This window comes from Colius striatus, chromosome 8, assembly GCF_028858725.1.
Source record: "Colius striatus isolate bColStr4 chromosome 8, bColStr4.1.hap1, whole genome shotgun sequence".
NCBI classification, from domain to species: domain Eukaryota; kingdom Metazoa; phylum Chordata; class Aves; order Coliiformes; family Coliidae; genus Colius; species Colius striatus.
The window spans coordinates 35,102,005-35,246,183 of record NC_084766.1 but is presented as its reverse complement, the minus strand read 5'-3'; the positions used below and the strand labels follow the sequence as shown (position 1 = coordinate 35,246,183).

Here is a 144,179-nt window from a genome sequence, read left to right as displayed (position 1 = left end):
AGAAAGGTTTCCATTAATGTTTCTTCTCTTGATTCTGTCCTAGGGGATGTTTATTCTTTGTGTGGCTGCATCCACACCAACAGTGCTTGAATCCAGTGACACTGGCACACAAGGTGTATCTGCCTTTTCTGAGAACTCTAGATATCTGTCACAAACACACTGGTGACGTTTTCCTGGGGACTTGCAGTTTTCTCACCTTTAAACTCTCTCTCCTTCTGGTGTTTGGGATGTTACACACATTCCAGGCACATCCTTTCCCACTTAGTGGTGATGGTAAAGGAAATAAGGACAAATCAGCCAGAAAAGGTCCAGCTCCTCCAAGAGAACAGCAAACAGAACAACTCAACTTCAATTACCCTGTTGTATCTTGGGAACACTTTGAATACTTCTGGCTTGATATTTTCCCAAAAAGTCCAAATTGTCCAGACATGCTAATAACAAAACAAAGAACAATCATTTTCATTTCTAATTAGAGCAGATCAGGAGCAACTCTTGCACTTGTTTTGCTTGTCCAGCTCCCAAAAAATGTCCCTTGAGTCTGTGTTCTGGTTTTGTGAGACTGAAATCAAAGAATGCAAAGCAGCCAAATATTGGACAAACAGAGAAGGTGACTATTACAATCAGTCCATGGTAGCTCCCTAGCTTATTCTCTTTTTAAACTCAGGGGATAACATCATTTTCTACAGATGTTTGAAAGAGTAATTTCCAAAGCCAGTGAATATCAGCCATGAAAATTCTGTAGTTTTTAAGGATGCCTTAGATATCTTCTCTGATTAGCTGAAAATAGAATTGCTTGAATATTTTTTCAATTAATCTGTGCTTTTCATTAAAAATGGATGTTGCCATTAAGCCATTTTCATTTTTATCTCTCTTTTTTTCTTTTTTGAGCTTGACTTTGTGCCTGCAAAAGCAACTGTGTGCTTGTGGGTTGCATGGGCTATGGCCTGAGGCAGGGTTCTGACAGTTCATCATTCCAAAAAACACTTTTATTAGAATTTAAGGTGCAGACAGGCAGAAATAACTTTAATTTTTTTGTTCCTTAAAACAAAAACCCCAACAATTCAGATGACAGGTAACCCAGGTTAAAGAACAACAATCAAACTGAAGCCACTAACATGAGAGGTTTCTCACTTCATCTGGCAAAAAGTTGCAGTTGGTGAGGATTTGCTGTCATCAGTTTGTATCCAAAGCACACTCATTGCTGTTCTTGGGGTTTTTTTCCCCCAAAAGAATGAAAGCTTTGCAGATAGTAGATTGAAGTCAGGATCTTGCTAAGTCTATTTCAATAGTGGTTTTTGCCACCATGTACTGAAAAGATGATTTTCATTGCTAGGGAAAGCAGGAGATTGCTGTTCAAGCTCAACTCACTCTGAAAAGACAGATACAACTCCACACTCATTGATATTTTTCTTGGTTTCTGAAGCTGAGATTTACCTGTTTTCTCTTTATTTACCCATTGGAAAAATCAACTGACTTTTATAGTTAAAATATTTTTACCAGAAGGTGGGGAAGAGAAGAAAATGGAGGCAGAGGGGAAAAAAACCACTTTGCCTAATTCTTATTCATTGAGATGGAGGCTACTAATTGCCTCACATTTTCACACCTTCATGCCAGGTGTTCTGGCAAGATCACAGTCTTTCTCTCAAACCACATCAAAGTATCAGTCAATATAAATGTGAGCTCCCCTCCATAGAATCATTGAACAATTTTGGTTGGAAAAGACCTTTAATATCATAGAATCATAGAATGGTAGGGTTGGAAGGGACCTTTAGAGATCATCCAGTCCAACCCCCCTGCAGAAGCAGGGTCACCTAGATCAAGTTGCACAGGAACATGTCCAGGCTGGTCTTGAAGACCTCCAAGGAAGGAGACTTCACAAGATCATCAAGTCCAACCACTGTTCTCACACTGCCAAGCCCATCACTAACCTATGTCCCTCAGCACCTCAGCTACACAGCTTTTAGATGTGATATGTACATAGAGCTATTTCTACAGAGCTCCCATGGTTGGATGAGTGGTAGAACAACGTGCTCAGCTTTATTCTCACAGCTTCATTACACTTCAAGGGTTAAAAGTGAACATGCAAGAAATATGAGAACTGCTTTGAGTGCAAGTGGTGAAATCAGCAGGTTGCAGGTGAGTGCCCTGGTCCCACCATATGGGAGAGGCAAGGTTCACCAAGGCATGGCATGGCACAGCTGGCTGAGATCAACAGCCACAGCAGCACAAGGTTGAAGGTGGGAGCAAAGGATTATTTGCTGCACCTGTGCCACTTTGATAAAAGTTGTTATCTCCTTTCACATTGGCTGATGCTAGAGAGACTCTGGAGCCTGCTGGATCTTCAAGCTGGTAAGTAACATGATGCTTTTAACAATCATAAGTTATTCCCATGTGGCTGGGCTGATAGGATCTACCTTCAAGGCTGAAATTGCTGTGAAGCTGGAGCAGCAGCCCTGAGGGATGATGTGGAGAGCTGCTGAGTTTTCATGGTTCTCAGGGAGTCTGGAGTGCTAGGATTGCTCTGTGCCAGTGTGGAATGAGATATGGACAGAGAAACTGAGCTAGAAAGAAACAGTATTTCAATTTTTTATCTTTTTTTTGAGGAAGAAGCTCTCAGCTGGGGGCTTTTGCTGGGAGGAGTTGAAATTGGCTTCTTTTATTTGTTTGTGTATTTTGGATGTTTAAGACAACTGTACTAGAATTCTGCCTGTTAGAGCCAGGGCAGTGCAGCTGCCATGACACAGTACAGAAGTGCCAGTCACCTTGGGGCTCATGGCATTGTCCTTTGTGGCTCTTTAAACCACTATGGGCTTCCATCCATATGGAACCATCAGTGACAGCCTTTGGGCACCAGTATCACAAGCTATAAGAAGGGAGACTGTGACCTGCAGGTTGGGTAGCTCATTAACACAGATTACAAGGTGGGATGGACAGTGCTGTCTTCTTTATTTCTTCTGCTTTGTGTCCAATCCTGGCAAGTGGATGCAGAAACTTTCCTCTCCCCTATTTGTTCCCTGTAATTTCAATCATTTCCAGCATGTGGATTTTACTGTTTAATTTTACTGCTTCTTCAGCTATGTTGTTTTCCTGATATCCCCTGAATTCCCCTGAGCTTTACATACTAGCAGGGTGGCTGCATGCTTTGTTTATGCTGTTAAATCTAAATTCTATTCCTTAGCCCCATTTGTATGGGAGATCAGTAGCAAAACATGCTGAAGGGAAGTAGTAAGTCAATCAATGAATTAACCTCCTGGTTCCATGCCATAGCATGTGACAGGGCAAATGCATCACTGATCCTTCTTTGGTTTAGAAATGTAAATTTCAACAAGGGAGATTAGTGCAGCTTAGAGTGACCTGGAATGTTTGCCTTAAAAAATGATACCCCAGATGTTGGCTGGCAGACAAAGATTCAGCCTCTGAAGTCTCACCACTGTGCTTGCAACATGAAAAATGTGCTCTTAGCAAGGTGTGGAGACTCAGGGCTCAGGATTGATTTAAATTTATGAGCACATTTCAAAGGCAGTTTAGGGTTTATTTAGTTATTGCAGATGACTTGAATGTTTAGCTTGCTTCCCAGGGCTGAGCACAGAGGTATGAAATGGTACATGTAAAGCTGTTCTCATGATGTACAAGGGGCAAATCCTAAATGCTTCCATCTGGATGACAGAAAGAAGCCAGATCACACATCAGGTTTGAAGGAGCAGCTCTGGAGCATTGCTTTGAGGCTACCTGCAGTACTGGGGTGAGCTGTGGTGGCAGCTGGGGTCTAGGCAAATCTTCAGAAGGAGAAAAGATAGATCCTTGGTGGCACCCAGATGAGCTTCTTGCTCATTAATGAGTGCTAAAAGCATCCAATCCCTTTCCTTGCATGTTGTTAGAAGAGATCACTTGTGAGGATGAAAGATTTGCTGTAAATGTCCTCAGTTCTCCATGGGACAGGGAACTCTTTCTGAGGACACACTCTTCTATAATTGTCCATCATAGCTTGCCTCATGCCTCAGGCTCATAGAATCACAGACTCTTAAGGGTTGGAAAGGACCTCGGAAGGTGAACCTGCTTCTGCAGGGGGGTTGGACTAGATGATCTCTAAAGGTCTCTTCCAACCCCTACCATTCTATGAAAGCTCATCTAGTCCAATCCCCTTGCCAGAGCAGGACCACAGAGTAGGTCACACAGGAACTCATCCAGTTAAGTTTGAATGTCTCCAGAGAAGGAGACTCCACAGTCCATCTGGGCAGCCCCTGCCAGTGCTCCCTCACACTGAAGAAGTTTCTCTTTATGTTCCTTTGGAACTGTTTATTTGCATGTAAACTATCTCACAGGTCACTGTGACAAGAAATTAGGCTAAGGTAAAAATTTTGGCTTACAAAAAATCTTGTTGGCTTTTAGAATGAGATTGCTATTACATTGAAGCTGTGCCATAAAACTGGAGATCTGTTAAGAAGTGATAAGTTAAAGGAATTTGTTCCCAATGCAGCCTTACTGGAGGGAAAAAAAATCCAGTCTGGGCACAGTGAGAGCTCTGGCATCTACAGGGAAAATTGCCCGAAGGAATCCAAAGATAGAGCATAACAAGCACTGTACATCTGTCATTGACATTCCTCAATAACCAAATAAAGACATCCACCCCAAGCCACAGGAAAGTAACTATGTGTAGAATTGAATTCAAATGAGAACTTAAACCATGTAGAGTTGGAATTTTAAAGGGAAAAAAAAGAATACAACATTTTGGAGACTTTATCATCATTATTTCAAGACCTGATTTTGATCACAGTGTCTGGAGCTGAACAAAAAACATTTCCCTTGGTTTTAACTCCATGCAAAGATATTTCATCATCCTGAGGATACTAAGTCAGAGAGAAAGAGTCTCTAGCTCTGCATATCTCTTCCATTTTCTGATGAGAATATGGTGAGACTAGACCCTAAGAGACACAAATGCCTACAGTTGGTCTCTGAAAATTCACCTGCAAGTGATGTCAAAGGTCATTTCTTTGTCTGCCCACTGTCCTCTTTAAGAGCTTCCCATAGCACATCAAAAGGCTTTTGGCAGCTCTGCTGCAATGATGGTGATCTGTAGTGGCCATGGAGCCAGTACATCTTGGCCACTGTAGAGTTTATGAGTGGAAGTCCCTGGGAATCAACTGGTCCCAGGTATCTGCATAAATATGGAGACACCAGCAGCAAGAATTGGGTGTGGGAATTCCCTAGTATAGCACATCAAACCTGCTGAAATCCAAAGAGATGAGCAATTCCCCTATTGAACCCATCACTCTGATTTGATCCACTTCAACATCCAGACCTAAGACCAGAAATTCTTGTTTCAGGCTTAGGAGTATCTGTAGTAGTAACAAAAATAAGAAGACCTTGCTAATTTGAAACACATTCTGATTTCATCTTGAGAGGCAGACTCTGCTATTTGATGGTGGCAGCCGTGAGTGAAGCCAGTAGGTGGTTAAAAGCACCATGTATGGGATAAGCATTACCCAGACCTTCTGCCTCTATTGCTGATCATGTTGAAAACATGGTGATATAGCTGGGGGCCTTGTAGAAATCCAAGTTTCATATTCCTATAGGGTAAAATTAAATAAATAATGTTCTGTTTCAGCAGCTGTAGAAGATGCTTAGATTTACCCTCTAAATTCCCTCATCAATCAGCTGAGATTGTTTTTAAATGGGGATCATAGGGGAGCCATATGCTCAGAGATGTTCTTAACACATTGCTCAGTCAAACAGAGCTGAACTTGCTGCTTAGGAGGGTAATTTTTCCTGTAATGTTGTATTCTGATTGAATTTCCAAGCAGTTGGTGGTCTGTTACATTGTAAAAGGGCCATTTCAATGAAATCCAAAATAAAGTGGTAGAACAGCTTGTCCTGCTTTCTTCTAATTGTTTGAAACATCTCCATGTAAGGATGGCAACATCAAGGTTTTGCAGCAAGTAATGATAAAGGTAATGATCAGTCCAAAGCAGAAGATTGCTGTGAGATACTGTACTCGTTAGGTGAAGAGAGCTTTTCCTTTATTATAAGACACATAAATGTGGCTTGGTCTGCCTTTTGCTCTCAGAGGGAGAATGGGTCCTTCTTAGATGGGTTCTCAACTTTCTCAGCACTCAACAAAGTCTGTGAGCTCCCCCTATCTTTCACCAAATGTGTAAGGTCCTCTTTGGAGTTGCAGCTCTGCAACAACTTTGGGATCATACATGCAGGTTCTACCTCAGATCCCTTTGTGTGTGTAAACTGCAGAGGAGGAGCAGTTAGCTCTGGGAAGTTGCTGGCATTGAAATGCTCACAGTTGTTCTGTGAAATATTCACAAATGTCTGTCTTTTTTCTGGACTTTGATTGCATGTGAAGGAGGCCTTTGGAAACAGAAGGGGAAGAATCTTTCAAATCAATTGCAAAGTCTCCAGCTTCATTCCCTAAAGCCACCTCTTCATCCTGGGAAGGTTAAAGACCAGGGTAGATGTTTGGCTGTCACTTGCCTCAGTAGCTATGGCCGTGGCAAGGAAGCAGCTTTGCAATACATCAGGAAGATGCAAAGTGTGATGTCAACTGCAATGAAGCACCTCAGGATGGAAAATGTTCAGTTTTTCAGATATTTCTTCATGTGAAAGAACACATATAAGAAACAAAGCCACAAAGGCAAAGCTTGTGTCTCAACTTAAGGTCAAATTAGATGTGCAGTTGAGATGTGCAGTTATACCCTGTTGTCTAGGCAGAGTAGCCCAGGAGAGAGGACAACTGTTCTCTTCCTCTTGAAAGGGAATAGGTTTCTGAATGAGCCTCAGTCCAATGGCTTGGAGCTAAAAGGCAACATTGCCTAAAAGGAAGAGGACAATGAGCAGTCTTCAAGGCTAATGGAAATGCTGGCACTAGGCATTGCGTAAGTATAGCCTGCTGCTTCTTTCAGGAGTGTGTAAATCAAGACTGAATCCATTCTGAGTAAGAGATAAAACAGTATAAACTGCTGTACATAGAAGGAAAAAAGTCAGGAACACTACTTTGTTTGCTAAAGGCATGTGCTCTTTGCAGCCTCTGCAAACAGCTCTCAGCATGGGAGATATTTTATAGAACAACATCTGGCTACATAGTGCAAACAAAACAGCAATTTACACAGGGGCATGTGAAAAGGCTGACATATGGTATTTATTTATGAATTTCAAAAAGCTGCCTGCATTTGGTTTACAGACAAATATTCCCTGTGTCCCATGGAGAGACCTCACATACATGATCAGATTTCGCTGTATTTGAGTGATGCTGAGATAAGGTAAAGTCTAACTGGCAGGTTCAGATTAAGAAGAGATTGATCACCATTTCTACCCAGTACAGAGAAATATGACATGTTTTACAATAAACAGCACTGTAAAATTCAGAATTGAGGAAAATATTACCCCAGTTCATAGGAAAGGATTATGTACCAATTGCATGCTCTTTGTTGTAAGAAGCTTCTTGACATGACATTAAGCATCAAACATTAATACCAAGTTCTGGTCTAGAAGTGGTACAGAGTTTCCCATTATTAAGACTACTTTTTATTGTTTAGATGAAGCACACATCAGAGCACTTTCCTAATGCTTGTCCTGTTGAGGGAAGATGCAATGAGCCTAATAACATAAAAGTCATATCGATGCCAGTCATTTGGTTGAGGTCATGATGAACTCAGTTAACACAAGTGTATAAACTTTCTACATCCACATCTGCTTACTTCTGCTCTTATCTTACAAGATCCTGCATCTATGAAGTGGTCTCAGGAATAAATGATGCAGAATTAGGTAACAGTGTTGTTACTAAATTACAGATCTATGATGTCCACTTCATGGCCCTATGAGGACAAAAAAAGTACAGTTTTCCAGTAACTGAGGACCCCAAGTTAGCTGATTCCCACAACTTTACCCTGATTTCTCTCCAAATCTTAACTCCAAGCCTCAGATGGTATTTCCAAACACTTTATAAATGTACCAGGCTGGTAACTAAAACCGACCCACGTGTGAAAAGTCTGTGAACATCTCTATCAAAACAAATTTCTACAATACCAACATAGAAAAGGTAAAAATCAGAATCATATTAACCCTTCCATTCTCAGTTCATGACATTTTCCATTGAGAAATGAGAAGCTGTGAATTTGGGATGGATTTTTATGGTTATCCAATACAGAGTACATAGGGAGTTTTATTAGGTTATTTTCTACACCAAAATTGATAACTTTTAAAGGCATTCTCACTTCTCTATCACATCTGTCACCAGTTAAGTTGCTCCAATGAATTTAGCCTTGCCATTAAAAACTTGCAGCTCACCAGTGTTGTGCTTTTTATTTATCAGTCACTTGCAGCTACTAGAGCTGATGATTCCATCATTTACTGAGGCAAAAGAGCCCTCTGCTGTTGAAAACTTTCTTCTACCTAGGGAGCTTTCATCCCAGAGTCAAGTGTTCAGTTGCATAGTGCAGAAAAGCAGGACTTTTTGTTGTTGTTAGAAAAGGCAGTGTTCCTTATGCTGGCATCCTTCTTGTAGCTTTGTTCTCAAACTGCCAATATGGGTTGACATTGCAAACAGTGGCATTTCAGTTGTGGTGAAACTAAAAGGTACTTTCTTGTCTATTTCTTTTTCTCAAACCTCTGAAGTCTGAGATTTTGCCTTGAAAGGGTTATTTTTCAAAACAACACTGAAACAAATGGCCCAAGCTGAGGTGCTGTCTTTAATGCCAACCAGAGAATGTATATTTCCATCCTATGATTGGTATTGTTTTGGACTGCATATCACAGCATAACCATTTTATCCAGAGTAAAACACAGACATGAAGCTTAAAAATTGTAAGATGATAGTGCCTGCAAATGCCATCAAGACTAACAACAACCACAGGGCTGAAGGTTTCTAATTTATTTTCATAGCTCTTGTTAAAATTGTAGGAATGGACCTTTAACAAAAGCTCTGCTTCTTCAAACTCAAAGCAATTTGCTGATTGAAACTCCTGAAGGTTAGGTATGAGAGCTCTTTCTGTTCCTGCTGCTGCTACCCTCACCCTGATGCTGGATTTAGATCCCCTTGGGCTTTCCGTTGTGTTACCCAGCTGAATGCTCCATCCTGCTCTGGCAGCTTTAGGGGGCTGAATCATGCAGAGCAATCCATGGTAAAGATTGTAAGGAAGAAATAAGGACCTTGTGCCTTGACAGGCACACAGAATGTCACAGACTGTTACATCCCTCTGCTCCCTACAAGCATTAAGGAGCACATCAATGGAGGGAAAGGAGTGAAGATGGTGAGCTGGTTGCAAACACAGCATTAAGGGCAGTCTTCAGTCCTTCCAGCATCTTGGAGAGTCAATTCACTGAGTGGAAGCCAGGACTAGGTCACTCACTCCAGAAAACCCAGCTGTCCAGAATGAAATACCAAGTTTCTCTGCATCAAATTTACAGCAATTCATACCTATGTCTTCTTTAGTCTTGCATGATCAGTCCAAACCAGCATGCTGAGTGTACATAGCTGTGGCAGCACTGGTCACTCTCTGCATGAGCTGTGCTGGAGGCTGGGTAAATGAACAAGTATGGTCCCTGCAACTGCTCTCATCATTAATTATAATGTCATTTAAATGGTTCCATCACATCTGAGAGAATGTCAAGGAAATGTTCAAGAAGCTGAAAAATAAATAGGCTCCCTTGAGCCATACAAACTGACCTTGCTTCAGTTGCTGTCAGCAGTGGCACTGCAGAAACCTCAGTGGAATTGACTTTATAGTGCCCCCTGCATTAATTGATGCCCAACAGTAGATCTGAACAACGGCCCAGGCACAAGATCTTCCTCACCTTTTCCTTATGTTCAAAGGAGACTCTAAAGTTATCATCCATTGGCCCAAATCCTCACAGTGTGTGAACTGTGCACATGTGATTAATTCTATTACTGCTCTGGATGTTGTTACCAAATCACAGTTTGATTCTCTAATTAGCCTGTTTGGTTAATTAACTAGGCTTTTATACCCATACTGTGAGAATGTTTTCTCTAATAACTTTTGTTCCAGTTGGCCAGGCTCATTGGATTTTGACAGAGAATGTGAAGGCTGCAGAGATTTAAGGTTACTACTGACTTCCTTTCCCATTTTCTTATTTTTGTGGCATACAGATTACTGATGCTCTGTGTAAGGAACAGCATAGAGACTGATCTGACTTGTTAACAGACAACAGGGGAGATACATTGCAAGTAGCTCTATCACTATAAAATGTTATCAGTTTTTATTGCAATGGGTTATTATGTAATGTAGCTTGCCATAGTTTCAGTTCCAGTTTTGAGGCAGATATTTGGCCTGGTCTTCTTCTTGGTGTCTGTCTACATATAATGTTGCTCAACATCTCAATATTGCCCATGGTCCTGAGGGAAAATCAGTGAGACTAAGGCACCTGGGAAGCTCCAGTGTCCATGTAGTGAACCCCCAGAGAGCTTTACACAACAACATGCTCATAGAAGAGGGAAGGAAAAGTACATAACATCTCACTATTCCAACACCATGAGGGAAATGATGGAAACCTGGTGTTTAGCAACACAAACCCTGAACTGCCGCTGTTAGTTGTTCTTGAAACAGTCAGGAACAGTGAATGGGTCTGAAATAACTGACAGTGACTCCTCACAGCACATCTGTCCCCAGGCATGCACCAAGGTCCTTCTGGAAGCTTTGGAATGGTGATGGACAGACAGTCCTCTCAGGGCAATCAAAAGCAGATGGGATTTCACACTCCTGCATCTATTCTTGCATGAAGATGGCTTCTAGGCTGTTTACTGGGCTGATTCACTGCCTGTTGGGGGGATGTGGTAGCATTTTCCAGCCATTTTCCATTTACAGTTTAAATTAATCCATCAGTCCTGGGTTTGTCACAAGATACATGCTGGAGGGATCTGGGGGACTCAAACAGGTCTGGACAAATAACAATACAATCAGGAAGCAAGAAACCCCCAGAAACAGCATCTACCCATAGAGAGAGGGACACTCACATCCTCTTACTAATGACCTAGGGTTGCTATTTGTGTTGAGCTCATTTGCATGTTATCTTTAAAGGTTGGCTTGGCTATTGCTGCTGTTTACTTGGTATTATGATCTGCATTTATTTAGAGATGTAACAGTAGCAATTGGAGCTAATCCCTTCTGACCGCTATCTTGTGACAGAAGTGTTAATCATTAACTATCCACAGCTAGGCAGAAAGAGGAGTTAATTAATACTTTAGGCACCCACACATATCAGCCTTTGATTAAGAAAAAGCTGCATGATGACATCAGCCTTCGAGAATGTCAATAGACATTTATTTTTCAGAGTTTCTGCTGCTGTTGTCCAAGAGTGTTCAACTCCTCTGAGCTCCTGTAAAGGGAGTTAAAGATCCAATTATAACCATTTTTACCATCCAGATCATGAACCTATTCTTCAGAATTAGCCTGAATTAGTGCTAAGTGTGGAGAAAGGAGAAGTTACACATCATTATCAGCTGCATGGGTTTTTTTTCTGGACAAAAACAAATCCCCTGACCTCATTTTTAAACCCTCGTTAGCAGCAGTTGTAAAAGAGATCTGGCTGCTCTGCATCCCACTGGCAGAGCCTGTCCTGGCAGGCAGGGGCTGCACTGCACACACACCATCCATCAGGCTCCTCTCCCTGCAACATCTCTTCATCATGCTGGGTAAAGGCTCAGCAATCTATCTATCCATCTCACCCCTAAAATGACAGTGATTCATGTTCAGTACCTCCAAGGAATTAGCACTGACAAAGCCAACTACCTATGAGAAGTCCAGTTTATACAAATATGATCCTCTTGTGATAGTGACCTTAAGTTCAGGAATGGCAAATCGTTCAGAAAGCTAACTTTTCCTTTCTCTTCTCTTTCTTATATTCACCCCTTCTCTCTCCTGAGGTCTATCAAATTGCTCCTTTCCCAACAGCAGCCTTGATAAGGTGATTTGACAGCAAACACAGTCCACCTGTGTGCTCCCAGCTTCATCCATACTATTTATTACAGTTGTGTTTCCTAATAGTCTGCATTATGATGTTATGTGTTTGCCATATTGTATACATTACAATTATCCACTCACACAGGTCTAAAATACAGCCACCATCATATGACTGAACATTTAACATGACATTGCAGCAACTTGATAGCAACCTTATAAAACCATCAAGTAATCCTATACCTTTTTATCAAAACCACATGCACATAACACATTTGCTACATGCAGAAAGTTATACTTTGAGTATTAATTCAAATTTGCATGCCAGATTTCTTCATTAGGAAAATATAATCAAGTATCAATTTGCTTTAGAAAGTGCTTTTCATAATCAATTATTAATATAGCTGGCACCTTACCTGTTTCTTTCTTTGGTGGGAAAGCAAAAGCCTGATTGTACTTTAGCATCACTTTAGCCAGGAAGTTTGCATTGACACCTCAAAAGTCATATTAACAAGAGGGAGACTCTTAATGATCTCTTTGATAAACAGGTTGTTTGTATAACTGGTGGGCAGTTTACAAGTTAGAGGTGTTTCAGGAAATAATATGGAGAAGCCAGGTGACACAGTTTGAACAAACACCACGATTTTTCCTGCCTTCTCCTTGTTAAGGTAGTGGAGCACCATTCATAGTCAACTTACTAATTAGTGTTCCCAATATAACTTTACAAACCCCAAATTATCTGGTAATACTGAGCTTGTCTTCAATACACAAATGCACATGAATGTACAAGTGCATAATGTTAATGGTTCTTATCACCTGCATAAAAATGCACTTTTTTTTCCCAAGGAGAATAAAGCCAGAGAAAGTGAGTTACAGAAAGTTTAAGCAACACTGTTAGGTTCACACAAGTCAGTGCCTGAGTTCAAAATAACACTGAACTTAGCTATTCTTCACCTTTTTGTGCTTCTGTTACTAGTGCAGAGAAGCTGGACAAAGAGCAAATATGCAAGGAGAGCTTCTGTGCCTGGGGGAAAGGGAGAAACTTAAGGAAAACAAAAGTTTCCTCTCTCTGGAGTCTTAAATCTGATTTGGAAAGAGCTGAGTGTCTTATCTGTCTATAGATCAACATGCACTTGGTTCTCCAGAATAAACGGCTTTTGATGTTTTATTTATAGAAGTACAACTACAGTCCACTCCAAAGAGAGCAGAATCACAACTTTCCCATTTTAAACCCTTCTTTATACCGCAGACATTTATTTTCTGACAAGGAACAGAAAGAGACCGACAGACCAAGCAGCAATGTCTGTCTATAAAGGCAATGTTACCTCCACAGATTTTTGTTGGGCTGATAACAAAACCTAGTTTCACCTTGTTTTCATCTTATTTTCTTATTAAAGGCAGTTATTGGTAAAAATTGAGGTTCTGAGAAGAGCAGCTCTTAATAAATGGAGTAAGGAGCCCCGTGAAATGATGACACAGGCCTTAAAGACCAAGCTATAAAATAACTGGGTTGCCTGAAAGGGGATTGAGATAGAAATTCAATGGATTGTTAATTGAAAAGGCCTGAAGAAAGTCTTTTTGGGCTGATGGAGCCCAGAGCTGGCTGCATGCCTTGGCACCGTGGGGCTGCTCTCTGGGCAGAGCCTGCCTCCCCGGCTCTGCTGACACGCACAGGCTGGGCTCTGTAAACACCATCTCATTAGGGCTTTTTGAAAAGACAAATTGTTGTAAATTAGAGCTGGGAGTGATGTTTGCACCAAGTCTGCAGCCAGCAGGCCTGGCATTCCCAGCAGGTTGGAGGTGGGATGTGGTGATTTGCATCCGAACCCTTGCTTGAGGTTCACCTGTCCTGCTGCTGCTGTGGTGGATGAGCAAGGGCAATGCTATTTATGCAGGAAAGAGCATTCAAATACTAGAAAGCTTAAATCAGCAGCAACCAACATACACTTCCAATAATCTTAGAAACTGAGGGGATTTTTTTCCAGATATTCTGTGGAATTTGGCTGCCTGTCTGGAATTTGCTGTGTCTTCCTTTGCCTCTTTCTCCCCTACTGTTTTGTTTTAAGCTTCTGGTGTTTTCCAGGGCATTTTCAACTTTTCCTTCTAAGTATTTTTACTTTCATGACAGTCTTAGACAAGTAGGCAGGAGGAATTTACACATGATCTGGTGAAATAACAAGAAACAAATATTTTCCATTGCAATTACAAGGTTGGCCTCCTCATACAAATTATTTATGGAAAAATACACTTAATACCGTAAGCCAGATGTTTCAAGATAAAGGCAGATGAAGCTAAAGTTGTTGCCCTATAATCCATTAGTCTGGTATGCATGATGGATCACAGTTAGAGAATCATGTAGAAAGTAGCTGTAAGTGATCTTCCGGCTGACCTGAACTTTTGAAGCTAATTTTCCACTACCAATGTGAAGATGCATCTGCTACAGCAGCAGAAAAACATTGTAGGCACATCATATCCTTCTTCCTTGCTGTGCTGGCCTTCAGGTTGTTTAGACACAGCTCACTGTACAGCCCTGGAGGAAGCAGATATTTGTGGATGTGGAAAGGCTCACAACACACTATTTCACATGGGAAAATATGACACTAGAAACCACTTAGTTTGTCTGAGAGTATTCTTGAGTGTCTTGAATAACTAACACTACATGTCTGGGCAGGTGAGGGAGATGGCCACTGATGAGCTTCATGTCTACCTGAGTATTCTCCTCATGGCTCAGGGCACTTTGCCCATGTTCACAGATTACCAAGTGTCTCAGGACAGGGAAAAACTTCCCATCCTGCTCAAATAGTATTCACCAAGGTTTTGAAGCAAAGCACCTGATGCATCAGGAAGCAAAATAATTGCAGCTCTAGGACTGAAGAAGGAAGTGGCTGGTAGATTAGCTAAAAGTGAAAATTCAGGGAAGATGAAGAAGATGATCTACTGCCAAAGACTGTATTCATATCAGTTTATGAAACCAATCATGACTCACAGCTGTTAAAGAACCCAGAAGTTCTCAGCTGCAACTTGAACTCCACATATGGCAACTCCATTGGTAGGACAGGTATTGTGAGTGAAGTTTCCTTTCCCCTCTGCACACAAGATGAATGCACAGGCAGAAGAGGTAGTTTCTTCTGGATCTCCATTCTATATCCCTCACATGGCATCAAGTCATTTGAGAAGAGCCTATGGCTACTCATCACAGTGAGTTCAGTTTTCCTTTGTATCTCCTGCTCCCCTGACTTAAGAACCTTTGTCTTTCATGCATCTGAATTGCCATCCTGGCAAGAGGATTCATGTGCTTGGATTGGTCTGAAGCTACCTGTATGTTAAGAAATCAGCTAGCTAAACAGAACAGAAAGCCCTTAACTTCACAGTGCAGTTTTCCTTCTGCAGGGTTACTGATTTGGCTTCCTTTTCACCAGTCAGCCATTTTTCACACTATGTGAAGCAAATTTATTTGCCATCTTGATCCATCTGTTCAGTTCCAATGAAATCCATCAGGGATCCCAGCATCACTAGTGTTGAAGGCACTGCAGATGGACAGGCATCTGGGAAGAAGAGCAAACAGCTTGGTGACAGTGCAACACAATGGGACAGGCGTTTCCAAAGACTCTACTAAATCAGTCATCTTGCATGTGGCTTAAGGGAGTAAGGATGGGAAAATGATGCTTGTAGCGCTCCTGACAGTTTAAATTTGTTGGAGATAATCCAGATGTGTAGTAAGGGTGTGACATTTTTTATATAATCACAGCTTTCAAGTGAGAGTCTGCAAATGACTTCCATGACTTATAAAACATTATGACCTCATGCGACTGTAATCTCGTTGAAAATACATGTAAAGTACCTTTAAAACCTTAAGCTGTCAGCATTAAGTAATCAAAATGTGTGAGTGCTTGATGGGGTTCTCTGGAGAGACAGGAGCTAAGTTTTCATTTCTCCTCATTTACTAGTAAAGAGGCCCTTGGTAATGCTCCTTGCAAATGATCTGGAGCCTCTTGTGAGTTCTACTGTGATTTTATCCAAAGTGGATAAAACATGGATGATGAAGGCAGCTGAAATAGCTTGTTTATACTCAGAAAAAGCATAAAATTTAACACATTTTCAATTCACCTGCAAAACTAGATGGGAAAGATAATTGTGCTGCTGTGTTATACTTACATAAACATCAGGGCTACCTCCAGTCTCAGGTCTGCAGCTATCCTGTTCACCAAGCTGCCAGCCTTGCAGTAGGTCTGCTGATCTCATTCCAAAACCACTGCAGATCTTCTGAGATCTCCCATGAAATGGAAGCCCCAAGACCATGGCCACTGAGAAGCAGAAAGAACCAATGAAACATAAGACAATCACACCAGATGTGAGGGCAGCTCTTGGCAGCAACACTTGTATTAAAATCTGGGAAAGTGACACTGAAGAATCAGGGAGGCTGCTTGACTGTTTAGTTCCTCATCACCCAGCCTAAGCCAAACACGTAGGGACTATAGGCAGGAGAGGAAGAGAAGGTCACAAGTAATAACAGCACACAATAGCATCCTTAAAAATGCCAGGAGAGTTTTTAAATGGCTTTGTGTCAGTTCTGTTGTCAATCCAGTTGTAGCACTAAAACACATGAAGTGAGAAACTTGCTTGTCTGGATACTGTTGCAAAGCAGACAGAAGTTCTTCTTACCATTAGTCACAAGGGATTTCCTTTAAAAAACTATTGTTGTTGTCATTATTATTATTTCTGAGATAAACTGTTTAAGCCCTGACAGATGCTTCTGGAAATTGCTCCCTACTCAGCTGACAAGCTTATCTGGCCTCAAGGTGTTTTGCTTGGACTGCATTTGCCACAACCAGTAGGAAGCAAGCAAATCCAACCTGAACTGCACTATGGGCTGGTTTTGGCTAACTTTCAATATTTCCAAACCTTGAATGCAGTAACCCAAATGTTACTGATATTCTTTATGATAGAACTCTTTTGAAGCCAATCACATCTCCAGCAGCTTCAACCCCACTAATGAGTGGGATATGCAACCAAACTCTGCCATGGTGATGTTATAGTTTATACAATGGGAATGAAAAACTGAGATGCTGATCTCCCAAAGGCCTCTTTTGACCTAAGCTATTCTGTGACTTTTGGAAATTAGATACTTTAAACAGGTTTTAAAGTGCAAGGCAGCCAGCATCCTTCCTCTTTAGCAGAATTAACTGCCAAAGACCTCTGTGGAAAAATGCATTTCAAACAGTTGGGCATTTGTGTTATGAGAAAGGCAAAAAATTCTCTGGAAGCTTCTAATTTATTTTACACCATATATTAGTAGACATCTCCATAGTCTTAATGCTTCACTGCATCCTTAGAGCCTATCACTTCACCTTTCAAACAGCTTTGTCCAACATGCTGGCACAAGTCCTGTTTTTAATGGCTGTAAGTCAGGTTTAAACAAGTTTATTACATAGCTGTGAAATTTTATTGGCACATCCAGTAATGTAAGTATGGTATGAATCTTTGATGCCTTCTGTATGACAAATGAAAACTCGTTTCAGAGCTTTTCTTTACCATAAATTCTTGCATTTTCACTGGTTTCAGGAGTGCATTGTGGAAGTTATTTGCATCGTTTTGTCAAAAACATGTGATCATGAAGACAAACAAAGTCATCTCTTCCCACCTGCAAACAAACACATTGGTTATAAATAATGAAACTTCACATTGAATCTGCTGAGATTTGGACATAAGTTATGCAGAGAAATAGTTATCATCTCGAAGTATCATATTATGTATTTATTCACTTAAATTAATCATAGCCACGAACAGTATTTGTATCTCAAAGGAATCATTCCTTGCTGCTCTGTCCTTAAAATGCAATCCTTAAACACAGATATTGTAAGGACTACTCTCTGATCATAGAATTATACAATGGTAGGGGTTGGAAGGGACCTTTAGAGATCATCTGGTCCAATCCCCCTGCAGACGCAGGTCAACATAGATCAGGTCGTTGCATTCTCCAGTACCTTCAGCAATTCCAAGACTACTATATTTACATGTCATCTTCAATTCCCACTGGACTGTTGTCCATGACTTCTCAGGCTACGCTTAGGCTGCAGATATTGAAGAACTCTCAGGAAAAAAAATGACCCTTGAGTAGATTTCAGACAAACTCTGACTTGTGTTTCCCTGCTGCTGCCCAGGATGTGTTAAACTCCACTCACGCTCCACATGGCACATGTACAGCAATTTTGGTCCAGGAAATACCAGACTGAAATGTGAGAGTCATTACTTTTTGAAATTCAGATGTTGGCAAGTAGCTTATGTCTATGAGAATTTGCTGAAAGTGGCTGTTTTCATTCAAGTAAACGGAAAAGGACGTTCCAGTCACACATCACCCACAGCCTGGCTGTGTGCACAACAGCAGCATTTTGTCCCATTTTCTCCAACTGTTCCATAAAACTACTGTCATCCAGTCATCTCTCTTGTCTCAATACAGTTCAAATCAAATGCATGTAAAATTTGCCCATTTTTCAACAATGCAAACAACTGTAATCCATTGATTAGTGCAAACTAACAGTCTTTCAAATTCTGATCAACCACCCCAAACTAAATAGTATTAGTAAAAAACCAAAGTGTTAGTTCTCCTTTTTGTACTGCAAAGGCAGACTTTTCAGTCCCTTTCCTAGTGATAATCCTGATGGCTTTGATCCAGGAGTGGCTGCCAAATGCCAGGGCAATGTGTTGTCAACATAAAATCTACCGGCATTCTGGGGCATGAAGAAGTTTAGTTCCCATCATAAGAAAAAAGAGCTATTGCATTCTTTGAAAAAATACCAGAGATATTTTCTGGCTTTGTTTATGTCACTGGTTAATGTTGTCTGTCTTAGAATGCTGTTTCTTCCCATCTGTTCAACATGTAAGGAAAACTCTGGAAAAGGGTACAGAGAGATTTTTAATTTCTCCAGTAGAAATAGAATGATGCTGATGTAACTGATCTAAATATTCCTACACTCAAAACATTGAGGCTAGATTTAGATTAGATGTAAGGAAGAATCTCTTCCCTGTGAAGGTGGTGAAGCCCTTGCACAGGCTGCCCAGAGAGGCTGTGGCTGCCCCATCGCTGGAAGTGTCCAAGGACAGGTTGGATGTGGCTTGGAGCAACCTGGGCTAGTGGAAGGTGTCCCTGTCACCTAGTTGGAACTAAGTGATCTTTAAGGTCCCTTCCAACTCAAACCATTCTATGATTCTTGCCACGAATGGAGCCATCACCTTAGATGATGACTTTGGGATGCTCAAAACATGAAAAATCCCACAACTCCATTTCTTGCTAAGGAATGGGCTTGTATAGTGAGAATTATATCATAGCACAGGGAAGTGTAAGAGAACAAGGAACTTTTGTTTCCATGGCAATCTGAGCTCCTTCTTCAGACACAAGCACAAAAGCAACATGCTGAATGTTTATCTTATGGTCAGGTTGTTCTTAGGAGAAAAGTTAGAGAGAATGCACTGGGCTAATTTCCCCAGTCAAGGTGCATGCTGCTTTTCTAACCTGTTAAACCCAGCAATTTCTAAAGGAAATCATTGTCTTCTGTCTTCATGGATGTCATTTGTTTGTTTTAAGATCTGTTTTTTCTAAAGGAAACTGTAGCCTGCTTATGAGGGAGAGGAGGATGACTGGCTGTTCTTAACACTCATGTTCTTTATGTACACTCATATTTTGCTCAGACAAATGTAAAGATCCTGCCTATTTTTGGCATTCCTCACCTGGTAAAATAATGACAGTCCCTTTAAAGACAAATGCCTCTTAAAAATCAATGAAATGTCTCCATGTGAGCCCCTTGCTTTGTTCCTGGTCATATTTGCAGTAAGAGCCCCTCTTTCAAGGATCTGCCTTGCCTACAAGTGCAAATAGGCTTTTAAATGCATGCAGTGTGCAGAGGTAAGCAGGAGGACAGCTATCTACTATCTGGCTGCTACATATGTAAGCAACAGGTATCTAAGAGATGCATAAGTGTTAAATGCAGTTGACTTTGTGTTTTCCAATGACAGTTTAAGGTTTCCATTTCCTCTGAAGTCATTTGACCTTGTTGAGAGCAGAGGTAAATGCTTTCTGTGGAAAAGGATTGTTTGAAAAGTGTAATTCTCTTTTCTTGCTCCTTTCCATGTTCCATCGTTTACTACAGATCTGAAGCACAAAGGCAAAGAAACTGTAGTGGAAAGTTATTTTTAGTGTCTTTTTGTTGCCAAAGCATATAGAAACCTCATGTGCTACCTCAGAAAGTTACTGTGGAAAGGCAATGGAAGAGAGATGCCTAATTCTTCATCTTTCTTTCCAACCACAAAGATTTCCTCCAATTAAAAAATGATTCACGTGTTCCGAAGGAGAAGTTGCAGGAGTCATCAAGCAATTGGAAGTTGAATTAGGTATAAGTGTACAATCATTGGTTGCATTGTAGAAATGCAAATTAAGATCTGGAACCAGGACAAGGCTCCCATATACAATTCTACCCCTCTCCATTAAAAACACAGTCATGAAGTTATGGCTGTTGACATCAGTTGGAACTAGATGATCTTTAAGGTCTCCTACAATCCAAACCATTCTGTGATTCTATGAAACAAGGCTGCAGAGGTGGGAGGGCAAGAGTGCAACACATAAAGCTCAGTTCTCCTAAATACAAACCACTAGTTGCACAAAAGCCATAAGTTGTCACAATGGTGTATCTGAAATAAGAGCTGGGAAACACCATCCAGAGGCAGAACAAGGACAGGAAAGGGTGTCTCACGTGTACCATCCTGCTGATGGCACCTGAGCATCTCCAGCTTGGGGTGACACAGGGTCTGCCCAGGATGAAGAGAACTTTTTGCCTCTGACTAGAGGCTGAGCTGGGAAGGTGTCTTTTTTTGCAGGGGTGCTGTTGAAACTGGCTCAAAATACACAGCTTGGAAAGTGTTAGTTTAGATGGTAAAGCATCATCTTTCAAATCAACACTTCTTGGGAATAGAGGGGGAAAGCCCCTCTCTTGCAGATAGCAGCATGTTGTGTTTCATTTCATCAGGACAAAAGCTTAAAGCAAAGTATAGAATGACTTATACATTTTAGCTGGTGTCGGTCCAAGAGGGGAGGATAAGGCTGGTTATAGTTGTTCTATAAAGGTAGGGTTTTGCTTTATCTCTTTCCATATCGACTGCAAGTTCTTAAAAGCTCTTGTGATACTTTGCAGGCAAAAATAAGGAAGAGCCCTTCAGCCAAAAACATCTGAGTCTTCAGTGAATTCAATACTCCCATCCCACTCTAAGAAAAATCACCCCTTTTCCTGTAACTTGTACACTGCCAGGATGCTGACAGAGAGAAAAACTGCATCTTATGGTGAGGGAGCTCAAAATTCTTCCTAGAGACAAACTTTGGTGTAGTTTCAGATGGCTAGATACTTGCACATCCCAAAACCAGAGGTGGGTCTGAAAGGAGCAGCAGTGAATCCATACCCATACCCACAAACAGTATTCAATTTCAAGAGAAAGAATTATAGGGGAGCTTGCTATTGACACAGGCTGAGACCCAGGGAGAAACTTTCATAGATATCTATGTACATTTGGCCCTTAATTTTACCACCAACACCTCAAACAGTATGAACATACAGCAATGAGTTGTTGGATACATGAACAGTAAGGTATTCTGATGGGTGATCTGGGTAACTTTTAGGTGGATATTTGTATCAATTAAATGAGTGTTTTGACATGGGTTAAATAAGTACAGGTCTGATATTGGGAGGAGAAGATTTTTGCTGCTATATTATGTGCAGCTCTACTCATGCATCTACAGATATACAGCTACTATGCACACTCACCTATTAAAGAAGTCCAAATCCAGTATGACACTGTTATATGTCAAAAAAAAAGCCCATACAGTTGTCTCTTTACAGAAAAAGCATTGTTTAAGAGAGAAAGTGACCTTTGCATACATACATTACTGAAGTGTACACATGTAAAGTTGCCTAAAGCACATAATGTAAAATTCCCCCAAATGGCATTCCTCAGGCCTTTAAATAATGTGCACTTGACTCTGTATTTTATGAAAGCACTTCTTGTTATGGTGGGAAATGCAAATCCTCCTCTATTTCTATGCATCCTTCTTTGACCACTGCCATGAGTTAAGTAACAATTTGCAGGTAAAGCTACTTACTTACCAAACAAAATAAGTCTTTAACTGTGTCATGGAAAAGTCTATTTTCCACTTTATATATGTGAATATAGGCAAAAGAATGACTGTACTACAAAGGGTAACAAAATTATGCACATTGTCTACAGCTTGGGCTCTGCCCTCAGAAGTTAGGACCAAGGAAGGATAGGATTGGATAATTTGGAGAGGGAACACGATGTAAGCACATCTATGGAGTCACTGAGATGGGATATCCAGGATATTCAGCCTGCCATTGAATACAGAGAACAAGCAGTCTCACACAGCATATCCAGTGGGTTTTAGCTCCCACACTGCACCCAGCCACTGCAAACTCTGACAAAGGTGTCAGATAAACTCCAGATAAAACAGCCTGAAAGGTTTTATCAAATTGACTTAAAAAACCAAATCAATAAAGTGGTGAAACAGCAAAGTATATTTTATTCTGCTTTCGGAAAATGAAAGTTCCTATATTTAAAATAGAAAAAAGTCAGTTTTCAGGTATTTAAAATAGAAAAAGTCATAGTTTTCAGATTTAAGACAAAAAAGTGAGACTGAGGGATGCAAATAGAATTGTTAGTGAAAAGATATTTTCATTTTCCTGCTAGGAAAGACAATAAATACAACATAATCACTAAATTGCTTTTGAGACAGTTGCTAAGAAAGCAAGGATAAGCATTAAATATATGAGACTGGATCACCCACAGTCTGGGAACTGAATATATACCAAAAGATATAGCTACTGAGATACAAAGTTATGCTTGTTATGGAATTAACATTATGAGAAACACAGACAAAATGTGATTGCAAAGGCAGAAAAAAAGAGTGGGGTAACAGATGGAATAGTTTCCCCTCACTGACTGGACAATGGCAAGAAATACAATATGCATGATGAAAATATAAGCTGGTACTTTCAACATGGGAGTAAGGATTCATATTTTGTGCCAGCCAACTGTTGCACATCTCCTTCAACACTGGAGGTTATTTTACAGGTATGAAAAAGATGAAAGATAAGCTTTTATTCTCAGACAAATTGATTCTGATAATGACACCGGGTTGCATGTGTGCAGCTGCTAGTACATTATACCCCAATCTGTTTCAAAGATGTTTCAGAGAGAACAAAAGTCAGGATCATTCCAAAAACAGTGTGGAAAAAAGGGCCACTAGTGAAGCATGTCCTTCCTGGTTTTCAGCTGGGCTGAGTGTGGGGAGTTCCCATATGCTATATGAGAAGCCTCTTAAAAATTGGCCCATGACATGTGATGAGTTATGTTAGTTATATCTAATGTATAATCATATGTATGTTTAAACTAATACAAGTGATTATATACATGCCTATAAAAGGGATAGTTTGCATGTAACTAATATAAAGAAGGGAGGCTGAGGTCTGTGCTGGGGAGGGACCCTGCATTTGTAAAAGCTGAAAAGAAAAAAAGATCAAAGGGACATGTAACACATGAAAGGGACAATAGCACAACATATGTGGAATGAGGATTATTTGCCACAGACCCACATCCCACATATCCTCACGTATGGCCAGGGTCAAAGTGCAAAGCAGCCTCAGGCAGGGTTCATCCCTAGCTCGGTGTGCCCACTGCTGTGCCCTCTGCACAGCATCTCAGGGGACAGGGAAATACTTGTGCACAGGCTGGGAGGCAAAGGCTGGCTGCCAAGTTTACTTTTCTTTGAGTAAACGCTCTCTTGGATCTGCTGCATGCGGGAAGACGAAAGAAACTCTTCTGGGACTTAGCAGAAACCGCCCTGTAACTCTGCGTTTGGAAGAAAGCGGCGACAGGCTTTTAAAATGCCCCCAAAAATGAAAGGCAGGAGTGGAAAAGCAGCCAGTTAAACACACTGGAGATCCCACCTGCCAAACACCAGCAGAGTGGAGTGCTTGTCAGTCTGGCTGGCTGGGGAGCCTGAGGATCACATGCATCCCCGTCCTGCCCCCACCCGCTGCAGCCCTCCGTCCCGCTGCCTGCCTCGCAACTCCTGCAAAACTCGCCCAAAGCAGAGGCGCTGCTTGCAGTCAGCCTCCCTCAGCCCTCTGCTTTGCCTGGGTCCACTGGCTGCTAAGACTTTCTCTTTTCCCTGTTTCCAAATAAAGTTCTGGGACGTGCAGAGGAGATTTTTTTCATGCAGAAGCAGACGATAATGATTGCCCTGAGCAAGAAAGGCTCGTGTTCTTCTCAACTCTGCCTGGCTCTCTGTGCCTTGGGGCTGGCGTTGCTGGGGGACGTGTCCCAGGCTGTACCCATGGACGATCAGGATTATTACCTGCAGGAGATTAGCAACAGGGATCATTATTATTCCTTTCCCTATCCTGGTGAAGAGTTTTTTCCTTTCACGGAGCAACCTGGAGAGGAAGGACCTAAACGTGCCGCAGAGACGGAGGAGCACCCAGGGTTCAAACCCAGCAGGAAAGAGTTAAAGCCAAAGAAAAACGGCAAAAAAGGAAAATCCATTCTTGAAACTCCACCAGGTAACTTTCCACCTCCTCTTCCAGAGCTTGGAGTCTGCTGAATCTCATGCTGACTGTGACTTTTAGCGTTAATAAATATCCACTTAATGGTAGTCTTGGTAATAATAACAATAGAAGTGCTCGTGGTGGTGATGATGACAACATATTCATTTTCAATATCCCATGGAACAGATCTACAGAACTTTTATAGGCTTTTTAACCCTTTCCTTAACAAGTAAAGCTGTTCCAGAGTAGTAATGTATTAATCATCCTGCACTCTAGCTTGTATATGGACTTTTCCTTCCTAATTACACTTGACAGCTGGCTCGCCGTTAAAGCTGCTGCTCTGTTAAGCAAAAGAAGAGAGATTCCATAGTAAAAGCTGACTGTATGTAGTGATATCTTACATTATCCCTTGTCATTTTAATCTAAGAGAGGTTCCTGAATTAATTTTACTTGCAAACCTGTGAATTTCTTTGAGACTTCACTTTAAAGCTCTCCAGAGGAAGATCTGTAAACAAAGCTCTTCCCATAAAAACTAAGCTGTAACAAGCTCAGTTTGATTGTTGACCTGTAAAATACACAAACAGCAATTAAAATGCCTTACAATTAAAAAAAGGACACCCTTAATTCCATTTTCTATTTTCTGCATTTAATTGGATGAAAATTTGCAATTATTAAAGTCTACAGAAACTCAATCCCCTTTTACCATCCAATTACTCCTATTAAGAGCTCACTGCACCACCCTGAAAGTAAAGTGACTTCTTTCTGTACTTCCTGAACGTGTGGTAGGTACTTTACTGGTTTGGGATACTTAAGAGTGAGTTTGGCCCATGAACTTTAAAGTTGTAAAAACTGGGGCCAAATCCCACTCTCCTATAGCTGAAGACACCCTTTGCTTCAGAAGGAAACCTTTAATGTTCACAGCTGGAGCATATGGCACAAAGACTGCAGTTTAGAGCCATTAATACAGGCAGAGCAGCAAAAGAGAGGACTGAGGGTTGTGGAATGACATGAACTTTTCCCAGTTAGATCTAGCAAATAGTCAATAAGTATTTTCAAGGTAAAGTTATCACTGACAGACTTTAGTTAGCTGTTGATTAGCAAAGGTACAAGCTTTTATCATAAACAGTGATAAGAAAATACTGAAACCTGTTAGTGGGGCAGGCAGTTTGGGTTTCCCAGGCATCTCAAGGCAGAAATCAAAGATGATTTGGGAGAGCACAGGCATGAAATATTTTGTGCCTGTGGCTCCCTCAGGGCCCAGCATCTTCCCAAGCAGATGACACTGCCTGGACCATCCATAAGGGATCTTAAGTTAATTATCTAACTGTGGCCAACACATGGTATTTAAAGATGCTTAACTAGGTACCAGGCTATTTTTTTCTTCACTGTGATGCAGGCAATACAGATTTCCAGGCTGTAGTGGGACGTCCTGCAGTTCAGCTCTGCTGTCACCTTCCCCCTTGGTCTTTTCCCAGTTTCCCCAGCACCATGGCTTCACTCACACTCCACCAAACAGGACAGCAGTGAGGATGGCAACCAATCTGTGAGAGCAACCTTCATTTTTCTTCCCAGACAGGCACCTTCCTTGTCCCCCACCCACTCACTGAGTGCCTTACAGGTGCAGGGAAGAAAGCAGCCCTACCAATAATAGCCTCCATCACTGTGGAACCCTCATCCCTTCCAAATCTGGTTTTGTTTATGCACTGTAGACACAACAGGACAAAATTCAAGCTGTATTTCATGGATGACCTATTAGTGGAGCACACTGAGGTCTTATAGGTAGTCTGACCTCGGTCATTTGCTAAGAATATTTGCTTTTACAAATGGAATCACAGTCATATTTCTATATAGGAAAGTGTGGGATTGGCAATGGGCAAAAGAAGACCTTCTCAGACCTTCCCCAGGAAACACCCCGTTGTGTGGCCACCAACTGACACATGCAGCATTCATCTTTTTGCTGTTTTTTACTGATTTTGCTTTTTATTAATTCACCGGGTTTAACTCACCACTCTACCAGACTCTGAGTCCAGGGAGTTGTGTTTTCTCTGCAGTCAGTCAGGTGAGGTCCTTCCTCAGCCTCTCTCTCCAGCACAGCCAAAGACAAGGTCAAGGAGAGCAGGGCAGAAGCTCGTGATGCACCACAAAAAGCAGCTGGAAATAGCTTTGTCCCTCCTTTGACACAACTGAGCTTCCAAGCTTTCACCAGCCATGTGCAATATGAGGTTTTAAAGCCTATGAACTAAAAAAAAAAAATAGCCAGAGGTACAACAAACAACTGATCCCCTGCCCTGAACTTTTGCCCTGTTGCATGGAGACTTAATACCAACCCAGCAAACTGGCTATTACACTTAGTTTAGTATGGGAAAATGCAGTGTATTTCCTTGGGAGCAGCTGAACTATTTTAACTGAAATAGCCATAATAAGCCCTAAGGCAAAGAGAATGGTTACCATTTGTTAAAGATGTAAGTGAAAACAGGAGGTTTTTAGCAGTAAGTGGCAGGCAATTTTGACTGCAGACAGTGTTAAAATTTCTCCTTTCTCCTGTCCCAAAGGCAGGCAAGGGCCATGTCTTGCTGGTGCAGGGATTCCAGTGCACAGTGCTGTGTCACCACGTCATCAGGGCTCAGTTTGAAATGAAGATCTGAAAATCTGGCCCCTCATGTAGGTGCCTAAAATAATAACAATGGGTACTTCTAATTTCTCACAGCTACAGACAATAATAGCAGTTGGCAAACAGATATCTGTGAGCAACTCAGTCTGTGTAAATTCATGAGTTGTATATATATGTATACATTTATGTGTTTATACATAGACCCAGAACTGGAATCAATTTATTGGCCATGCAGTAAATACAAAACTGTGGGGTTTGTGAGGCTCACTGGCAGCTGGGGCATGTGGGATTAATTAGTTGCAACAAACAATAGTCTGGCAGGGAGCTGGGAAGAAGAAAGCAGAGGAACAGGACATGTGATCTGCCCTTTGGCTGAGCAGCTGGTACTGATCAGCCCTAGCTTTGAATCAAAGTTGGAATCAAACGTAGCAGTCTGAAGGACACGGCACATAACAGATGACACACACTCGATTTATTTAAGCTAATTACTGAAGGTGGTGAGAATAGAGATATTTTCAATCTGTGACATATTAGTGTAGAAAAAAACCCTCCCATTGATGCCAGCAGGGTTTGCAATGTGGCTTTTAAAGAAAGTATCATTAGAATCAATATTTGCAAATACTTGATTCAAATTACAGTTCACAGTACCAGCCTGATTCCTCACCCTTTACGTGACTCATCAATGGAGTGCTGCTAGGTCATCCCTGGAAGGTAAACTGTTGGATTGACAGGTTTCTGTATATATGTATTCCCCTGTTTTAACTCCATCCTTATTTGTTTAGGCTTCTTTCCAAAGCTCATTCAAAACAGTGGAAAGAGTCTCGTTAACGTCAATGTTTTTCTTCTCTGAGGCCTGTAATAGAGTTTAATATGTGTTGTCTCTAGCATCTGTGGGACAGATCCCTACAGATGCTTTGGGGATCTGCCTGTATACAGGGAAAATTCATCACTGAGAGGTTTACAGGGCTGAGGTCCTCACAAACACTGCTCAGTGTTGTGCATTGCTCTGGGTTGTGACTGAACAGTTCCCACTGTGAGTCCCTCTGCACCCTAATCTGCCACGATTCAATCCGTAATTCTTTTCATTTGATTTACAGAACTTGTTACTGAAGTTCTCATTCTGGCCATCTCTCATTGCTGGCTGCATTTAGAAAATAAAGGAGTGGGGTGTATTTATGTGGCAGTGCTCAGAATGGGTTTCAGAGCATGTTTATTCTATATTTCACAGGTCTTCCAGGGTTTGATCTCTGCACATTAATGGGAGTGTGTGTGTAGTAATCATGATTTCCTTTGTCTTATCTCATCTGTCACTTTCCCCAAGCTTGATGAAACCCTTCAGAACCATCATTGTTTGCTTGTTTGTTTTTTTGTGATGTTGCCATATGCTCAGTGACGTAATTCTTCAGGTTTCTGGTTTGTGGGGTATTTAAATTTATGTGGGGTACAGGAATCTCTTGGATGGGTCAGGAGCTCAACCACATCTGAGGAGTCAGCGAGGGAAAGTGAGCAGGATAAAATGGTCAGTGCAAACCATGAAAATTGCCTTGCAGAAAGGATTTGAATGCATAAAAATAGACTGATAGTACATTAACTGAGGTGTTTGTCAGGAAATGAACTAATGAAGGCTTGGATAGAGAGCCACGAGCAAACTAGGAGGAAAGGATGAATCATAGAGATGTTTTCCAGGAAAAACTGGTGCAAAAATGGTGATGAAGACCTGAAGAGGCTGTAAAGGTAAAACTATGATGAGTTTATGGTGTTAGTGGCATTTGAACAGTGAATTTGTTCAGTAGGAAGATACAAAAGACTGGTAAGGGACTGAACTGATAGCTGAAAGCATTTTAAAGGTGTCTTCTAGGTATACCACATTTCCAGCTAGAAAAGAAGGAAACATCTAAGGAAAAGTAGTTTGTGAAGCGACATTGCTTGCCAAAATTGTGGGTTTAGATGGGATTAGCTAGAGCAAAGATAGAAAGGGGGGAGGCTGAGTGCATACCTTGAGAGTTTGGAGGAAGTCTGGGGGCAAAGGGAGTCATCAAAGGCAAAGTTTTCCAGTGGTATTTTAAACCCAACGTGTTGAACTTTGCTGGAACATTGAAGGTGAGGTAAAAAACCCTGACTGAGAAGAAGCCATTGGAAACATTGGCAAGGTGCCTTTCAAGGGCAGAAAGCCATCCAGGGTGGGCCACTGGCGTGGTGCTGGCAGGGAGCAGAGCCTGCAGTGGCTGTTGACAGCGGGTCAGGGGGCTCAGAGGAGAGGGGTGAAGGGAAATGGGGCGGGAGCTGAAAATAGCAGAGAGTCAGGGAGAACAGGACACAGGCTTTTGTATCAGGGAACTGCATCAGAGGGTAAAATGAAGGTTGAGGGATGACTGCTTACATAGGCTGATGTACAAGTGAAGGCTGTTCAATGATAAATGGCTCAGACAGGAACTAAGAAGAAATAAGCACAGAATTACCACTAAGCTGGGTAATTACCAGCACTGCTGTTTTCTAGCCCATTGGAATCCTCTCCATTAAACCTTGTAGATGGCTTCCATTCCTGCAAAGCCCAGAGAAAAGGGAGCACTCCTGTGACCTAGGATGTAGATTGTAATTCTAAAGCTTTTGCTTAAGTTCCTTACACTAGCAACTTTTAAGAACAAACTCACTGACCCTCGATGCATATCCCATGAATTTTAATATGACCTGTATCACATCCTAATTGCCAGATGTAACAAGAAAAGATGAAAACATGTGGCTTTTAATGAGCTTTCTTTCATCTACCAGCTTCTCCTCAGCAGTCCCACAAATATGAGGAATAATGAAATGTAACATAGTCATTCCATTTAAGAGCCTGTCTTTTAAAGCACATCACAACAAGAGGACAAAGGATGACTAAGAATGAATAATGAGCAATGCCCTCAAAATTGGCCAAGTCTTTTTGATTAGCATCTTTCCCTACCCATTGCTTCAATGAATAATGTAACATGAGGGGAAAAAAAAAGAGCAGAATAAACACATTTGATTATGCTAGAGAAAACCATTTTCTATGATAATTCTCCCAGCAGCCTCCTCTGAATTCAAACTAATTTTTAAGGTGAGAAAAATACCTCTTTAAAAAAGTGATGGTTTCACTGAATAGATTTTAATAGTATGAACCTGAGTCTAGGCTTGTTCCTGAAATGCCAGCATATTACCAGTCACTCGTTATTTGAATTCATTCATGGTTTTTAATGTTATTATCTGTTCAGTGAGATGGCTAGACAGGTCAAGCTAATGGTTCACAATCCAATTTCACTTATTTCTTTTAGTTTGGGAATGAAGACTTCTGTCAGCCATGTGAACTTAGTATCTGTCAAAAAGATGAAGTAGTGGAAGTGGAAGGTGTGGTACAGAAGTAATTTCTTCAAGGTTTAGTGTCTGAGCCTTTTCTTCCTGGGATTTTGGAGTCTTACTCAGTTCATTGTCTATGTAAAAAGCAGATTACCAAAAGATTTGTTGTCTGGCTGTAGGGTTAAGGTTTGATTGTCATCTTCACACTTAGCCATTGCTTGTGCTTGTGTTAGTATGCAAAGCATGTATTAGATCTGACCTGCTCAGCATAGAATCACAGAATCTTAAGGGTTGGAAAGGACCTCAAAAGATCATCTAGTCCAACCCCCTTGCCAGAGCAGGACCACCTAGAGTAGGTCACACAGGAACTCTTCCAGCTGGGTTTGAATGAGGAGGAGACTCCACAACCCATCTGGGCAGCCTATTCAAGTGCTCCCTCATTCTTATAGGGAAGAAATCCTTCCTTGTATTTCTTTGGAACTTCTTATGTTTCAGCTTATACCCACTGCCTCTTGTCCTATCATTGGACATCACTGAGAACAGCCTGGCTCCAGGCCTCTGGTGAGGTTATGTCTTGTTTTATAGTTATAGGTTTTTAGTTAGTTAAGGAAAATGGGAACAAGGAAAGTTATGATGCAAGTTAAATTATTTGCCTTGAAATCTAGTGATTTCACATGCAAAACACTTCATTGCCTTTACTAAGATCAAACAAATACAAAGAGAAAACAGGTGATGGCAATAATCACTCATGTTAGAAACAGACAATCATCTTTAATCCTTCTATCCCTGGGAGGTACCTTAATGGACAGTTTGATCCTCTTTAATTCTATAGGCCATGAATCAAAGAGACTATTCAAGTTTCCTTCATTTTGGCATGGGATTTCATTCAGGGATGGTCAAGGCCATCATATGTGTGCAGTTCCATCTCCAGTGTAGAAGTTATTTCTCTGTAATCTGTCTGCACACACTATCCATGCCCAGTTCTGGCCAGTTCCAAGCTGGGTTTCTAGTGCTGCTGCTCTCTGATTATTTTCCTGGTGGGGACTTCTTTTCATGAGCCACAGATGATGTTCATCACTGAGCACATCCACCTCTTCCAGGGGCTAGCCTTGCTCCTCTGCAAGCCTTTCTCTGGCTATTTCTCTTCAAAAGGTGTTTGGTGGGGTTCTTGCATATCTGATCAAGTAATGAAAAACAACTACATCAAACCGTTAGTAAAATACACTGCAATGTTAATTCATTACTTCTGATGCAAATACATTCCTAATTTCCTTGTAGCACAGTAAAAGGAAGGTTTATGATTCCATTCCCCTGTGTTTGTATCATCCTGGTGTGGGGAAGAACAAGGTACTCAGGGTGTTTGCACGTACTGGAAGGGATGGAGCACCATCAGAGAGCAGCAAGGCGTTTTCTTCCCCATGCAGTCACCAGGCAGTGCTAAATCAACGTGACAGGTGTAAAAGGGAAACTATTTCTCTTTTCTGCCCATAGCTAAAAATGGCAACAACAGAAAAAAAAAAGGTGAGAAAAACAAGAGGGGGAATGAAGACATGCCAGATGGTGACTCTGAGAGTCAGAGTGCCTATGAAGATGTAAGACAAGTATGTGGGATTATTTAAAGCATCTTTAGAGTGCTTGGGTTTAGCTGTTAATTTCTCCAGCCTTGTTTGAATTACAAAGGGTAGTTTGGTGACTGCTGATAGATATTGAAGTTATCTTTTGGGCATAGAATGCTTCCTCTCTGGTGGGTGACATACTGACATTGGCAAGCAAGGATTTCTACCATGTTACTGTAGGTTAAATGGAGAGGAGAAAAGGTGAGGGTTCCATTCCTTATTTCCACAGTGATCTGCACCATTTTTCTAAACAAAAATGTCTTTGATATTGCAGAAAATCACAAAAAAAAGCTGTCAAGCTTCTGCCAGACACAGTGACTTCCAGTAGCTATTGCTCATGAGGGAAGCTGAGTATCTGATTTAGTGGTGAAAGCATCCAGATGCAGGATTAATCTTCTGTTTACTTGCAGTTATTTACACTATAGGAATCCTGTAAGCGTAGGGGTCTGTAAATATTAGTAAATAACACAGTTCTGCTCCTGTTTTCACACAAGCATTAGCAGGATGCTGTATTTGCAAAAGTGCTGCTGCATCTAACAGTCCAAACAAGGAACATAGTAAAAGTTGATGTATACATGTTAAACATAGTTCATGTAGAGGCAACTTCCCTGTCTCTCTACTTCTTTCTGCTACACAGTGTGTCAGCTCTGTAGTTTCTAACTACCAATGGGAAAACTTACTCTCAATGTGAATAATGGACCTGATTAATTGAGCTCTCGCCTTTTATCTCTTTTTTTTGATGAATTGCCTGACAGACTTGTATGACTATATGTCAGCCTTGGGTTGCTTGTGAATTAGTGAGGTATATACCTGATAATAGTGTTCTTCTATAATCACCATGAGTCCAAAGAACCATATTCAACTAACAACACAACTCAGATGTTCATGAAGTCAATATTAAAGGATTATGTGCATTTTTATAGTTATACGCTTCCAAAAATATAAGTTTGAAAGAAATATTGACATGAGCTTGACAACAGATTGCAATCTAAGAGAGTATCTAAGAGAGAAGCTCCTGTCCTTACAAATGTAGGCACAAATAGTGATCATTTCAGTGGTTCTGATGGAAGCTGGAGTCAATATTGCTCTATTTCGTTCATTGAGAGTTAATATAACTACCAAAACAATCATCAGGGCAGGATATCTCATCCCTCAGCCTTTAGGCTGGTGAATCAGGCTCATCTTTGTTCTCCAAGAGCCCATTCAGCTCCTTCTGAGCTTTTGCAACATGAGTTGACAGCACCTGTGTGCCTCAGTAGGTTGACGTGCAGCAGCTTTCCCTGTGAGATGTGTATGCACAAGAGCCACGAGAGGGCCTTAGCCATCTCAAGTCAGATAAAGGGAAACAGTTGAAGTCAGATAAACCATTTGAAGTCAGACAAAGTGAAATAGACTGTTTTGTTGCCTTGTCTGGTGGCCATGTTTCTCCCAGAGCTTGCTGTGTTAGACACGATTGCAGGGTTCTGATCCATTCAGGAGACATGGACAAATGTTCAGTTTTAAATCCTAGTACCTGGCAGACAAATCTTCACCATCCATGAGGAGACATAGCGATGCTAGGTACAGTGTTCACCTCTTCTATAATGGGACTCACTGGCTTAAGCACCAGAGCCCTGAATCAGGTTGTTCTTTCTTTTGGACTTCAATAGCTCATCTGGAAGACGGCTAGCAGAGCATCCTAAATCTGATTTGCTTGCTTAGATTCTGGGGTTTGAGCGCTTCCTGTATCACAAAAAGAAGATAAATGACAAGAAAACTACTAAATTTGTCTCTATGAGACTGATTCTCCTGGCTGGGACCTAAAAGGGAACCTGAGGGGGAACCTCAAGCGTCCCTGCTTGACTTCCAGAGTTTTCTTTGGCTTATGGAGGGGTTCAGGATGTCTGTGATCTCTGTTGTCCCTAGATTTCCCCTGTACCTCTTTCCTCACATGAACTTTCGAAAGAAAAACAGTCTCCTATTTCAAGGGGAGTTGTGTTTGACAAGAGAGCACAGGGCGAGGCCAAGTATCTCCTTCTTCCATCACATCCAAGATTTACTGTAAACTGCCTGAGTGTATTAATCATCACCAGGGTGTGCTGGGAGAGGGTGTTGTTTGCAGTGGGAGCAACTGAAAACCATCTTTCTCATTTGTTCCCAGAAATTAGAGTATTTTTATCTTCCCCTCTTCAGAGATACAGTGTTTTATGATGACAGGTTTATGACTTCTCTCTGCTTTCAGGGTCCTCCCGAAACATCTGTCATATGAAGGGAAAAATTCAAAGGATCTTTGAAGAGCTGATCTTAAATCTGGATGCAGGCATTCCCTACCACCAATCACAATCGCCCTTTATGCCAGATCAACACACTTTTTTTGTCTCTGTGATAATGTTCAATAGTATAATGAGTTTGCCCCATACACATCACGAGAGGATGTCTGACCACAGACATATTTAACCCTCATAGAGACTGACCACATTTCAACCCCCATAGAGATTTTTGCAGTGATTTAGAACAGAAACTTCCATTTAAGATAGATAGTCTTCACTTGGGGTTTTTTTGATGCCTGAATGCTAGTCAAATGGCAATCATACCTGTAGGACCCCTGCCCTCCTACAAGAGCAATAGCATGGGAAAATTTCTTAAATGTAATTGGAAATGTTAATGTGGAATTATGCAGCTAAAATACCACAGAGATCTTGGACAAAGTGGAGAGAAAATAGCACTGTTTCTCTGTAAAACTGTCCCATATTTCAATTCATTAATCCTGAATCAGAATTACTTCCTCACAATTAGTAAGTTGAAATACAGAGGGGTTTGTGCTTGGGGAAGCTTGCCCCAAAGCTTTCTCCATTCCACAGCTTCTCAAGTGCAGAATAGCTATGCCTAGTAAATACTTCCAGCTACTGTGGGTGGGAAGGGGGATGTGCTCTCCAAGGCAGCAATTGGGTTAATGGTAAATCCCAAATCATGGCCTGCATTTTTCATGTTAACACGTTTTGCAGTGGAGACAAGGATTTTCTTGGTGGAAACGTTTTTCTCCAAGGAAAGGATGTCAAACGTCACTGGGCAAGTAGTATCACTTAGGGTTTATCTGAAAGCTTTCCTGAGTAGTCCTTGCTGTGTCCACTGGTTGATAAATACATTGCTTTCAGTGTGGATCTTTGGGCTTTCAGCCCTCAGCATGCAGACAGGCTTGTGTGCTTGCAATTTTAAACTCACTAATGACTCCCATTTCAATGTGAGGCTTCTAACACACTTAGCTTTGAATCAGTGAGGCTTCCTAGGGGCTAAATGTTTAGCCTGCAATCATGAGCCTTTGCCAGACCAGGGCTGAATTGTTAAACAAAGCAGAAAAGTTGTTTAGTCAGAATGAATGTGGGGAATCTTTTGCTGGCTGCATAAGGCTGCAAGATCCTAGGAAGCTGGAATAGGGAGGAAAGACCTCTGAACACTCAGTCATTTGGGTTGGAGACGTGCCCACCCTTAGAGATATTTGTCTGAACCTTGCTTGAACCATTTTCAGCTCCTTCACTCTCTAGCACAGAGATGGAGCTTCAGAACAGTTTCCCTGCTGAACCTCCAGTTCTTCCCTCCCATCAGCCCAGAAATATCAAGAGCCATGTCTTTCTCCTGGTATTTTTCAGACTTTCATCTTTCTGCAGGCAGGAAGCTCAGAGGCTTGTGAAAATGCTGAGAGCTCAAAATTTCAAAGCTATTAAGCAAATTTTCCAGACCCCAGAATCCTGTGGTGCTTGCTTGTGCTTGAAGCATTTTAATGTGCTTTTTAGTTGCTTAAATTGGATCCTTCGTGACTAGTTTGGAGGCAGGTAGAGAAGTAAAATGGAGAGACTACAGTATAATCAAAGTGCCACCTTCTCAATGGCCATGTGAGAGCTAAAAAGTCACGTGGAAGCTGAAACCCTGTAGGAAGATGAGCAGAAGCTCATGGGAAGCATAGCTGGTGAAGTGTGAGAGTCTGGCTGCAGAGTGCATTTGTGTTTCCCGAGCTCCTCAAAACCCAGGAGTTTCCCAGAAGCTACCTTAGGGAACAATTAATTGTCATTGCAAGCTGGGCTCTGCCTTTCCATTTCTTCATCAATGTTGTGTTTTCCAGTGGGATTCTTGTGCTGCCCTGGGGTTTGTGTCTCCTCAGTGAGTCCAAATGCCAGTCATAGACTTGTTCCAAGGGGAAATATCCTCCCTGCGCTCCTCCTTGCACCCCAGCAATGCCACTCCTCTGCTCTTTATGCTTTCCCTTATCCATTTATTTATTGATTTATTTCAATGAAGGCAGCCATGTTTTCATTCAGGCCTGGATTTGATTTTCATAAATTTTAGAGATTTGATTGGTTCTTGAAGTTTTTCTCCCTGTTGGTTTGAATGCTTAAATACCCTGTTTTCAGGGTACTTCTCAAGGATGCAACAGCTTGGACATAGGGTGTTTCAAAGGACAGAAGAAAGCTCTGTTATATGAGTTTCTAAATCTTTTGCTATTGGAACTGCTGGGTGTATCCAAAGAAACTCTGGTGATTTTCTGTGAGCATCTGGCTACTTTTTTATGCCTTCAGTGAAATAGTTTTCCACTATTGGAGACTTTAAAAGCATTAGCGACTTTGTTTCAGTACTCAGAGTTGTGCTTTAACCAATCATGCAGTTAAAAACCCCAAGTTTGTCAAAATAATAGTTAAGTGAAAAGTAAATAAGCCAACTAAATTTGTTTTCTCTCTTTTACTGGTTCCTTTTTCAGAGTTGGGAAGGAGCACAGTGTTTGAGTTCAGGTTAACCACAAGACTTCTGAAATCATTGTCTGAGCAATAGCTCCAAGGCACTATGGTGACTTCTGTGCTTTAGGAGAAGTGTTTGCTTTTATTCATTCCTTTCATTATTTCATATGAAATAATAACAACAGATGTCAGGGGAAAAAAAACCAACCCAAGTATAAATGTCTAAACTCACTGCTAAAGCAGACACACCAGGTCTCCATAAAACTGAGACTTACACTTTATAAAAGGTTTTAATACTAAGTTGGATTTGATTTTAGGTATTTCCTGTCACAGGCTCTCTATATAGGTCAAATATTCAGCCCAGATGTGCAACCTGGAGGAGAGCTAGGCAGCAACTGAAACCAGCCCATGCAGGGTGACAACTCACAAATAAACTCTGAGACTTGAGCAGCCTCTCCCATCCTCTCAGTGATGCTTCCTCATATTGGGCAGCACAGTTACTGCTGCTAGAGAGGAGAGGATATTGATAGCCAGGAGTATAAGGACAGTTGGGTGCTGGGGTGTGATGACTGGCTTAGCAAACCCTGCTGAAGTGGTCAGCCCACCTTTGAGGGTCTTCTTGCTTGTGCATAGAGGTGCATTTGCAGCTTTGTGTTTGTCTACATGCAGAGGAGGCAAATTTTAATGTCACCTCTGATTTTCTTTGGGAAGATTTAAAATTGTCAAGGACTAGTTTTTCATAAGCCAGCAGGGGAGGACTGACTCTTGAAAGATGATCCCATACTATTCACCTAGGTCTTGCTGCTGATCCAGACCACTTCTATTCTACATTCTGTTAGGAAACGCATATTTTTTGGTTTCAATTGTGAAAATAATGAAAGATGGCATTTCAACCTACAGCTAAGATGACTAATGACTGTTTGCTGCCTAAAGGTACAGTTCATACAGTAGTATGAACTGTATATGAACAGTCTTCATCATGCTGCCTCAGAAGTTTGCTGGCTCCTATCAAGAGCCGAGTCAGAAACTGAACTGGTAGAAAACTGGTAGAACTCGAATAGCAAAGAGATTCTGTCTTCATCCTTAATTTATTTGTGTTAGGCTTTGGACTGTTTCATCAAAGGAAACTAATGCATCTGGTTCAGCATCACTTTCATCACCTTTTTCTGCCTTTTAGAAAAGTGAAAGAAATACAGTTTGGCCTATGCTAGAGCTTAACTTGTCCAAAAGTTGAGTAACATCAAGCACTCATGCAAGTGACAAGGGAGTGGCCTATTTCAGTCTTTCTCAAGTGTAAATACAGTACTTGGGAGGGGAGGTAACTAAAGTAGTGGTGATAAAATTGAATGGCTCATCACTACTAATGAGACCTCCTTTACAATCAAGTTTTTCCTGCTCTATGCCTGTGAGCTTCATGTGTTTGCTAGGGAGAGTGAGAAGGTGAAAACTGAGTGATATCACAGTGGTGACATCCAGTTAGTGAATTTAGGAGTTTTTAGAGAACTGCTGAGGCTTTTCCTGTGTGTTTCACCACTTGGTCTACTAGAGCCTCAGGAGTGAATTCTGATCCTCATGATGGAGCATATATATACAGCCCCTTTCCTATGTCCTCTCCCTTGGATACTTCCCTTGTGCTGCCTAACATCCCTGTTTTCCTCCAAAAGCCTGGCTCTACTGCAAAATCCTTAAAGCTGGTACAATTCTTGGCAGCTGTATATTTCCAGGGCCTGAAGTTATGGACATTTTCCAGGTTGCTTATGTTGAAGGAATTTCCTGACTATACTGTCCCTCTGTACAACTGCATAGTGAACGTGCTAGACCTAACTATAGATGTATTTACTTCTGTATAAAGTTGCTGGGTCCATTTTGATAGAGGGGGAGGAAAATAATTGTACCATAGGCCAATTTTATACTCATACAACTCTTTTTATACAGTTTAATATTTTTTGGTAAAGTACACTCAAATGTAATTGCTGAAGTGGTTGAACTTTGGCACTTATAAAGTGTCTCATTCGTTGAGCCAGGGTTGTATATTAAGATAGCAGCTATTTTCTGTCTTGATTTTCTACTTGTTAATGGTATTCTAAGGTTCAATGTTTATTTTTTAATGTCTACAATTCATGTTCTTCTTGTAGACTCGTTGGTCTTGCAGTATACTTCAGTGGTTTGATATTTTAAGCCATTTCTGGCATGAAATCATTGGACAAATATGTTGTTTTAACGGCAGTTTTAGTCCTGTACCCAGCCATTGTTCAAGGAGCCTGTCTGGTGGGTTTTTTTTCCTCTGTTGTTTGGCTAAGACTATTTGTTTGGCTCTGGGAAAAAAAGGATGATTCTCATTTTTGGTGGTTGTACTCAGTTTTGTGGCTTTAGCTGGAATTACCGAAAGGCTTCAGCCTGTGCTTCAGAAAAACATCAGAAGAGCACAGAACTAATAGCACAGAATTCAGGAATTCAGCCTTAGTCAAAGCTCATAATAAAGTTAGGAATTGATAGGATATATTTCAGGCTGTAGTCTCTTTTTTGGCTATTAAAGGTGATAGTATGTCTTTTTCAGAGTGACTCAATACACACATTCCGTTCCAGAGAAAGTGGAATTGTCAGGTTGGGATACAAACGAGTACCTTGTATCACAAGCATCTTGAAACCTTTCCTAGGGCTATGCCTACAGTGTCCTGAATGCAGCTTGTCCTCAACCAGTTTCTTCTGTTAATGGTCTGGAGGTCATGACCAGGTTTGCAATATGATTATCATCCTTGTTCTTTCCCATGTCAGATCATCAAGGTGATGTTCCCACTGGCAGTGAGGCAGAAACTCTGGGGTGTCTGCCTGTTCCTCTGCCTTTCTCTTCCTCTAAAAAGACATGGGAAAAGAGAGATGAAGCCAATTTAAGACATGCAAGAGCTATGGACAGTATTTCCATACCTACCTACCTCTCCATCTGGAGGAGGCTGCTGCCCGCAGGCATGTGTGGGTACGGTTGCAGAAAGACCACAAGCAGCAAGGAACAGAGCCAGGAGGGAAAATGGGAAATGCTTCTTATGCCCCAGCATGTGGACTTAGTGCATCTGGAGTCTAGATGAGCCTCTTGAGTCTGAAATCTGGCCAGAAGACTCCCAGAGAACAGGCTTTCTGAAAATTCCTGCTTCCAGCTGTGCTGGGAATAAAAGATCTTCCTGCTGAATGTGCTGGTTAGATGTGCATCGAGAACCAGCCACAGGCTGGCTTTCTGAGGGAGGGAAAATGGGAAAAGTAATGACAGGGGGGAAAAAAGAGTGCACTTTCTGCTTGTCAGAAATGTTTGGTTTCATGTCAGATTTGACTTAAAGGATCAAGATAATAATTTACTCTTTATTTGCTTTTAGTTGCTGGATTTTCCCCTCAAATTTGGAAGCAGAAGAGCCACTTTTACCACAGAGTCTGTACTCCCAACTTTTCAAGTAACTGTTGTGCCCAATCCTTCCATCTGGTGCTCAGTGTTTGGGTGGCATAAGGCAAGCATGGAAGTGTTCAGTGTCTTTCAATGGAAGTGTTCAGTGTTTGTGCACCACAGGAGGGCTGTGTGTGTGTGTCACTGGTAACAGATACAGCGAGGACACAACTCGCTATCTCAGAGCTTTCACACTTGTCTGCTGCTTCTGACTCTGGTGGACATCTTCCTCTGTAGGACTGGCCTTGTGCCATCAGGCAGAAGCTGTTTGCAACCTCTCTATAACTACCTTAGGGCTTGGGTCAGCCCTCTAACAGAGAAAGGTTTTGTGGCTTCTAACCAAAAGTGTTTGTGGCTTTTTTTTCCCCACTCTTCAACAGCAACCATAAGGATGAGTGTATGTTGCAGTGCTGTGGGAAATATTGTCTTTTCCTTCTGAGAGAAGTCCCATATGTCTTAAGCCCCTGTGTACTCTTTGTTGCTTGTCCTACATCTTTGATGCAATATTCAAGAACAGTTAACATTGGCTGAGGATAGAAGCTTTTGGCATCTATTTAATCCTTTATTTGATCTTTGATCTGGGACTATAAATCAGTATTTTAATGTCCATACAGGGGATTAGTTGTAAGTACACATTGGTTGCTTTACTCTTGTAGCGCTCTGGGGATAAGTTAATAAGAAAAAGCAAATAAAAGCAAACTGTGTGTGCTGGAAAAACCTTCAGCTGCCTGTACTGCTTCAATTAATCTAGGGTGCATGGGGGCTGGTGGCCTGAATTCAGGCCAGAAAAGAAACTAGTATGTATTGCTAGAAACACTTGGGAAGTGAACAAAGTCAGAAAACTGCTCAGGCTGAAGTTCGTGGACTTGTTTCCAGAGAAAAGCTGGGCCACACCAAGTATAGAGTGTGACTCAGTAACATCTGTGGCAATTTCACACTTCCACAATCACATCATCAAACCAGCAAAATTTAGCTAGACCACATCCCCCCCACAAATGTCCTAAGGCTGTAAATATAACAAATTGTTTAGAAAATGCAGAACCTCATTCTGTTTAATGCAGCCCCCACAAAGGCTGTCTATCACAAAGAAACAAGCAGAAGCTATTGTCAGCAAGTAGCAGGTCAGCAGAAAGGCACTTTTACTGTTATTTCACCTGTCAGATGCATGGCAGGATTAAAACACTTTGCATACCTGTGACCTAAATATTACTTGAGACACATGAGTTAGACTGTCAGAGGTCCTATTAAAAGTTTGTGCTGTTGGAAGTTGAATTATCAACCCTACTTTTCATAGGAAAAGCTCTGAAGTTGGCTGTTGGGGCAAAACTTATTATATTGACTTTATTAAGAATCTTTGTCCAAGAATATAAAGGACTAAGAACAGTATGAATGGTTAAAGTCTTCATCTCCCAAATACACACTTCATTGTGTGCTTAGTTTGCCTGCATTAGTAGCTTCACAGATTTGCATCATCTTTGTGGGATTTATATATATATATATATATATGTATATATATATGTTTATTTTCCTTAAATAAGACCTAAATTCTGCATCTACCCTGGGATGGTTCAGAAAAAGTAACAGGGAAACAAACCCTAAAACTAAATCTGTCTTATTACATGGGATTTTGTATCTACTGTATTGCTGAGATATGTTTTGAGTCCCCAGACAATAATGTCTCCAGAGAAGGAACAAGTCTATAGCCAAGTCTGATAAGCAAATGGGTTTACAGAAGGAAGAAACTGGTATTTGTTACAGTAATGCAAGTAGCATTCTAGAGCACATCATGCTGGCATCATACCTGTTTCCCTTCCAAAAGTGACAGATCATCTCTGTTGCTGTAGGTGCCAGCTGGCCACTGTCATCCCTGACTTGGGCAAATTAAGGCCACGCTGAAGCCAACATGTGCAATGTGGTTTTGACCTACTAAAGTGACTGGCATCATTTTCAAAGATACTTCAGGGTTCATTGTGGCTACTGAATGCAGCTATAACTTGTGATGTGCTGCATTACTCAGAAGCACACTGGCAGTGTATGGCAAATGCACAACTGAAATCAGTTGCACTGGAAGGATGATGAGGTCTTCATCACAGCAATATTCTTCTGTTGACATTGCTGCAAGCTCAAGCATCAACAATGAAAAATCCTAGCAATAAAACCATTGTTTGCACAGAGAAAAATCTGTATTAAACTCCCCATCAGCACTGCCTTAACCTCCTCTCTTCTTCTCTGAACTTGTGTATCTCTGTAGTGTAACCTCCTTTCTCACCAAAAGAGCATTTTGAAGCGCAAGGGGATTCTTATATACTTAAAAATGACAAAGCTCCTGGAGGTAAAATACATTTAGTATCATAAAAAGTAGACAAGCAGAGCACATTCTGCCAAGGAGACTGTCAGGCTGCACAAGGCTGATATTTCTCCATTTCTAGGCCTGAGTATTGTGCATGAGGAGTTAGACAAGCACAGACTTGCACGAATCAGAAAGGCTTATAGGAACAGCTCTTTAAAATGTAAGTGAAGGGGAAACATGATGCTTCTTTTTCTCTTTCCATTTGAAAATGGAATATTCCTAAATTGATGGAAAATACTATTTAAACACAAGTCATTTGTCTGCTATGCCCCTGAAAGTAGAGTGCACAATGATTTCCTAAATGCATCTTGATTAGATGCAAGAGCTATAAAGACGAGCTGTGCTTGTTTGACAATCTTTATTTAGACCAGAAGAAGACAAGATTAATTAATAATTTAGGCAATAAGGATGAACAGAAATGTTTTCCTTGCCCTGCTCAAACATACATCTTCTACTTATGGAATTAATGCATGTCTAAGAATACTTGCTAATAGAGTTTTACCATAAAGAACAGCTAATGTTGCAGCAGAGCAGCTGTAGTTATCCTGCAGGTGTAAAGAAAACCAAGCTGGCTCTGCAGAAGGTGGGGTTTTTTTGATCAGAGTTTCAGTGGAAGATTCTGCAGAAGTAGGGCACAGCCATCATGAAGCTGAAACCACTTTAAAAGCTGGGTTGATATCCTTGCACAGAGCCATGCTGAGATGGCAAGTTCAGTTGATGCTGGCTTGAGAAGAACCCTGAATAGATCCTTCAGGTAGTGTTCTCAGTCTAGGCAAGCCCTAAATTCTAACTGGTAAATTCAGATTCAAGAGATGAGGTTGTGATTGAAGCAATTCCCCTCTCCTGACTTTAGGGGACAAGTGATTGATAACAGTGTTGGAGTATCAGAAATGCCTTTTGCCCTCAGCCGGGATACAATCATCTGTCTGGCTGGTAGAGGCATAATTGAAAATAATGGACACAGAGATACAGACACTTAATATAGCTAACAGGAAAGCTATTTCAAAATGGAAACCTCACAAGAACACTGGTCCAGATACAAATGGTATTGTCTGATTCCAAGCCCTGCCTCTTTTTAGGTCTTGGAATTAATTAATTTGATCCAGACACCCTATTGATGGTTTCTTTCTGAAGTGAATACTTACTCATGGTTACAAATCATGCACAAAATCATGGTTGGATATGGGCCTGTAAGAGAGAAATGTCCATAATTCAGTCCCTTCCCTCAGCCTGGAAGCTTAATGCTTGCTTTTTGGTCACTCAACCCCATAAATACTCTAACTGCATTCTGTTAGTTAATTGTATGTACATAGTATGTGAAATGGAATGTCTTCCAAAGCCATAGTTGCTTTTCCTTTATTTCCTAATAATTGGGATTTTTTCAGCTAGTTAAAGAAATGACCAAATAACTAGATCATTGCTTGTTGAATCTGTAAAGTAGGAGCTGCTCTGATTATTCACACTACCCAATTCCTGTTGTTTCTGCAGGTGTTTTTCAAGCTAGGATGCAGAACAGAAAATCATTAAGACAGTCTTACTGATTGTGTGGCACCTTTTGTTGCTCTGTGGGAGATTTCCTGAAATTTTCTATTTCTTAAATGAAATATCTTTAAGTAATACATATTTCTTATATAAACTACTTTAAAGTAATACTTTTTTAAAGCACAGTCTTTAGGAATACCACAAGTTAGTTTGTTTTCCTGCATGTTCTTCAAAAATAGGTCATTCTTTATCTAGAACAGGTTGTCCTGGCTATCTGTAGGTAGTAGATTTAGATTAGATGTAAGGAAGAAGCTCTTCCCTGTGAGGGTGATGAGGCCCTGGCACAGGCTGCCCCGAGAGACTGTGGCTGCCCTCAGCCCTTTATTGATGCTGGAATTTATGTGCATGTGGAAAAAAAAATCATAGTCCTAAAGTTTTACTAGTTAAACATTATGCCTGTAAGAAGATGTAATTTCATTTAAAAGCAAAATCAAAGATCTTCTCTTGTGGAAAACAGTACCAATTCCATACATCAAAGGTACTGCAAACAATAGGCTTGATGACTCCAAGTATATCATCCCCATGCAAAGCTGCACAGATGGAAATCTCTACAGGCCAGGGATCTTTTATGGAGAATCCTGCTGCTCTGATCCTGGCTTGGGATGATTGCTGGAGAAAGAGGAGCCAACAGAAATGCTTTTGGTTCTTTTTTCAGTCAAATATTATAAGAAAATACTTGATTTTTCTTACTAAGCTAAATGAAAAGATACAGTAAGTTAGTGAAGTCACAGCTTAAAGGCTGGTTCACTTCCAGAGAAAGAAAGTTAGATATCCTCCTAGTAATTTATGCAAGTAACAGTAAAAACATTAAAATCCTGGATACTATTAAATTGATGGTAATGATTTCACTTGAAACACTGTAAGGCTTGAGCACATTGAGAAAGGACCATGTATTGTTAACAACATATGGCATATTTTTCACCACAGCTATACTGCATGTCACAGGTAGCTCCTGCCTGCTTTTAGAGCCTCACCTTGCTTTCACTGAGGATTCCTGTGAAATTGAGCATTTCATAATATTGGCCTGCTAATCTGATGCATTCACAGACAATACAAATAAGTTGTCCTTGAAAAATAAAGAACAGTCAGGCACGTTTAACTGAGATCGCCAGGAATGTTTTTGAGTCTATTATTAGGCTTCAGTTTCTCTAGAAACACAGATAATACACACAAATATATGCAAGCAATTTTTTTCAGCCTGTTAATACTCATCTTACAGTCTAAGAAACCCTCCCTGAAATCCACAGGCACCTCAAGAATATTGCAGTTTTATGACAAATTATTAACGTTTCAGCCTGAATAAAACCAAACCCACTTCTCATCCCCATGCTGCAGGTGGATGTCACTCCTGGGAACTTCAGCCAGGTCTGACAGGCCTAAAAATAGTGCATTTTCTACAGATTTCATGAAAATAGGTCTCTGTACAGAAGAAAGCAATGGTGAGGAAAGGAATTGTTTATTAACTAGCTCAGACCTGACTTGAGTACTTCTGGGAAGGGTGAGAGCAAAATACACCAAAGTGCAAAAGTGTTTGCAGGCTTACACTATGAGGTCAATTTCCAAACCTGTTTTGAGGATTGAGCTTGTTAAGGAAATGCAGGCAGTTCTCAGCTGTATCATCTACTCCCAGTAGAGATCTGTCAGAGCCTGAGACTTCTTCCAGTCGGAGTAAGATGAAAGATGAAACACTCTATAAGGAAATGCAATTAAAACAATCAGCCAACGAAACAAAAATCCTCTGAGCTGTTCCTTCCTCTGGTTTTCCTTATACATCCTGTCTCTTCTCTGTTTTGGGTAATTAGATTGAAAGCCCTGTGAAATGAGGAGCTGTCTGCATTTTGTCTCTTGTGTAAGACTAAGAGAGCTGTTGGTTCTTTAGATAATACATTAATATTTAGCATTTTTCTTCACCGCCTCTGATGGACACATTGGGCCCTGATGTGTGTGAGAACTCTCCTTAAGGATGAAAAAGAAATACTGGTATGAACTGACACCACATAACATTTTTCCTGAGAGATTTTAGGTTGCCATGAGCTAAAGGAGAAGCCCAGGATATCTCGTGTATTGCCAGATTGTGCATAGCAATGCAAAACTACACCTGAAAATTGGGCATGGCCAGGATGAGATTGCCAGGTCCATCCCCTCATGATAGTTTGGTGAATGATTGAAAATATGTTTCTAAGTGAAATAAAGGTATAGAGCATGTGAGTGACCCTTCAGCAGCGATGGTACAAGTGAGATCTCAATCCCAGCTGTCAGATGGGCAGTGAGGACGGATGGTTTGGAGACGAAAGAGGTGGCCTGGGGATTGGAAATGTGGCTTGGTCTCCATGACTTGTCTCAGCTTCCATCTCTGTCACAGCCCATTGTGTAAGTCAGAATAATCCTCCTATACTGGGCTGCAGAAAAAATCTGTCCTCTATGCAAACAGAGAAGGGATATGGCCATGGCAGTGCAAAACCTAACCTAACTTAACAAAGATCTGACTTAAATGATAAGCATGGCACTGATTTTCACCTCTGCCCCTTGCATACTTCCCAATTCCAGCTGTGTCTGACTTCAGGGTCTCTAAGTTGTGCTTTGTTGTACAATTTAGGGGCTCTCAAAGTATCTCTCTGCTGATATTGGGTCTTCCTGATATCACCATGGTGTTTTGAGGACAAATATATTAAGCATTGTGAGGAACTTAAATACTGTGGTGGCTGGCGTTATCTTAGAGCAGAATATTTTTCTGATGATCAGGAGGTAGACTCTTTCCAATGTCTTATCTTCCAAAACCAGAGCTTTGGGCTCTAGCTTGCTTCATTACTGGCTAGCTGCTAAAGTAATGGCATCTGCTTTTCTTTCTTCAAGGCTTTGTACAATTTGGAGCTTAGAGAGATGGCCCCTTGTTTCCAAATTGCCCCTTTTATGCTTAGTCATTACCTCTGCAGAGCTGGGTTGTCCAGCCTCCCAGACCTCTGTAACAGATGCTATTGTGCAACGTGAGGGACTGTGATTGAAGTTTCCAGAACAGATTTTAATTAGAAACATAGCTTCAGACAGTAGCTTGGAATGAGTACAGGGAAGAAAAAAAAACCCCCTCAAAACTAGAGACAAAAAAAGAAAATGCCAGAAAGAGAGGAAAAGAAAAGGCTGTTATACTGGCATTTTAGACTGAAAAGCCCTTGATAGGAAATACTGTACATATCCATGAAAAACTAAAGCACATAACAAGCAGTAATGACTGAGACCCTCCAAAAGCCAGATCCTCAGCTGATGTAAATCAGCATTGCTCCATTGATTTGATGAGAGCTGCCATTTCTCATTGACTTCAGCAGTGCTGTGCTCATTTATACCAGCTGAGGAGCACAGCCAGTTGGGCACAGCTCCATCCCAAAGCTCAAAATGCTTGTTTGTTTTGTGTTGGTTCTGGGTTGTTTTGGGTTTTTTTTTCTTTTTTAATTGCATTTTAATCACTCTTTTGTTTTGTAGATTGTCCTCCACTTGGGCTAGAGACATTAAAAATTACTGACTTCCAGCTCCATGCCTCTACAGCGAAGCGCTACGGCCTTGGGGCCCACAGAGGAAGGCTTAATATTCAGGTAACATTAATTTTTCTCCTAAGTGAGAGAATGGCTTAAGGTTGTGCTGTTGTATAAAGGAGAACCCATGGATGGTTATTGGTTCTGACTCCTTTGTCAGCTCATGTAATTCAAATGAAGGGGAAACACTGGAATTATAGATGTGAATGAGGTTGATGGATAACCTTTAGATTCTTGGACTTAGAAAAAACTCCAAGCTTAGTGTTGCTGAGGGTGCAAATCCAAACAGACCTCTATGAGTGAGTAAAGGTGGAAGGAAGCAGCCCAGAACTGCAGGAAATCACCCCAGCTCCCTTGACAATCAGCCTGGGAGGAAGCTCACACAGCAAATTGGGTTTTTTTGTTGTTTGCCTGTAGTTAATGACAATGGTTAATTGAAAGTGTGGTTTCAAGTGAAGCATTTGCCCTCAGGCAGTTTTTCAGAGGCAATGATTATGCTACCAAAAAGTGCTTCAACTCTGAAGTCAGTAGCATGCAATTTGGTTTAGCTGGTTTTATTTACTATTAAAGATTTGCTCAGATGCTTTGCAGGACCAAATTCTGTTTTCCCATTCCTTATGTTTCTGTTTTGCTCTTTATTAGTGCTGTTTTCTGAAATACACTCCTTTGTAGTATGAAGATGGTACTTACGCATAGTAAAGTAGAACACTTAAAACTGTCATAACAGGATACTAGCACCACATCAACAGTGAAGAGACTCTAAAGCTTATTTAATTTATTAGTTACTGTTTATTGCTAGAACCTTCATTAGATTTGGGTTTAGGGTTTTGCTAGTTAATGAACCAAGACTGGGAGTAGGAAGGATGAGCTCTCATCAACAAGGCAATTTCCCATGGTGCTGGAAGGAGGGACTGCTCTTGGTTAAAATCCCACTGTGCCACAGCCCCCTGCCTCCTTTGATTTAGCTTCTTCTAGTTATAACTAGAAATGCTGTCAGTTCTCTGGCTGTGGCTTCTTTTGCATTTCCTATGAGAAGAGGCTCTCTGTGCCTGCACCACAGAGGCTGTTGTCTTCTCCTTGGAGTGCTGTGAGGAGCCTTGGGCAAAAGACTCTTCTGTCTAGTGCAAAATAGGTGTTTTACTCTATTCAAAGATGGTGCTTTTTCTTCCTGTAAACCAAGGCTTTACAATGTCATGCTTCTGCTTGATACAGGTTTTGGTGGTGATGCTTTCCAGAGCTGTACAAGTTCTACGTGGAGTAGGTCTCATTATTATCCAAAAGCTGCTTTTCCTCTTCTCTGGCATAGGGACTTACCTCATACCAGGACTGTTTTGCTGCTTAATTTTACTTTGCACCAAGACTTCTGAATTTCCATAGTATTTAAAATATATTTTCTTATAAATAAGTATAGGTACTACTGGGGATTTGTGTGTCAGATGGGTAATGAGGTCCCTGGTGAATTCTGTTTGCTTCTCAGAAAGGTGAGTTGTGGCGTGCTTAGAAAAGGCAAAAGGCAGTGCTATTTGGGCAGCTGTTTGGGTGTTTTCATGCTGTTTAGTACTGAAAATGAAGAAAAACACTTGATCTAAGCCAGAGAGATTCTGAGAAGCTGATGTGCCACTGGTTTCACTAGAGCACTATGCTAGACGTATGATGATGAGAAATTTGATGGGCTGCTGCACTTGTGACATGGTCTGGGTATCACCACAGGGCCATCATGATGTTCATGTGACTGTTGTGCTCCTCACTGAAATAAGACAAAACACACTCTATGCTCAACCTCATCTAATGCAAAGTCAGCTGAGAAGCTTAGCATTCACCCCAGGTAACTGGCACTACCTCAGTTCACAGGGAATTTACAGAATAATGAAGCTTTTCAAAGGTTTCTGAGGGTTCTGGTTTTTCTGGTCAGATTATTTGAAGGGTACAAAATTAATCAGTCAGTGTATGCTTTATTTCAAAGAAGGACAGGCTTAGCAGGACTGGCTAAGACCTTCTAGGATCTGCTTCTCTTGTGATTTTGTTCTGTGTGGGACCTGATTTGCTCCCAGTCCTGTATGAAAGTGGTGATTAAGCTGAGGTCTCTTGAGGGCAGGAGCAATGCTCCTATAGCCCTGTGTATTGGAAATCTGCAGCTGCAATAGTGGCACAAGCAGTAGTAGTTTAATATCATCAGGAAAAAACATAGCATAAAATAATATTCATTGAGGCACTCTGCCCTCAGGGAAAAATGAGTATTTGTCATTAGTATTTGTCACTTTGTACAGTAATTAGCAGTGGTTAAAACCTGAAGTAATTAGTCAAATTACATTTCCTCCCCATCCTCATTTTCCTGGTGGGAGAAATCCAAACACCACCGAAAACACTGAAGCTTAACCAAGTAATGCAATCATGTGTATGTTAATAAGCAGGATGTATTGCTTTTAGTCTTTTCAGTTCTTTGTTTCACTAGTTCCTTTGGAAGAACTCCATTCCCAAAACAAAAGGGAAAGACAAGATTATTGAAGTTCTACTTTCAGCCCACGTGCTTTAATTCTTCTCTACTGGCAGTAGTTGCTATAAATACCTGTGATGAGTAATGCTTTTGCTTTCTCCTTATTTTATTTCCCCTTATAAACTCTTATGGTAAAGTCACATTTGTGGTAACCTGCCAAGAACAGTGAAGAATTTAAGCAGAAGTAGTCTGATATTAGGTGTATTTTTACTGCTGCTCCAGCTGACTTGTAGCAAAAGACTGAAATGTCTTTCTTCATTCGTATACATTTAGGTAGTAATATCTTTCTCTTCACTATAGAATAAGGCTTTTGGAACAGTGATAATGTGAGCAAGTGTTTAATCTGGTTTACACCTGTCTAATTCAGAAGAGAAAGGCAAAAACAGAAGTCATGTCGTTTGTAAAGGAGTTGTGACCTTTTGATATCCTTTCATCTTATATTCTGGGTACATAATAAGCAGTGGATTTGTTTTACTTGAAGTACAGTTTTCACCATTCACTTACAGATAACTTCTTCAGGAGTGACAGAAATAAATCCCATTTCTTACACCAAAAAGGTGTTGGGTATTTTTTTTTCAGAAAACACTGCATATTGACAAATTTTTTTGCATTTGGCTGCAAGTGTAATACAAACTGAGATAAACTTTAAGTGATTTATTGAAGATTCAGTGAAGGAAAAAAGAGCTTGCTTCAAATCTAGTCCTATCTTCCAGTTTTCATTAGCTCCTTAACTCTCCTGCTCATGAAGATAACATAAGTGCTGAAAATGTGTTGCTTAGTTATGTGTGTTTTAACTTGTATATTGAATTAACAGAGACAATTGCTCCATTTTCAAATTCAAATCAACACTTAACTGCGAAAGGCTATCTTCATATTCTGAGTATTTGATGATAGTTGTTTCTGTCTTTCAAGAATGAATTTCTTTCCAAAGAAATGTAAAGAGCAATTTTAACTGCTAAGTACTGAATGGAGTTTATAAGAGGTTTTTAAAGAAATACGACTTTGTAGTGACCACAGGGCAAATTCAAAACCTCAAGCTCCTTAAGAAAAAATACACACTTGAAGCTTGAAACAAAACATTTTACATAGATATTGAATCACCTTCCCTTTGGAAATACTTCTAAGAAGAACTTCTCGTTGATTAAACTCTGTTTTCTTTTTTCCTGTAATACTCTGTTAGTTACACACAGATACCTGCTTCTTTTTACCTATTAAAAGTATTATCTTAGCTTCAGAGAAGCTGATATCAGGAAGCAAGGGAGCAGGAAGATGTAGCTGTGCAGTTTCTTTTTCACTCTCTCCTTGCCCTTATTTAAGACCCCAATAGTGATTTAAATTGTACCTAACTTTGAGCACATCCCTTAGACTCCTCTTGTTTGATAAATAACTTAAACACATGCTCAGCTTGAGTCCAGATCAAACCATGGAGAATTACATCACTTAGGGTGAAGGGGAGGGTATTTTTGGCAAATAAGCACTTTTTTCCTCTTCCCTGCCTCCCTCTTCTCACTGTAATGTGGAGGAGGGCTTTACACCTTGATGAGCATCACACCAATGGCAAATATCCTCAGTCTTAATGAGGATGGAGGATGCCAGCTGAAGCAATGAGAGAAAGGTGTGCTTAATCTGCAGAAATAGATGGAATTTCATCAGTGTGAATGGGATTAACAAGATGCTGGTTCAAGGTGCTCTGTAGATCTTAATGCTTACTGGCAAGCATTGGTTTTAAACCCTAAGGCTACTTCAAGTTCCATCTTATTTTAAAATGCATTGAAACCTTTTTTTGTGAAAAAGGTTACAACTCAGGTCAGTGTTCACATTTATATCCTCACATTTTCCCATTGTTCAGTTCTTCTTGAAGAATTTCTCTCCCACTGTTAAGAGTTTTTCTCTGTATCTTGTACCTTGAGTTTTATGCAAACTTCACTTTAAAAGACTCAATAGACAGAAGTAGGTGGCTTCATGTAAATTTGGTAGCTGCAGGGGAAAAATAACTTTCAAGCTGCCTATCTCAGATGTGGCTAACTGAGAAAACAAGAAGTTTCCCAAGTTTGGAGCACTTCCTTTGGATACCAGCAGACTCTCACTGGGAAAAGGGATCACCAGCTGCATCCTTGCTGTGAGTTACATCCACAGAACACTCATTTTGGTAGAAAGGGTCTGAAAAAAATTGGAGGTAGCCAGACCTGTCAATCTCTGCCCTTGTAACCCAGCTCTGACTGTAATATCTGCTAACACTGCTCAGTAGGAAGCTGAGGGATAATTCAGGAAATTTAATTGACAGTTGTGTTCTTGGGTATTCATTTCTGTTTTACATATACATATGCACCAGCTGAAAATAGAGCACTGAACAGACAGCAGCTCTATAGCAGAGCTTAAAAGATAAGTCTCTAATATAAAGAGCTGTCTCTAATATAAACTTACAAAGTTTCCCACCCTCTTCATTTGTACTTTGAAAATATTTCAGGATACCCATTCTTGTAATTGCATGGATGGCAAGAAGTCCACATTAAACACAGATGAAAGCTCATAAAATATACATGTAGCCTTAGAGGACCATACAGAAAAGCTTGTGTACTCTATGGCAGTAACCAGCTTGGTGCCAAACATTTCCTGGGCTTTAGTAACAAGATAAATGGACCTCAGATGGTATGTTCCTTCAAATGCTGTTTCAGATGTGTTTGGAATGCAGCTTACTCAATACCTTTCATTGAAAAGGTGGAGAAGGCTGTTTGTGGTGGTTTTTCCAGCATAAATTGGGATCTAGATTAGTCCACAAGTTGGGGTACAGTTTGCATTCCTACATTTTTAGTCTTTGACACCCTAACGATGAAAAGTAATAACTCTGGGACTGAAAATTGGTGGGAAATAGTATGTCTGTGTTTCTATGCCCTACTGTCTCCTTGTCTGCTTCCAGGGGAAAGGAGATTGCTCCAGCACTGACAGGATTCTTTACAGTTGGAGCTGGCTTTTTAGGACTTGCATAACTCTGAAGACCATGCAGATCATTTGTTCTGGGTAAAGGCTTTGTCAGGCCACAGGCACAGACAAATGGAGTGAACTGAAGCTCTGTTGATGCTTTGCAACTCTAACTTCGATTGATATGTAATGGTTCTTAGCTTTTAAAGGGACTCTGCAGAATTTCCCTCCCTGCTTAGAGTAAGAAAATATTTTGGTCACTCCATATAGTTGTTGAGAAGGACAGTCTCAGGGGACTTAAACCAGTGCCAAAGGGGTAAGTGGAATGAATGATGATGACTTTCTTTCTGTGAAAGGCCTTCAATTTCTCAGTCCTGATTTATGAGGACAGTTTTTGCCTTCTTTTCAGGCAGGTGTTAACGAAAATGATTTTTATGATGGTGCTTGGTGTGCAGGAAGAAATGACCCATATCAGTGGATTGAAGTAGATGCTCGAAGGCTGACAAAATTCACTGGAGTCATCACACAAGGAAGAAACTCGCTCTGGTCGTAAGTACACGCTCACCTTTCTCCATGAGGTTCTGAGCTTTCAGCAGAGCAATTCAGGTTGTTCTGTGTTTTGGTTCAGCAAGGAAAAAAAGAATGGAAGTGCTGTGTGTGAGTAATTTGGTGGAGGAACAGCAAAAGGCAAAGTGATTATGGATGGTATAAAATACAAGTTTAAGAGTAGTAAATTTCTCTAGTCATCATCTACATCTGGCAAAGGAATCAACATGATTCAAATTATAGGCCTTTATACTCCAATTACATGCCTTCGTCAAATTTTCTTATGTTAAATTCCCATTCTTTTCCAACATACAGCTTGATTAGAAACCACTTTTTTAGACTTTAGTTTTGAATCACCAATATTTCCTTACATATAGACAATCATCAAATAATTGGCAAAAGTCCCAAACAACATGACTTTTAAATGAGCAGTTAAATCAAATCTTATATCTATACTGGTTTTGTTCCAAAGAGGAATTTATAATGTCAGAAAAACCAAACAGTGTCTGTTGACCAGTGCTGCAGTTTGGTAACAGTTGTGCTGTGCTGAGCTTATGGGTGCTAGGAAGACTCCATGCAGTTCCACACTGCTTGCTAAAAAGCTTCTAGGAAGGAGTGCTTGCCACAAATAAGGCAACTGCTTTCTTGCACTGGTCTAATCCAGCCACATGTCCCCCAGGAACTCAACTTTGCTCTGGTAGTGCTGCCCACTTCTAATGCTGAAAGCATTTGGGAGCTTTAAGTGCTTGTGTTACAGAACGAGTAAATGGCTCTGATTTGCACACACGTGTGTGCATTTACTCCCTTGTGACCACTTCTGATTGTAGGTGCCCAGATATATTCCTTATATGTATTTCTCTCCTCGTTCATCCTGGTTGTATTACACTATCTAAATAGGAATTGAAGATGATGACTTATTGTTTTATCCTGATACTTACAGTATTTTTCCAGTCTCATAGTTTCTTGTTGAGTCTCACTGCAAATATGTGAGCAAATAATCTCACTTGTGCTGCTAGACCTTTTGACCAAGTGTGCAGCAGATGCACAGCCTTAGATCCATTCTGGGAGCTCTCTCACTTAGAAAATGAATGTGCCATGTAATAAAAGGCAAACCTAAAAAATACCACTATGTCTAAGAAAAAAAAGAGGGTTTTTTTGTACTTCTATATTTTGTGTGTGGTTTTTTTAATTTCTTTAATGCTGTTGTGGGAGTAAAAACCTTTTTGTCAATAAGGTTTCTATATTTATTCCACATTGTTCTGTTAGGTAGATAATTACTGTAGCAGAGCCTTATTCTTTCCTATATTCATACTCTTGACATTGCTGTTCCTATCAACACCAGTGCTGCACTGCATCTTGTCATGTTGCTATTTTTAGTTCAGTTCTATTGCAAGTTTACAGCAGGACTTGGCTGTGAATGCCAACTATAAATAGAACGAGTCATCTTGTTTAGTTGGTTTTCAGATTAGTGAGTCTTGCTTTTGCCATCTTTCTCCATGAAGAGTTGGTGGGCAGAACCCTGAGGGTCTGGAAGAAGTGCAAGGTTGGTGCTTGGAGAGCAGGTTCAAGCTCCTCCTGTGTTGTTACTCAGATTTGTGGAGAAACAGGCACATTTCTGCCTGGGGAGCAAAAGGGTTTCAACTGGACCAGATCCACTGTGAGTCTAATGTCTCCTGGAAAACATGTCTGTAAGGCTGAGCTCTGCCCCATGAAGGAGTCAGGGCAGTGAGGAGAAATAGTCACAGGATGGTGTGACCTTACCTACCTCCAGCTTGTGTACAAGGGACTGCTCTGTAGATGGCTTTTCTTGTCAAGGTGTGATGATCTTCATCTCACTTGGTGTCTTTGATACAGCCTTAGCCATGGAACTGGCTTCCCTGGAGCCCACCTCGTTTTGTCTCTTCCATCATTAGACTGAAGAGATAAAATCAGTGTGATGATGTTTGTGTGCTCTGCTTCTGGATGTGTAATTCCTTAGATTTGAAAAAGAAGTTGATACTCCCTGAGGTACCCAAGTACATATTCATGCTTTCAAAGGAGTTTAGGCTGGTGTGTGTGTACAGTCCTCATCTGGGTCACGAATGGTGTCCTGGAGCTCCCAGAGCCTCGGTGCCTTGGGAACAGAATATCTAGGAGGATGGTAGATGCTGGTTTTGGTATTAATTTTGGTTTAGCACCTGAAAAGCGATCTCTTCAGTGTGACTACTACAGGATGACTGCTACACCAGTTCCTCCAGTAGTCAAGAAAGCAAGAGGAAAGGAAAAACCAGGAAATCCTGGTATGGAGAAGAGCTACACAAAGAGAAATTTAATCCAGGAAACAGTAAGGACCCTGAGCTTGGAGCAAGAGTTGCTTTAGGGTGAGATGCCAAGGCTCTGGCAGAGCTTTAGTATTTGTGGTAAACTCAGGAGAGCTGAATGCAGTCACAGGGGCTGCAAGCAGTGGATTAACTTAAGCCATCGCAGAGAAACAGACTGGGAAGACTTTGGTGTGAGCACATTCTTTTTGTGACTGTTTTGGCGTAATGGATGCTAGAAGCAAAGGAGACTCATTAACTTCCTTCTCTTACACTTTACTGACTGTGATGGCATCAGCAAGGACTGTTTGTGATATGAGAGTTTGTACAGAAAGATGCCATTCTGTTACCTGAGGCATCTTCCCAACTTTGTGAGGTTATGTGATAAGAATACAGTTCCTTCACAGCTAATAGAAACATATGCTTGAGAAAAAGATTATTTCAGGTAAGAGAGCCAAAAGCCACCCCTCTGATCTGTGTTGTATTAGAAGCAAAAGCCTGCCAAGCTTGGGAGCCAAAGCAAGGTTTTTATTTAGGCCTTGGAGATTTTCCCAGACTTACATTAAAAACAAGAAATGAAGACACTAGAATATATGTAAGGTCACCAATACTGTTATGTGACAGTGATCGAGAATCAGAAAAGCATCTCTTTTTTTTCTGAGGGAAACTTAGCTGAAAGTCCTCTCTGAGTTTCTGCCTATATGAGATTTGTACCTGTCCTGGTCCCTTTTACCTTCCTGCTGCTGACTTAATGGGACATTTAAAAAGACAAGAGAGAACAGGCAAAGACACTCTGTTGAATCCTACATCAAATAACTTGTCCCCCTGGTGCAGGGCTGCAAAATGAGACGTGTCAGTGTGGTCTTTCCTTTTGCTTGTACGTCTGGTACTGTAAGGGGAGAAATACAGTACTTAATTCCTTATTTGCTGCCAATACATCTTTCAGTTTTATGAACCACATATCTTTAAACAGCTATTCAAGGCAGCTGAGTGGGACACTGGAAGCATCACTGTGGAATGGTGCCATATATTTAAGGCATGATGTGCTAGTTTAAAATATGCACTCTCTTGACAGAGGGAAAGAAAATATTAATCACTCTTAGCAGTTGGCAAGAATCTGCAAAACATAGGAAACATGTTTCCCACAACCCAAACTATCTTTTGATAATTCAACACCATCTTTTGTCTCAAGAGAAAATCCAGATGTCTATGATTCTATGTCTATATAGAGTCAGCATGTACTGCCTGTAGTGTAAAGCTTCAGACTGCTTCAGTGCAGAAGGTGTTTTGATTTCTTTCAGTGAGTGGGATGTGTTTGTGACTTGATGCATTTTCTTAGAATTAATCCTTCATCCATGTTTAATTGTGCACTATCACTGTGTGTCATGCAATCATGTCAACAATAAGAAAAGGCATGAATGAAATAATCTGTGCACAATGCTCAAATTCCTCAGCAAAGTATCAAAACAGACTTGTTTCCATGGACATTTTCCTTAAGGCCTTGCAGCATCATGAAAATATTGAAGATTTTTTTACTTTTAGCAGTCTTTAAGCAGTCTTTAAGCAGTGGGGGAAAGGAAGGGGGGTAATTTTCAGTGAATTTAAGTGAATTAGGTAGGGATTAGTCCAGATGTCTTGCAGTTCTTCAAAGGTTAGTTAGCTGGAGGAGAAACAAATCAATGGTCTTGCTGGTTGGAAGGAATAATTACAATGCCTTACACATACTGCTTACTTCTAAACAAACACACTTTTAAACTCATCCCTCTTGTTCTTCTCTGTTGAGGCTATATTTTAACTAGAAGCTAGTGTAGACACTTTTACACACTCTCTACTGTATCACTTGTTTGATTTTTGTTGTGCTACTCTGTAGAGCTAGCAAATAATAAATATCCAACAGACTTGATTTTGTCGGATGATACTTTTGCTAAACACAAGGTTGCTTTAAGTTGAGTAGGGGAATAATTTTGCCCTTTTTTTTTACAGAACACCCTCATCTTCAGCTGCCTCTCTCATAACTCCCCAGCATCCTTTTTGACAAACTGTCCTTAAGCTGATTACCTTCAAGAGATATAGTTGAGGATAAATTTAGGTCGGTGCAGCTTACTTGCTAATTTTGGTGGTACAACCCTCTGCTCTTTCTTTAGTCACAAAATTAATGTGTTGCCCCAAATATTCTTTTACTGCTCTATGTATTGGCAGTTCCTCAGGAGCTGAGATTTGTTTTGATGGACAGTCTGTACTTGAAGATTGAAGGTGGTACCAGCTTCCTTGCTTGCAAAAGGGTAAAACTCTTTGCTTCCTCCTTAATTTATCATCCATTCATGGTATTACAACCATGGTCTAAGTAGTAAGATTGGCTTCATGAGGAGATAATCACATCAGCATCTTCAGTATTCTAAGAGTATAAAGAACACTGACAATCCTTTCAGTGTAACTGCATTGGCAGTTGAGACAGTGTAGTGGTTACTACAGGTATTTGAGCTGTTTCTACAGATAGCTAAGAAAACAGTTTTACACTGTACACATGAAGAAGGGGCAAAACACAACAGCAGCACAATGCTCCTTTTGAAAGCATGGTAGAACCAACTCTAAATCCTGCCCAGCTCACAAGGTCAACAGATGTACCTGCTATTGACTTTCAAAGCAGTGCTTCCTATCCCCATGCAAAGGCTGTGAAATCCCAGCCTGATGAAACTTCAGCAAATGCAATGAAAATGTCTCCATGTTTTATCCAAATTGTGTAATAAAACCAGCAGCTGCTGTGTATTGACTTGAATTGTTATGGTGTATTAAATCAGTGCAAACTGTTATTTGCCCTGACTGGGTGATGAGACTGCAGAGATTATTACAGCTTCCTCAAAGTCAGACTCTCGTAGAGTGAATTGTTCCAAATCCACTGAAATCACATCAAGTGTATTGATGGGAATTATAAAACAAGCTGCATTTAGTGTAGAAAAAGTTCCCTTGATATATTAATGTCAATAGTTGCATATTATGTTGAAGACTTGGTTTTCTTAAGTTATATTTTCTGGTAACTCTGGCTTGGTGAAGCCATCTCGTGGGCTTTCAGTTGCAGCACTGAGCTGGCCTTTGGCAGCTTCAGCCTCCTGTGCTCTCCATCTACTTGTCTACTTCAATCCCTATGCCATCACAATCTTCCACCTCAATTCTTGTGCCTACACAGGATCCAGTGTCCATCATTTATGGTGAACACTCACCATCTGTTCCTGTGTAGATCAGTTTCTGACAGCACACCCAGAAATTTATATATACACACTTTCACAAGTTTGTTTGACAAAATGATTCATTGTAAAGAGAGTGAGTGTGTGTTGAGGTTACCTAGAGGATGAAGCAGCAGCAGGACCACATCTTTGTGTGTACTAGGTAGATGTGAGCCCCTTCAGCATCACTTTATGCTCACAGCTATGCACACAAATAGCAGTAGTTGGTTGCTGTCAGAGCTTTTCCTTTTCTCTCTAATATTTGGAGGAAGGAGACAAAAAGACAATAGTGAAGCAGTGCCTATATAGTTCTGACTTTTCTCATCCTGTGTGACTGATGGACAAAGGTGTGATAGGCATAAACAAGAACTGAAAACTTAACTTCTATAGAAGACAAGAAAGGGAGAAAGTCTGGTGCAGGAAGAATTGCAAGCACGTGCAGATCTGTCTGTAAAGAGTGGCCTGAAATGGCAGGTGTTAAGACCATAAAATCTTTGGTGCAGAGGATGTTTCTAACCTCACCCAGGAGGCCTGACACCTTTAGGTGTTACTATCTGAATGTCTAACAGCAAAAAGAAACACCCACCACAGGCACCAGGTTTTCTAGAAAGGTCAGAAAGTCAGAGACTAAACCCTTGTGAGAAGCTGGCTATGAGTGGCAGCCGTTGGGTGTGAAATGCATCTGCAGCCCCAACTCCTCCTCACCAAGGGGGGAAAGCTTTGAAAAAAAATCTGAGCTCGATTCATTCTCAGCAAGTGCCATTCTGGCCCTGAGCTTTTCTTGACAGGGCTTCCAAAGAGCCAGGTTTTACAGCTCTGTATTCGTTTCAGTCTGCTAGAAGCAATCTTAAAAGTTAAACATTCCAAGATTTCACTTACTAATGAGAACCAAACCCTTGCTTGTTAGTCAGGCTCCATCTCTTAAATCATAATCATTTTAATTAGCTTATAAAAGTTGCTGGGCTACCTGTGGTTAGCCTGAGTATCTTTTTACGTGGCTTGTTTCTGAAACTTGGGGGCAGTGGGTGATTAAAAACTTTATTAGCATAAATATTATTGTAGAATATTAATATTTATGGTTTTACATTTAATTGCATGAGACTGCAAATTAATTTTTCAAGCAGAAAGCCATTTAATTGCCAGCATGCTGATTCTGTTGCATGAGTACAGTTTAATCTAAGGTTTGCCTTGCTTTTTAGAGTAGAGACTCTACTATTTCAAATACTTCAGCCTGTCAATTTATATATTAGTGGAGGATACGAATCTGTGTTGCTGTCTGCTTCTATTTCTATTAATTTCAGGGTTTTGTAATGCAGATAAATCAGATTATGATGACAGCAAAAGAATAACACAGTCAGCTGGTGCAAGGTTCATTGCAGATGATGTGAACTCTGACAGTTTGCTCGTCTCATCCCCAGCATCTCTACCACTGTGGGCTTGAGTCTGTGCTGACTGGCACCTGCCAATCTTCCTCATTCTCCTCAAATCATGTGGAGCTGAAAAACATCCTTAGAGGCTAGGATAAGAGTATCAGATTTGTTTCAGTTGTTGCTTGTTCAGCTTTCCATAACTGAGAAGCTTGGCCTTAAAATATTACATGCAGCAGATGCTATTCAAACAAAACAAAACCATACCCAAATAGATGTCTCGGCTGATGTACTTGTCTGCTGGAGACTGGGCAGCCAAATGCCTGGCATCTCTCCACTGCTTCTCATTTAGCACAAGCCATGTGTTGTGCTGAGTTGGGATTCATCTATGTGACTAATACACTAGGAGAAGAGTAACTTTTATTGGGGAAGGCAAGGCAGAAAGATGTTTTGTTGTTTGGATGCTGTCATGATGTCTTTCCTTATGCTCAGTAGCCTGATGATGTGGGTAGATAAGGAAAAGTTAATCCTCAGGACAGAAAGCTGCCAGGGCTGTAGATCTGCTTCTAATTCTCTGCTTTGATTCAGGTTTCCTCCCTGTCCCTGGGCAAATCACTTCAGCTTGTCTTTTAGGGATGGAAATGGACAAGCTGGATGTTTCCATGCATTGCGAGAAACTGAGTTTCAAATCAAAGCCATTCAAATAAGCCTTGTCTAAAGTTAATGCACTGCAGATAAAAAACAACTAGTTACTTAAAATTTGCAAGTGCAGCACACTAAATGAATTTGAATCCTATTTTGACTTTTGCATTTACTGTCTGTGAAGTGACTTGATTGATCTTGGCAGTAGATACTGAGATTTTTTTTGGATGAGTATCCCCTGAAGAGATAAGGCTGGCATAAAATTTATGAAGGGTTATTTATGGGCAGCACCTGAATCCAAATGACCCCTGTCAAATCTGTGTCTCGTGCTCTTGTGGAATGAATTGGCAATCATATAAGTAGCACTTTGTGCTAGAGCATGGTGAAGTAGAGGTAACCTCGAACAGTTCGGAAGGTACTGTCACACAACTTCTCTATTGCCTAACTTCCTGGCAAGAGAGAGCTCCATAGTTAACACCCTCTGTTGTGAATGATGGCATAGCAGCCTCCCAGAATTAGTTCTCCTTGACTCTATAAAACCAACAAACTTCTGAGGAATATAATAGTAGATCCAGGGAGATTTTACAGAGTGAATTCCAGGAGAGATTCTCAAACAACAGTGGGGACATCCTAAGTACTGTAAAGCTTTATAACTCTCTTTCAGCTTTCCTTAGATAGCTTTATTGTTCAATGCTGATGGGTCCTGAAAAGACTGGATGTGACATGCTGCAAAAATTAATGTCAGCAGATCCCAAACCCAATGAGATGAGTCTTGTCACCAGGTAACAACACAGATGACATTCTGCCATAATCCTCCTGGCACAAGACTTTGCTCTGAGCGTTGTGTTTCTGTGATGGATTTCCCTGAAATCCTTAGGTTTCTGTGTCAATGTGAATAAACTCAGCACCTTGTACATATTAAAGTGTTTAATTCCAGGAAGCACTGAGCTTACTGCAAGCAAACTGGCTGTTGGTTGGAGTGTGTGCAACATGCCCATCTGCTTTCTGGAAGCATCAGACTTCTTGTGCCACAGTTGTAGGAGATCTACAGCTTTTGAGATGATTTAGTATGTGAATGCTCTTCTGCTGGTCTGTATCTGTAGAAATACCTGGTATTTAAAGACACTCAGCTGTCTGGTCAGAAGCCCTGTGTGTTAGCTTCTGATAGAAATGTGATGTCAAAGCAGAAGATGCCATTTCTGAGGGAAAGAGGAATTTACAGTAGCCTTCTTAACGTTGACAGAAACTGTTTTTCTTATGATGTTGGGATAAAAGGGGAGTGAAATTTAAGCCCTTAGAGGTGATTTTGCATTCAGGGCCAGTGGGAGAAGGATCAGGTCTCCTGTGATGGTTTTGCTCTGCATCTCAAGAAATGAGAAGTGAATGCTTATTCCTTACAGGCAAGCACAGTTAATAGAGTGTGGTGTGTGGCTGAATATATTGCACTGATTTATCTCATCCTGTGACCTTGTGTAGTCCTTCTGCACTGCAAATATGCAAGACTGGCTGTAGTCCCATTTGTATTTTAATTGTCAGACTGCCTCTGAAAAGCATGTTACTTGTCACTCAAGATGGAATATGTGTACAAGTGATTGGTTGACATGTTCTGCTGGAAAAACCTTTGAACTTTTTTAACTGTAGGGAGTGAGGAAATCAAAATACAGTAAATGAAAGTCCTTGATTGGAAGTATTAGTGTAACAGTGACATTTTCTCATGCCCTTAAAATAAGCTGCTTCTTTTAAAGACTGGCTGTATATGCCATGATTTTCTTACTAAATTCTCAATTAAACAGAATGTCTACTGTTTACTTCTTTTTGTATGGTTGTGATAGTCTGCTTGAAGGGTTTTTTCTGGGTGTAGAGTAATGAATATGGAGACACTGTGTTTGCCCCTGGAGTCTTAATTGTGCAGCTGAAGCTAAAGAAATGTTCTATAACACTTCAGAAGCTATGATGTCTTTTTGCTTTGTAGCATTGCTTCTTTTGGTCATTTGATATTGAAAAATGGCTAAGAATATATACAAGCAAGGAAAGAAAGCACCGAAAAGCTCCCACAGCCCCACTGAATGTGCACTGAACATGTACACCACCACTCCCGCTCAGACAGATGAGTTTTACTCTGAAACTTTGTTTCTTTTTCAATGAGAAAAAGTGATGTTTCTTCTTCCTGGAGTTTTGATGTTGACCATTTCCAATATTCCTAATTTTCCACTTTACTAGATGTAAATCTGCCTTTCTTCAACTTCCCATCTCAGTGAAATCTGCTGCTGCAGCTGCCAGAATATTGCAGAAGTTGAGGGAAGAAAGTAAAGTTCTTTACAAGAGTCAGCAGAAACTTGAGTAGCACACTAAAGTCACTATCTATTTTGCTGTATGTCATTTTCCAGCTATGAAGACTTGAGATGCCAGTATGGCACTTTTAAGATCACCAGCATATCCCCTACCCCAGGAGATTTTCTGCTGACAGGCAGACGATGGGTATATTTTCAGGAGGCTGCTAACTTGTTCAAGTTGTTTAACAAATGTCAGAGTATTATGTGCCTTACAGGTGGCAAACGTATTCATCCTTTCACTACAACAATAAAAAGTTGAGTCTACTTGGCAATAGTCAAGATTTTTCCATTTAAAACACCATGCATGGCAAAATCTATTCATTGGAGAAGGCTGGTGAAAGATTTGCAGAGGACTGGTTTAGTGTGTAAAACAGCTGGGTTTGTTCAGCCATTTTTTCCAAGATAGCTTTTTTTACATGATGCCTCTTCTTTGACTTTTGGGGATATATTAGTAAACTACAAACAAAAGTGCTTTTCTAAATCCTACTGAACACCTAATCTTTGGTTTTAGGCATCAGTGTAAGTCTGGACATAAGTTTGATGGGGTTTTTTTGTACACTGCTACTCAGAAAATGAAATAACAGATGGAAATCTAAAGTTATAAGTTTCTGGCTGCCATGCCTTGACTTGGGCATTATTTGAAAATCACTATTTCATACAAGGCAAACCTGGGTAAACTTGGGCTGATCTTGTGGCTGATAAAACAGAATATAATAGACTAAAATAGAATCACTTAGGTTGGAAAAGACCTTTGTAATTATTGAGTGCAATCCTTAACTCAGCACTGCCAAGCCCTTTTACATGTATTTGAAATACCTGCAGGGATGGTGACTCTGTCACTTCCCTGGGCAGCCTGTTCCAATGCTTGATGACTGTTGCAGTGATGAACTTGCTGTTGCTCCACCCCTGCCCCTGTTTTGTTCCTCACTAGAAGCATGACTCTGTTTGAGTGAACATGTAAAAGCTTGTTTGTCTCTTTAAACATAAGCAGTGTGAACTCAATGTCTGTGTGTTCATTTACTATTGTTGCTTTTAAAAGAAAGAAAAGTAGGTTGCAACTGAGTGGCTGCAGTACAAGGGGAAGCTCTGCTGCTTCTCCCATAACTGCCCAAATTGCCCTTATTCCTCCCTCTTGTCCCAAGAGTTTGCCTTACTCTGGTTTCACTCCCAGCAATGTGACTATGTAGCTTAGCCAAGAAGCCGTGTTCAAGGATGACTGTTCTACACGACTGCTGGTTACATGTGATCAGTTTATACATATGAATATAGAATTTAGTCATCCTGGACGGATTTTACAGTACAAAGATACCTCCAAGCCACAACTCTTCTCCAAGTCACTGCCTGTTGAAACCAGGAAGGTGTCAGGGGAAAAAAAACAAGTTACTGCTGCCCTTTCAGACCTCCAAATACGAGAGGGCAGTCAGGGCATTAATTTCTCCATGGTTGTATACACATTACCACAGTGAATGCCTGGACAGTGGAAAAGCTACATAGCTCTAACTCTGCTCAGACTAAAGGAAGCACAATTTAAGTACAAATGAAGGTTTTGCTTTTCTTTTTGCCAGTAGAAAGACCATCCTACTGAAGATTGATCTAGATGTTGTAGTACTCCACTACTGCTGTGATCAATTGGACTCTGTTGTGCAGAGACAGAATTGTCTCTTTTTTTCCTATCTATTGCTAATAAATATAAGAATGACTGCAGGCTCCAGTTGTTCTTCTATTGGAAGAAATGGAAATTTTGCTGGTTGAAATTCATGGGCTTTTCATGTTAAAGGATTTATTACCCTTTTCCATCCTCTCTGATTATAGCAGCAGAAATAATAAATGTTCTGTAGCTGAAAAGGTAAGATTTTTGAACACTGGATGCATCTGTTCTAGATTAGCCATTTATCCCAAAATCTGTAAATAAAAGGAACAGAGATCAGTCATCCTCCACCTTCTGGAATCCCAGAATATCATCTTGTTGGGTTTTTTGCTTTGATTATGCTAGGCCTGTTTAATTATCTGTTCAATCTAGATTTGCATGCTACTTTTTCAGCCAAGTACTGAAGTGACTTTGCCAAGTGGGATTTCCATTGCTAGTAGTCTTAAAAGCTTTATTACATTACACACAATTTGCAGTCATTCTAAGTTATGACAAAGTAACTTAGATACTCTTTGTCTTTTTCAAGGAGTAACTGGGTGACCTCTTACAGAGTATTGGTGAGCAATGACAGTCATGCATGGACTGCTGTCAGAAATGAATCTGGAGATGTGGTGAGTATCACAAAAGAGATATTTTATGAAGGAGAGGGGAGATGGGAAAGTGGGGGCTGTCTACATGGAGTTTTGATTTGCCAAATTAGTCAGTGTAAGATGACAAGACAACAGCTCTCAGTAATCCCACTATTATTAAGAGTAAACCATGTAATAGAGAGACCCAGAATACCCTAGATGACAAATCTGCATGTCTCTGTCTATAGATGTGAACACCACCCTAGCAGTGGCCTTGGCTGTGATGAGACAAGGTTTTTGTTGCATGGCCTATGCAAGGGTTAGTGTCAGTCTACTCATCCCTGGGGACACTTCATGTCCAGCCTTTTGCTGGAGATAGGGCATGGAGCTCTGACTCCTTTGCCTGGCTCTGAAGGTCATGGGGGAATTGTGCTCCTTGAAGAGTAGTTCTGCCCTGAGCCACCACTAACCTGGGTCTGTACCAGCTCACTTTATTTGTTTCTATTACCAAAAGCACTAAAAGACTTTTTGAAGGACTGATCTTGCCATTTCCATGTTTGACCTACATAGATTTTTGAAGGAAACAGTGAGAAAGAGATCCCAGTGCTCAATATGTTGCCAGTGCCACTGGTTGCACGTTATATCCGTATAAACCCCCGGTCCTGGTTTGCAGAAGGTAGCATCTGTATGAGACTGGAAATCTTAGGGTGTCCTTTGCCAGGTAAGAGTCTTTCTCAGTTGATGTTGACACAGCTGCCTGTGCCAAGACTCAAAACCATTCTTTCCTTTGGGTATGTTTGCTTGTGTGATGTGTATGCTGTCTTTTGATGTGATACCGGTCTTTAGTGAGTAGAGTTGTACAAAAAGAAACAATTATCTGCCTGGATACGTGGACAGTGTCAGGATAACTCTTCAAATCAACCATATAGTATCCATGAGTGGCTTTATTGATAAAATTGCATGTAGGATCTAACAGGATTTCCTCTGTTATTTGGGCTGAAGTGCACTGTAGTTTATCTCACTGAGTACACACACTAGAGAGGCAATAGAATTACGTATCAGAACAGTCACTTGCAGAAGTCTTAAGCTTCCAAGGCAAGAAAGAACCATTATAATTGGGTGGTTTAACCTATTTTTTATTATTTTTCATTGTACTGAATTAATTTGAAGACAAATAATGTGACTGAACTATTGCTTATCTTGTAGGGGGAGGGAGTTGAGTTGGGGATGTAAAGAATTTTTAGCAGGTTTCAAGTGCATAAAAAGTGAAACCATATACAAGGCCCCTTAAAACAAACAAAAAGGAGTATTCAATACTGTGAATTACAACAAAACCAAGTTTCTGTTAAGCACACTGTAAATACTCTTATGGTGGATTTGTGTCTACACATGTATGTATACAAACCTGTTTGTTCAAACCTTTTTTAAGTTGCTCACTGCTCATTCCACATCTCTCATCTGCTTTTTTTCCCTTTGATCTTAAATTCTGGCACCTTGGGGATAGCTCTCTCTTTTTTTTGCAGGAGGCTATGAATAATATTTACAGAAATACTAGAGCCTGCAAGAGAACTGCCTTTCCAGAGCCTATCATTCCTGCTTTAGCTGTTCCTGTTGCTGTTCAGAGATTTGCTGCCTCCATTTCCACTGTTGACGTAGGGTCTTCACATGCCAAGCTGAGGTAGCCTGATTTTTGTGCTTTAGATTTTTAAATGCTCATAGAAAACAACAGCAATCTGAGTCACAGAAGGGATAATTCTCTGACAAAGATAAGTAGGGGGCAAGTATTGCCATAAAACTTAGAGACAAAGTATGTTACCGTGAGGCAGTAAGTTCGCAGCACTTAGACAACTGACTTTCTGTGGGTTACAAATACATCCTGGGCTTGAATAACAGTGACTAGAGGTATATTGTTTCTGTGAATAGTCACATTTTCAGTAGGATTCAGATTTATTTCAGCTGTGGGTTCAGAAAACTCCAGCTCTGCAGCTTGCTTCTTGCCCTCTGTAACTTTTACCTGGGAAGGGCAATTCCAGAGTCATTACTTCCCCTCAGCTCTTGAAGGGGTACAGTGGGCTGTTGGAAAGCAGGGATCTATCCCAAATTCCACTGTGGGTTTGCAGAGAATTTACTCTAGAAGATGGGTTTGAGACTGAAGAAAAAGCAGAGCTTTCCTCAGCACCATGGTTTTAATGGCACACAGGACACACATGGAGGTCTCCAGGGAATAACAGAGATGATGCCAAACCATTTTAGAGAGTAATTTGTAGGGAAATTCTCATGATCCTTTTGTGTTCCATAAAACTGTATTTATAGAAGAAAGAGTAAAAATGTTGATAATTAAAAAGGTCATTAAGAGCAGCAGTTATTTACTCTAGATTCTTATTGAGTATACAGCCATATAGGGCCAAGTTCTGCTTTGTGGTGTTTGTGCATGTCACCCTTCAGCGTCATGGGGCTGTGTCAGTGGGTGAAGGTGCTATTGAGGTAAGAACATATCTGTACTTCCACCACTTTTGCAATGAGTGCTGTTCCAGCTTGTTGCAGGTCTTGGATTAGGCATGGAAACAGCAACAGTGCTTCTTCCTTGTAGTCATTTATTGAGTTAATTGCTTGCAGTGGCTGATTCGGGATTTTATTGCTGAAAGAAAATACCAGAATCATTCATTGAGAAACACAATGGGAATGGGGTGTGTTTATTCAAGATGTAATTGGACTGAAGGAACTAATAGCTTTTGATAAGCTGCTGACCCATCTTTTTAGCTCAGAAAAAAATGACATTTCTTTCTTCTAGCTCATTTTGTTCATGACACGCAAGGCTCTCCAAACAAAGCTGTTCCTCGAGTTGCAGAGGACTTTCTGTGCATGTTTTATTCCTGTAGGACATGAGGGTTTGTTTTTTTTGCAGTTCACTGTAACTAGACTTCTTTCCCCTTTATTGGTGTCATCTTACTCATTTTAAGTCAGATAACCAACTGGGTTGCGGATTTGCCATGGGTCCAACCTCTTTGAAAGCGCTGCCAAACATAATATTGAATGTACAATTGGAAATCAAGGTTTCTTTCTGATAGAAGTTTCCTCCATAAAACTGAGCAAGGCTTCTAAATTCATCAAAATCAGGAGATGGAGCTCCTTCAGTTCACCCACCTCTATCCTTTCCAAAGCCCAAACACTCATGAAAAAAGTTATGAGATGCTCAGTTTCCATGAATATCTGGTGTGGTTTTGATTATGTTTGTGTGAGAATACAAGAAATCAAGCTGTCAGGAAGAGCAATTTGGTTGTGTTTTAGAACTCCAACTCACTGTATCCTCCTGAGGCAATGACAGTGCACGAGCAGATAGGGAGCAGGGAAATACCTTGAGAAAAGAAAGAGGAGCTAAAGGAAAAGAAGTAATTTTTTGTGACTCCGATTCTTTTTTTTTTTCACATCTTTTGAGCTTGTACTGTTTTATGTCCTTAATCCTTGAATAAATTAAGCCATTTGCATTCACTCTGTGCTCTGTATCAACTCTGCATTATGTAGGTTCACAAGGGGTGAGTAAGAAAGGAATAACAGATAAAGAGGAAATCTGAAGAACAGGATTCTAATATTCTAGGAAGCCTTGTTAGCTCTGGTAGAATGTGATGGAAATGGTTAGAGACAGCTAGGACCCATTCCTATGGGTGGAATTGTTGATAAAACTACTACCTGTGCTAGATGTACTAAAAGATAATTGAAACAGAAAGTTATGATTATGTAATTGGTGTTATGTGAGATAATTTTTATCAATTAAATGCTGTCATTTATAACATACACTTGTAGTGTATTGTAGGCTACTTTTGACAAACAACCTTTTCTAGATTATTACAGTAGCTCTACAAAAAAATACTACGTTATCCAACTGAATCAGAGCCATCTTTGAGGCAAAAGAAGTGATTTGCAATTTCACCAAGGGAAAAATATTTAGCTGTGGAAGAAAGATTCTAGAAAATCCTGCCTATAGAGAAGGATCAGCATTGCCATTTCTTGTTGGTGAAAAAGAAGACAAAAGCATCAGCATTTAATTCCCTCTCTGGGTTCCAAAACTGTTGATATTTACATAGATGTAGACTGACACTCACAGTCTTTTGCAATTGCCTCGGAGGGATGGATGTACTTTCCTTGCCTGTTCTTTCTCAAACCTAAGGAAAAAGAAACTGCATATTATCAAAAGTACCCAGAGATAGGAGAGAGAAAATTAGCTGAGCTCTTCATGCATTTATTTATCCTGTAGAGTATTGAAGGCAATAGGCAATTATTTTAATGGAATACATTTGGGATGAAATTAAATGTTTAATAATTATTGCATAGAAAACTATAGTTGGTATCATGATTTTGCTGTGAGTTTCAACCCAAGATAAAATTGAACTTTAACTACTCTGTACCAGAGTACTGTGTTCTGCAGTGGGTGCATCATTCAGTCCTAGTGTCATTGCTTGTCTCTTACTGGCAGGCTACCTAGTTAAGTCTAGAAGTGTGCTCATTTTGTGTATATATTAAAAAAAAGTTACCTTCTACAAGTATCTTTATAATGGGTTGTGTATGTGGCAGTACTAAACTCAGCAAACTACTAGAGAGAATAAATTTGTGCTTGGAATGACAGTCTGTCCCATTCTGCTTTTATCATTGTTAAGCCAGAACTTAATCTTGGGCAATTTAAAGATAGTTTAGAAGTTTGCCTGAGCAAACACTGAATAAAAACAAGACCAAATTCAATAATTCTCCCAGAAAAGACCAATGTTTCCCCATACTCATCAAGACAGATGTGTAACGCGATCCAGCAATGCAGTGGTTTTCATTAAAAGGTTTTCCTTCATGTTTTGTTTGTAAAATGAAGAGTATGCTATTCTGAAGAAATATTAACAATCCTCAGAAGTACCATTGTTATCAATCTGTAGGAAGTCCATTGCAAAGATCAAATGTTGGTAGAAAACCTTTAAGAAGCCACTGTTGCAGGTTAAGAGTTTGTTTTTTCTCTTACCCATTATTATCATTCACTATGTTTAACTGGAATTAGTTGTTTGGTATTTGACTGTATACATCAACATATATAGAAAAGATCTATAGTTGAATATTCTTTCATTGCTGACTTCATGTGTGATGTTCATGCTCCTGACTGCCATGAAACAGATTGTGTGGAAAAAAATCCTTACAATCATCTGGTATGTCTGACAGTGGAGCTTTTCAAGATTACACATGCTGTTTGTGATGTTCCATTTTTGGGAAGACAAGTCAAATTCACTTGTATTACACAGAAATGGAAAAAACCAGTCATTTGCAAAACAGCACATTGAGATTTTTTGAGGCAGTGGAAAGGTTTCAGAGCAGAATATTCTTTTTACTAACTCTTACATAAATCACTTGGGTTCACTTCATCATCTGGCCTGTTTGAAGCATGAGATGAGCACCACTTCTGAGCTTGAAAGCTCCATCACTGGGATACCAGTGATACTGTAAGACTTCTGTGAGAATGAAGCACATGAGCAAATAGTGTTTGGAAGAGGTGCAAGTTTTACTTATTAATTATTAATAATTGATGACATTGTTTTGTGAGTCTTGATTTCATCTTTAAGTCATTGCAAAGCTCACTTCATACCTTTCCCGTGCCAGCTAAAACAAGAATGAAAACTCTATGAGGAAAAGAAGACCAACACCATGCTGTCCTTGTTAGCTTAATAAGTGGAAACTCACTGCAAGCATCAGGACACCACTGCTTGAGTTGTCCCTTCTGTCACACAGTCCTTGCAGGCTGTGTCCTTTTCACTTGTCCATCTTCACAAAGAATAGAAGTATGAAGTTGACAAGCTACTTTTGCCTGGAAAGTTAGTTAACTCTACCAGTAATGTAAAGACAGATGAGTGGCAGAAAAACCTAAAAAAACTCTGTACAAATGGGAGTGCCACAGTTTTGCAGGATCTTTTCTCCTTGGAAGAAAGAGAGACTGTTGGAAGGAGTACCATGAATAAACAAGTGTGTTTCAGTTCTGATTCTTCCATGGTTTGAGGTTCTTAGTCTCTTATTCTCTGTTCTCTTAAAGAAAACAGATTTTTGTCAAAGTTGACCTAACCAGCCATGCCCAAGACTTTTGTATGTCTTTCTACATTTTAGCTTTTCATTTTCTAATCTGCATTCCTGCTGTAGCAGGAATCCAGTGATCTGAGCAGACTCACAGCAGAGCCTGATGAAATATGAGTGTTAATTCCTTAGGGAGCCATCAAATTGTGCCCTATTTTTAAGGAGGTACCACAGACACAATCATTCTCACTGTACTTTTTTTTTGGTCTTTCCTAAAGTTTCCACCAACTCTATGGCATTCACACTCATTCCCATGATATTAATGTTTGATGTATGGAAAAAATGCCAGACTTTGAAAGGAATGGGATTAAAGTATTAGGAAAAAATATCGTTTGCTGTATATTTTGGCTGGTGGTGATAGAGAAAGCCTTCAACATCCTGGCAGGTTTATGATGTTTATTTTTGTATTTTTGCTGCAGAGGGATACTTTTACAGTGGTGGAGATATTCTATATGGCATTAAACACATTGTGTCTTTTTAGGAGAAGTGAGGGTTTTCTGATTTCCATTTGTCAGTCATAGAAATGTAGGGGTTGGAAGGGATCTTTAGAGATTATCCAGTCCAACCCCCCTGCAGAAGCAGGGTCACCTAGATCAAGTCACATAGGAACATGCTCAGGTGGGTCTTGAAGACCTCCAAGGAAGGATCCTCCACAACCCCTCTGGGCAGCCTGTCCAGGGCTCCCTCACTCAAACACTGAAAGAGTTTATTTTTATATTTAGATGGAACTTTTTGTGTTCCAGCTTCCTCCCATCACCCCTTGTCCTGTTACTAGCTACTATAGAAAAGAGGGATGTCCCAGCCTCCTGACACCCACCCTTTAGATATTTGTAAATATTAATAAGCTCTCCCCTCAGTCTCCTCTTCTCCAGACTAAACAGCCCCAGTTCCCGCAGCCTTTCCTCATGTGAAAGATGTTCCAGTCCCCTGATCATCTTGGTGGCCTCTTTCCAGAAGTTCTCTGTCCCTCTTGAGCTGAGGAGCCCAGAAAACCAATATCTTAATGAATATTATCTATAAATTGCTATGAACTGGCTTTTAAGAGTTTGACAATCAACAGTCATCTACAGACTCAGCTCAGCATTGCTGCTGTCAGTGGACTTGCATCAATTTAACCTGCAACTGAGTTGGAAAAAAGACCTACAAGTGCAGGAAAATAATGCAAAACTTAATCCTCTTGTTCCTTCAAAACTTTTTCATTTCTTTTAGCAAGAAAAGAAATCTTGTTTCCTCACCTGTTTAGACTAATTCAAATCTATTTCTAGGTGGTCTTGTTATAGTATAAGTTCTCACTGGAAGGGACAGACTACATTGAGGAACCAGATTTTGTTGGTGAGAGACTTTGTTTGACATTTTTCAGTCTTTTTTTTTTGTAGAGCAGCATTCAACAGACCTTCCAGTATTTCTGTCCCAGATTAGGGAATGGAAGTGGAGGCAAGTATATAAATGAAGAGTAAATAAATGGTAGAGAACATGGGTAATGTTACAGTGAAGCTCAATGGAACTTATATCTTTCATTTCGTAAATAACTAAAATAGTTCCAACTTGCTTTCCTTCTACATAAGAAAAAATACCTCAAATACTTTCAAAATTTTATGGGGGCGAACAAATGTGAGGATTTAGAAGTTTTAATGTCAGAAACATGAAGCTTAAAGATGTGTGCTTTTTGAAGTTATGAGTTTTCCAAAGTTTCCTTAAGTGTTTGTTGTTGCAGGATAGTATCTGTATTCTTCCTACTAAAAAACCTGGGGTTTTCACCCCAAGAAATCACAACTAATAGATGCTGCTGTTTAAGAAAATTTTTTTTCTTTTCCATAAACAATGTCTTTTGGTTGTGTCAAAGTAAGACAGGGTGATGTTTAGGCTTTCCCATTTGCCTTTTTCCCCCCTAGTCGTTCTAAACTAAATGAAGATAGTTATATGAGAAGAGAAATAATTGTTGATAATAGCCTGACAACCACTGGTGTGACAAATAATTACTTAAAATTCCAAGCATCCCAGACAGAGAAAATTAAGGATTCTTTTCCAATGTTTTCCAAGCAGGCTTGTTTAGCTCTGAAAAGGAATCATAATAAATTAGGCTAGAAGCATGTATATCAGGAAATATAAAGTTGAGCAGTATCAGTCTTGGCCGGTTTTGTTTTCTCCTTTTTCCAGGTGAATGGCCTTGGAAGTCAAGGAAATAAAGTTTTTGTTCTATCCAGATATTTTCCTTTGACACTTCAAAACAGACAAACTATAAGTTATATCCATAAAGAACTGACTATGCCAGTTTTAAAGTAAAAAAGACCTATGACTTCCACAAGAAAAATATTCAGGAGTGTTTGATGTGCACAGAAGATCCTTTCAGTGTTTTACAAGCAGCGCATAGACTCTGAAAATACTCATCAAGAAAACTATAAGATAAATTTATTGTAATAGCAAATTAAATCAAGCAGACACAAAACATTTACTGGGGCTTTTTCCTCTGATGTAATTTTTTTCCACCCTTTTATCTTACATCTGACTCAACTATTTTCCAATGTTGTTTGCCCTCTATAGCCTAAGGATGCCCTTCTGCTTTTCTGCTCAAGTTCAGTTGTTTGTGCAGTCTGGCTGCCTTGCAAGCTGATGCCTTCTGCCTCCTTGCTTCTGTTTGGATCTATATGAGCTGATTCCTCCAGTAATCAGAGATATTTAAATCTTTTCTCTCTTTGAGCTTTGTTGGTTTAAATACACACAGGACAGTGGAAATCAGATTTCCAGGGTCCTTGCATGCATGGCTAAGCATCTTTATATTTGAAATTCATAAGCACATGAAAAAACTTTCATTTCTTTCCACAGACCCAAATAATTATTACCACAGAAGAAATGAAATGACAACCACAGATAATCTGGACTTTAAGCATCACAACTACAAGGAAATGAGGCAGGTAGGCCAAGAGGCTAGTGTGTGACCTCCTGGATGGTGGGGTGGATGAATGCAGACATTTGAGCTCTTATGGAATCAGAATTCTACCTGTTAAAAAACATGATTAAATGGGGTCTGCAATCTAGTTAATTGTCTTTTTCTGTTTTAATCTATCAAAAGCAGAAATCTATTAAAATCTCCAAGTCTTAATTTGTACATCTACCCTTAAAGAGCTGCCACTACATAACAGAGGGTATATTTACACATAACATGCTATCATTTTTCTTCCATGTATTTTTGAGTGGTGAAAGTTAAAGTGATTTCTCCTTCCCTGACTTAGCCATCAGAATTCTCTCTATTGCAGTGATTTGAGATAAGGAGAAGCAGCTATTTAGAGTCCAATTCTGTATTCACAGTTGTGAAAATCAGCAAAAACTCATCAAAAACAAACCCAAACTCACTAGAGAAAAAAAATCCTGTTAGTGTAATTTCACATCTACCAGCCTTGTTTTAAAATAGTTTTGCTTCATACCCCCACAGCCATAGGTGTGAGTTATCCTGAAGATGTATTTCTGCCTGCTTTTTCCTTCATCTATAAAGATAATATGTTTGGACTTGAAGTGTGTGAATCATTTGCTCTGTGCTGAATTTTCAATTTATTTATATTGCATGAATCATTGTTCATTTTTATTGAGCAATTGTGTACTGAGTCACACACTTATTTCGGTAGAGATTTCGTGGCCCATATTTCTTAGCACAAAGATTAGACACAGAGAAACTCAGTCGGTATAATCCCTGTCAAGACCGATAAAATAAAGTGTATTTTAGATGCTCATTGTGGAAAGGTTGGTCAGGTTAGAAATAGATTGGGGGAAATAGCCACATTCTTAAAAACAGAGTATTTTTCCACTTTTCGTATGAGTAGAAAATTTGCAGCTGTAGTTGGGATGGTCAGTTGTGAGTGGTCTTTGTGCTCTCTTGATTTGTGGTTATCTCTGTGTCTAAATAGTTATTTAAAGCTCATTGTATTCTAATTGGGTTTTGCTTCTGGTAGGCAGAAGTTTGTGAGTTGGATTGCAATAAGTCTTATATCCCCAAAACTGTTCTTAGAACTTTGTCATTTCTTTTCTGAGTGCAAAATGGAACAATAACAGTGTATTGTTGTCAGTTTTGTCAACTATTTCACTGCCAGTCATCTTAGAAAAATGCTGTTCTTTGAAGTTATTTATCATAAATGCTGAAGAAGGAAGAGGAGAGGGTGTTCCCTGGGCCATGTTTTGGAGCCATTACATTACCTTGAAATATGTCAAGTATTTGTGGGTGGGAGGAATTTTCCCAGTGTCATATGATTTTAATGGAACTCTGGTTAAGAAGATGAAATCCATAGTGCCAATGATTTCTCTTAAAAGAGCACTGAAGGTTCTTCTTTCAGTCAGACACTTGTTGTGTCTCCTATGCATAATTCAGGATTGTCTTGCAGTCCAAAATATTTACATGGCATATTCATGCTTTATAGGAAGCTGTTCAAATGGTTGATAGAGATTCCCAGACACAGTTTGAGAGGGATATTTGAGAACAACCCAGATCATATCTTAGGAAATAAGAGTGTTAATTTTGAAGTCCATTTCACAGCATGTCAGTCATATCTTTGGACAAGCCAGATTCTAAGCACCTCTGAAGTCTTGTGCTGGTCTTTGTGGTCAGGTGTGTTTACAGGTGTGATGTAATGATAACACAGAGCATTGAAGAGCTCTGTATGTGTTACCAGTTGAACAGGTTGATTTGAGAATGAAGCAACCAAATGCAGATGACTAGAGTAATAGTCAGCAAACATTATAGGCTCAGGAAATACAGAGATCTTAGTAGTGTTAACAGTTGGACTCAATGATCCTAAGGTCTTCTCCTAGCTAAATGGTTCTATGATCTCTACAGAGGATAAAGAGCTCTAACCTGAAAGGCTTTGACTGAGAGTCCTTTCATCACCTGTAAGTGTAGATGGCACTTAGACCTACATTTAATACACCTTTTCTGCAAAATGAAGGAACTGGACCTTCAGAGACCACTTTTGTGGGGCTTCTTCAAAGACTACATACAGTCTTTTTCTCAGGGCACTAATAGGTTGAATAATTGGTAGTGCCAAACAAATAGGAACTGTCAAATAAGAACCGTTAGTTAACGTGATTGTGAAAGTGTTTTACAGTCCTGATGGTTGTTAATAAAGTCCTGACTGACTGTTATCATCAATTATCTCTGACAGTTTGTACAAAGCTCAAAGAAAACACTGAGATATTTTGGGTCACCTACTGTGCTGTTTGAAGGAAATGGATATGAGAAAGGCAAACATGAAATATGTTCATTTTTAGTATCATATTTAAACATTTAACTTTATTGCTATATCCATACTGTTAGCAAAAAAACCACAATGAGGTCTACTCCAGAGACCCTAACTCAGGAAAACCTCTTTCACTCAGAATGGAATCACAACCTTGCAATTAAAGAGATGATGATGAGTTTACTGAGACCAACAGAAATATTTCCACTGATTGTAATGACCTTGGGTCTTGGCATTTTTCTCACTAGTAATGAACATTTAACATACTTTTAACTGCTTTCCTAAACTTCTTTCCACGTTAGGAAAGCTTCTGCTCTGCAGCTTGATTTCAGAGACAGCTCTGAGAGGACAAGTTCATCTTCCCTATTTCACATCTTGGGGAGCTGAATGGACACAGCAATGCATCAGCCATATACAATAATAATCCATTTCATGCTTTTATCAGTAGGACATTAACTAATAATCCCCATGCAGTAGACCTGAGTTAAGTTTTGGTCTGTGAGGTTCCAGCCAGAGGTCCATAGTTCCATAACCACTGATAGTATTTTTGGTTCATTATGATCAGGTAGACCATGAAGACAGCCTGAATCAAAAAAGTAGTCATTGACTCATTTAAATGGAACACTATAAAACAGAAACCAGTATCCTCTAGCTTCACCTGTGTGTTTCAGCTGGAACAGGTGATGACATACCCATTTACACCTGCCCAGAATGTTAAAGAGAGTTTTATAGAAATAGCTGGGTACCCACAATACCAGGACACTGATGATGCTGATGACAATGGTGAAATTAATATACTGAAAGAGCAGAATTGACTGCATTTTTCAGGCAAGTGTTGAGTTTAGATTTGCGAAAGGAATTGTTTCTCACATGTGTAAAACCATGTGAGATGAACAAATGCACAGAAATGGCATTTTTTCAGTCTCTTTGCAACATCATTATAAATAGAAGTGAAGCCTTTTAGGAGAGGAATTTTAATGATGTTCTACCCAATGTGAGTTGTGATTCCGTTCAGATTTGCTAAATGGTGGCATGGGAATTAGACACATCTAATTATTGCATTTTTAAAATTACAAGCCCAGTGATGATCCAATATTGTTTTTAAATGAACAGTATGTGAGCAAAGTTTAGTTATGCTACAACGTTGCTTCAATCCTTGTTTATGAAAAGATTGCCTAATTAGTAGCCCCTAGGGTTCCAATTTACAGTCAAGTCCTCACTTCTTTCTTTAATATCTTCCAGTGAAAACAAGAGACAGCTAAATTCTTATAATTTTCAGCTATTTGCAATAACATTCTTAACACATACATTTTCAGTCCTGTTAATGAGTTTTAACATTCACCTGAAATGGCACAGTAAACTATCTGTGGGATGATTTAAACCCCAGATATCCTTATCTGGATGACATCTGTGTGACTCCACTGGTTTAAACAGACATTTACCCTTAACTATGACCTGGTTGGTTGTATTTTGACTGCATCATGCATTTTGTGCAGAAACAGTGAATAGCATAGATTTTGATGGAAGAAATATCTTGAGACAAGCTGTTGTCATCCTAAATTCTATCTTTTCCTGAAACTTGGTCAGCAAATTCTGAGGAACCTGTTATTTACTGAAGGAGTAAATCCTGCTGTGTTTCTGGAGTCTTTCAGATCATATCTATTTCACTATTTTGGACACATCAGCACAGTCTCATTTCACATTGTAATGCAAGAAGGGTGTGCTTGGTTTCTATCTCAGTGGAGGCAAAGGGTAATCAAAATTCACTGGGGAAATTGTGTTTAAATAGATGTTATCCTTTACTTTTCATTTGTTTTGAATTAAGTTTCTGCTGCAAAATGTAAAGGAGAGAGAAATCTCCTTTATTGGGTAGAACGTATCTGTGGCAACCTGTAACTCACATGCTTTGCTGTGCCACTAACGCCCTTTATCATTTTGAGTAGCTTAACTATAGTTGGAGTGTGTAGAAAGACATGTTGAGGTGCTCTATTGCTCTTCATTGCATATTGTTTAAAAAATGTGGTTTGCTTCATGTTTTTGCTGGTTTTCTTCCTATTGGGTTTCCCCCTTAAGTCCTAAATATATAATAATATTACAAGGACAACTTGTATAAGAAAGATCTTGACCCTTACCTGTGCTGTAGTGTTTCAGCACACAATATTTGGCCTGTTCCAGCTGAACAAACATTGTGTTGTGAGATACTAAACACATAAAACTCAACATAGAGAGTTTACAACTGAGAAATAATGAGAAAAGAAGGTTGAGAGGTTTTGCCATAACCAATTCAGAATGAAATAACAGTGGATGTATTTTGATGCTGCATTGTCTAACTATATGTTGTGTGTTTTTTGTTGACAGTTGATGAAAACTGTAAATAAAATGTGCCCGAATATCACAAGAATTTACAATATTGGAAAAAGCAACCAAGGTCTAAAGCTGTATGCTGTCGAGATTTCTGACAACCCAGGAGAACACGAAGTTGGTTAGGATTTAGTTTAACTAAGTCTGTTAAAGGGTGTTGGGATTTGGCTGGGTTTTTTTTCCACCCCCCCACCTCATTCTCTGCTGTAATTATCACTGATGGAATTATATTCACGGCAGCAAAGATTTCAAATGTATGTGGGAGGAACTTCAGCTCTATATTTCTAAATTGGGAAGAGGAGGGTGAGCACAAATAGAAGGCATTTTGTATGTGGGATCAAATTCTTTCATGATAATTAGTTGAATTCTTTATAATACTAAGATAAAAGTGAATTTTATTACTGATGAATGATTTTAATTGTGGGGATTTACATGGCTTTAGATAGAAATTTACTTTTTTTATGTGGGGTGAATGTATTACAAGCAAGGACAGGTCCAGTCTCCTAAATCATCTTTCACTGGTGAGTGTTGGGGTACAATTTCCGTTGGTGATACATTTCCTCTGAATAGAAACTCATTAAGTCTTTGGTCATTCTGTGGAGAGAAATCAAGATGGGGCTGTTGCTGGAATAAAGATGTTGTCTGGCGCTTTGCCATGTATTTAAATACCCTGGTGTGTGTTCATACCACTCAAGGAATTTTGCTTTGACCTGCTCCTAAGACATCTCTCCACTTTGCCATAAGGGATGGAGAACCATAGATATGATCTCTCAGTAGGCTTGGGTCTGATCTTAGACTGTAGTCTCTCAATCTCAGATGTTAAGACTTGAATAAATTATTTAATCTGCCTTATCCACTTATCTGTTTTGGAGTGCAAGGAGTGTATCATGGGCCAGACCAACTGAAATGATGGATCCAGCCACAAGCCATAGCTTGGCCAGTTTGGGTCTGCCCTGTTGATGTTTGCAAGAGTTATTCCTACAAAGGACAACTAAATCAGAGAATCATAGAATGGTAGGGGTTGGAAGGGACCTTTAGAGATCATCTAGTCCAACCCCCTGCAGAAGCAGGATCACCTAGATCAGATCACATAGGAACATGTCCAGGTGGGTCTTGAAGACCTCCAAGGAAGGAGCCTCCACAACCCCTCTGGGCAGCCTGGGCCAGTGCACAGGGCTTTTTTTTTTTTTTTAATAGCTAACCTTGTTCTTAATAATCTCTGAAGTACTTTGTATTTGAGACTAACTATCCTGACATTCAATCCAATAAAAAAATACATGAGAACATGTTTTTTGAACCGTGAAGGAAAAGGTTTGAAGTCAGATACCACTTGTGTACAGTTACTGACTGTTATCTTTTAAGAGCCTTAACATCTGTCCCAATCAGCTACCAACAATGAATTTTTCATGTCATTTTTACACTATCAGAACTGTTAAAATCTACCTGTAACATGCTGAAATTGCAAGCATAACTAAAAATCTGTTTAAAGCTCAACACAGTTGAGCTTTAGTTACCACTGATACATAAGCCTGTTGTCTAAAATAGCAGCAGAAAGTAATTTGCTTCTGTAAAGTTACACTTTCATTTAACATTTGATCATTTAAGGCATTTCTCCAACTCTCCTTGAGCAAAATGTTGCATATTGACATGGATGAAATTTGCTTAGACGTTTGATTTGCTGCTCTGACTAAACTTCTGTTCCACGTGTTTTCAACAGGTGAACCAGAATTTAGGTATATCGCAGGAGCTCATGGGAATGAAGTCCTTGGACGTGAGCTAATCCTTTTGTTAATGCAGTTCATGTGTCAGGAATACCTGGCTGGGAACCAACGCATTGTGCATCTTATTGAATCCACCAGAATCCACCTCCTGCCCTCAGTCAACCCAGATGGATATGACAAGGCATATAAAGTGGTAATATGATAATGAACATATCAAGGAAACATTTTACTTCTATTAGATGAATAAAACATGCTCCTATTGTCTTTTTCCCCCCAAAAAATCATATATTGCAAGCAAACAAAATTTAAAGGAATAAAATATACACATCAAAACAAACATAAAGCACTAAAAAAGTCTTATTCAGGAAAAAAAAACAGCTGAAAGAAAGTGTTCTATGTGACATTGGCTAAGAGGAAGATGTGTGTGGAAAGGAAGGTCACAAAGACTGCCAGAACAAACTATAGTGAGGTGTATAGATCAATGGGAACACCGTTATGGAAAAGTCATGCAGCCAGTTTCTTGTGAGAAAGCAAGCTCAGCACAGGAAAATTTGCATTGCTCCACAGCTGCAATTTAATAGTGTGTCTTCAACGACAGCACAACTTTTTGGGTATCGTAATAATTCAGTCTGGAAGAAGACAGACAGCAGGAAGAAAAATTTCAGGGGCTGGTCAAATGCACTTGAAAATCTTCCAGGACAGGCTGGAGAAGACCAGAACACAAGAGTTGCACTCCTAGTTGTGGAAGAGAATATATTACCTCCATTGCAACTCAGGGGAACACCAGTCCTAAATAGAAACCTTGAAAACAAACCAGAACATTTGTGTAAACCCCAAATAGATTTTCATTGGTTTTGCTTCACCTCATACAAAGTTTCATACAAATTGGGAAAAAAACCCCAACATTTGACACATCAAATCATAGAATCATTGAATGGTAGGGGTTGGAAGGGACCTTTAGAGATCACCCAGTCCAATCCCCCTGTAGAAGCAGATCAATCTAGATCAGGTCACACAGAAAAAACATCCAGAGGTTGTCATATTCTGAATTAACTGGCATTTCTTGTTTATTTGTTTGTGTGTTTTAAACCTAAGGGTTCAGAACTAGGGGGCTGGTCTTTAGGACGATGGACTCAGGACGGCATTGACATCAACAACAATTTCCCTGATTTAAACTCTTTGCTCTGGGAGTCAGAAGATGAGAAGAAAAGTAAAAGAAAAGTTCCAAACCATTACATCCCAATCCCTGACTGGTACCTGTCTGAAAATGCCACCGTGAGTAAGGCCAAAGAGGGGAACACAAGGGCTGGGAAGGCTGAAGGAGTGGACTTTAAAGCATTTACCAAGACATGAGTAACTTGTAGATGAAGTTACATTCCTGCTCTAAGTTACTTCCTTGGTATTCAATGGAATTTAAAATGCACCAAAAAAAGTACCATTCACCTCTGGCTTTTAGAGGCAGCCTTTGGGAAGGGAACAGTTTCCTGGAGAATCCTCTTTTCCCTAGGCTGTTGTGAGAACCTGGAGGACTTGATACTCAACTTTCAGACAGTAGCAGGGTATACAAAGAGAAACCCACCCCAGGCTCAGTCCTGCAAATCAGGCTTCTCCCTACTTTTGCAGCGTAGATGAGCTCTTTGCAAATTCAGTCACCATATAGATTTCTCCCAGGGTTTTCTTATCTGTTGGAAATCTAAAACCAGTGCAGTGGCTCATGCTGAAATCATTTATTGGATTGTAGTACCAAAAATGTTAACATATTTTTGCGTGGCCTGTTAAGTATAATGGCAACTATTTATAGTGGCTGAGATTCCCCCAGCTAGAGGAGAAGAAACTGTGGCAGTTCTGTAGGCTTTAGAAATATTTTTGGTTTAAACTCCTTATTTCAGAAACTCATTTCAGCTAATGGCAAGGGGAGCAGTGTCATTGTCTGACATCTCTGTTAGTTGCTCCTCTTGGCCACACTCTATGTAAATTAATGACTAAGGCTGCATAAATTACTAACCTTAAGGTTTTGTTAGTTTTTATGGGTTGGCAGTGACCTCCCAGGCATGGCTGGCAGGCACAATAATTTAAAGAAGCCCTTCTCCTTGGACACATCTCTTGTTCTGGCTACTCACTCTATGCTAAGAAACTCCCAGCAAGCCTCCTGCATCTGATCTACCTTAGAAACCAGACTGAAACGTCACAGGTTGCACCACAGCCGCTGTTTCTTTTCCTCCCAGGTGGCGGTTGAGACACGGGCTATAATAGCATGGATGGAAAAAATTCCTTTTGTGCTGGGTGGCAACTTGCAGGGAGGAGAGCTGGTGGTGGCCTACCCCTACGATATGGTGCGATCCATGTGGAAGACCCAGGATTATACACCCACCCCAGACGACCACGTCTTCCGCTGGCTGGCCTATTCCTATGCCTCCACCCACCGGCTGATGACGGATGCGAGGAGGAGAGCATGTCACACAGAGGACTTCCAAAAGGAGGATGGCACTGTTAATGGAGCCTCCTGGCATACTGTGGCTGGAAGTAAGTGTATCCATTAATTAATGTTACCTTTCTAGAGAGAGGTACAGGGCCACCAAGATAGTCAGGGGACTGGAGCATCTTTCTTGTGAGGAAAAGCTGTGGGATCTGGGACTGTTCAGCCTGAAAGGGGAACCTCATTAATACTTACAAGTATTTAAAAAGTGTGTGTCAAGAGGGTAAGATAACACTTTTTTTTCTGCAGTAATAGGACAAGGGGCAATGGACATTAGCTGGCACACAAATAGTTCCACTTAAACACGTGGAAAAACTTCTTTACTGTAAGGGTGACAAAGCCCTGGCACAGGCTACCCAGGGAGGGTGTGGAGTCTTCTCTTTGGAGGTTTCCAAACCCACCTGTACACATTCCCGCTGATCAAGAGGAACCTGCTTTAGCAGAGGGAGTGAACTATACGATCTTTAAAGGTGCCTTCCAACCCCCACCATTCTGTGATGCTGTGAAATGTGATAATGCCATCACAGCCTGGAGTACGTTGCAGAGATGGTGGTGGTAATTCATGTGCCCTAAGAGGAATGTTTTGCCACCTGAAAGTCAGTTCACTGCACTTCATCAAGCCTCAAAGGTCTGAAGGAGACTGTGTCACTCGTACAGACCGTTTCATTCAATACTGAGGTTTCCAAAAGTGCAGCTGCAAAACATGGGTTTCTTTTCTGAAGTCTGTAAGTTCAAAATGGGTTTATCAGGAAAAAAACAAACCAATCCAAACTCTCTAGCAGGGTCAAGCCTGCCAGCCTTTGCCATTTCACAGGGTACCAACAGAAGTCTGCTGACTGTCACAGGTAACCAGTGTCAGAGCTAAATCAGTGACACCAAGGAGAGATTCCAGTGATTTTGATCTCCTGCTCACTGAGCTCAGCTGCAGAGCAGCACTCTGCTTGCATTCACTTTGAGTTGTAAAAACATGCCACAACAAGGTGCTGCTGACCTGCTACCACCCTGTTTATAAAAGACTTGGACATCTTTACACTTGAACTTCGCATGGGTTCCACAGGCGTTTCTGCTGCCAGAATAAACGACAGACTGCATCCTTCACCGTATGTGCAAACTTTTTGTCCTATTAAGGTGCATGAAGGGGAATCCATGTCCTATGGTGTAGGTAAAGCATCAATTTCCAGGAAAGCCCAGTTAAAAGAAATAGGCATGGTTATCTCCAGTGTACTCTTTGAGCAGACTTGGAATCAGGTATTCTGCTGATTCACCACAATTCTGCTCAAAATCTTTGGGTTTTTTACTACACAACATAGCCTGTGAAATTAAGAAATGAGCTGTGCATCTGCCACCACTTGAATGACAGTAGGAACAACCACAGCAGTAATGGCAAACAGATGCAAGTGAGCGTCTGTGCAGACCACGTTTTGCTGGAGCTGGCTGGTGTTTGGAACTTGCAGGTAGTTTTTCTGCATAAACATTTCTAAAGTTTGGACATAGTTTTTGTGGCTCTCACATTGGCCCATGTAAAGTTAATTCTGGCCAGCTTTTAAAGGGCAGAGCCAAGAATTAACTTTTCAAATATTTTTTCAGGAGGTTAAAAAGTGCTGGATGAATTGAGGGGGAAAGATTGAACTCTTAGAGCACAGGGCTAATGCCTGACAATACATTTCTACAAACTGTAAAAAAACAAACCCTTTGAATGCTAGTTTGACTGCTTAATTATCTAATTTATGAGTTTAATTTTCCCAAGTGCTTTAAGAAATATGATTACGAATCGATCCAGGAAAGATGACACTGGCCACATCGCTAACGGCTGTCACACTAAGTTATGTTCAGTAATGATGTACAATAGAGAGGCTGAAGAGTACCTTGATTTCTTAGTAAAAATTGCATATTGGTTTTGGTTCATCTGATTCGTTATTTTATGATGCCTCTCATTATACTTTACATTCTACTCTCTTACATTAGACTTCCAAGATTGTCTTCAAGAATAACTCTGGAATACTGCTTTTTACTTTCAATTCCTTACACCTAAGGGTCCAGACTAGACATCAAAAGATGTGTTTTCTACTTAAGCTCTCTAAGCTACAGGATAATTTTAGACTGCTGAGACAAATGGAAGAGAGTGATTTGTATTGCAGATATAAATATATGCATGTGTATATATGTATTGCAGCTGATAGTTAAGCAGTGGTACTTGCCTTGTAAAAGGTTATCCAAATATAACTCCAGATTTAAGACAGATCTCTCCTATATTTTTCCCTTCTGTAAGTCCATGACTATACAGGTGTAGTTGTACAGCTGACTCTACTTTTTCAATTTCTTTCCCTTTTACATCAACCTGTAATTCTTCATTCTCCTAAACCCTTGATTGCTTGTTTCACCTGAAGGTGACACACCAATATTTGGCTTGCAGAAAGCTGCCCCACCTGTCCTTTGATGTGAGTAGCAACTCCTTGTTATAGCACAACTAGAAGATGCCCATCCTCTCTCTCTGTCCTCCTTTGGCCTTTCAGTGGTTATGCACATAAACTATTCACTGCTCATGCCATGGGAAAAAATTGTGAGGGATTATTCTAACACCTTTTCAGTACCTGAGTTGGACCCACAGATACCAAACACCTCTGTATGTCTTTGAAACCCCAACCATACTATTTCCTGCACATAACTTTGGACTGCAACAAGTGCAAGTTGTTCAACAATTTTACATATCACCTTTCTGCCCTGAGTGAACTGCACAAAGGTGAAGAACAGATGAATTTCCTTTTACTTCCAAGGCTGGATCTGCATGTTCATGTGCTACACAGAGGGTTGCTCTTGGCAACGTTAAGCCATTTTCTTAAATACATGTATTAAAACTGAGCAATTACTGTGTATTGCAAAACATTTCACAACAGATTAATCAGGATGCAATATAGTATGTGAGGGGAAAATGATTGTGACTGTTTCTCAAACAGAGGGAAAGAACATTTATGCAGAGCAGCATATGCCACTGTCTGATATTTAGGCTTTCCTCATCAACAAAAGTGAAAAGCTTAATATCTATATTATATAATCCTCCTGCTCTGCATCCAGAAGGCACTGAGGGCTCATTAAATACTTGACTGCTGCTCTATGGTAATTGGACAGGGCTTAGGGGTTATTTTAAACTCTTTTCAGTCAGAAGCACTTGGTAAATGCATTTCCTGTTAATCTTTGTTATTCAAAATACAGCAATTAATGATAATTTCTAAACTTCTTCCAAAGTATTTTTTAATTAGAAATGCAAGTGGAACAAGGAATGAAGCTCACATCTTTTTTCCTCTAGTGTTCTTGTACAGTGTCATGTTACCTGTGTGATTGTGGAGAACTAATACATGGAATTTCTCCCTGGAAAAATAATTGTGAGAAGAGGGAAAGAAATCTGGAGAATACAAGTGTTTGAGATGTGTATGTAGTCTTCCTTAGGGCTCAGGACCTTTGCAAAGGTCACAGCACTCTCTGTAATGTAGACTTGAACTGCAGGTCTTCAGAGGTCAGAGGCTCTGAGATTCCTGGGTTTTGATTAAGATATCTTAATAGGAAATCCCTATTGCACAGCAATGGTGAAAATTCCAGTCCTCTGCAAAGCCATAACAGGGCAAAAAATTAGAACATATCCTTTCATCCTTTACAGTCTAAAAGAGACTGCGTATGACCTAATAGATCTATTAGTACCTTGATTTTTCTGGCTTTCCTATCATTTAGGTTGCTTATATGGGAAAACATTTAGACTGAGCAACTGTGTCATCAGCTGCCCTGATAAATCATTTTGTATATCATTGCTTGCACGTTCCTCTGTGTTGTGGCATTTAGGGTTGTATGAATTAGATTAATGGCTGCACATCCTTGCAGGGTAACGTAGACTGTCCCATTTCTACCCAGGGCAATTGTGAGTGAGAAATGCTCCATGGGAAAGTGTCCAGGATTAGTGAAGCTTGATGCTTTTCTTAATAGCAAAGCACAAGCTTTGTGGTGGTTGTGTTCCCATCTTCTGCATTAAAGTCATAGAAAGTTTATCTGAGGTCACTTAATTGTTTGTTTATTTTCATAGAATCACAGAATGGTAGGGATTGGAAGGGACCTTTAGAGATCATCCAGTCCAACCCCCCTGCAGAAGCAGGTCAGCCTAGATCAGGTCACATAGGAACATGTCCTGGTGGGTCTTAAAGACATCCAAGGAAGGAGACTCCACACCCCTCTGGGCATTTTCTGCTAAATCTCTGTTTTCTTTCATCTCTGTGGCAGAAGGACACTACTCCGTGGCAAAGAAATTGAGGATGTGGTGCAGGGCTGACACAGTGGCCCGTGCTGTCATGGTGCAGTGTAGTGCCCTCTATTTTGAACACGTTGATGGGATGCTGTCTTTGGAAAAGTCTTGTTTTGGTAAATGTGTAGCTCTGATGTTATGTTTTGGTAAACATACAGCTCTTACTCTGGAGTTTTGTTACAGGAGATGTGGCACTTCTAACCCAACTTTTGCCCTGCTTGGACTGCAAACTAAGCCAGCTAGATAAATACCCAGCTTGTGCTTAAAGAAGTTACATTTCTTTATATAAAAGTCAGATCTGATCAAGAGATTAAAAGAGGATATTTCTCTTCTTTTTTTACCCCCTATTGACAGGCATAAACGACTTCAGTTACCTGCACACAAACTGCTTTGAGCTGTCCATCTATGTTGGCTGTGACAAGTATCCCCATGAGAGCGAGTTGCCTGAGGAATGGGAGAACAACCGCGAGTCCCTGATTGTTTTTATGGAACAGGTATTCAACAGAAGAGTGACTGCTGAATAACTTGATGACTCCTTTCAGATTGAAAGAGTGTTTAAGGTTCCTGATATTTGTCTTGCCTGACTACGTGACTATTGGTATTTGTGATAGAAACCTTACCTACATGCAGTACTAGCATATCACTGCAGCCAGGCTGTTTTCTCTTAGGGGAATAAAATAATGAAGCCTATTAAAACTGGATGTGAGTGCAGAGCTTGCTAGAAAGGACTGCCAAAAAAAAAAACCCCACACAACCCCTAAGTCTGCTGCTTTATCTGCTCATGTTATGTGTCTCTTGAATTTGATACCCCAGGAATCCTAACAGAGTTTGTAAGCTCATTCCTAAGTAGCTCATGCCTGGAAGGCTGATACTGGGTTAACAATGATATTTCAAAACCATAAACTAGACATGTAATACATGTAATTCCTTTATGGAGTTACTGATTTGTTGTATCTTCCTAGAGATAGTACTGTTCATTGCTGTGCTATGTTTGTTTGTTTATTCTCTTGATAGGTCCACCGGGGCATCAAAGGCATAGTGAAAGATGTGTATGGGAAGGGAATCCCAAATGCTGTCATTTCAGTAGAAGGTGTTAACCATGACATCCGCACAGGTAAAAAAGAAACCCCAAACTTCAGTGCAAATCAACACATTTATGGCTTAAAAACAAAATACAAACCCTCATTGCAACTTCAAATTCTTTCCTGAGAAAAGCCAGCAGCCAAAATATGGTCCAAGAGAAGTGGTACATGAGGAGGGAGTCACAGCATCATAGAATGGTTTCAGCTGGAAGAGACCTTTAAGCTCATGGAGTGCAGCCTTTGTCCCAGCCCTATCAACCACTAGACCATTTCCCTCAGTGCAACATTCACCCCTCTCTGAAACCCCTCCAGCAACTGTGACTCCAGCACCTCCCTGGGCAGTCTAATGCCTGACAACCCTTGCAGGAAAGAAATTCCTCCTCAGATCCAGCCTGAACCTCCCCTGGTGCAACTTGAGGCCATTTCTCTTGTTCTATTGCTTGTTATTATGGGGGAAGAGACCGATCTCTTTTTCCACGTGCAGCTGCACAGGCAAGAACAGAGCTCTGCCTTTCTTCTCTGCCTCTCCTCCTTCCTATCCCTTTTAAAACATTGAGCAAATAGCCTTTTATCTGGCCTGAATCAATAGCCTGAGTTAGACTGTCTCTAAAGAACTCTTATTGCTTTTTTTTTTTCTCATGTAAAGGTAGTGCAGATCTACCCCAGAATAATTATAGCACTGAAACAGAAGAAGGTAGGTAATGACTTGTTGAGCAAAGAGTATTTCTCTGTCTGTTAAGGGTTATAGGACTGTGAATGTGTTGGAGATGTGGTTTAGAGCTATGTCCAGAGGAGAAAAGCTGTTGCAGGGAAAGGGAAGTTTCACAGCTTGAAGAGTCTCCTGCGAAACGTCACAGCTTTGTAAAAGATTGTTCAATAGGGATCAGTAGAAACAGTCTGTTGCACAGGTGGAATTTAGCCCTGAAAATTACCTTTCAAAATGTATAGTTTCTAAAAAGTGAAGAAATGGCTATTTGCCTCATTAGCACAGTTTTGATCTATATCCAAACACAGCTATGGATACTCAGAGTAAACTTTAAGGCTATTTAATAGCCTGGAAAGTAGTTATGGCACTAAATACAGAACTGCTTAAGTAGTCATTAGCCAATTACACAATTAACAGTAATACCTGAAAATATTTGTTGGCATGTAGCAAGCAGGACAGTGGCCAATGATCATTGTGTTAAGATACAGAGTCATCTTCAATGGAGAAACAACAGAGGGGAGAGGAGTGCTATGGAACGGAATAGCAAAACAAGATGTCATCAGGAGTCAATGGCTTAAAGTGCTGGTTCAAAGTGCAAGAGGTTAAAGTTTCTGTTGGATGTTTATGGAAAAGTAACATCAGGATGAATAATCAGATCATAGAATCATAGAATGCTAGGGGTTGGAAGGGACCTCTGGAGATCATCTAGTCCAACCCCCTTGCAGAAGCAGGTCAAACTAGATCAGGTCGCATATTTTTGTGTTATCTAGATAAGTTTCAATATTAGAAACAAAACCACCAGTTTCATGTATTTTTTACATCCTGACTGGCATTCTGGGTCTTTAATCTGCTGCTGCTTTCCCGTGCTTTGCCACTGAGTTATAATATGGCACATTTTGACACATAAACATTTCAGGCTGTGGAATATTATAGACCTATAGATAAGAGACTACAAAATCTTTATGTTTGCTACAGTAGATTATCTGACTTATAATCTGATATTACAAATCTTGCAATATCTATCTTAGTTTATGATTAAGTTTATTTCAGTGCTGTTGTGTCTCTGTTGTAACAGAAAACATTGAATGACAGATATTTAATCAGGCAATAATGATTCTGCCTTAAATACTTTTACATGGGACCTCTGGGAGATGGGACCAGTGGGAATTAATCAGTTACGTTTCCTTGTGCTGTTTTAAGTCTTTCAAGGCTGCCAAGACTTCCAAGTAAGTTATATTACTTTATAAACAGAATTAATTTATTGGTCTAGTTGAGGCTGAGTTAGTGCAATGGGTGACTAATCTTCAGCTCTCAGTACACTGGATTGCCATATGAAAGAAAAATCAACAGTTTAAAGACAGCAAATGTGCATACAGAAAAGAGTCCCAGTGTCACACGTAATAAATGTGCAAGATCCCAGAATCCACTTTGTAACTCTCGAGGAATCTTGCAGCTATTCACATCTAGACTTAGAGCTGAGCATCTATAGCTCAAAGCCATCTGCATTTGATGTGAAAAAGAAGATGAGAAAAAAAAAGTACATATGCTTTGAAATTCTTCTTTCTAATGAGACATTTAATCTGACTTTCTGGTTAGGAATCATTTTGGAGATGGCAACATAAAAGTTCTCTTTTGTCCTATATTATACAGATAACAATGTATGTCTCATTAGTCTTTGAAACTAGAGAATTTATCTTGGAGCCATAAAGCCAAAACGACTTGTATAACTCCAGAGAAGGAAGGCAAATTGGCAGCAGTCTTCTGTCATTTGTACCTTTTAAAATGAAAAAAGTATCCATTTAAACCTCTGAGTTGCCTTCATACAAAAATAGGCCAAGCAGGAGAAGAATTATGATGGCCTCTATCTCTATTCATATAAGTTTTGTTTAAAGCGAGCTAAGCTGTAAGGTATCTGCTGCTTCTTTGATACATTAATGTGGTTGACTACCCTGTAGAGCCAGACAAAAGCTGTCTGTAAAGGCCCTCTTATAACACATACTTGTTAGAGAACATTTATCCACTTCTTCCTGTGGACCAAAAAAAAAAAGCACACAGGAAGCACCTCTTTTTAGATTTTCTCTTGGACTTCTAACATATCTTATGGGAAGACAGGGTTGCTGACACTAAGCTAACAATATTAATAGGCTAATTGAAGTCATTGATTTTGAGAGTAATTGCTTCATGGAAAATTATTCCATTTTCTCCTGATGCAGATGTAACTATTGATTCAGTCTGAGCGATTACATGTTGTTACACTGAGATGCAGAGTGTGCTCTGTGAGATAACCTTTGGAAAAGAGGTCATCAACTGGATGACCAAATGCTCCTGGACACCTTTTTTTTTCTCCTCCCGTGCTGCAAGGGCAGTTTTGTGAGTTGCTTCCTATAACTGCAGCTTTTTGAAATCTCAAAGCAAATCTGTAGAAGGAAACATTGTTCCTTTCTAGTGAAACACTTCTGTATCACAGCCAGAGTTCAAAGAGGCACATTTCTCTGTGACTTTTTTGCTATAAAGAGTAATTAATTTAATTTCACAGAATGTTCAGAGAATTTTAATGAATATTTTAGTAAGTTTCATATGATTTTGGTATACACAAAGTAGCATTTAGTAATATTTAATAACACTAGCCTAAGCTAAGCATAAGCCTGGTATTGTACTCTCCAGCCTCATTCCTGGCTGCCAGTTCAGTAGAGGATAGTTAAGTTTTAGTTGTTAGGTGCATTGCATGTGCAGGACTATGGTTAGTTTTCCTAGAGAGTCTGTTGTACATAAGAGCATTAGGACTGATTTTTAGATGTATTTAAATGAGTGAAATTTGGTACATTTGACTGTAGATATGACAATTATAACAAATGTCTGTCCTATCAGGCTCAAAGAGTGCTCCAATTAACTGAAATCTTTATGGAGTCATCTGGCACTTTGAATTTGTGATGCTATCACCTTTGTATCCTTATGTTATTTTATCTAAGCAGACATGGCAATGCTTTTCAAGACCTAATATGTGGAGATAGGTGTAGTCTGCCTACAGCCCATTCTTTTAGCAAACCTAATGTTTACTAAATTAATCTCTATTATTAATTGTGCTTCCCTTGCCATCTGCTCTGAAATTTTTTTACCTACTGCATTTAATCTGATTTGGGAAAAAAACCCACCAAAAACAAACCTTTTAGTCTGGTATTAAATTCTGAGTGATGACAGCTGACAGAAATACTAATGTCTACTTACTTGTAAATGGAAGGGAGGTAAAGTACATTCTGCTAACAGCATAATATCCAGCTTTGTAATAATTTCTCGGTGGTGTGTGAATGTATAGATTGTTTGTTTCTGGCCTCGTGCAGGGTTGTGATGAACTGCCTGTTAAATATGTCAGAGAAATGTGGGTCATTTTGGAACTCCAGGGGCTAAAGCAGCCTCTGAGCAGGGATCCGTTCACAGCCACACATGGGGTGATGTGTAACCTTTTACCAGCCCTGTGGCATTGTCAGAGCATTAACAGCTAAAAATGAGCCCTTAGGGATAAATTAAAAAGACTTGGGTAGCTTTATGTTTTGTCTGTTGGTTAAGGTGCCAATGGACACAATAGTAAGAGAGAGATAAATAAAGACCTTCTCTGAGAGTGTTTCCTAAAAATGCCTGAATCCTGAGAAACAGAAAATCTGGTCCCTGATCATCACCCCAAGTGGGGTCAAACTAGTTGAAAGACAAATCTGAACAAGCTGGTGTGCAAGAACTAACTTCATTAGGTGTGGTTCTTGCACACAATTTTACATTCAGAGACCCCAATATCAGGGTACAGATGATTTTGCTATTTTGCTAACATACACTGTCTCCAAACATGTCTTTGTTCATTTGCCCAACTCCTAAATTAAAGTCCCTTTTCTTTACACAGAGGCTAGCTAGTCTGATCTTTTCCCAAATGCAATGTTTTTATGCCAATCATCTTTAGCTTTTGCAAAACACTGCATTGCAAGTGACCCAAGGCTAGTGATAGTAAAGCTGTCAGTTCTCATCAGTGCTGAAAAAATCCCAAGCTCTCTTCTGTTGTATTTCTATTTATATATAAATTGCATGTTTGAATATATGGTTTCATTCCACAGGGGGTTTTCCTGGGACAGAGTGTGAAACCAATTGTAGATATTAGTGTTTCACTTTTTTCATTCCAAAGCCAAGAACTCTTACTAGTTACAATGATGTTTAAAAAGAAGTCTAAAACCATCCTTGTGTTTGTATTGTCAATCTGATCTCATTTGTGGGGAAAAATGAAGAAAGAAAGTTCTGTTTCAACAAGGTGTAAAACTATATCTTGCTTTGTGCATGAGTAGTTGAGTTGATTACAGGAGCTGTGTTCATGCATTTACAGGTAAGCAAGTGGTTAAGCACCCAGATGAATTATGCTTTGTAGGAAAATCACAGTAGTAAAACTCAGTGTAATATTTTATAGGAGGGGATATTTCCTTAGATCTCTAAGTGGGTTGATATGATGTGTTCACTTGTTTTGCATAATAAATAGCACCAAAATATGTACATGCAGGCAATCAGGCCAGCATCCTGAGTGCAACGTGGATATCCCACTGGGGCTCTTCTCGATTCATTTGTTAAAATCAGTTTGGGGAAAGTCCTTTACGCCCCTTAGGATCACCAATTGTTTCAAGGTGACTCCTTGCCTCGGGATCTTTTGGTTTCAACTGACAAAACTCTTAAACCAGATGGAAGCCCAGACTTTCATCATTTGGAAAATATGCTTGACATGTGTTTTCCTGAAGGGAAAATTGTCCTGAAAACTACCTCTTTTCCTACCAGGAGCCGATGGGGATTACTGGCGTCTTCTCAACCCGGGGGAATACGTGGTGAGTGTGAAGGCAGAGGGCTACACCGCCGCCACCAAGACCTGTGAGGTCGGCTATGACATGGGAGCTACCCAGTGCGACTTCACCATCTCCAAAACCAACATGGCCAGAATCAAGGAGATCATGAAGAAGTTTGGGAAGCAGCCCATGAGCCTATCCATGCGGCGGCTCAGGCAGAGGGCTCGGCAGTGGCGGCAGCAGCGATAGGCCTCAGCCCCAGCAGCCCGCGGCCTTCACGACCCCTGCTTCTCTCAGCCTGGCTGTAGTCGTAGTGAGAGTTACATAACCCATCTCTTCATACGTATTCCTCTGCACCAAGGCCTTTCTGTTAGTGGAGCTGGATGAATAGTGGGAGTTTTTCAGTTTGGTGGCAAATCAGAACCAAAAGAAGCCCCAGGTTGGAGGGAGAGGCAGGAAGAATGCAGTAAGATGTTTTCAGTTAGCCTGGAATGAATTTTTCTACTTGTTGAGCTATTTAATCTGTTGTAAATCTGTTTTCTTTAAAAATACAGAAAAAGGAAAAAAAAATACTTACAAAGAAGTGTTGTTTTGGATGAAAAGTCGAAAAGTGTTGTTTCTGAAGTATAAAATTGGTATATTTTTGCAATTAGACAATTTTTTGACACTCTTTACATTTTATTCTTATATAAGAAGAGAAGAACATCTATCGAATATCATTAACATTTGTGTCAAAATTTCAGTCTCCCCTTTCCCTGCAAATCCACCTTTTGATAAGCACTTTAGCTTCCCTGCTTGGGGTCTTTATACGTAAGGATGTCTTGTGATTCCAGGGTTTAATGCCAGGAGTTTTTTCTCCTCTTGCTTTTAAAGGCTACAATTTTACTCCATGAATTAGACCTAACAAAAAGGGCATGGGTTAAGGACCACTTCAGCACCGTGGCATGGCACCACCTGCGAGAAGGACTCCAAACAAAACTGGTCATGTGAATGCAGCCAGTTGCACCATATGTATGAGAGAAGAGGTTGTGTCACTTATAAGTGCATCGTTCACAAATCTGTTATCATCTTTTTTTCTTGAGTTTTGACCTGCTCCTAGGTGCCTTTTATGCTGATGCACACCTTGTGCCACTGCCTTCCGCGGCATGCAAGGGATTTTGTGTTCTGCATGGTCGATTCATCTTGGTACTGCAGCTGCTGCTGCTTTTCTGGCCTTGTGATTCTTTGAGAGCAGGATTTGTGCTTTATTATCAGCTTTTAAGTAACCAAATTGTACAGCAGATCTAGGAAAGAACGAGCTTATATAAACACTGGATAAAGTATCAGCTGGTGAAAATCAACTTTGCTGTGTTAGCTTCAATGTTATAACCTCAGTTACAGCAAATGAAGGGCCAGCTGTATGGTTTTAGCTAGTCAAAAGTCTATGGCTAAATAAACATCACTTAATATGCTTGGTAGAAAGGCTGCAATACATGCTTCCAAATCTAATTCTGTTTAAAAACAGTTTAATTGCTGTAACAGTGTTTGCCTATTTGGTATGATTCTTGGAAAAGACATTTCACCAAAGTGTCATTCAAAACTGAGGGAAAATAAAGTGCAAGTAGAAAATTTACTGTAAAAATACCACGTGCCCTCTGTATTAAAACTTTTTTCTTGTCAAGGAAACTTGTAAACACACAAAAGGGAAAAGATTGCAAAATATTCAGGAACCCTTGCATAATAAATAATCCTATTCTCAAATTTCCTAGACAATCCCAGTCTGTGATTGTTCTGCAGATACTAGTAAATAACAGCAATGTATTTGGTAGCAAGAGCTCAAAGAAAACAGAAGAGTGCATGCATGATTTTCTATAACTGAAGTTATGGAAATCCAGCTCCCAATAGACATCATTTAAATTGAGTAACAGAGGTAAACAAATAATCCAATCACAACATTAGCATTTGGAATTGGATTTTACTTATTTCACTCCATTTACACCCTTTGCAACATTGTACTTGCCATATAGTTTTTATAGCAAATATAGCAGCAACATGTCAAGAAAGGGGTTTTTTGGCAACTGAGAAGGTATTAACGATGTCTTTGTGCAAGGAGCGAAATGAAATGACTTTGGAGTATGGAATAATGACAGCAGACAATTTGTTAGCTGTTTAATTTGGCTTGTTCATTGGCTTATGTAGATTTTGTAACTACTACAGTAGATGAGGGCCATACATGATTTTTTGTGTTATGAATGGATGGATTTTGCAAGGTGGCTTCTCTCTGAACTCCCAAGAAGGATACCAAATCATCTTGCTAGGGGTCTTTGGTATGCATAGGTGAATAAGGAACTAACCAGTCTAATCTGATAATCAGATTGAAGGTGGAAAACATTCTCTTAGTCCTGACAGGTCAGGTCTTTCTGAGGTAATGTTTCAGGCTGGTTTGGTATCTGTTTTATAAGCCTAAGAGATCCCTATGTTTTTCTCAACAAGAAGTTGTTTTCAATTTGAGAGCAAGAAGTGGATTTGGTGGGAAATTCTTCAGTGTCTATTAGCTAAAGCTACACAGAGTCTGCTTGCTAAAGATCTCAGTAACATCAGATGCTGAAGACAGTGGCCTTTGTGCACTTTGCTGCCCGTGACTAGTGCTTAAATATCCTTGGGCACAGCAGGACTATGATTAATGAAGGTGACCTTACTCCTTTTTAGTAAAGGCATTACTAAATAAATGGCCTAATAGTTGTCAAGTGTACTTGTCTGTGCAATTATTTTTTGATTTTCCAGCACCTTTACACTGGAAAACACTCAAATTCAAAGGAATTTTACTAGGAACTTCAGATGAGTGAATATGTCATGCTAAGATGCTGCCCTGAACGTAACAATGAGCTGATGTGTGTCCTGTTTACTGCTATAGTTAGGCACTCATGAGTTAAAACATTAATTTTCTTTGAATTATGTAGCACAACTATTTAACCTTTGCATAGATTCAAACCACAAACTAATAAATCTGGATACCCATGTTTTCTATTTATCTGCCTTTTCCACATCTTCAGAACAGGTAGGTTTTTTTTCTAAACTCTGTGCTTTCAGTCTCTTTTCCTTGTAGTGTTATAGGAAAATATATGAATATAGGAAAATAGGCAAGCCTTCAGACATTACAGGAAATAAAACTTGGGGATGGATAGGATCCTGTTATAATTAAAGATGTATTTTAACAGCTACTTATGAGAGGACTTTGCTAAACTTCAATCATCTCTGCTAGAAAAACAAATGCAGTTCCTTCCAAGTAATAGGAAATTCAGCTGCACAACCTCACCCACAGAGTAAAGGTTAAACAAACAAAAGGTTAAAACAAGACATACTCCATGCTCCTTGATAATACCAGCCATCAATCATCTGCTCCCATGCAGAGCCCTGACAGACATAAAATACAGTGGGAGCTGGCTGGCTTCTCCTTGACTATCCATGTCAAGCTGTCCAGTTCTTCATTTGTTAATTGGCTCATTATCATCATTTTGATCACCTTGTATCTCAGTTTTTCTCACCCATCTTAGCAACTACAAATATACTTACCTCTAAAAGACAGACCTCAGAATCTGCAAATCAGCTTGGGAATGCTGAAGCCAATAACACTACCTACTGAAACAATATCTACCTAACACATGTTTGCATAAGTGTAGTGAATCTTGGTAATCTCTAACACAAATTTCTTCTGGCAGCAGGAGGCTGTTAAAGCATCTGAGTATTGCTTTTGCCGGGAGATTGAACTCTGTATGGCTAAAACAGACTCCGAAAAATGAATGTAAATGAAGGTTCTGGCTATGCTGGTGAAGAAATGCAGCTTTCCATTGGCTATTTTAAGCCTGACACATATTTTGGCTTCTATCACCAATTTCCCTTTTTATCTAGCTGTGGGCTTTCCCCTCTAACTTCAGCTAACTACGTTCAGCTAATTTGAGACATCTTCCCAAAATGTGGATTTCAGCAGTCAGTGGTGGAGATCCACAGACAGATTTACTTACCTCTATTATAATGCTATGGCAGGTGGTTGTCAAGGTGCTTCTCATGAAAGGTCAGAGATGAGTTAACTCGAAGTACAAGCGGTTTCTCACCAACAACTTTCAGCACTTAACCTTTAAAAATTGGCATGGAACATAGTTACTGTGGGCCTGAAAATGACTGAGTTTGAAAGTAAATGTTCTCTGTGTGAATTTAGTCAGGTTGCAGCCATCAGCCTGAGGAAGGAAGCGTAAAAGCACGTACAAGTTGTGTAAGCTGTGGTAGCATCACCTCCTGCTGCAGCACACTGCTATGTCAGCATGGAAACACCACCCAACAAACAGCCCTGTGTACACCTACCAACTATCCAGTAGAATAGTCACTGAGTGACTTTCCAAGCACCTATTCCTTTCTTACTGGAGTGAGGGTCAGTGACTCATACTGTTTGCTTTGATGGATAATTTTAGTACCACTCTGCTAGTGCTTCTATGTGCTGTCTTAATAGCAACCAGTTTTCTCAGTCCTGTCCTATTCTAATAAACAGCTCTGAACACTTTTTGGCTTCAGGTGATAAACTTATAGAAGTTTTAGGTCTTTATTCTGGTATTTAATTAATTGCCAAAGTTTAAATCACCTCTATACACTTAGTCTAATATCCTTACTCATCTCTAATTTCTTTTTGAAGGGCATTTAGCTTGAGATGACATTTTCATATTTCACTTGTAACACGATCATATAGTATTTTAGTACCAAATTTATGTTCAATGAAGCCAGCCACGGTGAAGGCAATCCTGTGCCTGCAACAGTAAGTCACTAAATAACCATTCTCTGCCATCTCCCACTAATACAATTACCATTTTACAGCATGCACAGCCATTTTCTATCTAAGTGAGACTTACAAACCCACCAGGTCCACATTCTGATTTGCAGGACAATTCGTTGGTCTGTGTGGTGTATTTGTCCTATTAACCTGACAAGTTCTTCCATTTTATTTTGATGGAGATCTGGATTACTGCTTCACATGAAAATTTGAAGCAGTGCTCTGATGCCCATAAAAATGTCCTTTCTTCTGCCTTTCATAAATTCCAGAGGGATTGTATTGACTGGACAAATTTTGATTTAACATTTCAACCCACAACTACCTAAAATGGATACATTCATCAGTTAAAAATGCCAAGAATGAGACTTTGGGAGGCTTGTGAAAAGAGTTTAGGCAGTGAACATAAAGGTACTTTATAGCTATATGTTTATATACTTAATCTGTGTTTTCAGTTACATGAGTGGTTTTAATCATCATCTTTAATGCCAGGATCAGAGAGGTTAAATCCATCTTCCCCTCCCCTGTGTCTGGTGGTTTGCACAGGCTGGATTAAACAATATCCCACACACTTTTCTGCTCAGGCTACTTTGCTTGACTCTCTTTACTAAACTTATCTTCAGAGACCTTTCAAGCACTTACCTCACCTCATTGGCCAGGCTCCCAGGTGAAGGTCCAACCTTCATCTGTGAAGGTCATCAGAGCATGACTGGACTGCCAGCATGACATCTGGAGATAATTCTTGGTCTCTCAAGGTATATCAGCACTTCTAGGGGTTTTTTTTTTTCAGCAAACTGCTTCAAAGGAGTATTGCAGTGCTCAGCAAATGCCTACACTTTTAGCTTAATACTATTCTAAGAGAAGATGTGGATAATTTAGAAAGCTCTATTTTCCTCATCAGGACATAGGTAGAGAAAAGGCTGAAAGACTGATTAACAGCAAATGTTGAGGGAAAAAAAACCCATGAGATCATAGTTCTGTAAGGAATCCTTTGCATACAGAATATATCAGTTCTGCAAGACTTTATGAAGTTATAGATAAAGTTGTCTTGTAAAACCTGTGAATTCTGTATGGAAATTACTCCATTCCCTCAGTGGTTTAAATAATAAATCATCCTGCCCTTCACTCCATAGTGAGGAATTGCAATGTCCACTGTAGAAAGGGAGGCTGAAAGCAGCTGAAAGATTCTGTCTCAGAGGGTAAAACATCAATGTGCACAGTGGGTTTCAAGGCCAGAAAAAGGTATAGGAAATAGGACATGCACAGATCTAAAGGAATATATAAATATCAAGACCCAGAGAGCAGCTTCAAGCATGGCAGCTTGGTAGGGGTCCATATGGAGGGAGCCCAACCAGGCTGCATTATTCCACGAGACTAAGATGCAAAAAAACCCACCCCACAACCAACCAACCAACCAGAAAAACCCAAAAACAACACTTTGCTTTTGCCAAGCAAAATAAGCAAGCAAAAAACCCTCCTGTGCATGTTGGAAATAATACTTATGAGTAGTAGCACCAAATCACAGTTATGAACAGAAAGCTTTCTCTTTTGAATTCATTTCCATTTCAAATCTGCTTTGTATTCTGAAATATTGATGTTTAGATGAAGCAATGAGTAACAATTCCCACTTATTAGTATATCAACCATGTGATATTTTAATTATTCTAGTCATTAGCCCTCACTTAATTTGCAGGAGCTGCTTTCTAGAATCCAACACACCACTTATGTCAACAGCACAATCATCCTCATTAACTCTGTACTGTCCCAAGAGCAACTCAAAAGAGCACTCAGAATAAACCATCATTTAAAGATCTAACAAAATTCAGTCAGCCTTATTGTCAGCAAGTAAAAAGATGAAAAATGGAGCTACTTTTTGTGGTTTAGGTGTGACAGAAATTCAATACTTGGGTTAATAAGGATCAATGGCAGCATAATCTCACTTGAATGGACCAGGGGGGTTTAAATTTGAGATCTATTTCTTACCACAAGGATCTGGATCTGATTACATGGCTTCAATGTAAAAGGTGCTAAATTCACATTCTTATTTATTATAGTTTTGTGAGCCGTCTAACTCACAGGTGAATAGAGTCATTAATCTGGTGGTCTCCTAATAGCATGCCACAGCCCTAACCCAGCTCACCAATCAGCTGCTGGCAACTTTAAGGCTGAATCAGGCTCTCCCAAGCAGAACTGGTAGGTTTGCACTATAATCTGAAAAGGAGTGAAAAGTGAGTGGGAAAACAGATTATTCTTTTATTATCTGCCTAAATGCAGAAGTTTATTTTTCAGTCTTTGGCTAATGAATGTCCTCTGGAGCCACTGAAATGAAGGTGATGGTTTCTGGTAACGTTTCAACCCCTTAGGGTTGTACTGAAGGACCAAAACTTATCAACACAACAGCTCCACCAGAAACAAAGTGTAAACTGTTAAATCTACCTGTTCAGTTTAATTCTAGGTGGTTTTGCTATTGTTTGTTGCTATATTGTAATTTTGAAATGCTAATGCAAGTTCCTTGAGTGTTGTAACTTTGAATCTTAGAACTCTAGGGTTTGGGGTTTCACTGAATTTCACAGTGTTTCCCTGCACACTTTATACCACTTTTGCCCTAAGAAGGTCATCAAGGATCAATTTAATGACTCATTCACTGTAAATTTGAGTAGTGCTGGTACTATATTAACAATCATGTCACCTTCAGCATTAAGTGATGTACAGAACATACATGGTTTGAAGAAAAACCAGCACTATAAAATGATTCTCGCTAATAAAAGCATTCATGAAAATTAATTGATGAATTTCCACCTTGGCTTTGGAAGTAATTTATCATTCTTAAAGCAGTGTGAATCTCCAGGGAGTGCTTTTTAGATTATCATCTTCTTTAGCTGGTTTATTAATTCCTTGATTTGCTGTTAACAGATTGAAAACTAAATGTAATAGGTGCTTGGGAATAACAGGGTTTCACCTGGTTAGTGGTTTTTCTGGTAGTAACTCTGGGGACAATAGTGAAGAGCAGACTTTCTGGGTGTTTGAAAATGCACCATCTGTGCTGGTTGAGAGGAAATTTTATAGGCCAGATCTGCACAAAATATAAATCAATCAAACTTTCTTGTAACTCATCTTTGTAAGCTGCAGGGAACTTGTTAGCTCCTTGGTGTTTGGGAAAGAAAAGGATGAGATTGGGGTGGGAGAAAGACAAGTTCAGAGGAAAAACTGAAGCATGGAAAAGAGGATTCAGATGGAAATCTATTCCCTCATTTGTCCTTAATAATGAATCTTCCCTGAATTTGCCTGTTCCTGAATTTTTGCCCTTGTTTTTGAGGCAGTCAGTGAGCTAATCGACAAACAACAGCCTCAGTCATGGCATTTCAACACTTCCAGTCCAAGGCAGGGAGCTCAGAAGCATCTTTACCCCAAAGTTGATAACTGTAGTTTTTCAAATAACAGAAAATGACTCTGAATCTGGGGATTTGGCAACTGGAAGAGAACTAGTAAAAGCTCAGGGTAGCAAATGTGGTATTCCTTCAAAGTGTTTGTGACCTGACACCAGTTTCATGTTTGGTGGAGGAAGTGGTCATGTATCTTTTTTATGACAGGAGGATGGACAGTGAGTGGAGGACACATGAAATAAGCCAAGACAGAAGTTCATCTCCTGTTGTCCAGGTTGTTTGTCCCATACCAGGCACAGCTTTGAATCACCTCTGTCCAACAACAGTGCATCTGGAGAGAAGTGTTGAGTTTCTAAAGAGATATTAGAGAAGTATTATGATCTGCTGATAATGTTGAAATTATCCACTCCCAGTTATAAAATCATATAAATGTCCATTATTAGAAGGCAAAAAAAAAACTCTGGAGGGGGAGGAAGGAGTAAATAAGGATGTTAAAAGTGATAAAGTAATAATGAGTCTCTGCAACCCACAACAATACTGATGTGTGTGTTTATGTGCCTTGTGTGGGCATGTTGTATACACTTCATATGTTTACTTTCATTAGACAGAAGCAATTATGAGGACAATCAGCCCTCAGGGAGCATCAGCACTGCAGAGCTGCCAATTTTTTGGCATTAGAAAAGACAAACTGTACAAATGTAACCTTCTTACAGTAACAATCAGAGCAGAGTGTAGGAGTCTGCAGTATTTATCATCTTTCCTGATTATATCACGTTGAATTTGTTTCAGGGATTACATTCAGTCTAAAAAGTCAACTTTAACGTCTCCCCTACCCTCCAGAAAAGAAATAAGGAGTGGGAAAAGGAAATAAAAACCCACCAAACAAAACAAATCACCCTGCTGAAAAAAAGCCCCATCTCCCCTGGGACTTCTCTATCTGAAAATGCTAACTTGAAATATTTAGGAACTTGGCCATGTTTTTCTATGTCAGGTTATAAAGAGGCTTTAGAGACAAAACAAAACAAATGCTCATCCTTTGAAACGACACCAAAGCTACTGACATCAAGATAAAACTGCCTGCCCACTTTGACACTGCATTTGATAGGCTTCCTTATCAAGTAACTCAAAGTGATTGTGGCTTGCCAAGAGTTAACTTTTATCTGATTCCCACTGTGAAAGTATGACTATTTTCTGCATGGAAATTTGTGACCCATTCCCACTCGAGTGTTTACAAAAATCCAGCATGTTGTAGGTGCTGCTGTAAACAAAAGACTGGTAAAAATAGGTCATTTGAGCTCTGGGAAGATGCTGCCAACGCTTGTGTTTATAACACAGTTTCCCCTGGAAGAGTCTCATCTTTTAGGGTTTTTTTTTTTTTAACAAAAAAGCCTCCAGAATTGTAGAAGAAAGCCAAAAACCAGAGGTCTGCAATCATCTGGAGAAACCATGGCCAAATACCAAAGCCCTCAGTTATACTTTTCTGTTAATTTCATTCTTTTTAAGCTGAAATCATGACTCTGCACGAGCCAGGCTAGAAATTTTTAAGGCATTGAACAAGTACCATGCTGAGATATTTTGTTCTTCACTTGTTGCCTCCTAAGACTGCCTTTTGTGTATGAATTTTGTGGTTAGCATTAACATTGAGAGTACAGGAATGTTTTCTGTACTTAAGAGATCACTTTAATCATACTACATGGCTTTGCAACATCTCCAGGACTGGGGACTCCCCCAGCTCCCTGGGCAGCCTGGGACAGGGGCTGAAAACCCTATCAGGGAAAAAGTTCTGCCTCAGCTCCAATCTAAACCTCCCCTGGGGCAACTTGAGGCTGTTTCTTCTTGTCCTGTCACTCGTTACTTGGGAGAAGAGACAAACCCCACCTCCCTACAACCTCCTGTCAAGGAGTTCTAGAAAGCTATACTGTCTCTTCAGCCTCCTCATCTCCAGTTCCCTCAGTTGCTTCCCATCGGACTTGTGCTCCAGACCCTTTCCCAGCTCTGGTGCCTGTCTGTCTCTGGCAATGTTGCCATTGGCCTTCTTGACCACCTGGGCACCCTGCTGGCTCATTTTCAGCTGCTGTCAATTAACACTCTGAGATTCTTTCCCTTGAGACGGGTTTCCAGTACCTCTGCTCCAGTCTGGAGTGTTGCTTGGAGTTGGCCAAGTGCAGGACCTGGCACTTGACCTTGTTAAACCTCACACAGTTGTCCTTGGGCCATCACTTCAGCCTGACCAGAGCCATCTGAAGAGCCTGAAGAAAGTGATATAGAAAGACAAAAAATACAGGCTCTACAAAATCAGAGTCCAGGACTTCTCTCTATTTTGATGGCTTGATGCTTCAGTGCTCTACCCATAGAGACTGCTGCTGCCAAGTTAGCACAGAGGCTGTTTCTATTTGTGCTGCTGTTGGAAGATTTTATGCACACATGCATTGTTGATGAGAAAAACTCAGCCTATAGAAGACCAGATGTGCCACCAGCTTCAGCTGACAGCCCAGCAAGGTGCCCAATGGCATTTCAGAAACTCTGTTCAGATTAGTTCACTGTAAACAATGGTGCTCCTGCTTCCCCAGCCCAAAATATCCTGAACAACTTCAGTGATTCAGCAGCTCACTAAAACTGCAAACAGGCAGGGGACAACTTGTAAACAGCAGACAGCTAAATTCAATCAGCTGTTCACAACAAATCGTTTTGAAGACTCTGTGTGTGCAGTCGAAGCAGATAATTTTAATGTGAAAATTATGGTAAATACACAATCACTTTAATGGGATGATTAAGAACAGCAGACTCCTGGGGAAAACATTTCAGCAGAGTGTGCACCTGCATCTATTAAATAAAGCAAAATACACAGAATAACAAGCAGGAACTCTTCAGCCCATCTGTGCTTTATGGCGTGGGCCAGTAAGAACTGAGATAGAAAAGGGGAAGAGAAAACACGTTGTAAGGCAGGCTGGCACAACGTAACAAAGCTCTTGAGTGTAATGCAAAACACTTAAGGGTGTTGCTGTTTCAGGCCATGGTGTGGAAGCTCATGGATGGTGTAGGGGAGCTGAGCAAGGAGCACAGGGCTGGGAAGTCCTGTGGGCCATGCTGGAGATATTCCAGAAAGGAGAGAGGCAAGGTATTAAGCACAGGAATGGGCTGCCCAGGGAGGTGGTGGGGTCACCATCCCTGGAGGTGTTCAAAAGACAGGTAGGTGAGGAGCTGAGGGATATGGTTTAGTTCAGTGATGGGCTTGTCAGTGTGAGGTGAGTGGTTGGACTTATCTTAAAGATCTTTTCCAATCATAATGATTCTGAGGAGGAACCTGATAGCTCTGCCCTACTTTTCATCTTGTCAAGGTTTACACATAAAAGAAATGCTGTATATTTTATAGATTAAGTAACATCAAAAACTCTGTAGGGTGTTGAAGGGGGAAAAGTGAAGATTTTTATTAAGTTTCTGGTAACCAACATTTTGTAGATATGAGTGTTTGGTTGTTGGGATTTTTTGAGTTTTTTTCCAATTTCTTAATGTCCTGAAGTCTTTTAAAAAATATTGTTTGACACTGTTACTGTTGACTCATTATCAGTTTGGAAATAATGCATCTGACCTGTGCCAGCATTCCACCCATCTGCATGAAGAATCTTATTGTGCAAGTGTTCATCCACTTCAAAGGAGCTCTGCAGGAGGAAAAAAATCTGGGGAGCTTTGTGGATTTTTTTGTTTACTGTAAGTTTCCTTTATGTTTTTAGTTTCTTGTAAATAGAGCTTAAACTCTTCAAATTCTTACTTATTAAAATGTCTGCTTCCATACCTGCAGCTGAATAAAAAGGAACTGTGCAGCTTGCATCAAGGTAGGCAACAAAAAGTTGGGTTTTACAGAGAATAAACTAACTATAAGGACATGAAAACTGAAATAATCTGGAGAGAACAGATGATTTGTGGAACAATCATCACTGGGAGTTTTAAAAAACAGAGGAGGCTATCCACTGCTGGAACTGCATTAGTAATAACTGAGTCTACCTGAGTGCAGGGAGCCCCAAATGTCTGATTCAGTATAATATTTTCTTAAACAATTGTTTTATTATGCTCCAGCCCAAAGCATTGCAGCTGGAATTGATTCTGTTAGTGTACACGTGACAGATTAGCTGTGGTTGTAAATCTAGTGTTTATGCTTTCTTGATTGCCAATAGGAAATTTAATAGTCCAGCTCTTTTAGATCTGGGACTTCCCTCCAAGGTCTCCTGGACTCAGTGGAAGATCTCTACAATATCCTCTCAGTCAGTTCCCTTCAGGCTATCTCATAAGAACCTTCCACTGTCATTTACTGTAAGGTTTTGTTTTAGATACTCCCTTATGGACCTATAAGAACTTTAGTTGCTTAATATTAGCAGCTCTTATAATAGAAGCTGTTTATTAAGCTGTGTGCAGGGCTCATACAGTAGGATTTTAGTGATCATAAACAAAGTTCAGGTAAATATTTTCAAGCAAATTTATTGGAAGACAGACTAGCTATTTCAATGTCAAGTTGTGTCAGCCCTGTGTCCTACATGGAGATTTTGTATTTCCCTCTGGAAACACCTGTCTCCATTGACTGGAAAAGCAGTCCTCAACATTAAGCAAGGCAAATCACCATATCAGGAGCATGAACATCTCCCTGGCAAAGGGGCAAACCAGATGGAAGCTTGCTGCTGAAAGTCAGCCTACAACATAGACTATTCCAAATAGCAGTGAAGGCTGTCATGCAAGTACATGTTCAGTAGACCAGATCACACTAATTTATTAAGCAGTATTAAATGTCCTAAAGGTAGAAGGAAGATTGAAATCCTGAATTATTAAGGCACTAGACTACCAAAAGGTGTCTGAAATGTTTGTAGTTATTGGCAGCTCTTACACTGAATGAGAAAATAAAAATGCATTTAACATACTTCAGCCTTTCTCATGTTCATTTGAGCAGCTTCAGAGAGTGGTGGCTGGAGGACTTGGTGACACAGGCAATGGTGTGGAGAAACGTTTTCTACTAAATGGAGATGCTGAGGGAGAGCCTGACCCAGAGCTCAGATGTATGTGGGCAACTCAAGTGTCAGGTCCTTGCCTAAGCATCATAGAATCACAGAATGGTAGGGGTTGGAAGGGACCTTTAGAGATTATCTAGTCCAATCCCCCTGCAAAAGCAGGTCCCAGCCAGATCAGGTCACATAGGAATGTGTCCAGGAGGGTCTTGAAGACCTCTAAGGAAGGAGGTTCCACACCCTTGGAGCAGTCTTGGGGTAAGTAGAGGAATGCTGAGGATGACTGAGAGAGAAAATGCAGGTTCACTATCTGAAATGCAATACTTTAGGTATGTTTTGTCTAAAAGATGATGGTAACAAGACTTGAGTGAGTTTGGATGTTATCGCTTTGTTGGGCTGATTCAAATGACATTTATGAGCAATATGAACTTGTATGGCTATCAGATAAATCTTTTAGATGAAAATTCAAGACAGTTTTCCTATGGGGAGTGGAGGGCTTACAATAGAAAAAAAAGTAGGTTGAATAAGATAACAATACAAACATTTTTGGCTGGATCCTGCCCCAGTGGATCTTTTCCTCAAATACTGTCAGACTGAGAGGTTTATCCTGAGATGTCAGTGAAATCTTCTGATGGTTAATTTGGACAAATGGTAAACTTGAGATTTTTGAGAGCATTAGGTTCAAGCACACAACTTCAGAGATAGAAGTAGAAGAGAATGAATCAAGCCAACACGATTTCTTCCCATATGCCATGAAAGTCAGGCTGTTTAATACGTAGCAACAGGAATTACTGTTGTGTAGAAAAGGTCTGTAATCATTTATTTCACAGTTTAAGCAGCTTACAGAACTAATGAAAGCAAAAGTGACATCACATACAGGCAGACATAGGAAAATGCTGTGTAGCTGCAGCTACTAAAATGGGAATTAAATGTGATAACTTGATGGCAAAGGTGCAGGGTTCTTTTTTAAAATAGTAAGTCAGATGTGATGGGGAAACCATTAGCAAAGATGTCAGAACATCACTTAACTTCTTGGAAATAGGTTCTCTAAAGCTCTTTCAGGAAGTGCTGAAAAGAAAAAGAAATCTACATATTCAAATGTGAGGTTTAATGATTAATAAAGTAACTACCTAGAAAATACTGAGCTGCAAGGATTGGGATTTGTGGAGTTTAATTTAAAAACCAAAACAAACCAAAGCACCCAAGTGCTTCCTTAAGTCATTGTCAGGGTGAGACCCCAGTGAGAGGCCCCAATGTTATGAATGGGATGGCTGAAGCTGCCACTTGCTCTTTTCTCTTGCCTAACTGGAAAAGCATCTCCTGAGCTATATCTCCTTTTCCTATGTTGAGGAGTATCTATTTAATCTTCTCTTCCCTTGGGAAGCTTCTTCTTTCTGTTGACACAATGTTTATTGCCATATATTCATGGTTTGCTTTCTTTGATTTTGGCTTTCATTTCAAGCTTTCTGTCAATAAATACATTTGGAATACTCTGGGAGGGACACAACTCCAATAATTTAAGTAAACAGCACTGCTATGGGTGTTTCTGCACTTTTTGCATGGCATATCTGCACACAGCCATTGGAAAAATGGTCCATACAGTCACACACAGGGATATAATATCAGTTTATATCAGCTTGTTGTCAACTAGTGGCTCTCAGCCTTTCCCCTTGAGAGGACTCTTGGCCACCTGGTGAAGTGCTGAGATGTACTTTGTCATGTACTGATCTAGTGTGTGAAGACCAGGAATGGACTACAGCTCTAGGAGCCAACATACATCTCTTTATTTTGTGTTGGGAATCCTTCAGCTTTGGCTGGGCCCCTGTTCTACGTGCCACTAAAGATGGAAGAATAAATAAGGAGTTTTGTTGTTTGAGGTATCTTGCCATGCTGGATGCATGGCCATTGAATTGATGGCATTACAACTTGTTTCCTTCAAAAGTCTGTGTAGCAGAAGTTGGGATGAGGCTTCTAACTGTGGCCTAGCTTGATGCTGGCAAAAGAAAAAAGGTTTATAACCACGTGGATGGTAAGTCCTTGGAAATGAGATGCATTTTCCAGGATAATTATTCTGTCACTGCTAAATCTCCAAGCAAAACTCTCCAGGAATTAACATTCCTTTGCATCAGCCTTTGTAATGTGAAAGGCAATATTTAAGTCCTTCCTAAGGGATGAAAAGAAGCAGTTGTAATAGAGACCAGAGCAAAATAAAACCTCCCACAGATTCAGAGGGAGTAGCCTCCCAGGAACTCTCCCATGGTGTTAGCAGGTTTCCTTTGAGGTTTTTGTTTGAGCCTGGAACCCAGGACAGATCTGTGATACTGGGACATGTATTCCCCTTGTAAAAGGACATTATTGTGGCATTGAGGGTTTGCAGAGCCAGCATGTTTCCAGCTTCTTCTTCCAAACACAACAGTGTGAGCATTGCTTTTGGAGCCTGATTTGCTCCTTGCCTTCAGTGTAAATTGAAAGTGATTATGAGCTGAACATGAGTAAACTATTTACCAGCCTTGACAGCCTTTCTGAGAGCTTGGTGTTAATCTGTAGAGACCATCTATGTGTATCTGTGTGTTACAAGGGAGGACATGCACAGAGAAAGATGGAAAACAGAAACTTATTTGCTGAGCTGTTTAAAATAAAAGGGAGAAAAGATATAGCACAAAGTAATCATGGTGGTTAAATGAGAAATTATTCAATGTCTGAGAAGGTTGAGCTTCTCTGGGGTCTCTTCTGCTTTTCTACAGCAGATATTTGACACCTGTAAGGGAAGCAAAGGGGCCCTTAAGAGGTGTGCACTGTGCACTGGAGTAGAATTTAATCTTCAACTCAAATCACTGTCTAGAGATCACAGGGAGAAGACTGGAGATGTTGATTTCAGCAAGTGCTCACCTGCATCTGAGTATTGAACTTATGATCTTGTTATTAAGGCACAGTTAGTGATTAAACCCTGTAAGTCTACAGCAAAATACATGTGTGGACCAAGAGTTTGGGCTTTACATAGACAATAAAAGACTTCTGGTCTGTGAGGAGGTATTATCTCTGCAGGGAAAGCCTCATGAGTACTCAGGATGAGCCTGAAACCTCCACAGACCTTTTGCTGGGAGCTCTGTGTGGGCAAGGATGCTCAGAGTAGGAAGAGGGAACTCCCACACTACCAACTGCCCCAAGCCTTGCTTTCACACCAACTATGAAAACTTGATCAAGATGTCAAAAAGCTAAATTTAAGCAGGACTGTGTGTATTAAGACTTAATATATGTGTTAAGGCTAGATATAGGCATTATGTATTGAGGATCTCCAATTGTTTCACTTGTGTTGCTCACGTTGCAGTGAAGCAATTCTCTACTGCACTGGACTCTGTAGTTGTTTTCCAAAAATGACCAGGACTGATCAGACCACACCATTGCAATGCCACTACAGGCTTGACTTTTGCAACAATGAAGTGAAAGAGAGCTTTCAAAATGTTAACTTTATATGAGAAAATAGCTCACACCAGGTCATTTATCATGATCACGCTTCATTAACAGTAAAGTTAACAAAATCACAATATACATATATAGGTGTTATTTATTTACATGTATCACTTTGTATTAACCATTAACTCTAGGTAATAAAAATATATTACAACATTTGATATGAATTCACAGAGCACAAGCCATTGTAAACAAAATAGGCAGCACAGGCCCCCTTACTCAAAAATCTGAAGTCAGGATTAAAATGTGTTTTATTGTACTCCTTTAAAGTGTAGGTACTAATACAGCAGATTTTCCTGTATCTGCTCCTACATCAATTAATCTATATCTCTGAATTGCCTATTGGGAGATAGATTGTTGCAGTTTAGCTTACCTGGGACCATAAAGTCCGTGTTAACCCATGGCACTCTGGAGTATATTGTCATTACAAAGTGGTCTGTGTATCTCGCCATGCAATTTAGGAAGGTTTTCTTTATATTGCCATTTCCCCCCCTAAATAAATAGCCCCTGCAATTACATCCCATTGTTATACAAAGAAAAAAAAGGGTAAAATGCAATAAATTATAAGAGTGTATTTATAATAATCTAATGCAAACATACCCTATCTACAGTAGCTGTTATTAATGTTGTTTCAGAGTTATCTTTCTTCAGGCTGGCTTGGTGTTTCTCAAAGTAGGAAACCATCTATCTTCATCATTTGCAAAAGAAAACAAGGTTTAAATACAGAGTCTGGACCTTTTATATCTTTCACTGTAGGAATGGTCCTTACTCATCCAAGCAATCCCCACTGGCCTTAAAGCAAGGGTTTGTAAAACCAGCTCCTAATCATCTAAGAATCTCATCTAAGGGCAAATGTTTACATCTAACTGTATATGGAAAGACTGGCTATACATTACATTCCTGCAAGAATTCAGAATGGAATGATTAGTGGTTGCCAAATAGATGGGATTTTTTTAATCCTAAAATGATCTTAAGAACATGAAAAAAGCTGTGAAAGAAATCTAAAGTCGAGAAAAACACTGTTTATAAGTAAAGGTAAATCAAGGCACCTTTTATTTATCTAGTTCTATTTTCCAAGGCAATCTGTGATGATGAATTTTCAGACATCTTATCTGGGAAACTCTATGGTTTCTGTTACAAAAAGACCCAGTCTTTACTTTGGCTGATGCAGGTAGCTCTATTTTACTTGAATGAGGCTGGGCTGGATGGCAGAGCCTTGTCCTCAGCCTTGTCACATTTTCTGTGTGACCATGAGGACACTGAGTCTTTTACTGACAATTTTTCCTCAAAAATAAAAAGGAATTAAATTAAATCTATCAGATTTCTTTCTTTTCTTCTTTTTCTTTTCATTTTATTCCTCTCTGTAGCTCATGGATCACATTAGCAAACAGGAGAGGTAGGAATTGCCTGCCTTTTGCATAGGGATTTTGTGGTCATAAGGTAATGTAAAACACTTTGACATCCAACTGGGCTTCTTTGTGTCATTTTTGTTCAAGAACTGAAGGTAGTGTAAGTGCAACATGACTGAACAGAACTACTTGTGATGGTCAGCAAGAGGAAGGCTACAGCCAATTTTGCATCCTGGGCCATGTTGCATTGCCACTAATTTCTCACTAGGACATAGTGGCATCTCAGTGCAAAGCACTGCTTTTCTTTTTCTTTAAGAACTCTTGTTGGATCCAAATCCCAGGAGGAAGAAGGCTTTCTGGTTGGGTTTTTTTTTTGCTATTTGTATGATTTTTAAGAAAGATTTGCTTTCAAGCTCTAATTGTAGAAACCAGTTTCCTAGTATTCAGTAATAACTCCAAATGGAATTCCTTCTAATAGATCTTTGTGGATTGTTAATCAACCATGTGGACTCGTGCCTTTGGGTACATTGAAACCATGTGCAATAGCATTTCTTCAACAACAAAAAAAGCCTGTTTCACTACATTACTGCACATGCCTGCTGTCAAACACCTGATGCATTTGCTTCTCAACACACACATTTCTGAAGTGCACTTGCAGTCTAGAGGGCCAACCATCTTTCTTACAAATATAGATCTGTATCATAAACTGTAGCCACTTCTCTGTTTCATTAGAGCAGCATTATTTGCTTAAAAACCAGCAATCCTAAACACATATTTACCATATTTACATGATACACACCAGGACTACAGGTAGACATTTGACAAAGACTGCAGCAGCTCTTTTCTCCATGTAAACTTTTACACCCCCCAACAGGGACAGGTGCCTTTTTTCAGCAGGATGCTTTTCATGAAGAAACCTCACCCATCAAAGATGGTTTTTTTCTATTCTGAAAGCATAAAAAGCAAATTTACCAAAAAAAGAAATAGATTTAAGGATAAAATATTACTGTTCTCACTTGGGTAAGTTATAAAGATATAATCCCTGATTCTAAGTCTTTGCTTAGCCCTAACTATCCAGAGCTACCCACTGATGCAAACAAATAGTGACCACAGGATCAGGATCTAACTGAGCTTTCTGTGCTGAGTGTGTTGTGCTGAAATATTTAGTACTTTTCAGGTTCAAGTAGCAATGAACTGACATAGATGTGAAGTCTCTGGTTTTGCTTTTAGGCTTTGTTTAATCACAAGAACATGTAATGTGGGGAGAAGACAGTTCCAACAGGAATGAAAAGCAAGCAGTTTCCAGGAGATTGTTTCAAAGGTCTTCACTGCACATGTGAAAATATAGAGGACAAAATATCCAGAGTCTTCTTCATGTAGGGTTGAGATAAGGAAACTATGTAATGTTAGGCATGTAGGTCCAGAAAAGAAATACTTCTTCAAATTACCTAAAGCTCCTGGTCATTAAGAACTAGTCTATCTCCTAAGATAAGGCTCATCCAGGTGTAGGTTGTTTCTGATCATTCAAACAATGTGTTTAGTTTCCATATAGCCCATCTGAAAACCATCTGTGTCGTTCACACACAAGGATCCTCTGATAGAGGCTGTGCTGCTCTTCTAACCTCCCTCCACTCTATAGCAGCTACTAGGCTTTGACAGAAACTTCACCTTTCTTTTGGGGTAAGTGGATGGCTGAGAGACATGTAGAGCTCCCAGTGTGAAAATAGGTCACTAGGAAACGCCTGTTGCAGCTAAGGTAGCATGTATTATTGCAGGGCAGCAAAGCCCTTTCCAGTCTTCCTGACCTTCAGCTCCCTGTTCACAACTATTTCTGTGCATTTTGTAACCTCTGAAGTTGTTCCCATGCAGCTCTTTTTAAGTTGTCTCAGATGTCTTCCCAAATTTATGGAAAAAGAAAAAATATATATTTCCAAGAAGATTTTATTGTTGACCTGCAGCAGACTGAGATCGTTTCCCAGCACTATTGCAGGGCAAACAGAAGCATTGGCAAATCTGAGCTGGTAAACTGTAGCAAGAAGCTGGCCAAGATGACTTCCAGAGGTCCCTTCTGACCTCAGAAAGGTTGTGATAAGCAGCTGCTGTAGCACTCATCAGGCTGTATAAGAGTGGTTATAAAAAAATCTGATTAAGTAGCACTGAAAAGAGGTTGTTGGGATTTTTTTTACTCCAAGAGTAAAAACAGTTATAGAACTTTAAGTGCTGAAGTTGCCTGACATTGCAAGTGAGCATGCATGCATATGGTGAACTCCCTAAATCCTGTTTACATCTTTCCATTTGTAAATACAATGTGAGCCCTACATATTTGGAAGACACATTTGTTAGATCTGAGTATAGTTATCTAATGGGGCTGTATCCTCAAGTGAAACAACAATTATGTTGATTTATGTCAGCTGAGGACCTGGTACTTCTTATATATTCAGTAAACTCTTATCAGTTTCTCCTATCTTTTGCCAAATGAAATTACCCAGGTCTTCACATTCAAACTGGATCCAAAATGTAACACAAAATAGGATCCTAATTCACAGTTAGGACTCTGAGTTTATATAAGTAATAATCGAGGGGGAAAAGATCTGAATCTGCAAAATGACACAATGGACTAAATTCTCTTAATTGGCTGCCAATGTTCTGCCTGCTAAATTTACAAGGTATGAAGAAGATATCAGTTGAACATGCATGTGAGAAATAGATATTGCATACTGATCACAGACACCAACAAACAGAACACTGCATATTGCCTAAGCAGCTGCACAGTTTTTTGCACATGCAGTTCCACACTTTGGGCACACATTGCAGCCATACTTTACAAACTTATTTAAAAGAGAATTCCCTCTACACACACATACACACACGTTTGTGTTAGACAAGAGAACAGTTCTGCTTCATGGTTAGATAAAAATAAAGTGTTTTTCATTACATTTACCATCATTATTTTAACTCACTCGAGTCAAAGAGTCATATAGTACATATAATACTCATCAGACAGATAGATGCTCATATCTACATTCATCACTTAGACATCTCAGAAAACATTGCCAGTTGCCTATAAGAATTCAGGTGAATATCTAGCACTTAACAAGCCACAGTATTGTATTTCTAATATCTTATAAAACATCATTAGGAAATGTTTTGCTTTGTCTACTGAGTCGGTTTGTCAAGCACCAGCATCCACAGCTCTCGCTTGCTTCGGGTGGTAGAAATGTGATGATGTGTCAGAGACCTGATGTAAGTAAGGGGAGATTATATTTATTCTCTGTTATTGGATTAATTTGTGAAGAAAGGCACCATGAAAGAAAGACAAATTTTTAAACATGTACAAGAGGAGAGATTTATTGCTCATGGTGACACATAAATCAGCCAGGGACTGACTGTGATACAGAAGCATAATGAGACAAGTCCAGTGCTGTATTTTTCTCCATCTCTTACTAGCCATCCTAAATGTACAATGGTGGTTTGGTTTTTTTTCTTCCTAGGAAATTATTTTACTCAGTTTGAATAACTAGTTCAAGATTTCAGATCCCTCTGGGGCTGGGTTTATTGATATACAAACCTCTCATTGACTTTGGCAACAGCCCCACGTGTAAGTTGACAACAGCTGTGGACTTTACCAATCATCATGTTGCAATTTACTTAAGTAAAAGTGGTCTTGGTAAAACATACAACAACCTGATATAGAGCTTTTCATTTTGTTTAACTTGCTACTAACCAACTTCCTACTATCCTGTATTCCAATACAATCATCAAAATGACTTGGCTTTCTTAAGAAACGGGTACTAAACTGTGTGGTTTTATGTATTGCACCTGAGAAAATTATGTTAAGCCTAAGTAGTAAAATGATTAGGATGAGGTAGACTATTTAATCTGCCTAAGGGCTAATTCTGAATGCATTGTTGTGAAACATTACTTGCACTCTGTAACTATATTTGTGTGTGTTTTTTACTGTAACTGAGGGTTTTTTTACTAACTAGAATTAATAGTTAAGCTGAATTTTTTTGTTTACGTGGTAGTTGATGATCTTCTTTGTTTTATTCCTTCAATTTAAAAAGCAGCTTCTACACTAACAAGGTTCCTTGTAACTGTAGTACCGTGCCAGAGCGAGGGCTAAGGCAAGGTTTGCCTTCCTAACTGACAGCTGAGGTGTTACCCCACATTCACTGACTTTGGGGTGAAACCCATCACTGAGTTACCTGTCTGGGCTTTGAGTCACTGCCTAGAAACTTAATCAGAGAAAAGCTTTTGCCAGGTATAAAGGCAGCTGTACTTGCCCTAGTGTCTACTCCATCAAATGCTGATATTCATGGTAGAGCTTGCAAAATGAAGCATGCTGATGTTTGCAAAATGACTGATACTGATCATTTAGCAGAAGTGATGGGAGATATACTGATTTAGCTCATTAACCTTTGCTGTTAGGGATTCTGCAGAGCTATGGGCACCAAACAGTGCCCTTTGCTTAGGGGACACAGGAGGGTGGTAACTACAAAGTAATCCTACATTTGTAGTGCTCAAGGCCTTATTTTCTTGATATGGTATTGACAGTCAGAAAATGAGCAAGGATGGGTAGTAACCTAGTCAGCTATGGCAACTGTTATAATGCATGAAGCCTAATTAACCAAGACTGTTCAAAATCTGGGCATTTATTTGCCATTTAAGTCACAAAAGAAACTATGTACTACATGGCCATTGCACAGCTTGCTTGACCTACCCAGCAAAAGTTAGTTTTATTTCTGATGTTGACCTGCTGTTGCCTTATGGACTTTATGTAACTTGCTGGAGAAAAATGTGTGCAGAGTCAAGGTCAGAATTGGTATTAAGCCTTTTGCAATGGAAGTATAAATATGAAGCATTTGAAATCAATAACTTTTAAATAACTTTAAGACTTTATGAGGATGATACAGTTTGCTAATGCAAGTTGGTTTTGAAATTGATTATTCCTTATAATCATAGCAACACAAATGGCAACTGATTATTGCTCTTCATGTTCTACAACTTCATAAGAAAACACTTGAAAAACTGTCTCATTTCATAGTGTTTTCACTGAATTGAGGGAGAAGTCACTGGAAGTTCCTTGGGAAAGTTGTTCTTTGTGAGTCTCTAGAGGATGGCTTCAGCATCCCGTGCCTATGTGACAGTTGTGAAGCCATCTATCAGCTGCTGATGAGCTTAATTTTTGTAACCATTAACCCTTTTAAGATACTGTGGCAGTATTTGAGGAGATGTGACATGTAGGATTATCCTGGCTTTGAAAATGTTCATGTGTTTAGGCCTGTGTTAGCTGCAGACAGAACTGAATGCATGGTAAATGTTAATACTGTCACTATGCATAGCTGCAATGTAGAGCTGTAAAGATACCTACTGGAACCTCCTGAGATTTGCACGTTCAGATGTGGATTCAGATTATTGGCTGTACTTTCACGGTCAGGAGGGAGTTTATTGTTTTTGCTTCACTTGCTTTGGAAATTATACTTTTAAACTCAGCTTTAGGCTCACCTTTGAGTAACATATCTGTAGGGAAAAAACCCACATGATTAATAATACCTCAGAAAGAGAGAATCTATTTTTTTTCTCCTGGGCACAGTGCCCAGCTCTGCAGCTTTGGGCAAAATGCATCTCTTTATAGCTCAGATATAGTGGAAAGTAGGCAGGAGGCATCCTGACCTTTCCATCCTGTCTACCATCTTTATTTTTCTGAGATTCAGTGAGGAGAAAAATAATGGGAATCTGTGGAAGTTACTTAAAAAACCTAGATGAGGAGGCTGAATCCAGCCTGTAGCATACTTCAAAAGTGATTCTTCTCTTCCTTCAGTTCTACAGAATTGTATAAATAACATGTACCAGCAGAGGTTGAAAGCTATGTTGGGCACTGTATGAGTATCTAGGTGAAGATCTTTTCTATTAAGCTTTTCCTATTAAGAGTTCTCTATAGAATCTACTGAAACAACTGATTTGAGGTGTTTTTTCCAAAGCCAGCTTGGCAGCTCCATTGAAGAGAGCATTACCTGCAGCCAGTGAAAAATACAGCACAAATATCCCTGTGCAGCTCTTCAGAATAATCTTATGAAGGAACCATTTTGCACCCACTACCCCCATGAGTCCTCCTGCTGAGGACCAGCTTTTTACCCCACATGTATGTGTAACAGCTGATGGAAATCAATGGGAGATTTGTATCTGAGAAGCCTGCAGGACCACAGATCAATAGCACTCTTGGTCAGAGACAGGAGGCACAAAGCAGCCTGCCCACCTCAGGTGGTACGTGGGCTACTGGAGGGACACAGGCTGGGCCTCAACCTGTCCATGACTGCCTCCCAAAACCTTGACAGCTGAGAGCAGCTACTAGAGATAGACCAGTTACTTTTGTTTCCCACATATGGTTTTATGTGTCTTATATGTCCCATACCAAGCTCTTCATTCATTCAGCTGCAATATATTCCGGTTGTGCGATTCGCTTGTGAGGGCAGAGGAATTGATGGAGCTTCTTTTGAGGATCTTGCTTATGATGTCTTTCCATGTCTTCTTGTACTGATGCCGTAGCAAAGAGTACACAAAAGGGTCTGAAACGACTTTGCTGTAAGCTAAGCACTTGGAAATGATTCCCCAGTGGGAATTGATGTGGACCACAGAGGATAATTCAACAAGTCTGTGGAAAGAGGAAAGTTAAAAGAGCGAATAGTTGTATTAAAAATACAGAGAGACAGCACAACTGTAAGCAAATGATCCCCCAACATTCCCTCAAACTCTTCAATCTATTCCTGGCCAATTGCAAGAGAAAGAAAGAAAAAGCCGGTCACACTCATGAAAATGTGATTGTAGTTCTCCCCTCCAAGACTGCAAATGTAAACTTAAGATCTGTTTCCCAAGAATGGGAACATACAGTTCCCATCACTGTGTCTTGACCTCCAAACCTCAGAGCATCCTAGACTGGTACTTCTGTCTGTACATTTACAGTGACTGGAAGCAGACCTTGGATGTATTCCCTTTTAAAAAGCTCTCTTGATCATTTGCCTCAATAAATGTTGAATATGCCTTTTGGAGAGTAAAAACTGAGTCAAAATCTCTGATGTAGAGCTGGGTTTTCAACTCGTCGGGATCACTCAGGCCAAGATACTCACTTTAGAGTATTGTACCCAACTCTATTTTTACTGTCTAGTGAACACCATGTTTGGTATCACAAATACTCTGTGGAAGGCAGGTCAACACTTCACAGAAAGTTCTCTGCTCATTCCAAATATCATGCATCACCTACTGATAAATCATTTCCTACATAACATATCCTCAACCATTACACTTTGAGTCTCTGCCAAAACTTATCTATACTGACAATGTGTTATTTTCTCTGATGTCTCTAGGGTTTTCAGTCCTAATAAGAGCTCTTGTTAGACAGTAACATTTACACTTCTTTATGTTTTTTCTTCATTTAACACTTTTTTTCTTGTGCGTTTTTCTAGTAGTGTGTGTCATACTATCAATGTTTCTGAAGTTCATCACAGGCTTAATATAGCTCCAAAGGGAATGAAAGGAGTATAATCTTCTCAGGTATGTTTCCTGATGACTCTCACACTTCCTGATGCATCATGAATGCAAATTTAACCACAAGACTCGTAAAAACATTATTTCTGCATTGTTTAACATACTTTTCTAAATATCAAAGCAAAACCATACTTTGAGCACTGAAGTCTGAAACCATTGTTTGGTCTCATGGGAGTCTCATTCCCCTGCCATTAGCTACTTAAAACCACAGCATCTAGTCAGAACTCATGCTTCTAGGTTCCCTTTAGTGTACCTGAGAAGCCACCTCACCAGTCCTATCTATATTTCTTAGCCAGTCCAACTCTTACAGAGAGAATTTGTCTGGGTCACAGGACAAGCACACAAGGAAGAAAAGCTCATTCATGGAGAGATGGCATAATATATCTTTTCAAAACAGTCATTTTAAAGGTCAAACATATACATTTGCAGCTAATTCAGCAAGGCAAACCTTTTAACTCCTTGGGAGAAGGAGGTATCTTTGAGCAACACTGAAGGGCAGTTCTGTTCAGTATCTGTCTCTACAGCTGTTGAGAAACTATTGGCTTTTCTAGAGGATGACCAGCCTGATGTGCTGCTGGAGAGACCCACTATGCAATGGCAAATATGATCTTTGCTCAAACTCTTTTCAGCAGCCTGTGTTCTTACACCTGCCTGGAAAACACTTCAGTTGCTGAAGTTTCTTCAGACAAAGCACTATTTCCAAGGAGCAATCTCAAGTGTGATTCCTGTAGCAGCAATGAGAATAGTGTTGGTATTTCAAGCAGTTTAGTAGTCCTTTGAGCACAAAAATGAGACTAAGGAGCTTTAATTTGTTACACTACTAACTACAAGCTTGTCCTCTGCATTCTGGTTTGCCTAGACTGCCAACTCCATGACAAAAGCACTGGTTCCTCTTTGATAGGAATGCTGGGCTGAGCTCCATGGGTTTGCAGCCAGTGCTGGGGTCTTAGCCACTGTCATGATATTGGTAGTTCTTTGTGTGCTTTGTCCTGGAAACTTGATAACTTTATATATCACTTCCATTACAAATGAGGTGCACCTGTACAAGGATGTTTTGTAGGGATAGTGACATAAGCCAAGATACTCTGGGCTCACAGAGAAACTTGAGGGGACCAGGCTGTTACATGAAAATACTTGGAATTTGCTCTTGGCCCTCCATTGATGTCCCTTGGCTCAGCTGGTCACTGTAAGCAACTTTGAGATACCAAAGTACCATCTGTCCCATTTCTCTCTCATTTCTACTAAACAAATGCTGTTCTTTCAACCTCTACTTGTAACTCATAGGTGATATCTTTCTTACAAAGAAGGATCCAGACTCAAATATCAGCATCATCTACTCAAGCTGCTGCAGGGTGTCATCTGGTGTATTCTCTCTTGTTTAATAAAATGTAGCTTATGACACTCATGTTAATATGCTCTAAAAACAAGAACTATTTCTAAATTAATCCTCTACTGAGTCATATTTACTTTGCAACCTACCATAAGCCATCCTCCTCCTTGTTATTCTCCACTTCCTACATTTAATGCCTCCTTTGCATTTTTAATTTCATCATGTTGAATTTCACCTGGTAGATTTACGTTTACTGGATGCTTTGCAGATGGCAATTTGATGGAGTTTAATTAAATTCAGTGGATGCCTTGAATGACTGAAATGTGACAGATTTCTGCCTGAACCTGTCAATCAGTTCTACAAGAGGTTACCAATCTCCATTTAAAGCATATCGAATAGACACTTCTGGGTTGCAAGACTAGACTTCCTAACTTTCCTTGACTGATCAGCTAAAAAACCTACACTTCTATGCACAGCATTTAAAATATCTTCTATGATTATGTTCCCTAAGTGTCCTTGGTATTTACACATTTAGCAATTCTTGTGCATTATTTTTTATGGTAAATTACACTTGCAGACAACAGGCAGCAAACACAGAAATGCAGATAAACCCTAAGCTGTGCAATTCCATTCCGTGTACAAACAACTAAATGTCAGTCTTTCAAGGCATGTCACATACTTTATTGCCTTTGAAAGAGGGGTTTGTTTCTTATTTATGAGGGAAATTATAGGCATAGCTGCAATTTTCCTGAAAAGCTTCAGGAAAAAGAAGACATTTTCAGTGAAGGAGCATTAATATTTCAGTGCTACCTGTGAATTAAATTCTACTGTATCAGCTACATCATTCCCCATCTTGCTTCCCTAAGCCACTCTTTTACTGCCTGGTCTTCAATACCTTTTTTATTTCAGGGATTTGAACCAGCTCTTTAAGCTTGCATTTCTAACTTTTCTGTTTGTGTTTAATTCTTATTGTGGGTTTGGTTTTTCCCTCCCCACACACACAAGTCCCACAGTATCAGAATTAGACCTTAGTTGTTTCTTTTGTGTTAATGATATCAAAAGCTGACCTCGACTTTAATCTTGTTGATTTTACTGCTTGGAAGACTATTTTGTGTGCTGTCCTGCTATTCAAAAAGCTTTTTTTAAATGATTGCTTCTTGATACAAAGATGATATTGCACTGGTGGTTGGCTGAAATACCCTTTGCCACTTTTGTCCCTTAAGTGGTGCATATATTTCATCAGGCCAGCTTCTGTAGGGAAGCAGACATTTGGGCTCTTATAGCTAATCTTTCAAATCTCTTCTAGGAAATCTTGCAAACCATTGATTTCAGCTATTGCTGTTCCCCAGAGCTGCAGGAACTACCTGTCAGTCCAGAGATGTGAGAATAGCGAGACATCAGAGAGATATGATGATAGCACGCAGCTATCAAGATTTTTGGCTTGCACCATGACATTTTCCTACCCAGGAGGAAAATATCTCTACCTCACATCAGCTGAGGCTTTTGATGAAGACTAGAAGGCTACTTTCTTTGAGTATGTCAATCTAGGATTGCATAGGGAAATTATGCATTCATATACACAGACAGGCAAGAAAGTAACTTGCATTCTGAACTTGCTTGTCTACCTGAGCAGGATCTGCATGAAGAGAGGTCAGGCAATCCCTCTGAAAACAGTTACAGTTTGCTTACCCCTTTTGCCCCAGAGATGATACAAGAGAATTTTAATCTTCTTCTGCCTGTTCCACCATCCTCCTCCATAACCTGAGGGTTTGAGGCTATGAACTTCGTTCTGATATTGCTTCAGGATTTTTAATTTAAGGCCAATTTCCTTCCCCATTGACCGTGCTTATTAACTTACATGAGCAAAGTTCTGTATCTCGCTATGAAATGCCTGGAGTTAGAAATTAATATTAGAAACTCATATGACTTTTTTTTTTTTCTTATGAAAATGCTCCTTGGAGAAAACAGGCTTTGAACAATGTTATTTAATTGCATAATAATAAATTTAACAAAAGAAGAGACGTGAACTAATTGAATATTTACAAAGCAAGAAACAAGCTCTGCTTGGAAATCTGTGATGTGAGGTAACACATCAGTCATCTTGCTACAATAGAAACACTGAATCAAGAAGAATCAGATTCTATGGATACACTATTTAAGAGTAGTTGCTGAACTAATTAGAATGGTGTTGTCTTCATAAAAGAGGTGCCTAATCTGATTTTTACCTTAATGTAATCTGAAAAACTCTTGTTTATTCAGAGAAGAATTCTCTGTTTGGGGTTATAAACTCCTTCATTGTTCCATGGAATTGCAAGAGACAACTATTTAGTTTTACTGTGAAAGCAGACAGATGTTAAAGTAAAACCTTGTGATTTGCAGCTTTCAGGCCTCAATTAATAAAGTACTTAAAAGCATGTTTAATTTAAGTACATTGCTGATTAGAGCTGGCAGTCCAAATGACAGGCTGAGCAATACACTTCATTGGCTGTCTTCTGTTCAATGCCTTGAACTGTGATTGATTGCCTCTATCTTGTGCAAAGCACTGGACATGGTCCAGAAAATAGTACTTGCTTACATGTTTTAGCTCAAAAGCCTCCTAATCCCGCTGACTTCACCACCATCAGCTATGTGAGGGATAGGGGAGCACAGTAATGCATGTCCTCAAAAACCCCTCCATGCAATGGCATGTCCAGCAAGGTCTGAGATTCATAGGATCGTAGAATTGTTTTGGTTGGAAAAGATCTTTAAGATGATTGAGTCCAGCCACTCCCCTCACACTGCCAAGCCCACCACTAAACCACATCCCTCAGCAGCTCAGCTACATGACTTTGCAGTATCTCCAGGGATGGAGACTCCACTTCATCCCTGGGCAGCTTGAGCCAGTGTCCAACAACCCTCTCAGGGAAAAAATTCTTCCTTGTGTCCAATCTAAACCTCTCCTGGTGGAACCTGAGGCCATCTCCTCTTGCCATTTGTTACTTGGGAGAAGAGACCAACCCTCACCTCACTGCAGCCTCCTGTCAGGGAGTTGCAGAGTGCTCCTGTCTCCCCTCAGCCTCCTCCAGGCTGAACAACCCCATTCCCTCAGCCCCCCCCATCACCCTTGTGCTCCAGCCCCTTCCCCAGCTCTGTGCCCGGCTCTGGCCACACTGCAGCCCCTCAGTGTCCCTGTGGCAGTGAGTGAGAGGTCCAATACTGAACACAGCCCTGGAGCTGCAGCCTCCCCAGAGCCCAGCACAGAGGTGTTATCACTGCTCTGGTCCCGCTAGACACATTTTTTCTGATGCAAGCCAGGATGTCATTGGCTTTTACAGCCACCTGGGCACATTGCTAGCTCATGCTCAGCTGCTGTTGACTATCAGCCCTCACTCCTTTCTCTCTGGGCAGCTGTTCAGCCTCTCTGCCCCTACCTGTAGCATTGCATGGTGGTGTTGTGGTCCAAGTGCAGGATGCAGTGTTTGGCCTTATTTAACTCTGAAGACCCTCAATCAGGTCTACACACCCACTAGCTTCATTTCATCTGCAAACTTCCTGAGGGTACACTCAATCTCCTCCTCCAGATCATTCGAGCAGCTGAAGAGGGAATTCCCCAGAGACTATTGTGCAGCAATCTCCCTAGACATGTCAGAACTGAAAAGGCCAGGAAAGTGATAACTTTCACCCCACCTAGCACACCTGGAAAGTGCTCAGACCTTCATGCATGCAAACCCTATGTCTTGACTCTTCTCATAGTCCCTCTCTATGGCAAAGCTATTAGTCCTCAACAAACTGAAGACTCAGGGGAGCGTTTAAATGATTATTGGATTGACTAAAGGGAGGAGGGTCAGGATTTTTCCAACCCTTCTTCTGTATCTTAAGGCTACTGGGACACAACTTAGGATGCCACAGTGTTAAGAGGAGGTGGGGAGGTGATGCCTATGAAGCAGAACAAAAACACTTCTGACAGTCCTGCTTAGAGCACTCAGGGAATCAGGACAGAGCCACAAGCTATTCCCTGACTGCAGTGATTTTCACTAAGTTCAGAGATGCAGCATAAAATGTAATTTAACCATTTGTAATGAGACAAATACTCTTTTATAGCCTGCATGCCTGTAATTATGAATCTTTTCATAACCTTTTATGGTGTGCAGCATGGAGTATCTTCTTGTGACTACTTAAGTGAAAGTGAAGGTAAATGTAGTAACTGTTACAAATGTATTTGCAGCACTGTTACAAAGAAACAGCATGAATTAATTGCCTATTATTATCATGAACTTAAAATCAATGTGACATGCAGGTTTCCATTTTTGCCAAGAGAATTCAAGACCTTCTTGTGGATTGGTATGTTAGAAACAGAAATTCAAGATATTATACTGAATAGGAAAAGCTTGGGGTTGGCTCCATGCCCACTTACATCGAGTCTTTGGCTTCTTCAAAGGCTTTTCATGGTGGATATGAGTTTGACTGCAGTCAACTCCAATAATTTCTATTTTATTGTAGTGAAATAAGAGATACTTTTCAAATATCTTTTTCTTTCTCTGCTCTCCATAGTAACATTTCAGTTTTTCCAGAGCCTTTTAATAAGGAATGCAAGTGGTAAATTTCCTTCAATGACTAGAAAACATTTCTCTGGATATACTCACTTTCTAATACTTCATGTTTCATTGGATTAATTTTGTGTTTCCCACAGGAGCCATTTCCAAAGATAAGCTAGAGGGTAGACATCTGACCATAAATCACAATATGGGTTTTTTAGCTATGAGCCAGAACAGCTTTGCTATTTAATGTTTTTGAGTAATAAACTCTATCTAGTCAGACAAAACCATCATTTAAGTCTGTGGACCATATTCTCACTCTGTTGGATCTTGTTGACTAGGTTCTTACAGTCTGACCTATGCAGACAAGTGTCTTCTCCTGCAGACCACCCCCTGAACTGAGGAGGCAATGTGAAGAATAAGCACCTCTTTGACCTGAAAAAAGTCTGCAAAATCCCGTGGACTGACTTCCTAAATCACTCCCATGTGACCAACATCTCAACCGAGCTCAACAAGCAGAATTTGGCCCACAGACTGCATCAGGATTGTATCAGATGAGTGCTATGACATTTAACATCATTTTGTTAGCTCAGTAAACTCGATCTCTGGCACAGGAGCGGAAACGCCGCACAAAATCTTCACAGAAGACTTGAACAGTTTTCTCTTTCAGAGTGCCCTACTTCTCTGAGTTAAGAGTGCATCTCAGTACTCTTTTCCAGTATATAGGTTTGGACTTACCTTGTAATTACATAAGGTGCAAAACAAAGTATAAAAGTGCCAATGAAGGTGCTGATTTTCTTTGTTGCTCGCTGCCTCCGTCTCTTTTGTTCCTCTAGGCAACGCTCTCTTACACTGTGTGACATTCAACACAAACAAGAACATGAATCATCATATCAGGTAGCAGATTTTAAGGGCTTCACTTATGGAATGATGGAAATCAATCTCTTCAGTAAGTGTTGTATTTGTATGAGCCAATACCAGGTGCATTGCATTTATAGGGGACAACACCAAGCATTAATGCATTGCATGATTACAGTTACTGAGAAATACATTATATTTATACACACACACTCCCATTATATCAGTTTTTATATAGTCAAATTTGTGGACTTCAGCCTTGAATTCAGCTGGAGATCATTTCTTGAATTACTGTAAGTTGTATTTTCAGGCCAAAGTTTGACTCATGATATTCAGAGATGTGGAAATTATCCAGAGTGGGGTAGGCAGCATGCTCCCTCCCTAGAAACAGCAATTCCAGCACTACTACTTTACACAGGAGAAACTTCCCAGCAAGATAAGCAATAAAACACAATCAAATCCATTCAGCAATTGGAGCAATCACTGTTACCCCTTAGCTGTGAATTCTGTGGCCATAGACGTTTCTGCAGCCTGTGCAGCTCTGCATGGCTGCTGTGCTGGACACTGCAAAGCCAGGAATTGTAGAACAAACCCACAGCACTGCAATTTCTGACTCCCTGACTGAAACTAGCCATGTTCCCCACTAAACAGATACAAATTAGTCACATCTGGTGTTTTTCCTACCTGTGGTATTTTAGGACAAGAGTTTTTCCTGGTGGTGGTCTCACCAGGCAACCAGATTACTGCAAAGACCCTTGGTGTGCCAGCAAGGTGATGGGAGCACGGGGCTAAGACCACACTTCCACTCAAAGGGGAATCCCCTTCAGAATCAGCACATTTGCTTGCCAAAGGAGTGATAACAGGAAAGCCTATCCTTTTTCTCTACCTGCTTGTCAAAGGTCTGTGCTGGCTCTGCATTTTAATGGAAGTAGATGTTACTGTTTTCTCCAGGAAGGTAGGTTGATGGGCAGCACTGGTTGCATCTCCCAGAGCACCAGGACCATCTGTAACTAAACAAATTCCTTTGGGAAAAGGCAAAACCAAAGCCAAACTGCACTCTTGAAACCGCCTCTCAACACACATAGCAGTGCTGCTGCTTGTTGAGTCACTGCACAGGTCTTGTGGCAACACAGGCACATCTTGGGCAAACTGAATAGTCTGGCCCATGTGCTGTGTTTTGTAACTGCTTGGCATTGGCCTCTCCATTTTCATTGTAAATTTGAAATTGATGTCTCACTGAAATACATACCAGAGGAAAAGTGTCTCCTCCTTGAAAGAACAGCTCATCTTGCTTTTAATATGCTTAAGTAGTATGAAAGCACATCTAGCACATCTAGCAGTGTTATATATTCTATGTCTGAGTTATTTGCAGCTAGAAATGACAGCTGAGAAGGAAAACAAAATATCCACCTCTTCATGGGAACCTGTGTGCTTTCAGTTCTGCAAGAGCTGGAGAACTTGGAACGTTTTTAGGTGCAGAGTCATGACCTTAGATGTTCGACAGCTGTGCTTAAGAACTGTGTTATTAAACTCATAGTACCCAGGCACTTGATGACATAGGAAAATAAATCTCCAAAATCAGTTCAATCAGGATGTTTTTAGGGTGTTTAGGATCATGTATTTTTTGTCTCCAACAGTTTCCCCAGGTACATCTTTTCCTTACTGGCACATACAAAGCTGTCTTTGACTCCTGGAGTTCATATATGACTTTGTAAGTCCCGATAGACTTCAACCAATTTCTTTTGTTTGGCCTTTCCAGATGTAGCTAATAAATACCACTTGAGAGAGGAAAATATTTTATCTCACTCCTTCATACAGACAATGTACACAGATTTGCTTTTGCACATGCTTTCATGCACTAAGATAAGAACATATATGCAAGTTCCAGTAGTGAACATGGAACTGGATTATTGACTAAGCTTTAATTTAAAGGTTTTAATATCCCTGAAAATCTGAGATACATCACTTTGAAGGTTTGTTATTTTAAACAAAGTTTATGAGATACTGGACTTTAAGATGTGTAGAGCTGGATAAACCAAAGAGATAGTATAGATAATTTCAGTGAAGAAAAAACATGGTTAAGCATTCAAGTGAAGTCTTGCCCAAACCTCTCACAATAGTTAAGATATCTTGGTCTTAAGAACAAAGTCAAGAAAAAGCAGCATCCAGTAAAAAAGCCTAAGCTGACTTGAAAGTACATGTGCCCTAAACATTCACATGGTTTTGTGTGGTATTTAGAGGTTTCCTTTGTACTCATCTTGAATGATCTTCAGAAGATCACTCGTGTCTTTCCAAGTCACAGGTAATAAACCCATCTGTCATAATGTGTCTCTGGACCCCCTTACGGGTGGATTCTGAGCCATAGGAAGCAGAAAATTGTCTGTACACATTTCTCAGCATTGAAACTAGACTGTGCAAGGAGCCAGAAGTCAGGGTAGTCTAAAGGGGGATTACAAACTTAGTTCTCTCACGTGCGTTCTCCCAGCATCCTTGTATATGCTGTTAGGTAGGGTAGTAAACAAGACATTGCCTGCTTATATACCACTTATATAATTCAAATGATGCCCTTCTTATGTCAAAGCTTTATGAACATTACTGACTTCTCCAGGAGCTCTGCAGCCTTGGAGACCTTCCCTCCAAGCAGGGAAGGCAATTCTAACTCTTTCAGCAGTGGGGTAGCTGTCACCAGTTAAGACAACACCATCATAGGTCAAATCAATAACCATTTCTGTAGCCTGGAAAGCTGTAAACTCTCCTTACTTAGAGACATTAGAATAACCTGATGCAAGAGATAAGATTTAATAAGACAGGTAACTTGCAGTAAAGTGCCTGTACAACTCCTCTGAAGAAAGGCTGTCATTCCTGCAGCCCCATTGAATCCACCCTTGAGTGAGCTGCATACAAACACTGTCAAACTAACCTAGACCAGAAAAGAAATGCAGAGGAGGAGAAATACCATTGTGATTTTTGTCCTTTTTCTAAACTTTGCTGTGCAGTCCAGGCATACTTCAAGCATTAGGCATAGCCTTTGCTATAGCCCCAGAGGGTTTACAACACTGTCCTGGGAGTAACACTGGGAGTGCAGGAACTAAGAGCAGTGGAGGCACAGTTTAGCAACCAGACAGCACGTAGGGCAGAAGAGTGTTTTTTTCCTCTGTATGACTTGGGGGATAAGGGAAGATTTATACATATGTTTCTGAAGAACAGTAACAGGACTTGCCTGAAGTTTTGCTCTGCATTCTTGATCAAGAGACAGATTAAACAGCTTAAGTGGAGAATTTTGAGCAAATGTTTCTATTTCTCTGACAGTATGCTGTCCTGCCCTGATCCTTTCAGACTTATTTGCCTCAGGCTTAGGAATCCCCAAAATATGACCTTTTTTTTGAGGACAGCCACATGTGCATTCAGTCCTGCAGCTCGGCTCCTGTCTGGCTGTAAATAGAGAGCTGATGTTTGCCTCCAGCTTGCAGAGCAAAGGACAGCACAGGAGATCAGGTGGGATGTCTGTGTGGGACTACTTTCTTTGGCTGCTCTTGGCTTTCCTCTCTTCCAGGCAGACTATCTCAGACATGTCCCTGTGCTGCCAGATGCCAGCATTTTTCTAAAAGACATTTCCCTTCCCTTCAGTCTCTGATTGAGACAGTCTGAACCTTAAGATCCCATCTCTGACTGTCTCCCCAGCAGCACATGTATCCCTCAGAGCTGCTCTGTTGCCCTGCCTAGCCAAATCATTTTCTCCTCTCTTTTCCCAATGAAATGCATCAGACTTCTCTTTCCAATCATCTGCTTCAAACACACTAAGCTGCAAACCAGGCTGATTTCTTCCCACACTTCAACCACTGGCCCTGGTTTCCCCTTTGCAGAACTCACTTATTGACTCTTCCACCCTGTCCCAGTCATAGCTGAGCCTTACCCCCAACCACATCAGCTCATCAGAGCCCCTCAGTGCTCAGCCAGGACATGATGATCCACCAGCCACCTTGTCCCACTCTATGTTGCCTCAGCTGCTCAGGTTCATTCCCCAAATCCCCATTTCCCAGGCAGATCACTCTGACTTGTCCTGTTGCTCCCTTCTCACCATCCCAGTTTCACATCCTTCCAGCTGTGCCTGTTTCAGTCCTCAGCTTCTTGTGGACAGAGCCATTGCATACTCACAGCTTACACTGACTTTCTCCTCTCCTGCTCTCCCCAGCTCCTCATCAGGATCGCTGCCTGCCCAGCAGCACCTTTGGGCTTGCACCCAGCAAGACTTTCTCTCCCTCAGCTTTACCACTGACCCAGGGAAAGCTCTATCTCCCTCCCTTCTTCAGCCGAGTCTGCATCTCTTCCAGATCCGGACATAGCCTATTCATACAAGATTTATAGTTCATGCAAAATCCCTGACATGAGTTTTTTACTCAGCCACCTCAGCTTATATTCATATCCATTTGTTGTTTGCCTTCAAGCTCATCATCCTGCCAGCCCTCAGACTTTTCTCCCTCTGTGTCTAGGCACAAGGAGCTTGCTTAAAGACTCTCATTTGAAAGGGACTTTATACATCCCTTGCTTGTCACATTAACATTGCTGTCGAAGTCTCTCTCAGTTTGAAGTATGGACATTCAAGTATATGCATTTTGCAGATGTTATTCCTATATAATTCTGCCTTCAGGAAAGATAAAATTACAGAGAGCACAGCAGTAGGGGAGCTGCTGGGTGAAGGAGCTGCACACAGCATCCAGCTCCCCTTCTGAACTGTACTGAGGGACATGTGCAGCCTCAGCCTGCTCCTTCTCAGAGATCCAGAAACATTTTGGGCTGACAGTGCCAAAAAATGCAAATCTATTGATCATTAGATTCACCTTTGGAGACAAAGGGCAGTGAGCTGATCCGTGTCTCAAAGGGAAGTGCATGCTCAGCCAAAACTGCCTGTTTCTTTGCTCTCCCTCCAAAAACAAGCCCTTAAGCATAACAAACAAACAAACAAACAAAAAGAGTTGCTTTTGCAACAGGAAAAATAAACACAAGTAAAAAGAAACATGCAGAATACAAAATGCCAAGAAAGATGCTTCTTTTCTCCCCTTCTCCCTCGCCTGCTGTGATACGGATCTGACTGTATTTGACATACCACCGAACCCCTCCTTGTTTCCTGCACAGTCTCACTTGCTGAACGCACAGGCACCTTACCTGGGATGGATGTCCACAAGCAGCATCAGGGTCTGCATAGTGATCACGTCAATCCTCTTACAGTGAAACCGTGCCACCTTCAGCACTTTTAGATATGTGAAACACAGGACTATAAGGGAGAGGAGGAAGCTGAGGGTGTGAAAGACCCCAGTGAAAATCACAAACTGTGTCCTATCCTCTGGTCTCTTGTTGTACAGGGTGCAGGAAGCATAGAGGTGATGGAAACCCACCCAGGAGAGAGAAGCTGCCACTATCGGGAACGACACCGAGTGTAACCACGTGTAGCTGAGTATGAGAGCAGCATCTTTGTACCTCATTTTGGAGTGATAACTTAGAGGGAAGACCACAGCGATCCACCTGTCAATGCTCAAAGCTGCCATGCTCAACATGGAGTTCGTGGTGAGAAAAGTCTCCAGGAAGCCCACAGCGTGGCAGATCTGATCTCCTCCTGGTTGACTCTTGTAAATGATGCCGGCCAAGGTCAGGGGCATGCTCGAAACACTCATCAACAAGTTGCAGAAGGTGAGGTTGAGGATGAACAATCCCGGGACCTGCTTGCGGATGTCGGCGCTGTACAGGAAGCACATCAGCACCAGCACGTTGGCCAGCAGGGCCACCAACATCAGCACCACCACCACGAAAGCCAGGATCACCTCCCAGATGCTCATGGTGCGTCCGGTCAGAGGAAGGCCATGTCGGGAAGCGCGGGGCGCAGGGTGCTGGCCTCGCCCTCCTCCCCAGCCTGCTCACACTCAGCCTGCTCACACTCTTGCATGCCCTCTGTATTTTTAGAAGAGCTGCAGGTTTTTTTTCTCTCCAACCTCCCCCTCCTCGCTGCTCCTTTCCACGTCAACGCTTCCCGAGACGTGCACAAAAGCGCTGGGAATGCCCATCAAACTGCGAGGAGGGCTTAAAAAATATCAGCAGGACTGAACCACTGTCTCCATTCGGTCCATTTGAAGGAGAGAGGGTTGTTCTGAGAAACTGCTCTCCTGAGATCCCTAATTATCAGCCCCAAGCTCGCAAGCAATTCACCGAGTGAATTGTGCTCTCTTTCTCCCTTGCTTTCTGTCTGTCTCTCTCTCTCTCTCTTGCTCTTTCTCTCCCCTCCCCTCTCCTCCAACCCTCACTCCCTTCCAGGCTGAATGTAACCTGCTTTTTATGATCACAGATAAAAACCCCATTAATGGATTAAAGCATGCACACTGCTGGTGATTCGCAAACGTGATTATGTCATCCCCACTCCACAACCCCTCCCCTTCTCCTTGCGACTGTGACTAGACTTTCCTCAAGAGAAATCCCATGCTTTCATTTAATTGATATAGCCATTAATTTGCAAACAGCCATGTAAGTGAATTCCTGCACTCTGCTGTGTTTCCTACATTTCGGTGCACCACTTCCACAGCTGCTGCTTCCTCTCTGAGCCAAGGCAGGGGCTTGCTCTCCCCTTTGTTAGCTGTGCTCAAAAACGATGGGGGAAAATTGATGTATCCTGCTACTTCTCTGGAGCTGTCATTAGGCTACCAGAATGGTTTTACTGCTCTAGGTTAGTGCTTTGCAGTCCAGTGTCTGCAAGTGCAATACATAACAGGGAAATTATTGCTTCCTCTCCTCCTTTGAAAGCAGGAAAACCAAAGCCTCAGATGTCACTGTCACATGCCCAAGGTCATAGAGCAGGTGAGTGACAGAGACATCACTGTGCTCCTAGACTCGCTGTGCATTCAGGCTTTCTCCCCTTCAACAGCCTTTGCCTCATCCTAATCAAAGCCTCTCCCTGTGAGGGTGAGTACCCTGTGAGGTCAAAACCAAGAACCAGCTTGGGAAAGGAAGCAGGAATGAGTCTGTTTTGCACACAATTAGGTGTTAAAATTAAGTTTGCTTTAAAGGATGGAGCAGGAGCTGCTTTCTGATTGCCTTTCTTGTCTCTTTAAAGCAGTTTTAACTGGGAATGCTGAGAGCTCCTGAGCCATCCAGACAGCTTTCTCATCAAGGCAGCCGAGCCTTAATCCCTGCACAATAAAAAGGCAAAAGATACCCTGCAGCATAGTTATTGTGGCTTAGCAAGTGCCTCTGCACGTGTGCAAGAGCCAATGCTTAGGCAGATTTCTCTCTGTGCTCGCAGCCCCTGCCCGAGCCATGTGTACTGGATTCCCAGCAGCTATTCAGGGCAGACAGCAGTGCTCATTCCTGCAGTGACAGAGCTGTCACCTTGCACAGTGTCAGAGCTTTGCAGGTTGTAGGCAGGCCCCTTCTCTTCCCCTTTTGTTTCTTCTTTTTTATGAAACCAGGGTTTACTGGGCTCCTAGAGACAGGAGACTGACATCAAAGACAGCTGGGACTCTCCAGGACAGCTTAGCTGGGTGCACAGCTCTTCCACACACACACTCAGCAGGACAGGAGTAGCTCAGGGTGCAGAGCTCAGGTCTACCAGTGAGCCCTATGAGCTCCCAGTCCCCAGAACAGAAGTACCTGTCCTCACCCTGATTGGATGGGGAGCAGGACTTCATGTGTCTGCTCTTCTTCTGAGGCTGTGACCTAAAGCCACATGAGAATAGCCTAAAACTGACTCCTTCCTTAAATATAAGGGGTCTTTACTCTTAGCAGAGATAAGCTAAGAAGATGAGAGATAACGAAGATTCTGCTGCTGCCATGAGGCCCCAGAACCTCAGCAAGTTTGCTTCCTGGGTAGGAAACCACAGCCCTGGCTGAGAAAGGTGTCCTAGCACCAACAGCCTGAGATGAGTGTCCTTGTTAGAGTACCTAGCATGATGCCAGCTTAAAGCTCAGCAAGTAAAGACACCTGCAGAACCTCACAATGAAGCCATGTGAATTTGGAGGCACTGAGAAGAAAATAAAAGACAAGATTTGATGGAAAATCAGGAAGGACAGGGAAGAAGAAGGGGAAAATCTGCTGGCATACGAGAGTTGGGTACTTTGACAGTGGTAGAGAGGAATCTTATGGTCACTCTTTGTTAAGGTAATACCTGACTCCTTCCCATGCACAGCCTCCTCCTTGACTCAAATCAATCCTGAAAGGCCCCCAGCTGTACAAATAATTCAAAGCCCAGAGGCACAGACACTGGGTAATTTAGTAATTTATCTTGCCTTGCAACACATGAAGCTATGGGTTTATCAGGATGGTTTCCTAGAGTAGTGTGCTGCTTTCTTTTTAGTGAGCTGTTGTGTCTTCTGGATTCAGAAGCTCTTCTTATGAGTAATTTCCTGGTGTGATGGGAGTCTGGCATCATTGTCAGTCCTGAGTGGACAAGGAAGGAGAAAAATTGCACCTGGAGGTGAGCAACCAGGGATGCCAGTCAGGAAAGGAGGATTTGTCCCACAATAATGGATCGATGCAAGGTCATGGGAGGCAGAAGGAGATGGTTCAGTGAAGCAGCCGTGGGATATGAAAGGACAGATCTGTGGGCTGCATGGGATAGATACTGCAGTGGATCTCCCACGAGGTGATCAATGTGGAGCTGAGGTTGTGGGAGGAAACAGTAGACAGTGGTGCTGGTTAAATCTTCAATACTTTAGGTTGACCATTCCTTTTCAAAAAGACTCCAACACGTGGGTGGAAGATTTGGCACTGCTGGGGTGCTCGTGAAGGGAGGTTCTTTTTCTTGGTGTATTGTCCCTCTGAGATGATGAATTAGCTACAGCGGATAAATGAGATTTTCAATGTCCTTCCTAGATGGAAGGCTCTTCTGAAGACCTACCTAAAACATCCAAGGTACTCATTTCATACAAAACTAATGTTTAAGGCTTTACACCACTTAGAAAACTACTTGAAAATCTAACCTGGAAGTGCATTTGAGGTCTCATGCCTATCCTTTGTACTGAAGTTTAGCTCTCCAATTTTTCCCTGACAAAATTGGAGCTCAATTTCATGCTTTCACTGCCCTTTCCCTCTCCTGTTGTCTCACCTTCCTCCTTTGATCAGCACTGTACAAACTTTACAGGACTCTAATAACAGAAGTATTGACACATGGAAGAGCTTGTTTCTCCTTTATCTGTGTCGTAGCCAGTTCAAAGGCAAGCAATTTCTCCTGGGAACCCAGTGTGCCTGCAGACAGCCCATGGGTATTTCCTCTTGCCTCCAACAGCCTTTACTTTTTGCTTCACAGCTGTTTGGAAAGTTTGTGATACATTCATGAACTGTAGAATTGGGTTGTTTCACTTTATTGACAAATTAAATGTTAGTAACAGCAGTATTGTTAGTGTGATTATTCAAGTGTCACATTGGAAAAAACAAAGTGTTATCCTCTTTTATATGGGTAAGATAATGGCTCATGAAACCATCATTCTGCTGGATTGATGGTAAAGTCTGGCTGACTCCAGCAGTCAGAATTTCACCACGTTTGTATAGAACAGATAACGTGAGTAACGACTTGTGTAATGTCTACATATTTTGTCAGGATGGTAGATAGACTTAACAGGGCAGCTGGTCCTGGTAGTTTATTGCTCCATTAACAATGTCAGAAACAGCAGAGAATGTTTTCTCCTCTGACTGTGCAAAATCATAACTTTTGATTTGGTGCACGGCCTTTGGTTGCCATGCCAGGACAAAGGCTTGAGAAGAGAAGGCACAAGAGAGGTCTTTAAGCACTTGTGTGAGTTGACTTTGGTCTTTCTTCTACCTAGTATCACGCAAAACCTTGGCAAGGTTGCTTGGTAGAGAGAGAAGCCTCATCTCTGTCCCTTGTGGAGAGGTAGCCTCTACACCTTCTCTGTCGCCTTCGCTGACCAAAGTTTCTCTCACTTCATCCCCTGCTCTTCCCAGCCCTAAATCAGAACATCACGCAGTGGCTTCTTGCCAGTTCCTTGCTCTCCAGCAGCTGCCATGTGCAGCACACAGTGAACACTGCATGGTACACTGGGACTTACTGGCCAGCCAGGTGGTTTCTCATGGACAATCACTTTGAGGAACTGAGAGAAACCCTGCTCTGCCTCCCGATGTAGTGCTTGTGCTGTAAGTGCCATGACAGCTACAGCAATTGCTCACCAAAGCCCTCCTGATGAATTATTCATGCTCAGGTTGTCACTGTTAGTTTGCTTCACGGAAGTAAAGAAACCTCAGGTCCTGAGGCACAGGCTGATGCTTCCGGCACTTCTGCCTGCTGGATGGGTTTTTAAGGGCTCTTAGGGCAGCTAAGGAAATCAAATCAAGCCAGCAGCAGCAGCAAGCCCTGTGAACCTTTGAATTGAGGACTTCTGTGGGTGGATGTGTGTGTAGGTGGAAAGCAGAGCTCTCCCTTTCCCTGGGCTGCTTCTGAACCAGCTGAGAGTTTTCTTCCTGAGGACCAATTAGTGGTTGAGCAAGCTCAGACACTTGGTGTGAGTAGGAGAGTAACTAGGTGTCACTGCTTTACTCCTGCAAATACAAGGTGTTAAATGACATATTTGGGCACGGAGTTTGGTTCACAATTTGTATTTTGGAATGCTCTGTATCAGTATCATCAATGATACAGATCTTGAGTCCAACTTCATCTTCCTATTGAGCTATATTAGAATAGTGTTCATTAAAAGGAGAGAGTGCATGGATGTACCTGCCTTATTTGGTTTACCTATAAAGACAACAAGGAGGGATCAAAGCAAAGCTTGTTTGATAGATTTGGGGGGGGTTAAGTGCACTACCATTCCTTGCAAAAATACATTTATTAGCAAGGAATAATTAGTTATATTTGAAGTTTTAAAAGTCATCAGAGACTTTCAGGTTTGTTTTCTGGTTTTGGTTTCCATTCTCAGCCTGTTTTCACTCCTCACCTTTCCTACAGGCAAATGAATAGAAGAATAATCTGAAAATTAAGATATTTTTCTTTATATGTTAAAACTCAAATTAGACAAACAAACCCCCTATTTAAATTAGATAAATACATACATAATATTGCCAAATTGAATCTATACATCATATATAGAGAGAGGAAGTAAGTTTTTCCATCAGCTCCTACACTATTCATCATCTTGTATACCTGTCTGAAGAGGTTAGTTACTCAGCACACCCCAACATGTGTTCTGATCCAAGCCCTGAAAGGCATTTATAGCCTCCAGGAACTGTTGAAGCATCATCTACTATGCTACTTGCAAACTAAGCTCTTTTGAATGAGAATTGCCTCTGACAAATAGAGAAAAAGGAATTCATGCATTTGAAAGTCTACTTAGGTGATGCCACCTTATTTACAAGCTGCATAGCTATTCTGATATTATTCCTGTGAAAACATGTCAATCAAATAACACCTGAATTTAAAAAACTGTTATTATTGCTCTGAGCTGTTCCTCTATTTCCCTGTCAATGTTGTCACAAGGATGAGAGCAAACAGACATGTGTGCAAAAGGGGCTCTGTGAGTACCCACAAGTGTTTCTCCCATGAGGAGACGTAACAAAGACTCAATACCTGATGAAGTACTGAGGTTGTCTTGATGAGAGCTCAGCTGTCATAACTGATGTTGATGTCCTCTTCTTTTCCAGGCTTGCCATGAGAATGCAGCATGGTCCCTCAAAAAAGCAGAGCTGCTTCATGAATTGACATAGCATCCAGAGCTCAGGTAGGGCTGCATTTCAGACTCATCGCTGGCAGAGGCCCAGCATGGGCTAACAGGGATGCCTGTCTTCATAACTGTTTAAGGCACAAGCCATGTGTTTCTTTGTCTTTGTTCATTAACTTTAGAGGCTCAGGATCACCTTGCTGTGTGGTTGATTTGCAGTAGTGATAGGGGTCTCCAACAAACCCAAAGGCACTTCATCTTAGCTTCACTTAGGTAGATGTGGGAGGAAAACTTTGCCCTGGGACATTTGTGCTTGTGCAGGTGACTTAGAAAAGATCTGAAAAGATTTAGAGACTCATGTCCAAAAGAGAAGTTAATGTAAGTAAAAAGGCAATCATTCAGGGGAGGTAGTTAAGCTTAGGAGTGACCTGGTGAACTGCTCATAATGCCACCTGGGATGTGGCACTCTGATTTAAACCATCATGAGAAATGTGTTGGTGATTTAAAAGGCAGGGAATAGATTTTAGAGCAAGATGAAAGACAGTCACTAATTAAAAACCTGGAAATATTCTTGGGTGTCTGAAGACAATCAAAACAAATAAATCCCTGATTTTTGTGGAGGAAAGGCAGGATTGGATTTGCCAGATCCTACATTTGATATTGGTCCTGTGCTCTGACAGCCAAGTGATCTCTGTCACGTCCACCCTCTTCTAGGCAAAATTTGTTCTTTTTACACTGTAGTTCTTCAAAATGTCAGAGCAGAAGTCACTTTTCTCACACTTGCTCTTTTTAGACATGCAGTATTTCAGTTTCCTCTTGTTTTAAACTGGGCTGGCTCCTTCTCACTCAGCAAAGACAAAAATAGAGCCTTGCAGCAGAAGGCTTTTAAAATGGTACATAGATGTCAGTGCTGCTTCTATATAAAAAGTCATATGTGAGCACACACTCTCACTAACTTCCAGTTAGTAATTAGCTGGGTAATTTATTTTTTACAATGACTCCTAATATAGCAATTTTATGTGGATATCCACATCTATTGACTTTGGGTGAAATGTCTGTTATTAACAGTGTGTTATCTTGTGATTGAAAGAAATACTTTTGGCACCTTGTTTTCCTATTGAGCAGAGTACTATTCCTGCTCTTTCCAATCAGTTCTGCAGGGAGGAGGTTATTAGATGTAAGGGGGTGTTCTAACCAAATACCTCTGCTCTATTAACGAAGGATATTTGGATCTTTGCCTCAGGCTTGGTGGAAGAGTTTGGGTTGAAAAATACTTTTCATTTACATAACCAGGTGTATTTTTTACACAGATTGCTTTTGCTTTGCCTCCTCCTACTGTAGGGGAATTTTGAACTTCAGAGCTCAACTAATTGTGAATCACCTGAAATATGGTTTCTAAACTATTTTGAATATACTGGAAAGCTTATTAATACCATTCCAGATTAGGGAAAGTAACATTCAGCTCACAGGTCTTTAAGAGACTGAGAGACTCATTGCAGAACATTCTATTAAAGGCTTAAGTCATTTCCCTGTAACAGCTCTTCTGGATTTGTGATTCCTTTGGATTTGTGATATATTGAAAAGGTTTTGTAAGGTTTCTTTTTGCTGGAAGCTTTCCTGCAAGTCCCCTAACTTTAAGGACTTAAAAATTCTGCTTTGAATTATCACTGAAACTGTCCTTCCATCATAATGGAGGAATTATGCAGTCCTTTAACAAGCTCAGGCAGACTTTTTAAAGTAGGTGTGTTCTTTCCAGGCCCATGGTATGGGAAGCACTGTTAATGAGGTATGGCATGTCCTTGATATCAGTTCAGCCTTTTTCTTTTCAAATGTTAGTAGCAGAAAGGCTTTTAATTAGAATCTGTAAACCTGGATCAACATTGAATGAGCATGGTGGAGAGCAAGAAGGAGGTGAACACCAACCATGTTTGGTTTCTGTGTTAATTCACTTGACCAATGACCACAACCAGCAGGTTCTTAGGTGGATTGCCATGTGAAATTACCACAAATGTAGCTGTACTGGCATTTTCTTTGTCATCAAGAAAGATGGATCACCAGCCCCTCTTTGAAAGAAAACTTTACCATCTCATATCCATTTCTTAAGATCAGCATAAACCAGAAGAGCTGATTCTGCAATCCTTTGTTGATGCCAAATGGGACTTTATCTCTGATATCCCTTTTGTAGTTCCACTGGTTGCTTTCTACAGCTAGGAGCAAACAAGTTATACTGCAAGTCAGGTATGATGGTTTCCCTCAGGCCTAGAGCAGAGTATGTTCCAGAAAAAAATACAAATGTAAAGCTAATTGGTGAGCAGATGAGTTGCTGCAGCTGATATATGCAAGTGCTGCAGCCTGCCTGGAGCAGCAGGAGAGGTTTCTGACCTGCAAGAGCTCACAGAGGCACTAGAGTCAAGAAGTCAGAAAGCTGTGCAGGACTGTAAATGAATGTAAGCAATATGAAAATACAAGGTGATAAAGGTGCTGATAGCCTACCAAATTGGACAAGAAGATCACTGAAGGATTAAGCAAAATCATTTTGCATTTCTGTTGGGCAAAAGCACACTGAAATGTGAGTGGTTTCATGGATTAGAAAGCTACAGATCAAACATTCATTTGAGTTGCCTGGACATTAGTGTCTACTAAGAAATGTGGTAACTGTATCAGACTGATTTCTTTCATTTCATCTTGCTTAATTTAATTTAGTTGAGATATCAATTTTGTGTTCAGTCAATACAAGATACTGGTTTTGATTGATTAATAATATCTTCATTTTTACAAGACCTCTTCAAATTTGCCTCATGACAAAGGAACCTTTCAATGTATGACTGTGTTTTGGAAGGACTCCTCTGTTCCTCAGGAAAAAGAAACTAATCACTTGATAAAGAGATTTTAAACAACTTTTTTCTTCTGTTCCAGTTCTGATTATGACCAAAAGACAGAGGACACAGCCTTTACAGGTTAGGTCTTAGCCATGAACATTAAAGATAGTCTGAATCCTCCCTTGGTGGCATCAGTGACAAAGCATTCATATATTTCATAAGATCTTGTTTTCCAGTTAGTCTTGAAATGAAGTAGGCTTACAGAAGGGAGAAGTGAGAGCACAGCAACAATGCAAAAGCTGGTTAACTTTACTTTAGGTTACAGACAAGATGAAACAGGAGTTAATTTTCTCACACAGAGCTTCAGTAATTGACCAGTTTCAAAGCAATGACCATTTTGAGAGCTCCCAACAGAACACAGGGCATTATACCCACCCACCTGGACCTTTTGCTAGTGTAAAGTCTCATAGGAAAAAAAGAATCAGTTCTGTAACAGAGTGTGCACAGCCCAAACACCATACTGCCACTCTTCTCCTATGAACAAGGGGTTACTATTCATTTCATTGAGTAGTTCAAGCTAAAGAGTACCGAGCTCTCTTTTCACTGCAGTTTCGTATTTTTCTACAGTACTCAGCTGCCATCACAGCCTGTGCTCAACAGCTTAACAACATCCCTCAGCTCTCCACCAGCTACTCTAGGTGGTCCTGCTCTGGCAAGGGGGTTGGACTGGATGATCTTTCAAAGTCCCTTTGAACCCTTAAGATTCTGTGATTCTGAGATGTGACTTCAGCTTCTTTTTTACCAGGGAATTCTCATGACCAGTCTCAAGTGAGTTCCTTCCTACAACGGAAAGAGTGAACATAATCCACAATCATATAGATTAGTTCCATGTCTGCTAGCTAATCCATTTGCCCTTTTAAAACACTCTTCAGAGCAACCATGAGAAAAGAAAAAAGCAAGAGGCTTTAAGATTTCTAGAAGGAGCAAGTGAGGACAGAGAGCCTAAAGTGATCTGTTCTATCCTTTACATCATAATATTCTAGAACATCTCTGACTTTTCTGATATTAAATTTCACATGATAGTTGAGAGTCTAGCTACAAAATCTAATTATAAGGCAGAAAAGAAGAAAGTGATGAAGTTTTGTCTATGTCCTTAATCACTACTTGATTTTTATCAAGCCTAGGCATAATAAACATGGCCTGTAATTATCTACCACGCAGAAAGATTACTTCCTTTTGTCATGAATACCTGTCATCCAGATCCAGGAGCCCTGGGCTGTTATTACTTGGGACTCGAGGAACACCTGTGTTTTCTTGGCAAGCTCTGGGACTAATGCTTTAGCAGCATTCATGTCAGCATTTCCTCTGCACTCATGAGGATCTCATTGATCTGGTGGCTACAGAGGAAAAATTAAGGGAGCTGCTGACTGATTTCATTCCACAGTGCTGTAGATCTCCCACTCTTCACAAGCTTTAGGTGGATTCCATTAGCACAGAAAGCCCCCACTTCCATTATCTGTGGGAAAGCTGAACCCCTGAAGGATTTGGACAGAAAGCTCTGAATGTGTTCTTACTCTCCTCACAAAATGCTGATGATTTCTTTTATGTAAAAGAAAAAATTCTAATTATTAGCAAAAAGTTTCTTCTCTTTCCCTTTAAAATCAGGATAATTCAGTTACTTTGGAGAAGTTGTTCATCCTCTGCCTTCTGGTGAGGAAGCACTGCAGCCAGGAGGACTGTCTCCAAGCCTGGACATGCAGGCAGCATCCCTCCAGGCCTACAACTAGGTGATGCTGAAGCCTTTTTTCTTTTCTAGGTACATTTTCTTTAAAGTGAAAAAAAGCATCTTCAAAAATGGCTCTAGAAATGTCAGAGAAAAGTTGCCTTTGGTCTGTAATATTTCCTCATTTGCAAGCAGTGTGGCTGGTTTGGATTTGTAGCTGTCATAATTTCTCCCATCTGTACCTAGGCTTCTCCCCCCTTTTGATACCAGCTCTTGTAAAGTCACAGTGGACTTTATTATTTCTCTTTGCCTACAGATACTGACAGAAAAAGCTGAGAGGTAGCCTTATTGTGCATGGCTTTCTTGTGAGGATGATGTTTCAGATCATTTTTTTCCACCCTCCATCATCCTGTGTTGTTCATAATATTGGTTATATTTTATAAAGCACTCTCTCATTTCTGAGAGCTTTGCTCAACACCATGCAGGAGGGAATCTAGGTGCTGGCTGAACAGCTGCCTTTGTCCTGGAGAGGTCTTGCCATAACTAAGGGCACCTTGGCAATACTCTGGCTGCAAATCCCATGTCCATCCTGTTGCAGTGGGGCAATGCTAGAGCAAGGAACATGCCTGAAGCCACCTGAGATATCTCAGCTTGCAATTTGCTGCAACATTACAGGCACTCAGCCCGCCTCTTTAATTACACCTAATATAAACCAGTTGAGTAGGGTACCAATCTCTATTCACATCTGCATGAATTATTTCCCTGCACATCTCTCAGAGATGTCAGGGTGATTGAAAGGGCAGCAAATCTGAAACTTGCATTCTGAAAGGCTGGAAAATTTCTTCTCATGAATTCCATGTGGTCCTTGGAACACAGAAGGAAAGCTCAGAAGAATTTGCCTACCATAAGGGTAAGTAAAAACTGCCTTAAAAAGTCTTGATGGACTGTTGCAGCTGGAGGAGATGATAAAGCAATATTGAAGCAAACTCAACAGCATTATCAACAAACAGCTTGCTTGGCCTGATAAACTGAGAGTGTAATTCTAGAGGCAGGATGTCTCCCTTACCAGCAGGGAAATCCAAGCCATGTATTCCCATGGTTCCCAAAGTAGGATAAAAGCTCATATTTACCCATTGAGTCATGAATCAGCTAAAATCAATATTGTCATTTTAGTGGATGGCTTGGGATTTTGTTTCTCTATAAGCCTCACAGGATGAGGACTGCACTGCTAAATTTCAGCTTTAAAACAACTTTTTGTGACAAAGCATGCATCACTGAAAATAGGGGTCTGTAATGAAAGTGTTGGCACAAGTGCATAGCACTGCAAACACAAACATGCAATGGAAGGATCTCAGAG

General features: G+C 40.5%; 2 protein-coding genes across 2 annotated transcripts; one reads left to right on the top strand and one right to left on the bottom strand.

Moving 5' to 3' along the window:
- Nucleotides 1-24,189: 24,189 nt before the first annotated feature.
- On the top strand, nt 24,190-97,089 carry CPXM2 (carboxypeptidase X, M14 family member 2). The gene is made up of 13 exons (XM_062001151.1): nt 24,190-24,535; nt 47,565-47,674; nt 53,437-53,576; nt 65,608-65,692; nt 66,221-66,371; nt 74,567-74,655; nt 79,324-79,447; nt 81,044-81,240; nt 82,143-82,322; nt 83,273-83,570; nt 88,163-88,302; nt 88,823-88,922; nt 94,397-97,089. The coding sequence occupies exons 1-13, from the start codon at nt 24,190-24,192 to the stop codon at nt 94,648-94,650; spliced, it is 2,214 nt and encodes a 737-aa protein (XP_061857135.1). The 3' UTR covers nt 94,651-97,089.
- A 21,721-nt stretch (nt 97,090-118,810) lies between these two features.
- GPR26 (G protein-coupled receptor 26) lies at nt 118,811-132,465 on the bottom strand. Its single transcript, XM_010205861.2, has 3 exons — nt 131,798-132,465; nt 126,515-126,628; nt 118,811-119,042 (listed from the first exon to the last, which is right to left on the bottom strand). Exons 1-3 carry the CDS (start codon nt 132,463-132,465, stop codon nt 118,811-118,813), a joined length of 1,014 nt encoding a protein of 337 aa, XP_010204163.2.
- Nucleotides 132,466-144,179: the final 11,714 nt, after the last annotated feature.

Bases quoted from the DNA above. Each gene is read 5' to 3' on its own strand.
- CPXM2 (XM_062001151.1), top strand. From the start codon at position 24,190: ATGCAGAAGCAGACGATAATGATTGCCCTGAGCAAGAAAGGCTCGTGT. The intron at 53,577-65,607 runs GTAAGTACACGC...GTCTTTTTCAAG, and splicing joins GGAAGAAACTCGCTCTGGTC to GAGTAACTGGGTGACCTCTT. The intron at 66,372-74,566 runs GTAAGAGTCTTT...TTCTTTCCACAG, and splicing joins CTTAGGGTGTCCTTTGCCAG to ACCCAAATAATTATTACCAC.
- GPR26 (XM_010205861.2), bottom strand. From the start codon at position 132,465: ATGAGCATCTGGGAGGTGATCCTGGCTTTCGTGGTGGTGGTGCTGATG. The intron at 126,629-131,797 runs GTAAGGTGCCTG...AATGTCACACAG, and splicing joins CTTGTGGACATCCATCCCAG to TGTAAGAGAGCGTTGCCTAG. The intron at 119,043-126,514 runs GTAAGTCCAAAC...CTCTTTCCACAG, and splicing joins GCACCTTATGTAATTACAAG to ACTTGTTGAATTATCCTCTG.